This window comes from Aythya marila, assembly GCF_965140915.1.
Source record: "Aythya marila genome assembly, chromosome: 1".
Classification (NCBI taxonomy): domain Eukaryota; kingdom Metazoa; phylum Chordata; class Aves; order Anseriformes; family Anatidae; genus Aythya; species Aythya marila.
In genome coordinates, this window is record NC_139042.1 from 205,968,515 (window position 1) to 206,085,809 (window position 117,295).

The window sequence follows — 117,295 nt, forward strand, 5'->3', positions numbered from 1 at the left end:
GGGGGTCTTTAGGGATTAGGGTGGCCCTTAAGGATGAGGGGGGGGCTCAGCAATAGGGGACCCTTTAGCAATAGGGTCTGTGGCAATAGGGTCCTTGGCAATAGGGTTAATAGGAAGGAGGGGGCTTCTCAATGGGGGGGCTCCTTTGCAGCAGGTCCCTTGGCTATAGGGGTTTTTTTGGGGGGGTCTCAGGGGGGTCCCTCAGCTATGGGATGAGGAGGGGACAGCCCTGAGGCAGCTCCGGGGCCTTGGGGAAGGGCAAAAGCAGGGAGCCCTTTGCTCTTTGTTTTGGCTGAGGTGCCGACAGAAAAATGTGGGGAAAAGGGGAAAAACGCAGTCAATTTGAAGCCTGGAGGGGCCTCGTCTTTTAGCCCTGGGCTTCTGGGATCGAGCCTCACGTCGTGATCCTGTCACATCGGGGTTTTGATGTCCAAGGCTTGGGGAAAAGAGGTTTTGCCCCCATCTTTCACGAGGCCGTGTGGAGTCCGAGCTCCCTGGCTGATATTTGTAAGAGAATCGGGGTCCTGCCGTGCTCTGTGCCATTAAAAAAGCCCGATTTTGAGCAAAAAACACCAGTTTTAAGCATTCGCCCCCCTCGCTCGCGGCCTTCCTCGCCTTTCATTGTCGTCCCGCTGCGGGGAGCTCGGCCCCACAGGGCTGAATTGGGTGAAAAGGAGGAAAAAAAACAACAAAAAAAGGGGAAACCTGCTGCCCCTCGGCTCCTGCTGCCGATTGCCAGAAACGTTTCACTGCCAGAAACGTTTCACGGGAGCTTATCCCCTGCAGCACAGCAGGAATTAAGCCGGGGCGAGGGCAGCGAGTGCTTTCGGTTTCCTTTCGTGCCTTTTCCATCAGTGTTTGCCCTCCTCTCGCTGCTTGGCCCCGTAAAGGAGAAGAGAGGAGCCCCAGGAAATTGCAACAGATGCAGGGCCTTTGTAGGATCCCTCTGCATCCCGCTGCCGCCTTGCCTTTCCACAGCCTTCTTAAGCCACCATACTATGTTTTTCTGTTTTCTAACCCTTTTTTTTTTCTCCTCCTTGCATGCTGGCAAAGCAGTGAAACGAGGCAAAAAAATACACTTCACGGCTGGCGACTGCAGAGCCCTCGCGCAGAGTGCTGAAGGTTTGTCCTCGCTGACGCAGCCCTTGAGCCAAAATCACAGCATTCGAGGCATCAGCAAGGGTCTCCAGCCCAGCCAGCGGGGAAGGAGGCATCAGAAAGGTAGGTTGCTCGCAAGCCCTCCGAAACCGAAAGGATTTGGGGTGAAAAACGTCAGTAAGGTGGTAGCACAGAAGGGTTTTGGGGTCAGCCGTCGTCGGACTCTTGCTGATGGAGGGTAACGCCAGGCGAGGTGAGTTCGAACAGGACTGGGAAATCACTAGGATAGCTTGTTTTTAGGCAGCACTTTGCAAATGAGACCTCTTTAATTCATTTCTTCGTCAGCATTCCGAAAAGAAACGCATTAAAATCAGCAGGAGCTGCTTGGGATTTCTTTTTATTCCCAAATTTCCTTTTAGCTAAGCGTCAGGATATGTGGCAGACCAGGAGGAGGACAGAAGGAATGCTCCTGGTGCTGATAAATTTAGTCAGTGGGCTACACGGGCTGGCTGGCAGAGAAAAAAGGGAGAAGCTGCTGAGAGCATTCCCTTCCCGAGTTTTGCTTTCCTTTTTGGTCTCCAGCACTTTCTGGCCTTGCCGCCAGGAAGTCTCTGGTAAGAAAAGTTTATCTCTTAAAAATATTTCACTCTTAAAAGCCTTGGTATCTTATCCTGGGATAGAAGCAGCCCGACATGGGCTTGGTGCTGGGATCTTCTGGTGCAGAGCAGCAACCAAACCCCAGAACCCCCAAATCCTCTCCGCGGGGCTGCTCTCAATGAGCTCTTCTCCCAGTCTGTGCTCACATCTGGGATTTCCCTGGCCCAGCTGCAGCACCTTGCACTTGGCCTTGTTGAACCTCATTCGGTTCCCCTGGGCGCACTTCTTCAGCCTGTCCAGGTCCATTTTTTTTTTTTTATTAATCAATTTTTCTTATCCATTTTCTCATCCATTCCTCCCAGCACCAGGTTATGTGGCCTGTGAGACAGATGAATCTCGTTCTCTTGACTTCCGTAGGCTGCCAGAGAAGCAACTTGGAGCTGGAGAGTTCACCTGTAATAAATTCATCTATCTCTGAGCTGAGAAATAACAATTTCCTTCCACAACCTCTGGTTTCCTCCTTAGTTTGGTCAGGAGTAATGTGCATTGTGCTGTTTTTGATGCTTTGCTGATGCTTTTCCTCCTCTTTTTGTAGCCCAGTGGCAGCAGAAGAGCATCACGGATTACTTCAAGATCTCCCAGACACAGCAAGTACATGGGGAAAAGAAGGAAAGAGTGAAGGAAGAGCTGCTGGACCCCGTTTTCCTCGAAGCTGATGAGTCTTTCAGCAGCGTCTCCACTTTGCTGGAGGCCAGTGGAGATTCATCCTCCTTTCTGGAGGACGAGGACTTTGTATCTGCTCCCAGGAAAAGCTCCAGAAAACGGCCTCGGTCCTCCGCAGCTGCAGGCAGACCCAAGAGAGAGCACAATTTATGGGGTGAGCTTGAGCAGAAGCCAGGGATTCGTCCCAAACGTGCCCAAATCGAGCACGAACTCGACGACGACGAAGTGGAGCCCATCCCTGATGCACACTACGGGCTCCTGGGGACTCGCAGCTGGGAGGTGCCTCGGGGAAGCATCGAAGATCTCCCCACTGAAGTCCTGAGGAGCATCTTCGCTTTCCTGCCGGTGACTGACCTGTTTCAGAGCGTGAGCCTGGTGTGTCACTGCTGGAGGGATGTAGTCAGCGATCCGCTGGTAAGCCCTGCCTTGGGCCTGTCCTTCTCTGCTGCTCTGTTTTTTCTCAGTATTGTGGCTTCACGGGTTGCTGTAGGTGCCTCCCTGCTGTGTCTGTCTCTTTTTGTCCCTTTAATTTCCTAATGCCCACATCCTTTCCATCCTTTCTTATTCAATTTTCAGAATTTTTTTGGCCTTTAGGACTGCAGCGAATACCTCCCCAGATGACATCTCAATACTGGGGTAACTTTCCTTGATGCTTTCTCCCCTTACATGGAAAAAACATCCTGTGGAACTCCCCCAAATCCCCTTTCACCCTTTTCTGTGCAGTTTTTTTTTTTTTTGTTTGTTTGTTTCCTGACAGGGATCATGCAGGAAATTCTGCATACAGACTGGGCCATGTCCCTTCACAGCCAGAGTCCATCACAGTCCCCAGCCTGTGTGCGTCTCTGCGTGTGTGGTGTCAGTGGTAGTTAAATAATTTTACAGGAATGGCCTTTAACTCTGTTTTTACGGAGCTTGGTTCATCTGCAGTCAATGCCATCACGGTACAAACGATCACAAACCCTCTGACCATTTTTTTGGGGGCAGCAAAGATCTCAGTGTTTCACTTATAAACCTCCAGCTCGCACAAAAAGGCTGTCTCAGCCTCATTCAGAGTGGTGGGGGACTGGCCACAGCCCACGTTTTTTGTAGGGTGCCAAGTGCTTCTGATAAATCTGAGTGCACAAGGTAAGATGCCAAGCAGGAGGCGTCCTGCACTCGTTGCTTTCCCAGCACAGCACGCAAGCTCTGAGCCTGAACGGCCAGCAAGATGCTTAGAAAGCGCGTGCACTGAATTCTCCTTGTGCTCAAGTCCTCTCCCAAGGCTGCTCTTTGTTTTATAACAGCCTAAAAGGCATCACCCTGTCATTTTTTTCGGAAGAAATCCAAGCAGCAGGGTGTAGGGCTTCATGGACACGTGGATTTTAAGGTCTGAAACCCCTCTCAGAGCAGATCTGCACAACAGTGCTGGAAATACCTTCATTCCTATAAGAACTGGACATTTAAAACCAAACCGATGCCACCTTGTTCCCTTAATTCTAGAAAAAACAGCCTTTTATAGACATGTTGGCAGTCTACGAGGAGCAAGCTCTTCTCTCTTTCCTTCCCCATCTCATGCTAGGTGCCCATTTCCATCAGGCTACAGGGACTTGTTGAAATTGGGGTCCTCTTTGGACGTCACGTTGGTTAGCTTATTGCCAGAAAAGCCTCTTTTTTGGTGCTCTGGGGTGAAAGGTGATGATTTATGTTTCACGTTCCAGTTCATTCCCTGGAAGAAGCTGTACCACCAGTACCTGATGAAGGAGGACATGGCCCTGTGCACAGTGGAGCAAATCTTGCAGGATTTTGCCATAACAAAGCAGCATGGAGGGGCTGTTTTGGGGTTGATCAGGTAAGTCCACTTCAGCGCTTGACTTTGTAGCTGTGGATCCTCCAGCCTCTCTGCTTTGGGTCTTCACCTGTGAATCGCCAGAAGAGAAGCGGGTTTGTCTTCTAAACAGGCAGATCTACAGAAATATGAGGAAGGAGGGATTATTTTAACAGCAGAAATCACCAGGAGTGGTGTAGAATTAGGTAAAAAAAAGTGCCACCTTCTTCCTCTTCTTTGCTGAGAGCTCAGGTAACGAGCTTGGCTGCCAGCACCCGACAGGCGAATCCCCAGCGAAAAAAAATCGTGTTGTTTTGCTTTGGAGAGGGCATTTTCCTGTAAGCTCACTTGGTAATGCTTATTTACACACGCTGCTGCTCCCGTTCTGTGCAGGTACATCTCTGCCATTCCCACCAACAGGAAGGTGGATCCCGGCGTGGTTCTCCCACTCCTGAGGAGTCACCCCCTCTTCTCCAAGGCTGAAGTCTGCATCGCCAACACACTGCCACACTTACAGAGCAGGACGGGGGTAGGTTTAACAGTTATTCCTCTCCTTCATCCCCAAAAAGTGCTTTGAGGTTATATCTGCCCTCTCACATTTAGAAATTTTCCTTCTAGACTTTTACTCTGTGCTGTTCAGGGTGACCAAAGAGAATTTAACTATTCATCATGGCACAAGTATTTTTTTTTTTTGAGTTTGAAGCAGGGTTTACTTGTCTCTAAAGGCTCAAAGCTTTTTGCTTGGTCTTCTTTGGTGTTTTCTGTACCAGCCTGAACACGTGTGGGCCATCATCACAGCGATGGTGCTTTTCTCCGACGGCGTCCGCGATATCCAAAAGCTGATAGCGTGTCTGCAGAGACCCTGCTCTGCCCTGTCCGTCGTCGACGTGACCGAGACACTTTACTGCATAGCCACGCTGCTGTATGCGATGAGAGAGAAGGGCATTGCCATCACGAACAGGTGAGGAGTGGAGAGATGCTTCCTGCCTGACTGCCCCTTTCAAGGCATGGCAATATGTGATGGACGCGGTGAATATATGCTCGTGGGCAATTCTCTTCCTGGTGGCTGGGGCTCTCCAGTTTATGCAGTTTCTCAGGAATATTATCTACGACCACAGCTTTCTGCAGGAACGTTTGGGAGCGTTGCCTTTAGATCTGCTTTGATTCCTGGACTGTTTCAAAGTCCACTTGTTTTTCAGAAGAAAAACGTGTTTCAAGCCCATTTGTTTATTCAAGAAAAATAACTTTGTTTTCAGAGACAAAAGCAGATTTCAAAGCAACTGTAGGAATTTCTGCTTAGAATTAGATATGTATCGGTTAAAACAATGCATTTAGTACTTTCTTGAGACTAGATAATCTCTTCTGCCTTCGTAAATGAATCATAGAATCATAGAATGTCCTGAGTTGGAAGGATCATTGAGTCCAACTCCTGACACTACAGTTCCCCTGGGCCCTCAGTGCCTGTGCTTAGCAGTCTCCATTCTGCACCTTCTGGCCACAGAGGTGCTTCTAAATGCAGGTTAGAGCCCACAGGTTGCTTCAGAATTGCAGTGAGGGTAAGGTGAGGATTAAGGACACACATAAATTCTTGTAAGATTGGAAAGGAACTGCACTGGAAAACAAATCTATAGCCAGAAAGACGACAGTTCTGTAAGTTGCCCTCTGCAAGTTCTACTCCAGCCTGAGTTGGACACAGCAGAGTTCATCCTCTGCTTGATCATGGGCCATGTGCTCATGCGAGACCAATCAGGGCAATCAGGATGCTTGCTTGGCCTCTCAGTGACTGCTAATTGCTGGCTAAAATCATTAACTTGAGCAAACGTGGCAGACAGAGGGCGTCCCTCACCAGTAGTCAAAGTCACCCACATCCCGTCTCCATCTCCTTGAACAGCCTACACCAGGAGAAATATGAATGACCACCTCTCTTCTGCCATTATCTCTTCAAACCACACCGGGTTTGTGATTTTAAGGAGGAAAAATGGCTTTGAGGGACTGTCTGGGACCTATTTGCAGCTCCTAGAGCTACCAGTGAGTCTGAGCATGCAGGTCACCTAATGTGAGACCCAAAGTCTGCGAATCTGTCCTAGAGGCTGGCCCAGGGTGGCAACTTGTAGGTCCCAGGAGCAAAGCTGCACTAAAAGAGTTAAACCACAGTAGTGCCAAGCCTGACATAGGACAGTGAACTTAATTTAAAACCACCAAGTCTCTGGGTTGCTCTCTGCAGTAACAAAGCCCCACGGAGCATTCTCAGGGGTAGCACAATTGGATGAAATAATTATATGACAGTTCATCAAATTGTTTGACTTTAGAGGTCTAAACTGGCCCCAGATTCTCTCTCAGGCTGCCCCGGACTCCTGCTGATGGTGGTTTGGCAGAACACAAGGATTCTGTGGACTCTGCTCCCGGTTCTGTGGACTCTGCTCCCAGTTCATGTTTCTGTGACAGAGCCTGGAACACAAACTTCGCAAACCCCAATCAGGAGCAAGGGAGAGGCCACAAACAGAGCTGTCCCCACAGTGCCTTTGCAGTCACTTTTCAAGGTAGCACTAACTGCATTTTAAATTAGTAATATTGGCTTTGCAACTCACAAAAGCACTCGCTGGAGCCTTCCTCCTGCAATTTGTTCCAGCGTTGTCTCAGATCTTGCTGCCTGATGCACTGGGGTATCCTCAGTGCTGCACAGTGCAAGCAGCAGAAAACTTTCTAGTGAGCTTAAACAGAAAAGCTGTTGGCTTATTCCCTTTGGAAAAGAGTTTGGGTCCTACCAGATGCAGGCACTTTGCTGGAAAAGTATTCACGATGCTGGCGTCTTTCAGGTGGCTGCAGAAGTTTAATTTCTTCCTGATGATTTCCCAGTGATGGATTCCCTTTTTTCCTTTCTACCAGGATCCATTACAATGTTTTCTACTGCTTGTATCTGATGGAAAATGCTTCTGTAACTATGCCACAGATGATAGAAGAGGAAACACGGTCTTCACAGTGCAGACAGGACTTCTGGACCAGGTAATGATGCTGTAGGTGGTCCCAGAAGGTCACTGCTGGAATGGTGAACCCTGGATGTGGAGCAAACATCTCCTGGCAAGGCCTAGTTGACAAGACTTCAAGATTCCTAAGGATTGGTACAAAACCTTGTTCTACTCCTTGCCATCTTCTGCCTGAATTCTGAGAGGAAAAACAGAGGCAGACCTTAAATCTGGAAAAATTACTGAATTTAGAAGTCTGTATTAACCGACGGGGCTAGGTGTTGGTGGAACACAGTGAGGGCTACTGAAATTTTGCACAGCCTTAATCACCCCAAAACGCCTTCCCAACTCATGGCTCTTCCTGAGATGAGAGGCCTTGGAAAGAGGAGAGAATTCATGCTTTAATTTTAACAGCCTGCTCCTCTGGAAGTGCAAGCTGCAGCCGTGCAAAACGGGGGCTGGCTTGCTGGTGATGTTACTGTAGTGCAAGTAACGTGGGGTTTTTCATAAGAATGCTGTTTTTTTGTGAATTGGAGGAAGGAAGACACCAGCTGCAGGATATTGAATCAGCTCCTGTTTTCTGGATTTTGTTGGATAACTGTTATTTATTAACTGTTATACAGGTGCTATAAATTATCACTGCTACCTAGGAAGGAAGGGCAGGTAGGAGCGAAACAGTTTCAGGGCCTGCAGAGAACCAGGCTTGATTCCCCTTCTGTTGCAGTTATCCTGGGCTGAGTCACTGAGCCTCCTTGTCCTCATCCCCAGTAATATCTGCATCCCTCACAGAGGCCCAGCAAAGATAAACCCTATAAAATCACTGATGTTTTAAGGTGCAACACTGATATGAAAAAGAAAAACCCAACAGATGTTGGGTTTTATTGCATCTTGGTTTCCCAGCCCTTTCACTCTTTCCTTTGTCTTTTTTTTCTGAGCAGAAATTTGCTCGTTCCATAAAAAAAAGAAGTCCTGGGGGCTGCGAAATGTCAAGGACACTTAAAAGAGGCTTTCAGCCCTTACGCATCCTATGGGGGAGGCCCTGAGAGGAGCTGGTTCGTGCTGTTGGCTGATGACAGGTTTCAGAGCTTTATGAATAAAACAATTGCACTCCAGCTGGAAGTGCTGAATGCCTTTCTAAACATTAATCAAAGCTCTCAACTCCCATGCGAGGCAGGGGTAATTGATGTCCTACGCTGAAGAATACGAGAACAATTTGAGATACATGCTCCTAAAAGCAACAAAACACCCCAAACACAAGTTGCTGTTTGTTTTCAATGAGCCTACGCCAACGAGGTGCCCAATTCATTTTGAAAGCATGGCTCAGGGCCCTTGAGGAGATCTCTTCCTAGGTAACCTTCCATGAGGTTTACTTTTTAGTTCTGCACTCTCCAGGCTTTTCTTTCTCAGTGGAAGGTGCTGCTTTTCTCACTTGCACAATGGCTTTAGTGCCACATTCCTGTTTGCGGGGTGGAATAAACCACTTGTGGGTTTCCTTCTGCTGTTAGCCAATTTGGTTTTGGGGTAGGATTTTTCTTCTTAATTCCTTTTGCTCCTTGGTGTTTTCTTTCTTTTCGTTTTTTAGCAGTTTGTCCGAAGTGAAACTGACTCACGAACAGCAAAGGATTTTGAATCACAAAATTGAGCGTGGTCAAGTGGTGAAAATTATGGCATTTGCAGGTAAGAGCCAGAAATTAGGCTGTAAGAATAAGCACGTAGCCTCTGATTCTGCTCCTTCCCTCCCTGCTTCTTCTGTCTGGTGGATGTCAGGGGATCAGCCTTACCTTTAATCACTGCAAAAATCAGAGGAAGCTTTTTTTCAGAGAAATAGGAACTGTGGTTACCACTGTGCAAGCTGCTTAAATGCCGTGGTGGGGCACAGTGCTGGAAACGAGCGTGTGAGCACTGTTGATGACTGCCCAGAGCAGGATGTCAGGAAGCCAGGAGAGGAGAAGCGACTCTCCACGTGTTGCTTCATCGTGTGCTGAGTCTGGTTCATGGTGTTATTGTCTGCAGGCCACTAGACGGAGTCCTTCTTACTTGGTCAGACTTAGCCCCTCTGTAGGAACAACACAAGCCAAGAAATCGTCTGCACTTGCACTCTGGTTTGAAAAGGGGAATCTCTAAAAATCAAGGAAGCTTATTTAAAGAGAAAAGGAGAAGTAAACCATCTCCTTTCACCTGCAGTTTCCTTTAAAGACACCATGCTGAGGGCTCAGAGCTAATTCCTGTTCTCTGCCAAGTTACACACGCAGCTAAGCAGCACAGTACAGAAGCCACCGCTGGTGGTTTCTGATGTCTGGAAAAAGCCATGAACTCTTGACGATTCCTGCGTAACTGCAACAAGGCAGAGCAGAAAAAGAGCTCGAGGAGCTGCTGGCAAGAAAGATAAAGCCTCGTAACCCTTCTCCAAATGTGAGGATCCTCGTGAAAAGGCCTGTTAGCTAAATGCAATCCAAAGGATGCCTTATAGTGAGTGATGCCGTGGCAGAAAAGCTGAAAGTGTTTCTGCATTTATGCTCTGCGTACAAGGTCTTGGAAGCACCAGATCCTTCTCTATGGGATCCACCAAAGATTTTGAGCCAAATTCAAACGAGAAACGTGGTGGAAATACACTTTTGGTACTGTTCATTTCGTGGTCTGGGCTGTATCGCCCAAAAGAAAGGAACCCATAAATCTTTTAAAAGAGCAGTTCTAACATTTCACTTACCAAGCTTTCTCTCAAAGGAATCAGTATTTTCACTTGCACTCAGAATTCTAGAATATTGGATAGCAAAATGCTTATTTTTTAAAAGCTTTTTGGCTGCAGGATGTAATTTGTTTCAAAACCGCTCTGCTCCACGGCTTCTGCTGATTTCATTTGAGGCGGCGAATAAATTCCCATTAGCTGCACAAACAGCCCTGCTGTGCCACTAGGACAGCAGGGGAGGGGGAAGGTAAAGCTGCTAAAAGGTGGCCAGGTTCGTTCGTTCATCCCTGTTGATGATTTTTGGTTCCCCTCCTCTGTTCTCCAGGTACAGGAAAGACCTCGACTTTGGCCAAGTACGCAGAGAAGTTTGCCGACCTCAACTTCCTCTACGTGTCGTTTAACAAAGCTGTAGTGGAGAGGGGAAAATCTGTCTTCCCCAGAAACGTTGTGTGCAGGACTTTCCATTCATTAGCGTTTGGGAGCGTTGGCAAACAGTGAGTGGGGATTTTCGATTCCTTTGCTGAAGACCAGGGGAGAAGGGAATAACATGGCAGGAAAGGAAGGTCTGGTTGTGAAGTAATTATCCACGACTCAAGGAAGCAAAAATAATGGCAGGAAGCACTTGATTTCTTTTACCTGTCTCACTCAATTAAGACTCTTAATTGCCATGTGAGTCAGTGGCAAATCCATTTTCTAAACTCAGCTTTTCTTCAGTAGAGAAGGGGATTTTATAACCCGAGTTGTTCTAAGGACTCAGTTTCCAGCACCGCCAGCACTTCTGTTGGGGCATCTCTGCTGCAGACAGAAGGGAAAACGAGCCGTGGCACAAAACAGGAGAGGAATCCTCCTGCCTGGCTCTGGAAACAATTCATAATTGCTGGGGTGAATGATGGGAATGGCTCTGGCTTGACGTTTCGTCTATGAAAATCTATAAAATAAAAGAGTTTGTGCTTCCTTCTGGAATACAGTGAGGATAAATAGGTGCAGATTTTTTAGATGTTCCATTACTAGGTTGAAGTGGGGTATATAAAACAGCTTCTCTATGTATTAGTGTGCAACATGACCTATCTTTTCCAGTAGGCTTTTCGTGTATGTTTCAACATCTCTTATTTTTTGTCGTCCGTGGCACAGCTATAAAGAAAAAGGCAAGCTGAACGTGTCTAAGCTGACAGCTTACACCATGAGCTTCCTCATCCAGAACCGTGAGGGACAGTCTCGGGTCATAAGAGGAAAAACAGTCTTGCAGACCCTCCAAAACTTCTTTTCCTCTTCAGATGACGAGATCTGTGAAGAGCACACTCCTATTTGGTTCATAAACACCCATGGAGAGAAAAAACTTGTCACCCAACGAGAAAAGGAGGTAAGTACCCATGAGGAAAGAAGAGTCAGGCTGTGCTGTGACATTGCATGTGAAGATGATAAACGTTTCTGTCGTAATTTCGATATGCAAAGCCAAAGCCAAAGATTCTAATCTGGAGTACAAACATCATAACAAGTCTTAAGGGACTGGTGTTGTGGACAACGTGGGCTGGAGTCATGGAGAAAATAAACCTTTCTGCTCTGACTTGGAAACAGCTGATCAGATCCAGCCCAGCTGGCACAAATCCAGTCTGCAGTTGTTGCTGCTGGCAGGGAATGAATTATAAGCCTCAAAATATTAAATACCTTTAAACACTTTGAAAGCCATGCAGGGAAACCCAAATAAACACAAGGTCTGTGCAAGTGTACAGAAGGCAGGGGGTCTTGTATCGTTCTGTCCTAATAGCTGGACCAAAGAAATGTTCTTTTCAGGAGGCTGCTGCTGGAAAAGACTGCTATGGGGAGAAGTTATCTGGTAGTGAAACTAAGGAGAAATAGGAGAAGAAAGGCTTTGGAGAATTAGACATGGACAAACCACATTTTAAGCCAGTAGGAAAAGTTTAATTAGGAAGTTGTCTGGAAGGAGGGAAGGGATTTGGGAGGGAGATTGCATTTAAATGCTGCAAGCTGATAGCTTGCCTGTACCAGCTACTCCACCATCTCAAGGGCTGCTCTGCCTGGACTATTTCTGCTTAAAGCAAACTATCCTGACCTTTCTGTTTACTTTTTCTAGATCAATGTGGAAGAAGCGAAAGAGATATGGCGCAACATGAAGGACCTGAACGGAGATGTAGAGAAGAAATACAAGATCACTTGTGATGGTAAGAGAGTACAGATGTCAAATAAGCCTTCAGGTGAAGGGCAGTGATACAAAACTGAACAGATACGTGCAAAAAAGTGCAGAATTCCTGTTCAACTGCCACTAGCTCACCAGGGAGCCCAAATCAGGCCTGAAGGCAGGAGGTTTGTGCTTTTCCTATTTGGCCTCAGAGTTAGTGGAACTCTGGACGTGTCAGACCGGCAGCAAAATCATGGAAATTCTGTGTCAGGCAGTGGGCAGATGAGTGCTAACAGAGGGAGTGCTTCTTGCTGACACCAGCACATCCTTTCCTCTTCTTGGCATCTGTGAGATAGAGCCAGAGGTGGCTTGTACTGGAGAAAACCTTCTTTCTTGTCATCTTCTTTGTGCAATTAAGTCATCAGCATAGCTGCCTTCCACCGGTGTGGTCAGGCTGCTCTTTTTTACTTTATTTCATCCTTCATGCAGCCAACGAGGGACAAGCAACATCTGGGAGCAACAGAATTTTGCAGTCCTCCTAAATGTCATGTCCAAACAAGGGGCAGGGCCAGAAGATGCTTTTTTTTTAAGAGATCATGACAAGCAGATGAGCTTCTCACTGACGTGTTTTGTTCTTTCTCTCAGGTTATTTGAAACTCTGGCAGCTCAGTAAGCCTCAGCTTTCAGACTATGATGCCATTTTTGTCGATGAAGCACAGGACTGCACCCCAGGTGAGTGGTGGCAGGAGAGCTGCAGCCTTCCCAAGCACCTTTACACGCAGCATGTTCGTGTGCTCAGGAGGGTGGGTGTGAGAAGTAGCACGATTAAAGAATTTCTACATTTAAACATTATAACTGCCCCTTCACTCGGTCCCAGGTCCTTGCAAATTGAGTAAAGCAGCTTGCAGTAGCAGCAGGGTTCAGGAGAACATATGCAGCAGCAGAGGGGCAGTAGCTTTTAATAGCTTTGGGCATCCAGGCATGCCATCCAGCCCGTTTTGCTAGTGCTTTGCACAGAAAAAGAAAATGCACAACAAAACAAAACAAAACAAAACAAAATTGCACAGACAAAGAAATGAAAATTGCACAGACAAAGAAATGCACAACTTCATTGCTCACCACTCACCAAACAGTGGCCACTTGGTCCCTGAGCAGCAGCAGCCCCCTCAGCTTTATAGTTCAGCATGACATCTTACTGTATGGAATGTCCCTTTGGCCAGTTGGGGTCAGCTGTCCTGGATCTGTCTCCTCCCAGCTTCTTGTGCATCCTCGGCTTCCTTGCAGGGCGGTCGGAGGAGCTGAAAGTCCTTGATTCAGTGCAAGCACTGCTCTGCAACAACTAAAACATGGGTGTGTTATCAGCATTATTCTCATCCTAACCCCAAAACACAGCACCGAGCCAGCTACTAGGAGGAAAATTAACTCTCTCCCAGCCCAAACTACTGAGCCATGTAGCAGAAAACTGTTGGCTTTGCCAGAGATAAGAAGAGCAGCTCCCCGTTGTAAACACAGGTTGAATTGTTTCTGCCAGGGGATCTAGGTGGACTGAATTGTGTGCCAAGGAACACAGGAAGGGGGACAGAAGATGTTTTGGTGTTTTCAGCAGCTGTTAGGCTTCATCAGACCATCTGCACATGTACTCTGTGGACGTAGGGACTGGGAGGATTTGGCTGTGCTTTCACAGCTGTGCGTGATGCAGGGCTAAAATAGTGGGAGGACGCTTGCAGAGCTGCACAATTCCCTTTGCTGCTCCCCAGCTCACTTTCTCCTGCAGCTGTGCTGATCTCATCTTAAACGCTGTGCGTTGTGAGGAAAGAGATCTCACCTTGATACAGGCACACGATAATTCACAGTCCCCTCTTGCTTCGTGGGCAGGCTCCCCTTTCATGCTCTGATGTTTTCCTGCAGCCATCGCGGATATTGTGCTCTCACAGACGTGCGGGATAATCCTCGTAGGAGACCCTCACCAGCAGATCTACAGCTTCCGAGGTGCCATCAACACCCTCTACACCGTGCCTCACACTCACATCTACTACCTGACCCAGGTAAGATGAGGATTTGCTGCTCTCTTTCTCTGGTAGGATACCAAATGCAGTGGAAAATGTCTCATGCCCTTCTTCAGAAGGCATTTAGCTGCCAGGCTTCTTGAGTTCACCATCGTGGAGTATTTGCTGCTCCTGGATTAGTGGGGTTACTCTTCAAACTCTGCACCCAGTGTGCCTCTCACTGGGGCGATCCCACCTCGTCACTAGGAAGGGCGTGTGGCTTGAAAAATGGGTAGTGGGGTATTGTTTTTTTGGCCTGATTAGCCATGCAGCTACACAATTTTCACAGCTAACATCAGGAAGGAACCTTTAAGACTCTTTGCAGAATGAATTGGATTAAAACAAGGCAGCCTGGAATGGCAGGGGGGGGATTTCGGTGCCTTTTCTAAGAGAAATATTGTCCAGAAGGTTGGTGGAAGTTGTATGCTCCATATATTGCAATACTTTTGGAGGTTATAACAACTTCTTCTTTTCCTGCTTTCTGTTTCCTTCCCTTTTCCACGCAGAGTTTCAGGTTTGGTCCTGAAATAGCTTACGTTGGAGCAACCATTCTGGATGTCTGCAAGAGCGTCAGGAATAAGACGTTAGTGGGTGGAAACCAAGAGGGTAAGCTGTGTCGGTGTCACCTCTGTTCAATGCCTGCGAGTCCCAGAGCTACCAAAGCTTAGAATCATAGAATCCCAGAATGATTTGGGTCAGAAGGGACTTAAAGCTGATTTAGTTTCACCCCCCTGCCATGGCAGGGACACCCCCAGGGATGGGGCACCCCCAGCTCCTCTGGGCAGCCTGCACCAGGGCCTCACCACCTCATAATAAATAATTTCTTTCTAATATCTAATCTAAATCTCCCCTTTATTAGATTAAAGCCATTCCCCCTGCCCTACCCCTACCCCCCGAACACAGAGTTCCTCCTGCAGCCCCTTCAGGCCCTGGCAGCCCGCTGGGAGCTCTCCCTGGAGCCTTCTCCTCTCCAGGCTGAGCACCCCCAGCTCCTTCAGCCTGTCTTCAGAGGAGAGCTGCTCCAGCCCTTTGATCATCCTTGTGGCCTCCTCTAGACTTTCTCTAATAAGCCCATTTTAGGATTAATCCCGATTTACGAGAACTTTTGTTTTTTAAATATCCAACTTTCCAACTGCCCTGGCTAACTGGGAATTTCTTTGCGCAGGTGATGTGAGAGGCAGCGTGAAAGGGAAGATAACAATCCTATCACGGAGCAATTTTAATGTGTTCGAGGATGCTGTGAAGCTTACTGGGAGACAGGGGCAGATTAAAATACGCGTGATTGGGGTAAGGAGAAATTGCCACTGCATCTTTTATGTCCCCAGGCCCGTAGCAGTGACACTTCTGTGGGTCTTGAAATAAGCGTGGCCACTGTTGTCCTTAGCACCCAGGTTTAAAATTAACACTCAAGGAGAAAGCCTGGTTATTTGGAGCAGCTGTTCCTCAAACCCATGCAAGCGTGGCTCCCTTTTTAGGCTCGTCTGTCTGTGCGGTGTGGCCTCTTATTTCATCGGGTTCAAATGAGGCAGCAGCAGCTCCAGTCTGCTGGACAGGGCGAGGGAAGAGAGATACATGGCTGCAACACGTCGCTGCGACTATTTGCATGAGATGGAGTGCTGCTAATTGCTTTTGGCTGCTGGCAGCATCGCTGTGATCCTCTATTAGGGAAATAAAATCAGCTCTAATTGCAGACTGAGCGTAAGCACCCTCCTCAGCTCTGCCAGCAAGGAAAGGCAAGCTGTGCCCTGAGAGAATAAATATTTTTCAAGCTCTCTTGTGAGACAAAGACAGCGGTTGAAGGTGGAGGTGACCCTGGGGCTGGTAGATGCAGTGATCACTCCTAATTTCCAGTCCTGCAGTGGGCTGGTCCCAGGCTCGATATACCCAGGAAAGCCTGGGTAAGCTGCTTCACCAGCCTTGCTGGTGAGGGGAGTTGGGATTTCCAGCAATGCTGAACATTAAACCCTCAAGGAAGCTAAGCTGAGGCTTCACCTTCCTCTGATTTCTGTCCCTTCCATTTCACTTTTATTTCTGCATCAGTTTGAGTGTTAATGTTCTTCAATCCACGTGTTTCTGGAGGAGTTCAGCATCTAGAAGGTAAACGTATTTGATAATAAATCTAACACTGAATAAATTGGAGTCATTCTCATAGGGTCTTCATTAGAAACAGGCAAAATTCTGATCTTTTAAACTCTGTGGGTTGAGATATCACCTCTGAAAGATGCACTGGAAAGCTCAGAGTATTGTAGCTTCGCAGTTCTGAGGTCTACCCTGAATTTTCATCTGAATCTTTGCAGTTCTGAGGTCTGCCCTGAATTTTCATCTGCAAAAAGCCCCCATGTATCTGAAGCAGGAGTCCGTGTGTGCAAGCCTGCAGAAATTCACACGCTTATATTGCAGGGACGTTTTAACAATGCTCCCCATTTCAGAAGCATCAGAAGAATCCTTAGCCTTCAAACTGTGAAACACAGATAGCTGTGATTTGGTCTGAGATGTTGCTCTGCACCTGGAAATGTGAAAGCACAGAGAATGAACAGCTGTCCTGGTGCTGAATGTGTTTGAGGAAGAACCTGGTGTTCTGAATTTTAGAATTTTAGGCTGATATTTTAAGTTCTTTTTTTTTTTTTTTTTTTTTTTTTTTTTCTTTCTACTGGGAAGTTGCATTTTGGAATTGAGGAAATGCTTGCGCTGACTGCTGCCCTGCTGCAAAATTCTTCCTTGCAGTTTTAGCTGTTGGGGAGTGAGAAGTGTGAGCTCAGACTGAGGCCTTTGAGAGAACAAGACAAAAGAAACTGAGAAACAAGGAGGGGGAAATATTTACTGTCCGAAAGCAAATATTGCCAAAGTGAAGCCTTTTGGTTTGGTTTACATTGCTAAAACATCTACAGGCAGTTTATCAAGCTCGTCTTCCTTGTGGTGGTCCATTGTTTGAGGAAAGAGGCTGCAGCTGGCTCCTGCAGAACAACATCAAGTCCGTAGGGCAGCAGCATTTACAGCACAACAGATTTCTCAAGTTTGTTTTAACAAAGCCATGCGCAGCTATTAGAAGGTAAAACGAACAAAAAGTTAAACTTTTTGTTAGTGAAAATTCTAGGAATGGTTTTCCCTCTGCATCTTCAACACGTTTCCTTCATTCCTCTTCACGTCAATAACCACCGGGCCTTGTTGGCTTATCTAGAAATCTAGGCAGCACCTTTACTTGCGTATTTTAAAACAAATTGTTGTGTTTTTTTGACTTTTTTTTTTCGTTTTCTTTTCACAGGGGCTTGCCAATTTTGGCCTGAGCAGAATTTATGATATTTGGAAGCTCAGTCAACCTGCAAATAAGCGGGAGGAAGGTGAGTACCTCCTCAGCCTTCTTTCTGTGAGCCTCCCCTCCAGCAGCCCTGATGTCTCAGTGCTCGCTAGGGCAGTGGAAGGCTTCGTGGTGTTTTATTTTATATTTCCTCAGGCCGATGTGGCCTGGCTGGTGTTAATACCAGAGAGGCAGAACCTTGGGGATCTGTGTCACGCAGCCCTCTGCAGTTCCCCTCTGCCATGCCTTGAGTGCAAGAGACCGATAGACTGCTATAAACTGAGAGGTTGGGGTTTTTTTTTGCCTTTTGTTTTCTGATTTAATTTCATTTTTCATTTGTCAAAAGGCTTTTCCTGTTTGGTTTGTTAATTGTTGATTGTTTTTCTTTTTTTTTTTTTAATATCTATAGCCTAGTTTGTCGAATCCTCTGTCACGTGGTTCCTTTTCTCTCGTGGGTATCATTTAGGAAATGAGTCATTCATTTAAAATCTCCCTCTGCCTTGGCAGCGATTTGTGTGGTTTTTCTTGTTATGTACGGAGCAGAGAACAACAAATGATCAGGGGTATGGGAATCACACCCAGAATCACAGAATTTCTAGGTTGGAAGAGACCTCAAGATCATCGAGAATGATTATATACATATCATTACTGGGTCTGGAGTACGAGACACTTGGAAAACTCTTCTCCATCTGGGTAAAAAGAGGAAATAACATGGGTTGGAAGGGCCCTAGGGCTGCCTCTGCTTTGAGACCCTGCTCCAGGCTGTGAAACTCCCATCAGGGCCTTTCCAGCCTGCTCAGTTTTTCCCCTCAATGTGAATTTTTTACTCCAAAATATGATCGGAAATCAAAAACGCCTTTTATTATGTGTGCCTGTAAAGCAAACATGTCCTCTTCTACATTCTCCTCAGCAAACCTTGTCATAAATGACCCCTTCATCAGAAGATGGGAAGGAACCGGGGGCTACATCGGTCTGAGGGACTACGCAACGCACGTGGATGACAAGGAGCTGCAAGTGAAGATTGCAATAGTGGAGAAATACAAAGAGCGGATTCCTGAGCTGGTGCAGAAGATTGAGAGCTGCCACGTGTCACGAGAAGCTGCGGCAGGTAAAGCCGAGCCGTGTCTTAGAGAAACAAACTCAGTTGGTTTCTTTTTCACTCCAGCTTCAGTGCTGAAGCCACCTCATTCTGCACAGAGGCTGCGTTTGGGTTAAGCCAGCCTTTTAGGGAGAAAAGGGGTAGAACAGCAGCTTTCGGGGTACGTTTGGGGCTCCAGCTGGAGTTCAGGGCAATAAATCTGCCACCAAAGGATTGCTTAAGGCGGCTTTGCTCGATTTTGCAAATAAAGCTTAGGATGTGGCATTTTCTGCAGATGGAAAGCCCCGGGGCTTTATTCTCTTTTTGTGATTCCTGTTGGAGTTGCCCTGCAACTTGCTGACTCAAATTTGGGACTGGGAGGGCGGACAAAGCAATCGTGCTGAAAACTCATCAAATAAAGAGCGCTCCTGTTCGGGAGCTGGGGCTGCGGTTCTGGCTTGTGAGCTGAAGACACCGCTTTGGCTGCGGCGACTGATGTTTTGCCCTTCTTGTCCCTGCTCTGATTCCTTGCAGATTACCTAATAGGCACCGTCCACCAAGCCAAAGGCCTGGAGTTTGATACGGTGCTGGTTGCAGACGACTTTGTCAGCGTGCCGCAGACCGTTCGCGATGGCAGAACAATAAACGCCCTTATCGGTAAGGGGACGCCTGCGAGGGGCACCCGTCCTGACCTGGAAGTGGGAAATAAAAGTGTGCTGCTGCTGCTGGTCCTACAAGGCCGTGCCTCTCAGCTGCTGCAGTGACACGGGCTGTCCTGGTGCTCGCTGCTCTTGTGGTTTCCTCCTGGCAACACAGAGGGGACCGCGCTTGGGAAAGACACTCCTGCCTTTTGGCGTCACAAAGGAAAAGCTTTGGGAGAGCAGCTCTCTTCCCAGTAATTAGAAAGGAGCCAGCAGAGCAAATCTAGCTCAGCTGATGACACAGAAACTCCCCCAGTGCTGAGTCTGTGCCTTGGGGAGGTGGAGAAACACGTAGCTGCTCCTCTGGGCGTGCAGAGTCCTGCCCCTGCCTCGAGGGGAGAAGGTGAAACAAAGCCAAAGCTTTCAGTGGTGCCCAGAACTGCACAGCAAACCCAGGAGGGTGCTGCTCTGCGAGCCCGTGCTCTCCCAGAGCATGGGGCATCCTTCCAGGAGCGCTCGCTGAAGCAGCAGAGTGGCAGAGCTGTTCATTCATGTTTTCTAGAGCCACCGGTTATCTTTCCTCCCATCTAGGCATGTATCCCGAGGATGAATGGAACCTGCTCTACGTGGCGGTGACACGTGCAAAGAAATGTTTGTTAATGTCAGAGTCCCTGAAGATTATTTTGGCATTGGCTGGGGTAAGCGAAACCTCTCCAAAGTAAACAATTCCTTGAAAAGGGAATTTGGGGCCCCGATACCTGCGCTTCGCAGCACGCTGCAAGCTTTTTCTGGGAGCTGCAGCGGTGCCTCAGCCTCTGCGTGCACTGCAGAGGCAGAGCAGGCAGCAGGGAAGAGCAAGTTCCCACTGTCCCTGTAGGGTTTGGGGTCTGGAGTTCGTTCTACAAGTGACAACATCTTGGGCAGTGCTGCCGATTTGAAAAAGCACCGAGAGAGCCAGCACCCAGTCCCTATAAAATCTGCTCGTCTCTCATCATAAAATTTGCAGGGTCCGTGTGTGGTGGAGGAGCATTAAGTGAGCTTCATCCTCGTCCTAAGATTCTTGCTGATGGTAGACTGTGACTTCCTGGGTTGTGCTGTTGCAGACAAATAGCTGAGGATGCTTTTTGTCCTCGTTTCCCACTGTGTTTTTGGTAGCAAGACACCAGCTTGCAGTGCTGCAGCATTTTTCCACAGTCCTTTTGGGTGTTGTCTTCCAAGGAATCTGCCTTCTTATCTCAGCACAAGCGTGTAGGTTCCCTTTTCTGTCTGCCAACTTCCTTCCTTTTCCAGCTTTCACTTCCTTCCTTGAAAGCTGCCATGAATTCTGCTTGGTTTTGTTGCCAATGGTTTTTTTTTTATTATTATTTTTTTTTATTTTGTCACTGGGATTTGGGGTGGTTTTTTTTTTTTTTTTTTTTTAATAAGCCATGTTACAAGTCACTTCCCAGGGGGGTTAAAAAAATAAATAAGTAATCTGTTCCAATCTCTCAGCTCCCTGAAAATGTTGTTGTTCCCCTTTTCTTGTTCCTCAGGAGCATTTCCTTCGAGTGGAGCTGTTGAGCAGGGCTGAGGACAGGGCCGCAGTCACCTGTTCTGTGCCAGAGTGCACGCAGCCCCTGCCGTCCGGGCTGGCTGTGAAGAAGCTGCCTTTGACTTACGTACGTCTCCTCCCATCTCCTCTCTGCTTCTTGGTCTTGGCCAAACCCTCCGAGGGCCTCTGAGGTGGTGTTTAAATGAGGAGCCTTCACAAGCTGCTCCTTGCCACGGGGTGGCCGCGCTCGGTCACTGCTCCGAGCTGTCACAAGGGACAAATTTGGAGCTAAGCTTGCGTGGAAGTGAGCAGGGAACACCCCGTGGCTGCATCCTGTGGGTCAGCCCCTTATTTCTGCTCACAGCTCAGTCTTTTAATTGGGGACGACTTCCTCAGTGCATGATTCAGGGCGGTGGTGAGGTTCCTGCAGAGTCTCTTAAGTCTTCACCTCTTCTAATTTTGATCTCAGGTGGAGCCAGTTGGGGGTTTTGTCGTGTCATGGCCCATTTCTTCCTCTGCAGAGGCCGTCAAACACCCACCTAGAGATTAGCAGGTCACCCTTTGTCCCTGCCAGTGGCCATACGTGAACTGGCGAGAGGGTGGCAACCTGAGTTTTGTGCCCAGTTTTGGTTTCAGTTCCACTTTGTGGCTCTGGGGTTGGTCCTCACCCAGCGCCTCTCCGAGCGCCAGGATCTGCAGGCACAAGGTGAATCCGGTGGAGCTCCATGGCTGGGACAAGAGACAGCAGATGGCTCCAAGCCATCAGCAGGGGATGTGACCCTAAAAGAGGCAAGCTGACTGAGATGGGCTCGGCCTCGCTATCAGCTCCTGGCTCGCAGGCAGGATTCGCTCCCCAGCATTGCAAGGAGCCATGCACGTGTCCGGGGTGAGATCACAGAACCACAGAATCGTAGAATATTTATGAGAGGAGATCACAGAACCGTGGAATTGTAGAATCATAGAATATTTACCGAGGAGATGCCAGCTGGCAGCCTCCTGCTTCACCAGAGAAAACCTGAATGAGGACATCTGGTTGCAGCTGTTGAGCAAACTGCCCCAGAATGGATTTCTTTTGCAAGGGAGGTGGCAGGAGATACTTTTAGGCACATCCCTGATGTCTTCCCTCATCCCTGGACGAGGCTGAGGCTGCAGAGGCTGCGCTCCTCCAGCCGTAGCATCCTCTTAACTCTCTCTTTCCCTTGCAGAGCAATGACAGCAGGAATGCAGGTGGGTACCTTTGCTACTCGTGTGCATGGAAGCATTTTGGAACCATGACATCTCTGGTCGTCCCAGCACTTCAGCAATAACACATCCCAACGTAACGAAGCCTTCCAGCTCCAAGAGCCCTTGCTTCACCCCGAAGCCATTTTAGGTGCAGGACACGGCCGGTTTTCACATCCACGCTCCTTATCAGGTGGATATTGGGAGCAGGATTTTGCACCAGCTCCAGGAGGAACCTTCCAGGATCTCTGCAAGGAGGCGCAAGACTTTTTCTCAAGCCCTGCCTTGTCCTCCAGGGGCTGGTCAGCATGGCCTGCATCATTGCACAGATTATTCACAATGTCAACTCTACTGGACAGGACTGCTTTTGTTTTTTTAACTTGAGCATTACCATCCATTCCTCTGTCACCAGGAAAATGTGACAAAGCTGCTGGGATTTTCCTGACTCTTCCATCACATCACGCCTCGGGAAAATCCTTCGCACCCAACAGAAGAGGAACGTGATGCCAAAAAGTACCCAGCGAGAAAGCTTTTATTCCTAGAAAAGGAACCTTTTCCTGCAGCCTGCTTTAATGGGGAAGTTTCACTCTCAGCTCTGGATCAGTGGGGAAGAAGGAAATCAGTCATAACTGCTCCTAGCTGAATTAAAGGAATTTTCCTTACTTGCAGCCAAGAGGTTTCCCCAGTCTTCACGTCTCTTGCCTAAGGGGAGGAGAGGCAGCATCTGAAGAACTGCTTTGGGTTGATTCCAGTCTAACACACAATCAGAGAGAAGCTGGAGAGCGTTTTAGATGCTGAGATAAAATTTGTAGCAACCATAACAGAAGCCTTAACGCTTTTTCTCTTCCCTTCGGTTACGAAGTCACCCCGAGTTGGGTTTCTTTACCAACCATCCCGGCAGCGTGGTGGCCTTGTCAACCAGCGGGTGGCTTGTGCTGTCCGTGTGAAGACAGAATCCGAGAAGCAGAGTTGGAAGGGACCCACAAGGATCATCGAGTCCAACTCCTAGGTTCCCAAAGGACCCCATAAAAACCAAACCCTGTGTCTGAGGGCGGTGTCCAAATGCTTCTTGAACTCCCTCAGGCTCAGGGCCGTGACCACGTCCCTGGGGGGCCTGTCCCAGTGCCTGAGCACCTCTGGGTGCAGAACCTTTCCCTAACCCCCAGCCTGACCCTCCACTGTCCCAGCTCCATGCCATTCCCTCGGGTCCTGTCGCTGTCCCCAGAGAGCAGAGCTCAGCGCCTGCCCCTCCGCTCCCCTCGTGAGGGAGCTGCAGGCCGCCATGAGGCCTCCCCTCGGCCTGCTCTGCTCGGGGCCGAACACACCACGGTTCCTCACCCATTCCTCACACGTCTTCCCCTCCAGACCCTTTCCCATCCTCGTAGCCCTCCTTTGGACACTCTCTAATAGTTTTATGTCCCTCTTTGACTGTGACACCCCAACCTTCACACAGTGCCTGAGGTGAGGCCGCACCAGCACGCAGCAGGGCGGGCGGATGACGATTCCCCGGCTGCTCCCAGAACCCGGTGCCACGAAGAGATCAAAACCAAAACCCACGCAGGCTGAGACCTCCTGGACACCAGCCTGGAGCCACGAGCCGTGCCTGGCTGGGAAAGCGCCCGCATCCTGTTGACTTCCACAGTAAATGGCTGAATGGCAGCTGCTTCGCTGGCTCTTTTCGCTTTTCAAGTGCCAGCTCCAGAAAATCTTCCCACCCAGCTCAACGTGGGCACAACGATGCCTGGAAGCCAAACGGAACCGCAGACGCCGGCCCGGGGACCTCCTGAGCTCCCTTCCAGCCTCGTTTATTTTCTGCCCACCCCCTGGCGCTGGGGAGCGAAGTGCCGTGACAGGAGGCCTTGCTCTCAGCCACGAGTCCCTACAGCAGAGCACACAAATACGAGGAAAAGGGACAAAAATGAGGAAAGGACAGGAGTTAGGAGACACCTTCTGCTTCCCAGCTGCCTGCTGAAGCCCCCTGTGCCTTCCAGCGGAGCCAAACTTTACCTCCAGAGGACGGCAGTGCCCTTTTGGGGCGGTCATAGGGCCGTGGCAGGGTTGACCAGCAAGCCCTGGCTGCTGCAGTGGGGGATTTCACCCCAAACCCGCTCCCTCTCCCCGTCATCGTGGAGGCCGAGACACCCGACTAAAGCATCGGCCACTCGGCCTGCGTTTTTTTCTATACAATATTTACACGTTTTTATAAAAAGCGACACCACGAAGCTGCCTGTTCTGTAGCAATTGGGGAGGGGGGGAGAAACGAGTGGCTCACAGCCTCTAACAACCAGAGGGAGAAGGGCAAACCCCTAAAGGGGAATTCTCCCTGGGTCGTGTCGTTGCTTTCGGGTTTTGGCAGTGTCTGTAGTGAACGGCTCCTGCTTGCGCTCCCCTGCGAGCAGCCGGAGCCGGGGGGCACCTGGGGTCGGTGCCGAAAGTGCCCCGGAAGGATCCCGGAGTTGTGTCCGAGGGTCCCTGAGCCGCAGCGGGGTGGTGCTGGTGCTGGTGCCGGAGCTCCTCGCTGCGGTCGATGGCTTGGGGGTGGCTGAAAAGAGAGCAGGGAGGGAGTCAGAGCAAGGCAGAGGGATGCTCGCCTCGGTCAGCAGTGGTTTGGGGGTGGTTTGGGGTTAAAGCAGCTGTAGGGATGGCGTCTGGATGGCCCAACTAGCCAGGGAAGGGGTGTGATTTGGGGCAGGGCAGCCTGGTTTCAACTCCAGCACACAAACCCCGTACCCCAAAACATTTTCCACTGGTGCCAACAGCCCAGTCTGCAGCGAGGACGGGCGCATCCTGCTCCTGATGTCCTGCCTCCGTCCCTCACACCCCGCTCCTCCAGCCCACCCTCTGCTTTTTGGCCCCCAGCTCAAGCCACCCACCACCTCCTCCACCCCGGGGTGCTCCCGGGGCTCGCCCACCGGGATTTTTTCCCCCCCACCTTCGGCCGACGGAGCGGGCTCTTCCATGACAGTCACTTGGTCAGGCTGTTTAAAGCAGCCGCCTGGCCCCCGGGGCGAGGATGCTCCGTGCTCAGGGCAGCTGGGGACAGGGGGACACGCTCTGCCCCGCGCCGCTGCCGCTCGGGGAAGCATCCAACTTTCCAACCGAGCCCCGAGCATCCTCCTCGCTGGCCGGGCTGGCAGATACACCGAGTTGGCCGGGCCGTGGGTGCTCAGCCCATGGGGAAGACGCCGGGTGGCACCGTCTCATCGTCCTCGGCTGCGGTGGCGCGAGCCACCATGGCGATGGCCGTCCCCGCCACCTCGTATTCCTGCCGGCTGCTCCTGAAAACAGGAGAGGGGCATCGTCGGCACCCAAAGCTTTTTTTTTTTTTTTTTTTTTTTTTTTTTTTTTCCCAGCTTTTTGGGAAGTTTGGGGACCGAGGGTGGCTTGTCACTGCACCGCGTGGGCTCAGCACACTTACATTTTCATCCTCCAGCAGCAGCAAGCCACGACGCCGGCGATGACCAGCAGCGGGAGCCCTGTGGGAAGAGACGAGGCAGGCGGTGAGCAGCACCCAACAGGGGAACAGCCCCGCTCAAAACAGCTCCGCAAAAAGCCCAAAAACGCATTATTCACGACTTTTCACAGCGTATTTTCAAGGTGCCCACCCTGGCGGGGGAAGAAATGTGGGCGCTGCGTCCTGCCCCCCCTTGGAGGCATCGCCCCCCGGCCACGGCGCAAACCTCGCCCAGCTTTTAGGGTGAAAATATAAATTAAATGAGCCCACGCTTGCCGAAAATGAGCTTTTTTTGCTCGACCCAGCGCTGCTTACCGATGGAAGAGGCCAATATCTGGGCGGAAACTGCAAAAAAAAAAACAAAAAAAAAGAGAAACGGAGATTTTAGCCGCAGAGCTGGGGAAGCCCGGGAAAGGGGAAGATGCTGGGGGGAAACGGCATTAAAAAGGAGCTCGGAGGGAAGGGGAAAAATGCGTCAAAACGGTAAAAGAGCCTGCAGTGAGTGAAACGCAGCCCCGCTGGCAGGTTGTCTCCCTTGGGGAGGTGAACCAACCTGCAGCGTGGTCCGCGGGGGCAGTGGGCAGCGGGGTTGTCCCCAGGGCCATCCCTTTTCCTGGCGGGGACGTCTCCAGCAGCGGGGACGTCGCCGGCAGCGTGGACGTCTCCGGCGATGCCCCGTCAGCCCCCGGCGGCGCGGGTGTTGCTGCTGGAGAGGGGCTGGAGGTCGGAGCGGTGCCGGTGGTTCCTGCTTGGGGAAAGGGTGTAAAAACCCTTGGAGTTTTGGGGCAGTTTTCAGCGGTGCTCTGTGCGCGGCCTCGCACCGGATCCGGGCAAGGGGGTGGCGAGGGCGACCCAGCCCACCCCACAGCTAGGAGGTGGTGGAAGGTCACGCAGGTGGGTTAGAGGAGTATGGGATCAGAGAATCCTAGAGGTGTTAAGGTTGGAAGAGCCCTCCAACATCACCTAGCCCAATATCCCCCTACCATTGAGGTCACCACCAAACCCTGTCCCCAAGCACCACGTCCAACCTCTCCTCGAACACCCCAAGGGACGGGGACTCCACCACCTCCCTGGGCAACCTCTTTCTGAGCAGAAATGGCTCCTCATTTCCAACCTCAACCCCAAAACCCGCCTGCAGGGCCACGTTTGCCTTTTCCTCACCTCTTTGGCTCGTCCTCATGGTGGGCAGCACGGTCGGGAGCTCGGGGCTGGGGGTTTGCAGGGGTAGAGCCGGGTCCCCTTGGGGGAAAACACAACGCGGAGACGCCGTCAGCGCCGCCGCCACCCCGCGTCCTCCTCCACCCCGTCCCCAAATCCACCCGGCGAGATCTTACGGATGCACTGAAGACTGGCGGGCGTCCAGACGGGTTTGGAGTCGTGGAGGACGCACTGGATGAGGCCGGAGGTGCCGGCTTTGCGCTTGTAGCCCGGCTTGCAGGTGTAGCGCAGGCAGGCGTGGAGCTGCGTGCTGTTGCCCGCATCGATGCGCGCGTTGTCCACGTCCTTGGGGCGGCTGCATCGCACTGTCACGGGGGGGAAAATACAAAAATGAAGGTGATAACAAGGGCGTGAGGGGCTCACCGTGCCCAAAAAATGGGTCTCGGCCTGCTGGGGAAGGGGTGCGGGGTGTTGGTGCTGCTCCAAGGCTGGGAGAGGGCACAAACGGAGGTTGTGCCCTGGTTACAGCTGGGTTTTTGGCATGTTTGTGGTCCCTTCAAGCAGCAAAAAAAAAGGGTTTTAGCAGAAAAAAAGCCTTCTGGCTGAATTTCTCCCCCTGCAGCGAGCTTCTCGGTCAGCTGTGTCCCACCACCATCCGCCACGCTCCGGCTCCGCTCTGTTCTCCTCCCGTTGTGCAGGACGTGGGGGATTTCCAGGCACTGCAGAGTCCTCCCGCTGCTTCCCGGGGTTGTCACCCCGCTGCTGGCTGCAACCCCCGGCCCTGGAGGTGGCCAAAATCTGACCGCCACGTGGCCAGGCACGGTGGGGATCCGAGCTATCGCTTTCCTTCTCCTCGTGCTTCCCCTTGAGCTCCGATTTGAGGTCGGTTTTTGCCAGAGGGCGTCAAGATTTCGCTTCCTTTCCCCTTTTCCGCGATGGAGAAAGTTTTTTCCCGGGGTGATGCGTGGCAGAGAGGGACGCCAGGCTGGAGCAACTTTTGGTGATGTCCCCAAGGCCACCAGGAGCTGAGGGTGCAGGGGAGGTCCAAACCCTTTCCAGTGACTCTGAGAAGCACCCAGCGGCTGCAGCAGGGCGGCAGGGATGGGAGCAGGTTGTGGGTAGGGGCACAAGGACAACGGGGTTGGGATTGCAGTGGTGGGGATGGGAGAATAACAGGGACAGGAGGACGATGGGGATGGAACGATGGTGGCAATGGGAATGGGAACGTGGTGGCAGTGGGGGACAGATGGGAGCACGACGGGGACAGGAGAATGATGGCAACGGGGACAGGAGCACGATGGGGATGGGGACAGGAGCACAACAGCAATGGGAACGTGGTGGGGACAGGACAATGATGGAGATGGGAGCGTGATGGATAAAGGAATGGGAACACAACGGGAATTCCCATCACAAAACCAGCAAAAAAAACGCTTCGTGAGCAAACTCCATCCCGGCCTCCCTCTCGCAGGAGCCTTCCTTCCTCTCCGGGGTCCATTTTTTGGGGCATTTCCACCCGTTCTCAGGGCAGGGGCACGGGGTGAGTGCCACCACCGCCGCCGTGCTGGCAGCAGCTCCGCGGCACGTGTTGGCAAAGGAAGCGGGCAGGCAGCCAGGACGGGCTCACCACCCTGGGAGAAGCCAAAGAGCAGCTTTGGTCGCTGCCATGCGGGTGTCCCTCATCCTTCAAAATGCCAGGGACGAGCCGAATCGCTCGGAAATAAAAGCTACTTCAGGCTGAAACACCCCCGTTTGTATCCGCAGCATCTCCTGGCAGAGCCCCAGCCGTGCCTGGGGTGGTCCGAGCCACCCGGGCTGCTTTTTTTCTCCCTTTTCTCTTCGTTTTGGTGCTTGGGCAGCTCCGTGCTGTGTCTCCAGGTGCTGGGACGCCCCGAAATGCTGCAGAAACCATCGCTGAGGTCCGGGACGTGAGCGACGCCGGGCACGTGCCGAGCGCGTCGGTTCTCAGCCTCCGCTCCAGACAGCGGTGACATTTCCAGGAGGAAAACGAGGCAGCGCCGCGGGACGCTCGCCTGGCAATAAACCTGCAGCGGTGCCATAAAATCAGTGGAAAGACCTTCCGCTGCCAAAAAGAAAAATCAAAACAATGCGAAAGCGAAGCGAGCGCAGGGGGGGAAATCCAGCCAGAAAAAAAGGGGAGAAAAGCTTTGGGGGCTCAGATTTCCAGCTGGACAAAACCCCCTGGATTTTGGTCAGTGCTGAGGACTGGCGTGCAGCCAGTGCTTCCCAGAGTTTGCTTTCCCCTTACAAAAAAACAAGCCATCTGCCTTCTGTTTTCCTGGATTACTCGAGGAGAAGCTCACAAAAGTGCCGGCACGGCCAAAAGCAGCTCTCTGTTGATCCCCGCTCCTTCCCAGCATCTCAAGTTGAGTTTTTGCCATTAATCCCATTAATCTGCCGGCCCAAATGCTCAAAAACTCATGGCACGGGAGCGAACTGCTGTGCTGGGCGCACACCTCGGGTCCAGGCGGGTTTTGGAGCCCGGATTTCCCATTTCCACGTCGCCGAGCCGTCCCCCTCCAGCTGCACAACCGCAATCAGCCATCAGAGAATCCCCACTGGGAAAGCTTTCCCATGGTGGTGGCTGGATCTCCTCCAAAAATCATCAGCCAAGCGAGAGCGGGTGCCGTTTTCTGCGAACGTTTTAAAGAGCGTGAGCCAAAAAAAATAAATAAAGAGAGGAAAGAGAAATTTCACAACTCTCTGCCCGAGACCAGAGAGAGAATCCATGGAAGACACCAAAATCCTAGAAATAAGTGAAACTTTTGGCTGTTTTGCAACTAACGGGCCCCAAAGCGCGTGAAATCGAACAGCCGTGCCCGTGGGTGCGAGGGAGAGGTGTTAGCACGGGAACACCCAACGAGGAGCCACCGGTGGGTTTGTCTCTTATTGATGAGGAAGAATCGCTCCGTGGTATAATTAGGCGTGATGGTAATGGATTGTGTTAAGAAAATAAGCAGACATTTAATTTTCACTGGGATTCAGGTAAAACCGAACACCTCTGGTGTTGTCCCCTCCAGTCACAATCCTCAGCTCTCCAAATCTGCGCGCAAAAAAAGGTGAGTTCAGCTTCAGCCCCGCGCGGCCAGGAGAGCCGCAGGGAGCCCGGTGCTGGAGCTTCCCCCGGTGCCGGGCTCGGATTTACCCTCCCCGCGTCCCGAAGGCAAGAAAAAAAAAGATTTCTCCTGACAAATATCCTCGCGTTTCTGTGCTTTGCCCTGCGAAATGCAGCCCCGGGGGTGCGACACCTGGTGTGAGCTCGGCGGGACGCGGTGGCTGCGGCACCTCCCGAATTATCCAGCACTGAGCGAAAAGCAGCCGAATTTGCCCCAAACCCGGTCCCGACGTCCTCTCCAAGCAGCTCCGCATCCGAGCATCATCCACGGGGCCAAGGGCAGGAGGTGCTGCCTTCGGGGAAAACTCTCTCCGGCGTTTCGCCCGCCGCCGGCGTCGTTTTACAGCGCGGCGTTGCACACGCGGGCAATTCAGAGCTGGGAATAAACTCATTTTCCAGGGCGTTGCTGTTTTGGCAGCCAGGAGCCAGATAAAAGGAGCACAAAATCCATCCCCGAAGCTTTTCAGGGCGTCCCGCGCTTCCACTTTCAGGCAAACCTTTCCAAATCCCCCCCCGTTTTCAGATAATTGAGCGGGGCTAACACGTGCCGGGGAAGGTTTTGGCACCGGTGCGAGCGTTTCCCCCGGGCTTTGAGCATCGCTGGCTCCTCTCACACCCCGGCACCGTTTTTCTTTAAGCCACTCGGGAGAGGCGATGCCAAATTTCCACAAGATCCCGGTCTGGCGGCGATGCCCACCAATTGCCCCGAGCCCCGTTTCGTGCCCCAGCTCCGTGCCCCCAACGGGAACCCCCCTATGGGATCCGGCTCCCGTGGGGAGCAGCACCCGGGGTCCTAAAATCGTCCCCAAAGCCTTCGGGGATGCCGTGGGGGATTTGGGGTGGGCGCCAAGTGGGACTGGAGGGTACCCGGTGGGGTGTAAGGGGAGATGGGGGAGCAGTGTGGGCACCCGTGGGTGCAGCGTGGGGACCCGTGGGTGCTGTATGGGGACCCATGGGTGCTGTATGGGGACCCGTGGGTGCTGTATGGGGACCCATGGGTGCAGGGTGAGCGCTTGGGTGCAGCGTGGGCACCCATGGGTGCAGCGTGGGGACCCGCAGGAGCAGCGTGGGGACCCGTGGGTGCAGGGTGAGCACTCAGGGTGCAGGGCGAGCACCCATGGGTGCAGCGTGGGCACCCCGGGAAGGAACCAGGAGACCCCAGGGCGACTCGGGGCGCAGCGTGGGCACCCATGGGTGCAAGGCGAGCACTCAGGGCGCAGCGTGAGCACCCATGGGTGCAGCGTGGGCACCCGGGGAGGGAACCAGGGAGCTTTAGGACGAAGCGCAGCCACGCCGGGAGCCCCCGGGCGCGCACCCAGCGCGCGTCTCCCTCCCCACCAGGGCAACCCGGGCACCCATGGGTGCCCCCTAGGGACCACGGGGAGGGCTCGGGCAAGGCGAGGAGCTGCCCGAGCCCCTCGCCGGTAGGACGGGAGCCCCGGGGGAGCCTCGCTTACCGGTTTCGCCGGCGATCCAGGGCAGCAGGAGGGCGACGGCCCCGCAGAGGAGCGAGAGCAGCGGGCGAGCCATGGGCGGCGGCACCGGGCAGGGGGCTCAGGGCTCCCCCGGGGGCTCCGAGGCGCTGCCTCGCCGCCCGCCGCCGCCGGCCATGGCCCTTCCCTTCCCTTCTCTTCCTCTCTTCCCGGCCCGGCCCCTTTCGCTTTCGCTTTCGGCCTGGGGTGAGCCCGGCGGGGACGCGCCCGCCCCGAGGGAACGGGGCCGGGAAGGGGGGAGGCACCCGAGGGCGGAGGTCGGGGGGGTGGTACCCAAAAAGGGGGAGATGGGGTACCCCAGGGGGTGATGGGGTACCCCAGGGGGTGCTGTACCCAAAAAAGGGGAGATGGGGTACCCAAAAAGAGGGAGATGGGTTACCCCAGGGGGAGATGGGGTACCCCAAGGGGTGCTGTACCCAAAAAGGGGGAGATGGGGTACCCAAAAAAGGGGAGATGGGGTACCCCAAGGGGTGCTCTAGGGGGAGGGAGGATGCCTTACCCCAGGGGGATGCGATACCTGAAGGAGGGGTTATCTTTGGGGTTGCAATATCGGGGGGAGATGATTTACCCCAGGGCATGCAATACCCAAAAGGGGAGACCCCTCTTTACCCCAGGGGGTTGCAAGACCCAAAAAGGGGGATGCGACACCCAAAAAGGGGGATGCAAGACCCAAAAAGGGGGATGCAACACCCAAAGGGGGGATGCAACACCCAGAGGGGTTATACAATACCCAAAAACAGGATGGAGGGGATGCAGCTTCAGGTAGGGGATGGGGAAGGATTCAGCTCGGGTGCATGGATGCATCAGGGGAAATGTGGTGCCATGGGGGAATGCAATTCCCCCCCAAATCCCAGGGAACGCAGTTGGGTGCGATGCCAGAACTCTCTTAAACCGAATTCTCAGCCAAAACTCTCTTTGGGTGGGTGGGGGGGACCCCAGGGATGTTGATGTCGGAGGCCTGAAATGCTGGAGCTGGAGTTTGCTGGTCCGAAACTGGAAACCAAGCCATGAGCCAAGGCCCTGGAGGATGCGCGGAGCTCCTGCATTGGGATTTCAACCCACAGCGTGTTTGGGGCCGTGCTGCTCCCAGCAAACCCTCCCCAGGCTCCTTGTTGGGGGCCTCTTGGCTTCGTGTGTCTCCGTTTCCCCTTCCACAGACCAAGCACAAGTAGGGTTGAAGAGGGGAGACGACAACAACGACACAACTACCAGCACAACAACGAGAAGAGCAATTCGAAGGAGAATTTTTCCTGGTTGATTAAAAAGCCTTCATGAGGAGTAGGAAAACTCTCCCTCTGCCCCCCAAGGAGAAGGCATCAGCCCCCATTAACCTCCCTCGGAGCAGAAGGGAGTCGTGGTTGGTGGCCCAGGTGCTCATCAAGTCAATAAACCTTTCCGAGCGTATTTTAGCAAGCACACTTAATCTGTGTACTCTGGACAGCCAAGATTTCGCCCGATGAGCGTTATGAGGCAATCAGCAGGTTAGAGTTCACCGTGAGCCAAGGCAATAAATAGCTGAGGGCAATAACACCAGGATTTGGTAAGGAAAATCCTCAGCCTGCAAAGACTCCTGCAAGCGTTCGTTCGAAAGCCACGCAGAGGGCACGAGAGCATCACACCAGATTTTGGGGGAAGGCGTTTGTAATCCTTATAAAAACAAGCCCTGCGGCTCGTAAACGAGGTCTTTGTGCCCTGTCCTTGGCCCATGGCACTAAAAGATCCCTCTCACCTTGCCCCTGCCCCGTGCAGCAAGACAAGGAAGTGATCCTGAAGCATCCCTTGCCATGGGACATGAAGATGACCAAGGGCTGAGCTCACCTTTTCTATTTTCAAGGGGCTTTGCCATCCCATGGCCAAGCTAACGATGTAAAAATTGTCTTTTCAATTGCTTCTAGCATCTGAGAAACGAGTTTGGGGCTGAGCTGTCACCCACTGTCTCGCCATGCAGCGCTTTGGGGAAGGTTGGGTAGAAATAGCTGATGAGTTCTGCAAGTTTTGGGAGCCCCAGACAAAAAAAAAAGACCCTACAAAGCTCTGAAAGACACCGGGGACACGCAGAGAACCGTGCAACGTGGCCCAAACGGCGGTGTCACAGCGCAGACACGCAAGCACAGACTAGTTTTGGTGGTGCCTGCCCCTTCTGTGCCTCGTTTCCAAGTTCCTATGCAAATTTAAGAGAGCTTTGAATGGGCAATATTTCATTAATTTGCCTTGTCAGGTCACCTTTCGCTGCTGGAGTTTTGTTTCTTCCTCCTTGGCTACGTCAGGGTTTTGTTATTGACTATTTTACTGAAGATTTTGGGGTAAGAAAAGCTGGATTCGGACCAGGAGTAGAGATCAGTCCGGGGGCTTCAAAGAGAGAAAACTTGCTTGTTCCAAGAGGCGGCAGCGATGACCCCTCTCCTGCTGGGGTTAAAATGTTCTTTTGTGTTCATTTTCCAGCTAAAAGCAACGGAAACGGTTACTTAAACAGCAAGATAGCGCAGGGCCCAACAATAAATCTGCTTTGGCTTTTTTTTTTGGGGGGGGGGGGATGCAGCCAGGAATCATTCATTTCTTATCAATTCTAGCGTAACCTGTGCCGAGCACGTATAACCCCCGGGGATGTGAGATTATTTCAAAATGCTCTTATCTGCCAGGAATGTATCGGGGTTTGGTTCATCAGCTTTATTTGCATATGGTAAGTACCAAAGGTTGCTAGGAACTATTTTTAAAGATCAGATTTGCCAGGTGGAGTGATTTCCCGTCAGGTTAGCATCCCTGCTCTAGGTTTGTGTCTAGAAGAGGCACCTGAAAATAAAATAAAATGAAATAAAAATATTAAAATAGAGCCCTGGAAAAAAAAAGCAACATCAAAACTTTAACTGTTTCCTTATCCAGGAAGCAATCACAATGCTAATGTTTTGCCTTAAGGCAGCTCCAAAACCGCTGAGGCTCTCTGCGAAAGAAGCAGCTGGCTTTCTGGTACAGAAATAACAATTAGGCTTCCTGTAATTAGGGCTGCTAATGAGGAATGCCAGCAGCAGGTTTGGAGAGGCAAAAGTAAGTGTGACCCGCAGCTGGCGCTGCTTCCCACCCAGGGGTGCATAGGTGCAAAAAAATTTATCCTATGGGTGTTGCAGGTGAGTTTGAAGAGTTAAATGTGTTATTTAATAAGGAGAAGGAGGAGGAGGACAAAGAAGAATAAAGAGAAAAAGGAGGAGAAGAAGGAGAGAAAGGAGGAGGAGGTGCAGAAGGAAGAGGAGGACAAGAAGGAGAAGCTGAAGAAAGGGAAAGGAGAAGGAAGAGAAAGTGGAGAAGGAAGACAAGGAGAAAGAAGAAGAAGTGGGAGAAGCAGAAGTAGAAAGGAGAAGGAGAGGAGAAGGGGAAGGGGAAGGAGAAGGAGGAGAAAGAGAAAGGAGAAGGAATATGAGGAGAAGCAGGGGAAGTGGGAAGAAGAAAGAAGAAACAAGCAGGAGAAAAGAGAAATCAGGAGGAGAAGGGAGAAGCAGAAGAAGGAGAAGAAGCAGGAAAAGTAGGAGAGGGAGAAAAAGGAGGAGGAGAAAGAATTAAAAAGAAGTAAGAAGACAACGCAGTGCTCGGCATTCCAGTTGGGACCATTTTTTGGTAGGAGCCCAAACGCACTGCCTGGAGCCCACATTAGTTTGCTGTGGGTTTTATGCACTGATAGACATCAGCAACTTTTTATTTCTGGCTGCAAGGCGGCAGAGTTCCTGGAAACGGGCTGGTTTCCCTGCCCAGACAAATACCCTGGCTCGGCTCAGCAGGCGTGAGCGTCCCTGCGGCTCTGAAATCCGCGATACCTGGCTGGAGGAGCTTCCAAAAGCTGCTCCTGGGCTCGACGAGAGGATTTGCTCCTTGCTGGTGTTTCATCAGGCAGGACTTCACCACCGAGAAATCCCACGGGAGATGAGCAAGAGGTGGAGGGGCTGCTTGGCTCAGCAGGGGATCTCCGACGGGGTTTTTTTTTTGGAAATTCAGCTCCGTTTCCACGCAGGGCGATGGGGAGGCAGCGGTGAAACCACAGAGGGGGGTTTCTGCCTCAGGGTTGCTCTGGGTCTTGTCCTCTGGGATCCGTGGTTTTGGGGAATTTCGGCTCTCAGAGTGTAAGGTCAACGGTGAGGAACGCCCGCAGCCTTTTCTCCAAGGAATCTGACAGATTTGGGCTGGGAACTTTCAATTTATGCAATCGGAGTACATCCTGGGGGGGAATGAGTGCTGAAACATGAGCCCGTAACATCGCTAGCCAGAGGCTTGGACACAGTCCCTTTCTCCATAAATCACATCTCTAAGAGACTTCTCTGAAAGCAAAAATAATATTGCTCACTTTGTTTTTATTTATTTTTTAACGAGGAGGATGCACGGTTTCTGTGGCTCCTTCCAGAAGCGTATAAATGTCTGTCAGAGGAGGCTTTTTCCCATTTTACTTTCCTTGGGGTGAAAAACATTGTACGTGATATCACTCGAGAGTAGGAAGTGTAACAAGGTACTTTTAAAGCTGCCCTGAAATGTGTGAAATTGAACTCGCCTGCGTTTGCTGTTGAAAGCTGTGAATTATGGTAACGGGGAGATCTTTACTCCAAAACACTCATGCAGAGCAGGCTTGGAAAAAAACAAACCAAACCAAACCAAACCAAAACACGTTTTCCTCCTTGTAAGAAGTTCAGGGAAACTCTCCTTGCCCTCTATAAGGTGTCAAAGGAAACAGCTTGTTATAGAGGACTAAAAGTTTGAGGAAAACAGGCTTAGGAGCGGGTTGGTTTTCATTTCACGGATTTTCTCACCCGCCTGTAGATGGCTGAGGGTGTTAAGCTTCAGCTCGGCTTTATGATGAGATTGAGGGCGTCACACCGTGCAGCCTCCCAGCTTGTCCTCGCCACGAGGATGTTTTTATTTTTCCTCTCTTTGGCCTGAAAAAAATCAGTACTCACAAGGGACGTCCTGCACAGGGTTGTCTGGGTGCTTTGCTCGCCCGCTGCGCTACTTTTCTCAAAAAATTCTTGGAGCTGGCGGAGAAGCTGAGGAAGCAAACAAACAAACAAGCTGGCTATTTATAGGCAGTAACTCCAAGCCCTGGTTTTAGAGATGCATTGCCCGAGGATCGAGTGGCCTAACAAGTTAGCAGAGCCGTGAGGTCATTATTTGTGTGGGTTCGGAGCAGACCAGTGCGGTATTTTTAGCTTTTCCCCATCCTGCTGCTGAGGAGAGGATTAAGCAGACGTTGCTGCTCCTGAAAGCAGTCAGAGGTACAACCACGATCATGTAACCATGATTTCGGACGTGTGTTCAGCACGTAACAGCTTCAGTGCCATGTGTGTATGCCAACAAGGCTGCAAAATGCTGGGGAAGCAGCACTGGTGGGTGCTAAGCCTGAGCAGCCAGGGAGCCAGGGGCTTCTGCATAGATCCTGGAGGCAAATATAAGACTAAAAGGTGCCACCGGAGGCAAAAGAAAAAGGGAGGATAAAGCTGGAAGGGTTAAAGAGAGGGATTTCTTCTAAAAAAAAAGGCAAATTCCGGTTAGAAATGTTTCATCGCTGAGATGTGAGGTTACACAGAGAGCTCGGTAAAAAAGGATTTAATAAGGAGACAGACGGGCTGCGATGACAGGGACGTGGGGATGGGGCAGACAAGCATAACAGACCAGCTCCATTTTCCACCAAGCTGGCCTCTTTTATACCTTTTCTTGTCTATTCCTCAGTTTTTACTCCCTGCACACACCGTCACCAGTCTGCACGCTTCCACCAGCACCCCCAGTACAAGGACCCTTGGATTTGCACCTGTATCCATAAAGTCCCAGCTCAGCTGTTTGTTTCTTTTCTTTTTTTTTATAACAGCCCATGAATTAGTGTGACTGATGAGGTTTTTCTTGTCTTTGGCCTCCACTGGGTCTGTGTCTCGGTATGTTTTGTTTAGTTCTTTCCCCTTTCCTTCTTGTCTCCTTCTGCACTGCAAAGCTGCAAAAAAAAAAATAGAAAATAAAAATAAAACCAAATCCCTGTCTTGGCATAAACCAAAGGAAAACATGCAGCTGAGGAGTGTGGCTTTCCTGCAGGAGAAATTCTCCCAGCAGCTGCCACTGGGATTTTTGTGATGGGGCAAAGGATCCAGGAGCAGGGGAGATCGAGAAAGGGGTGGAAAGTGCAAACACAGCAAGGAAAGGGCTGGCACAGCACCTCGAAAGCACCCCTTTATCTTTAACACGTGCATGAGAGCTGAAGGGTGCTGCCACTAGGCTTCAGGTGAAGAAGAAGAACTGAAGACAAGGCATTTGGAATTAGGACTTTGGCTTGAAATACCAAAATCACGTTAACGAATTACATTCGGAGATGAAGGGGTGAACTAGTGCAGGGCATGCACAACAGCAGAAAAGCCCCAGACTGGATTTTTTTGTGAATCTGCATTTTCTGGTACAAGATGTCTCATCTGAAGCCACGGGCCACATGGATAAAAAGGAATATGCTCACGGTTTTTAAATGAGCAAGCGTTTCTCCTGGGGTTAACGCCACGATTAGAGCTTCAGTAGGCAAGACAGGTTAAAAGCTGAATGTCTAAAAGCTGAACATCGGAGTTATCACTCCAGAAAAGTTATACTGAAAGACTCCAAGCAGTAGTAGCAAGTTATTTGTCAAAGTAAAGGACTTGGTCTTGCAAACTATCCGTGCTGCCAGCATTTTCAGCTTTCAGTAAGATTGCAAGGACACGGGGTTTTTTTTGGAAGATGAATGCTCCTGCACTTATATCATTTGTTATTCTTTTTTTTTTTTAATGAGACAGGAAAAATGAACTAGAATACTACATTTTGGGAGTACTTTGTCTTCGTTTGTTATTGTTAAATGCAGTAAAGAGCAGCTGCTCCCTCCAGCTGCTCTGGCCCAGGACGGCTGATGCGAGGACCTCAACGGCTCCAGTAGACGATGCCAGGACCCCAACCAGCTCCCTGGACTGCACGTGCTCCTTCAGCAGGCATGCACATGGGACAGAGAGTGCAAACAGCGAAGGGAGAGTTGAGAAAAGATTTCATGAGAAAATATAGAAGAGAGAACAAACCGTGGTCATCAGGCACAAGGTTCAGCCAGAAAATCGCACTGACTGACCCCGTTTCACACATGTTTTTGCCCTTCTCGTGCTCTTTTCTCCCTATCCCCCCTCTTTGATCCTCCTGTTCCCTCTTCCCCCTGCACACCCCCATGAGCTCTGCAGTTTCTGCACCCTCCCAATCCCCTTGGTCCACATCCTCCCAGCAGCAAGGTTCGGCCTCCGTGCTGGTAGCTCGTTAGCCCACCAATTAGTGTGACAGGGAGTTCTGCTTCTTGTGATCATCTCCCACCTTAGAAACCCTCCTTCGGATAGCTCTGGTGGCATAAAAATTCCTACTTTCTCACCTAAATCAGTGTGTCTGACCAGATGGGCTCCCATCACCACCTTCTAGCCTTGGGAAAGGTCCATGACCAGGCACCCCCGAAGGAGCAGATGCTCTTCTTCCACAACCCTTATCATCATCTATACATTTTCAAGTTATTTTCTTACATTTCTGAGCTAAAACCACAGCCTCCAGCTACGAGAGCTGCTTCACACCAGCCTTATGCACAAATTTCTTCTCTTACTCGCAGGTTACTCGCAGGTTCTCACGTAGGGAATACGTTGCTGAAGAAGACTGGGTTGATGCCAAACACCACTCCAAACACTCCCCAAACACTGCTGTGCCTGTTAATCACTCGAGAAGTCATTGACTTTGAAGATCTGCTAGGGGAGGAGGACGCATCTCACCCAGCTTTACATACCAACATCTGGATGCTCCCACTCAGCTCAGTTGCCTTTGATTCCCTTGGAGCCCACAGGAAAAAATTGACACTTTCTGGATGTGTCTTAGCTGGTTTCCATCAGAACTCGTGGTCAGCGGTAGAAAATACATGCAAAGACTTGAAATGATTTCATATATCTAATCTAGAAGAGCTTTAGCATGAGCAGAAAGAAAGAAAAGAAAGATTTTAGCAAAACATGCCAACTACCTCTCTTCTTGTAGAAAACAGGGCATTTTGTAAGAAGACAAAGAGGAAGGTAATAAACTATCTGCCACCGTTTCAGAGAGAATTGCTTGGAAATCTGGAAGGAAGCCCTCTGCTCTGCCCCGCCAGCTGCCTTGTATTCATCTGACACCGAGATTTAGGCCTGCAAAGCTTGGACTGGCATGCAACTGCCTCTCAAACGCTGCTCTCTTAAGGCATTGGATGTAATTGATAGGGATGACTGAGTCAGGATCTCTGGTTAGGGGACAGAGTCCTCAATTGCTCCTTCGTTAATGAGGAGAACTGCAGAAAGGTAGAGTAGCTGCCTCCAGCCTTCCATCTTGCAGAGCGTAGCAGTCTCGTGTGTGTCTTTCACAAAATGGTGGAGCTTAGGTTTTAGGAGAGACATTTCAGCACTCGATGAATGAACACGAGCCAGCAGCATGTCCCATGATGACAGCAGAGGGATGAACGTTGCCCTCGAAGTACAAGTTGTGCTTTAACTCTTGGATTCCTTCCTCGGATTCAGACATCACCAGCAAAAATTTCTTTCCTTTTACAGCTCTTTCCTGAAAAGAACCAAACAAAAACAGAAACAAACAAACAAAAAAAGAAAACAAGACAGATGGCTGGAGGGTTTGCTGAAGTGGAGCCCTGCTTGTTCTGCATGCTTATGTTGCTTCAGAAGAGTTAAACAATTTTTAATTGCAACACTTCTGGTTCTAGCGCACACCACTTGAATTTTCTGCTACCAAAGATTGTACACAGTTACATGAAAACAAGCTTGGCATTCAGGGCATTTGGACAGATTAATCATACTTAAGGAGAAACTCAAACAATTTGCTGAAAGAATGCATCTTGACCGGGATGTGTCTTTGCTGGACTGCCTACAAAAGCAGGATCAGAAATATTAAGTGTTTTTTATCAATCTCTCTGCATGAGTTAGGGGACTGAAGCACAAGCCCATTGCTCGTGAGCAGGAAGTACCAGTTTTCCCATTTCCCATTTGTAAATTGTTGTCCCATTTACAAGGGAATGTAATTAACAGCAATTTTGACTTCTCAGAGATAAGAAAAAAACTCTCAGAAGGCATTGGAGAAGACTGTGAAAAATGATATCTGTCTCAGGAATGGTACAAAGGTCTCGTGGCACACACCAGACCAAAAGGACAAAGTAGGAAACCCAGAAACTCGCAAAGGGAAGCCCACATGACACAATGCTCTGTTAGGCAGCAGAAATCAGACAGGCAAATATCTAACCACAAAACCAGCCGGTCACTTTATCGTATTGCTTGTGGCTAGAATTAAAGATAAACTTTTCCTCCAGCTCTGTGAACTCACTCACCAGTCTCTAATTGTCTAAACACCAAAATGAGAGCTGCTTTTGGAACAGATTACACAGGATGATCTTTTATAGAGCCTGTACTTCTTCTGGAGCAAGAAAAATTGCCCACAGCCACGGAATTGATAGCAATGTGGCACTTTGAGGCTGGTCCATCTGAAATTTCCTGGGTTACCAAACCAGACCAACATATGTGTCCTTCCGTGATGCAACTTCAACTGTCCCAGCTGCCTAGCTGACAGCAAACAGCTCCCGCTGAGGTTTTCAAATAGATTTATGGATGTTCTTTCTCCAGCAGGCTAATTTGTTTGCTGGATTACGCAATTAATCTTTGTAGTCTGAATGAGCAAAGCCAGGGCAGATGTAGTGCATTGTGCTTGGCTGCTCTGACCGCGTCCCAGCTGGCTCCCCCGGCCACGATTTCTATGGCATGTTGTTGGTGTGGTGGGGATGGTCTGCTCACGTACAGCCTGGTGGGGATGCTCTTCTCCTGTACAGCACGATGGGTTCGGTCTGTTCCTGCTCTTGGCATAAGTCGTAGTCAGGTCTGGGAGTATGAAATCACCCCTTGAACAGGATAGCTCATAAACATGAACAGGATAGCTCGTAAACATGAACAGGATAGCTCATAAACAAGAGAGCCCAAGGCAGAGCACATTCTGAGAAGCAATCTGATAAGAAATTTCCGTTTGACTACCAGTCGATCACTTTATCTCATAAATAGGAAAGGAAAAGCCATCACGACACCATTCCCCTGTTGGTGAAGGCTGACAGTGTCTCACTCCCCTGTGAGGGGAAGAGGATTGCGCAACCCGATTTCAAAATACATATTTAAAAGACCCGAATCCTGGAAAATTACTGACCAAACGACAATGGCCTCGTAATCCTGTGAATAGAGACCCCAAACAAGAACTCTTGGAGCTCTCCAGGGACTGAACCCACAATTTCCCCCTGAACTGGGACACCTCTTGGGGTGACCCGTGGGACTCTGCATCTCAGGGCTGAATCCTTGAGGAACGAGCTCGTCTGCAGACATACACCACCGAGGGAGTAGGATGAACTAAGAGGGGTTTTTGAAGCCCCTGAATTTAGAACAACCCCCCAGGATCCTGCAGTAAGGTGAACCTTGTCATTTCCAAACCTTTAACTAAGTCACTGCTGCTATTGTAGCAAATCCCTTTACATCACTGTGTTAATTGACTGATAGTTACCTACTTTTCCTACTGATGAGTGCTGTTAAAATCATGTCATCTAGCCTTGTTATTTGCTATAAAGGTATATAATAAATCCTTAATTGCTGTGTCATTAGAGTTGCATAAAATCTAATTCCACAACAGCTGGAAAGGACACCTCTCTTCTTGGCCTTCCATCTAAAACCTCGTTGGGGGTTTCAGAAACTCCCTTTTTTTTTCCATTTTTTCTGTCTGTCCTGAGAAGCAGTGTTTTAAAAAGCAGGAAGCCTGAAACAACAAACCTACTGACAACTTAGTCACATTATTTCAACCCAGTATTTGAAGGGAAAGGGTGTGTTCTATTGTGTAAATCAAGCTCAGTAGGAGCATTTTGCTGTGCAGGAAGGATTTGACAACAAATATAACTTTAACTAAAAGGACAAGCAAAATTGCATTATTTTTTAGAACAAATTAAGAAGCCTCATGTTAAGCAGCCAGCCTAGCCTGTGAGCTTGGGAAGTGTCCTACAGCACAGCGGGGCCATAAAATGAAGGCATCAATGTGGCTGGAAATACACTGATATATGAGAAAATCAGGTTAAGGGGACTGATGGATAGTGTGCAGAATTACAAAAGATGAATTCACAGCAGATAAGAAAAGCCTTTTTGATGTAAGAGTGTGTAGGAAGACACTGAATGTGTTGGAAGAGGAACTCAGTACACTAGAAGTTAAGGGAGGTGGCTTTTTAACAGCATTCCCCATGTGTACTCTTGGGAGGCTGTGATGGCGCAGTGGTTGAAGCAGGATTGCGTAAAGGACTAAAAGAGAATTTAGCCAAGGGGTTGGAAAGAAAAGGAGGGATGGTGGCTATGGAGAGAGGCTAGAAGCAGAAAGATCTGAATGCAATCTGTGGGGTGAGGCTGGGTGGGAAGTTGGTGTCTTTTCATGAGAGAGAAGCTTTTGGTGGTGGTGGTGACGGCAAAAGAAAGGGAAGAATTTGAGGAATTAGGGAGGGAGAAAGCAAGATGCTAGACAGCATTTTTTGTGTGAAATGATCAGAATATAAGTTTCAAGAAGGAACATTTGATCATACGGACAATGAATGTCAAATTTCCAAGATGGGAGGTATTTAGGGACAGGTTGCTAAAGCACTGAAATGTCTAAAGACATACAGAGGTCCCCATATACAGTTCCTAAAAATGTCTCTGCTCTAATTTTTGAAATGTACAGAGAGCAGTTCACCCCTAGTAAATAGCCAGGAGTGTAGAAGTTGCAATTGTGCCTCCCCTGACTGAAACTATTTCCTTTTGCAAATTAACTACACTAAAATCCGACCCTCCCATATCCACTTTCAATATTAGACAGGATATAGTTGAGTACAGGCTGGAGAATATGAACAAAATGGAAGGATGTCAGCTTGGCCATATTCATCTTTAGGTAGCTCAAGGTAGCTGAGTACAATCCCACAGTTTTGCCATCACAATCTATGCAGAAAACTGAAAACAAAAAACAACAAAACTCCACAAAGTCAGTAGCTGCTTTGGGGACACACTTACACGTAACTTCTGTTCCTTTACATGTTTTAACAGGGCAAGGGGATGCTGTGGCAATGTTATGTAGCATTTTTATATTGCCTTCTTGCCCACCAGGTTAATAATTTGTTGAAGCACAGAGCAGAATTTGTTTATTTATTTATTAGGGTGACACAGAAAGCATTACTCAGAGGAACTTTGCAGGGTCACTTGTATCTTCTGATTTGTTCTGAGAAGTTCTAACACATTTTTCACAAAGAAAGATGTAATTTCTAAGGCCGTGGTTTAATGATAAGTAAATCCAGCTTAAAAACTTCTGAACTGAATTAAAGCCTACTACGACTACATGATGCAGAGCACTGACCCAATATAAATTCAGTGTGTTGATTTAAGTTGGTTCAAAAAATGATGCTGGATTCCTTATGTACCAGCTGGGCCTGTGCCAGATCAGATAATGTTTGTTATTCCCAGCTAGCAAAGGGAATGAAAGCATAAAAGTAGTGCTAGTTAAGAAATACTGATTCACAGGTAATACAGATTGAATCTGCATTGCAAAAAATTGCTGAATCACAGCCAAAGAAAATAAAAAATAAACTGCTGAGAACATTTTGACCAGAACATTTTCACTTTGAATTCATTTTAAATAAAAGCTATGAAAGGGGAGTGTTCCTCAGACTGGTTTCTACCTTTGGTGTGGCTGTATATAATTCAGTATGAGGTTCTGCACAACCTTTACAATCCTTTATTTGGCACACATACATTTTTTTTCCCCCTTTTCCCTGTTAGAGATCACTTTTTACTTTTTCTTACAGGGTATTTTGTTAACTGAATTGTTCAGATGTACAGCAACCTCTAAGCCCTCTGCAAACATCTCAGACTCAGTCAGGAAACAATCTGGGATTATCTGAATGGACCTGCCCCAAAACAGTAGTCTCAGGCCGGGTCATAAATTGTCCTGTGAAACTATATTATTCTTTAAAATTGAAAATAAGGCCCAGACAGGATGTCGGACACTCGTCTGAGACACACAGCATTCTGAAAGATTAATTCTGCCCTCCTGTCAAAGGGAGTGCAGTCAACAGCCATCCACATCCTTTGACCTCGTCTGCACTTACCATACACTTCAAACGGCGTCACATTGGTAGTAATGCTCTGTCTTTGCTGATTTTAATTACTGCTGTGAGCAGAAGCCCCAGCACTGAACCTGTGGGTGTCACAGAGGCAGCTGAGGACAGGATGCTGGTGGCCCCATGGTTCTTGCATGGCCGTGGCCGTACTCTCCGTCGTGGTACTGGTGTAGAACAGTTCAGTTGGCTGGGATCTACAAAGATAGAATCAGAGAATATCCTGAGTTGGAAGGGATCCACAAAGATCATCGAGTCCAACTCCTGGCACCACACAGATCTACCCCAAAATTCAGACCATAGGACTGAGAGCACAGTCCAAACGCTTCTTAAACTCTGACAGGGTCGGTGCTGTGACTACGTCCCTGGGGAGCCTGTTCCAGTGCGTGACAACCCTCTCGGTGAAGAACTTCTTCCTGATATCCAGCCTGAACCTCCCCTGTCACAGCTTGACACCATTCCCTCAAATCTTATTGTTGGTCACTAAAAAAAAGAGATCAGCTCCTTCCCCTCCGTTCCCCCTTGTGAGGAAGCTGCAGGCCGCCATGAGGCCTCCCCTCAGCCTCCTCTTCTCCAGGCTGAACAGGCCCAGTGCCCTCAGCTGCTCCTTGTGTATCTTCCCTTCTGGGCCCTTCACCATCTTCAATCACTAAAAATGCAGTGAAATTCTTGCCAGGTGAGCTCCCCAGTGCTTGTGCAGCAGGGACCCAAGGCTGTTGGCACCCCCTGGGCAGCCTCTTTCCTCTGCCGTTCATCACAGGGTCACGGGTGCTGACCCTAACTGGCAGAGCTCCTCGATAGCACTGGCAAGTAATTAAAAAAGACTAAAGCCAAAGAAAATTCAGGCAGTGGTCACCAGGCAGTCGCTGTCCCACTGAAAACAAGGTAGTCATCTTGCAGCATGGAAAGCTCATCCATGCAAGGCTTGAGGCTGCAGCGACTTGTCAGGACAGAGCCCACAGCTTTATTCTGGCAAGAGCAAATTTAAAATTAATGAGAGATTGGTTAGTTGATTTTATGAAGAAAAAAACATCAGGAATATAAAATAATATAAAATAATCAGGAAATGTACACGGGGAAGAAAGAGGGGACCAGAGAGGTGGTAGCTGGAGGGTGCCCAGGATCCAGACACATCCTCTGCATCCTGGTTTTGCTGGAACCAGAAGCATGACCCACGCAGGACCAGTGGTGGAGGACAGATGCTCTTCATTTCAGCACAACGCTGAGCTCTTGCCCCTCGTCCTCCATCACTGCCCAGAAATGAGCAAACACCCAGCGCAAACACGAGGCGCGGGGCTTGGGAAGGGCCAGGAAAAGGCTGGCACGGCAGCCAGCACGCTGCCTGCTGGGATTTGTTCCCCATTAATAGCATACAGTGTTTAAAATAACCAGCAAGGTTATTTTAAAGCTCTCACATTGCCACTTCAGACTGCAGTGTTATTTCTCATGCATGCAGCCAATTGCTGGAGCAATTAAGAATTTTCCTTGATGTAATAATCTAATCGCAATTTACTCACAGTCTTGGCCCAACTGTTTTGGCAGCAGCGTTTCAAAGCACACGCTGTGTGCTTGTCGTATCCAAGGCAAAACCTTTGGAGCAGTGGCTCAGAGGAATCCCTTCAAGCCTCTCTGCCAGCTGCAAGCTCAGCCCTGAGCTCATACTGAGGCTATAAATATAAATTTCTGTCCTTTAAGGAATTTGTGTGGTATGGCACTGTTGGATATAGACACATTTGCCTGCCTCTGTTTTTTTTGTTTGTTTGTTTGTTTTGTTTTGTTTTTTTCTTGCCTCTCCCAAGGGCAGGAAACATTTTTAGTCAAAGGTTACTCAGGGACAGTTAAGGGACCCAACATTTTTAGCATTTTACAGCAACATAGCTGCTAGTTTGGTTGTAAGGAAGCTGGTACCTGGTGCCAAGGAAAACCAAGCCAGTAGCCTCCTTTCCTCCAGACTAGACAGCCCCAATGTCCTCAGCTGCTCCTCACAGGACATGCCTTCTTTTTATCTGCTTTGTTGCCCTCCTCTGGACACGTCCAAGTACCTTAATATCCTTTTTATACCATGGAGCCCAGAACTGCAGGCAGTATTTGAGGTAAGGACATACCACCACTAAACATAGCAGCAGAATCACCTCTTTTGATGCACCCCAAACTGGTGTTTGCCCTCTCGGCTGCCAGGGCACGCTGCTGGCTCCTGCTGCCACCAGCACCCCCAGTTCCCTGCCTGCTGAGCTGCTCTCCAGCCACATGTCTCTGAGTCTGCACCCGTGCCTGGCATTACTATTCCCTGGCACCACACCCAGCACTTTCCTTTGTTGAATTTCACGTTGGTGATTGCCCAACGTGGTGCCTCTGGCACTGGTGGCAAGGCACCAGCCCTCCCTGCTCACCCACAGTCACGTTTTTCTCCCATGTCCAGCAAGGAAACACATCCTCAGGACCTGCCAGATTCCTCACAAACAGCTGTGTCTTGGTTTGAACCAGTGCCAGGCTGGAGGACAGCTGCAATGCAGAAAAAAAAAAGAGTTAAGTGAGGTGACAGCTCCACATTCCTCATGCAGATTGAACGTCTGAAGATGCATGTTGTTTAGTGAGGTTTTGTAACCTTCTGAACAGCCTGAAGGACTTGAATTCTTAGGAGCCAGCGGGTTTTTGTATGCAGCAAGCACTTTTAACATCTGGCAAAACATGTGTACCTAAACTCTACTGTGGCTTTTAGTGGGAAAGAAGTTTCGGAATCACCTTAGTAGTGATTAATCTCATATCAGAGAGTGAGACTCTTAGCCACGCTGCTTATTTTGCATTCTTCAAGCTTTACAAATGTAACATGAGACAGCTCCTTAGGCTGGAGATGTCTGTGACAGCCCAGACTGCAAAAGACTGGGAAAGTATGGGAAAAGAAAAGCAAATACCCAAAACCAAACTCTGTGGCATTCGTGGTTTTTTGTTTGTTTGTTTGTTTTTCAAATATTTTGCAATTCTAGGGGGCAAAAGTCATCAAATTAATTCATCCATCTGGTCAACTTGACTTCTTTTATTGGAAAACAACTATCTTTATTTGAACTTATAAATAGGACATTCTTCAGGAAAAAATAAAACTGCCAGAATTTGGCCTTATTGCCATCTGAGTGGTTGAGTCGGACATTCCAGAAACGGCCACTCCACTCTTTGTGTCTTGTCCAAAATTGGAAAAACTCGCTGTCTTTTTTTATAAGCCCCCTTTTAGGTATTGAAAAGCTGCAATGAGGTCACAGCAGAGGGGCTCCAGCTCCTGCAGCATCCTCGTGGCTTCCTCTGGACCCCCTCCAACAGCCCCACATCCTTTTGGACCTGGACACAGGACTCCAGGTGGGGACTCACAGGGGCAGAGAAGAGGGGGACAATCCCCTCCCTGCCCTGCTGCCCACCTCTCTGGTGGTGCAGAGCCCTGATTTCATCTTTCTATTTCATCCCTGGAGGCAGCAAGCGTGAAAATGTTTCCCTACAGCACAAGAAGGGGCATGCCAACATTCCCTGCTTGGTAAGGGAAAAGTGTTTTTTCCTCTGGTGGAACAACATCTCAGCTCTCTGAAGCTATTACTGCTGCTTCCACTGGAAGTGGCAGCACTTTAAAGGCTGCTGTCATACTAATTAGTCCCTGATAAGGATGCAGCATGATGGTCCCAGGCACGATGGGGCTGATTCATACAGGTGAGCACCAAGCACTGGACTTTCACTTTACAGCTCTTTGCAGAGCAGGCTGCTCCTTCCCCCATGTGATCAAACAAAGGGTGGGTTATATTTCCACCTCACTCCTTCTCATTAAACTTGTTGTTGCCATCGAGGCTGAGTAAGAAGCAAAAAGCTACTAAAAAGTGAAAAAAAAAAAATAAAAATGTCCTGAGATTACAGCCTTCAAATGGAAATGGACTGGCACAGTGGTCCTTGGGGTTTATTTTCTTTAGCTCAGGTGACATCTCTACTGACCTCTGGAGGTCCCAGGGTAAAATCTTGCTCCTGGAAGGTGGTTTCACCATCATAACAGAGGGTGTAGTGGATGGTCCTCTGAAAGAAAATGGTCCTCTGCAGCTGGAGCTCATACAGCACCTGAATCTTTATGTGGTGTCTTCCGAAGAAGAGCTGTCACAAATAAATCTAAGCTGTTTCAAACATCATCTAGACAAATCCACGGAGAGTCAGCGATGCCTTTTAAATACTACAACGCAGCTATGGAAATCACTAAAGCCCTGGAGTGCCAGAGTGAGGAAAGACTGCAATATTTAGTTGATTCTTATATTCTGTGTGTCTCTGCTAGAGACTGGGATCTCTCCGGGTTATCCCCTCGACAAAAAGTGGGCCCAGGCAACTCAGGATGAGTGCAGGAGGGCAGTTCTCGTACTTGAGTAATCATAAAATGGATATATAGAACTGGCTGTCTTATTTCAGCTCTTACTTTTGTCCCAGTCCGGGAGCATGACTTTATGCTCCTCACCAGTGACGCATTTTGGAACCATTTCAATAGCTGCAGAAGGCTCATGAGATAAGGAGGTAAGATAACACCGACCATAACAATCACCTCCCTGAGCTGAATTGCAACCGCAGGGTGTCTTACACTGCAAAGCAAGATGGAACTGTAAAGCACTTTATAGCTAATCAACGTACGAGGAAATTAATTTCCAAACTATCAAGAAGGTTTGGTGAAGGCTAAGGAGACCCCAGAGTCACAGCTCTGAGGCAGGCAGCAATACGCAGTGAGCTGGGAGGCTGATTTTAAAATTTCAGCTGTAGTTTTGAGTGCAGTGATGATCCAACAGAAAGCAAATCCCATCCACTGGATCCACTTCCCATGATCAATGAGTCGAAACCTTGGCCCCGCTGCACAGGGAGTCATCTGGAGCAAGCAGGTAGGAGAGGGAAGAAGATGTGGACTTTTACACCTAAACTGTACTAAATATAACAAGAACCCATACCCACAGACAGGAGATTTCGTTCTGCCTGTCTGCAGGGTTAAAGCCTGAGACCCTTCAGTGATGCTGCCACACAAACCATTCCCAACCCATTTTTGCTCTTTGCACCATTGCCTTGGTTGGGCGGTTTGGTTGCCTTTTATTATGCAGATAACGTGGAAAAAAAATGCATCCACGTTTCAATAAATGGATAAATGCCAATAAATTTTAAATAATAAACAAACTGGTTCTGTTGTTACCTAAGGAAATACGATCAAAACAGCCTCGTGCCTGCACTTCCATGACTAGCAGCACATCGTGCTATCATGCTCCTCCACTTCTTGGCTGCAAAACAGAGATAAAAAAAAAGTCTAAACATGGATGGGGCATCACTGCTTGGAGCAGGGCTGTTTGGGATCTGCTTGCTTGTTTGCTACAGTCTCTCAGGCAGGGAGAGTGAGAAAAGCATGCGATGTGGTCAGCAGGAGAGGAAAGATCACGCCGTGGCTAGCTGAGGCATTCAAACCCATTTAATGGAGATTGTGTGCTCTGGTGGCAGAGAATCAGGCTTCTGAGGGAAGCACTGGGGGCTGCACTGAAACGTGGGCAGGATTTGGCAAGAGCTCTCTTCATTTTCTTGTGCCTAGGTGAAGGAATCCTCTCATGTAACTACAGCCACCTCAGACTTAAGGCTTTTATTTTAAACTACATAATAAAGGATATTTAGATGTGGGGGAAAAGGCGTCCTGTGGATGTCGGCGTCCCCAAAGAGGATGCTCTGTCCATGAGCAATGTCTCCTTCCCTCTCCCTCTCTCACCTTCTACTTAATACAGAAGACATCCAGATGACCAGCTCAGACTGAAGTCAGGTGAGATGAATTCCAGCCTCAGTGCTGTGGAATTAGAAAAACATATATATTAGCATTTCTTTAAAACTGAACATTGGTATCTATGGCAGCAAAAAGAAACTACAGAACTCAAAGGGCAAATCAGAAAAAAAAAAAAAAAAAAAAAAAAAAAAAAACTGAAAATATCTTATTTTTATGGCCCAGCTGTCTTTACACAGTAGTTTTGGAAAACACACTTGTGTTATTGCCTTCCCTGTGGCTCAGTCTGCTTGGCCTCCATTGCTTCCCTCCTCTAGCAGCAACTGTATTTGCTTTAGCTTTCTCACAGAAACACCCTGCTAATCCAAACTTCCTCATTCCTGATACAAAACCATTTTATAGTACCCTGAACAACCGTCTGGAGGTCTTGAGCTTCTCTCTTGTGTTAAAGTGGATGTTTTCAACCTGTCTCAGTACATTGAGTTTGATTTAATTATCCCTTCCCTTCTAGAGCATTGCTCCCAGGAGCCAGATTTGCTCTCCCACTGGAAGGAGCTGACAGAGCCAAGGGCAAGGTTTCCTGGGGAGATGGCTGGTAAATGTTTGCTGTTCAGGTACAGTTCAACCACTTTCATTTCCTACATAATGCCAGAGTACTAGCATGAATCTTGAGTCCTAACTTTGATCTGAAACTAAGAAAGGGACCAGGAAGCAAAGCTATGATTTGCCTCTTCTAAACTCAAGGAGAAAATGGATCTCTTTGGATGTTTTTCAGTGGTGATTAAGATCACCAAATAGGCTCAGTACATAAGAACAACTCTGAACATGTTTTAGCCTACATATTTCTATAGCTTCTCATTCCCCCCAGGCAATTCCTTCTCCTGGGCTACCATGTGGGCTATTCCTGTTTTTAAACCAAGGCTCAGGTGGGCTCTGATGGACACTGCTGCTTCCCCCAGCATTGCGTAGCTGCTTGAGCCCAAAACCAAATGCTCCTCTCTGGAAGCCCCAGAATATTGGTATTTCAGTTGTAGCTTGAGAAGGGCACTTAAAGGGCCCTACTTCACCCTAAATGATCACTTACGGATCCATTTCTGCACTTGGGGTTGCCAGAGACATCCAGAAGTCCACTTTGACCCAGACCCTTCAAGAAAGAGGCTCTCAGGTCATGAATATCCACTTGTCTTATCCTGCTTGACTTATAAAAAGGGCTGCTCTTGGTGTGATTCACTGCTGTTAAGCACTCGGAAGCATGATCAAGTAGCCTGTATCTGTTGCTGGGATCTCTGTCTGGTTCCCCAAGCCTGGTTTTCACTTCGTACCCTAAGTTCTCCAAAGTGATTTTGTGGCTGAAAGATGGTTCTCAGAAACCTTCACCGAGAAGCAGACAAAAAGGGAACAAACACAACTCTGCTACCAGTCCTTCCCTAAACCCGGGGGGAAGTTACCACTCCTTGAGAAGACAAGTGAAAGGGTTGAACATATCCAGCACCCTGTCATCATCTACTGCAAAGCTTTTAAGTCAGAAGGAAAGAGCAACCAGTGTTTAGTTCCTCGAGTAGCTGTAAGAAGAGGACCAGAGGGTGTGGAGAAGGTGAAACATGGTGTTGATACCCTCCTTTCCAGTCCACGGGTAATAATGTGTAATAAGATAACAGGTTCTCCTTCTCCAGCCTACCAGCAGCCATTCTTTTTACCAGATCTATAAACAGACACCATTCCCTAAAAAGCTGCAATCAGTAAGGTTTTAAAGGTGGTGAGTGAAGGCACCTCTTGGCTCCCTAAACAAAAGCTGCTCTGGGAGCTGTAGTTACCCTAAACCCATACAGGAATTCACCCTGCACACACCCAGCCCCAGGGATCTGTACGTATCACCTGTTACACCACTGCTCACCATTGAAGACCTCCATGTAAGAGCTAATGTTTTGTGCATGTGAAGAAGCTACATCAACGTGACAAGCCTATTTTTAAGGTAAATTAAACTTTTATGGACACACAAGCAAGTGGTTCCTAGATAACAAGACAGAAACACATCACAGGTGCGGTAAGGCATGACATGTTGCCTTGAATACTTTACTGGGACAACGAATTCTACACTCAGTATCTTTTATTTCTCATTTTCTTCTATCTATTTTCTTCAGTGTTGCTGCCTACTCTCAGCCTGTTCCCCTCATTTATATCAAACTAATTTAACACCCAGACCTTGATGTTGTAACTATCAAAGCCTCCCTATCCCACATCCTGCTCGGTACAGCTTTTTCCTTCTGTGGGGCCCTCCACTCTTCACCATTAAAAATGCTAAACTCCATGCTCCAAACCCCTTCATCTCCAGCCCCCAGATCTGACCAATTCCCTCGGTATTTTTTTATGAGATTAGGGCTTCCCATTTTATACTAAGAACAGCAGATAGACCCCTAGCCAAAGAAGTCTCTGAAAGTAATTGAACAGAGATCCTCAGCTGAAAACCACAGAATTATCATAAAATCATAGAATGGCTCAGATTGGAAAGGACCTTAAAGATCATCTAACTCCAACCCCCTTCCATAGGCAGGGATGCCACCCACTAGAATTTTCTCCTAACACCTAGGCTAAATCTATCCTCTTTTAGTTTAAGAACATTCCCCCTTGTCCTATTATTATCTACCCGAGTAGAGAGTCCTCCATCCTTTTTATAAGACCCTTTTAAGTATTGAAAGGCCACAACGAGGTCTCCCTGGAGCCTTCTCTTCTCCAGGCTGAACGTCCCCAGCTCTCTCAGCCTTTCTTTATAGGAGAGGTGCTCCATCCCTCTGAAGAGGTCCTCCAGTCCTCTGTAAATTCAAGGTCTGTAGGAGCAGTGAGCAAAGGGACATGACCACTTCTTCCATCTGCATGTAGAAAGCTAACAGGGCTGTCCTCAGGGCATCAGACAGAGCGTAAAGATTGATAAAATCCCCCCAGAGGAAAGTATGGCTTTGTCTCTCAATCCAAGACAAGAGAAGAAGCAAGGAGGTTTAGGGATGATCCTTTCCTATTGACAGAAGATTACCCGGACAGGCTATGGTGTCTGACTCCTTGTAGATATTCAAAAGCCATCTGGACATGGTCCTTGACAACCCATTCTAGGTGGCCTTGCTTGAGCAGGGGAGTCAAAGCATTTGACCTCCAGCGTTCAGTACAGAGACAGGTTGCTTTCCAGGTTTATTTGAAACAACATCAGGCTGTGGGGAGACATCGTTTAATTGCTGCAGAGAGATCGCTTAATTGTTGTAGTTGCCAGGCCTATTGTTCAACCGCAAACCTCCAACATCTGTCCTGTACTTTGGCCAGACGAATGAGATGTACATGTTAATTCCTGTCTGTTAATTAACTTACATTTCCGCTCAAGTCCAGTCTCAGCAAATTTCTGCTGATTTTGGGATTTTGACACCAAAAAGCCCGGCGATATCCCCGATCTGCCCTTGTCCAGAGCCACCATGTCACCCCCCAAGCCTGGTGGCAATGGCTCCCAAAGTGGATGATGGCCACCAAACGGCTTGGTGGCACTTGGCACCTAAGAAACCCCTCTATTGCCTCACACATTGGCCATTGCTACAGAGAATGGTGTTGTGATAATGGGTGATCCTAATTTCTGATTTTTTTGTTGTTTGTTTTGTTTTGTTTGACTCCATCACCTCCCTTCCAACGCCTGACCACTCTTTCTGAGAAGAAATGTCTCCTCATTTCCAGCCAGGAGGGAGGCCATTTGCACCGCATCATTCAGAAAGCCCTTGCGGAGGCATTAATGATTTATGACCGCTCCATTTTTAGCTTTATTATTTTTAGAAGGGACGGCAGGGAATCAGTGCGCAGGGTGAAGCAAGGGCATGCTGAGATGGCAGCTGAAACACCTCAGGCAACTCAAGCCCCTTTATGAGAGTATCTGGCTAAAATGTGGGTTCGTTATTTTATTAAGGGGCTCAGATATTTATTTGTTTTATTTTTTTTGTCTGTCTGTCAGTTGGGGGGTCCAACACCCCCTCACAAAATGGCGCCGCGGCTCCTTTAAGACTGAGGGAGGGGCGGGGGGGAGCGAGGAGCTCAGTCCCTGCCCCGACCCCTCCGCAGCAGGGAGGGGGCGTGGCTTGGAGCGACGGACGGCCCTGAATGGCTTAGAGCTTTGAGTGGCGTCCTCGGGAGCCAATCAGATCGCGGGCTGCGAGGCGGCAAGGGGGGAGAGGGCGGGAACCGCCGCTGAGGCGGCGACGGTGGCGGCGCCATGTTGAAGAAGGCGGACAAGAAGGACGAGGAGCCCGGTCCGGCGGGGCGGCAGCGGGGGTGGGCGGCGGGTCCCTGAGAGAGCGGCTCTGAGGAGCCCCGGGGCCGTGCGAGCTGAGGGGATTGGGTTTCCCCGTGCCGCCGTTACCGGCTTTCCTCTCGCCGGGCCCCATTCCCTGGCCGGCTGCGGCCGTTTGGGGGCTCGGGGGGCCGCGGTCGGGCACCTCAGGGGGTGAGGGAGCCCCTGAGGCGCAGGTCGGGGCTCAGGGGGCTGAGAGGAGCTGGTGCTGCCCTGAGGCTGCCCCGTTACAGCCCCCGAGCTGTGGGCGGTGGGTTGGGTGTCGTGCCGGTCCCAGTTTCCCTCTGCTGGGGGTGTGAGGGGTGAGAGGAGAGGGAATTAAACGTTAAAAAGTGTTTATGGGAGGAAAAGGATCAAGAGCAGGGTTTGAAGGGGTCTGCAGCAGGGGTTCTGAGGGGTGTTTTTGCTGTCAGTGTGTTGCCCGCAGAGAAATGCCACCTCCAAGAAGTTCAGTGCGTTCAGAGCAGAGTTAAGCTCAGAGTGAAACATCAGCGCCTTTCAGAAATCTCAAAGAGAAGATGGTCCCTCTTAACCACCTCTGAAACTAAAGGCTTCCCTCTGCTTTCCAGCAGAGATTCAAACTGTATTAGGTAGTAAATATACAATAGTTGGCCCCTCCAGACGGGGCACAGGAGTTGAAATGGACAAGAGATGGATTTGAGCCTCGTGCCATGTCCCATCCCATTGTCCATCCGCTGTCTCCCTCTCCCCACAAATAGTTTTGAAGTCCTCCTGCAGATTTGGGTTTTAGCCACTAGGTAACTTCCCAACCTCTGAATTTGGGTGGTTAAAAGCTTAAGAAGTTACAGCATGGAGATAAGTCTTGGATCTGTGCTTTTGTGATGTGCTGTGGCCAGGCTGATTGCGGAGCTTGCTGAGTAGCCCTGCTTAGTGGTGGATTTGTCTTACAGATCCCGAGCAGCAGCCCCATCCTGCTCTGTTCGGTGCTCTCTGTGTCTGAAGGAATAAAGTAGGGGGACTAGGAGAAAAAAAGAACAAATAGCTTTATATGAAATGACCGTTATTAACTACTTTAGTGGTTAACACTTTTCTCCCTCACCCTCCAGCTATGTTTAAATCCTGTCACCCATTTTTTCCTATAGCTCTGAATATACAGCCTACGGAGGTGGATTCACAGCTGTTGATGGGGATAATGAGTTATTCAAAGAGGAATGTCACTGTAGCATTGAGGCGTTTTTCTGAAGTTTAGGAGCTGTTCCTGCATGTATGGTTCTGTTGCTTTTATTGTTGGTGTTTGTTATGGATACATTTCTTTAATTGAGAGGTCTCTCTTGTTGTCCAGGGAGTGGCTCTAATCCTTTCCAGCATTTGGAGAAGAGCGCTGTGCTGCAGGAGGTATGAACAGTAACTTAACCCTTTCTGATCGGAACGGGTTAGCAGCCTGAGGAGGAATTACAGTGCAACTGGCAGGCAAAGTGAAAAGCAAAGTTTGGATAGCTGCTTTAAAATCAGAGTTAATTAAGCTATTTTTTTTTGTATGGCAATTAGAGCTTTTTGAAGAGATCCTCTGCCTGATTTCCTATTCTCGTTCAATCTACTGTGTTATGGGTCTTCTTGTTTCTCTTTGTGTTCCCTGAAGTGATGAGGTGAATATGTGGTTAAATAACAGTTTTTTGGGGGTACAGACAGCAACGAGAAGGAGCTTAATTTCAATTTTCTAATTTTCTAACCCACGGATTAGTACTAAGTAGTGTTTGGGCTACAGATGCTAAGGAAAGAAGAGTTGAAATTTTATAGATTATGCTTTTATTTTAAATTATTTGGTTAGTACTAAATAGTAAACTGAGTCATTGTCTATTGCTGAGACACAAGAGACAGCCACACTTGAACTGGACACCAAAAATATGTTCATTGGGACACATTTTAGAATAATAACGAAGTTACAAGCTGCTCGGTTGAAAGCAAACTGCTTTAATTTTTATGGTGAAGGACAAATTGTTGGTGTTGGATTATAGTGTAATACAGTATTCGTGTTGTGTTTGCAGGCGCGTATCTTTAATGAGACCCCCATAAACCCACGAAGATGCCTGCACATACTTACCAAGATCCTTTACTTGCTGAACCAGGTAATGATCGTTTCTTGCCAGCCAGAGTGCATGTTCCCAAGGCTAATTTCTGATAACTTTCATTGTGAAAGAGGTTTTATAACTCCTGTCAGACTCAGGAGGTAGGATTTAAGAAAGAGAGTGCTTATGGTATAGTATTATGCATCCCTTTCTGATTAAGGTGGGATATGTGTGGGTCCCTGAAGCTTTTAAGTATTTTCCAAGTGAGAGCTGCTGTTTGGTTGTGTTCAGTGTCATTGAGCAATTAAGAGTCATTTGCGGTTGCCTGCCTAAAGTAGGAATAACTGAGGTGAGATAAGAAAACAAGGTGTCATTTTTCTCGTGGGGAAATTGGAAGCGTGGTAAGGAAAGGAATTTTATGCTGGGTAATCACAAAAGTTTCCTGCCTACATGGCCTGAGCCAGGTGCTATTGACACAGGGTTACTGCTGCTTGGGATGACCTGTGCAGCTCCCTCTTTCTTGACACCAGTCGTCTTCGAGTAGGTGCCTCTTAAGCAAGGGCATCCGTGTGGTTAAGAAGCGTGGTGCAAAGCCAGTTGCTGAAACACAAACCTCAGAAGAGGGACCAGAGCTTACGGGGCCGACTGTTGTGTCGCTGTACAGCTGTGGGTGATGCTCACTGAAGCCAAGTGGGTAACAGTGCCAGTGTTGGCCTTACTCCCTGGCAAACGAGGTGAGGGAGGGACTGCTCCTCACGTGAGGAAGAAAGTCTTGAAATAGAAGATTGTTGGGATGTGAGTAGGTGTTTGAGGTGGGAATTAAGGTGGAGGCTACTGGATAATGATACTTTTTTTTTTTTTCCCTCTCATATCTCTTACTCTTTTTTCAGGGTGAACACTTTGGAACCACTGAAGCCACAGAAGCTTTTTTCGCAATGACTAGATTGTTTCAGTCTAATGATGTAAGTGCCGGGCGTTTAACGCTTTCTGCCTCCTTGGTTTTTGCTTGCAGTAATTACAAAGCAGTTGAGTGCTGGGCTGTGGGAGGAGGGTGAGGTGAGCAAACCACTTGCTGAAGGCAATGCACTGTTGGGAAACAAATGACTGAAATGGCTGCAGTGACACACAGCTCCTTCTGCAGGTTGCTTTTGGTGGTTTATTTTGAATTCCTGTTGTAAAGAATGTGAATAATGACAGAAAGGTTTAGTATACCAATCTGTATAACTTTATGAATGTTTCTTACGCTTGCAAATAACCTGCAGCTGCTCGGATCTCAAAAGAGAAACTAAAAAGTTGCTTGTAGCTCATGTGGTTCTATTCCCTAACGGCTTGCTGTATTTGTTAATCAGCGTGCAATAGAGGCATGACAACATCCTAAAAATATTGGAGTAAGCTTTGGGTTTTGTCCGATGTAAAGTCCTTTTCTGATCTCTTCTGCAGAGGATGTAGATCTTAGCAGAATATGCTTCGTGGGTTGGATTTCATTCACGTTGCTTAGAATGAGCTAGCACTTCAGTCTGGGGGAGATTTGTCTGAAGAGAGTCCCGCGTGTAACTGTCAAAAGATAGAATGAAAATTTTGGAAGCACAGCGTATTTTGTGACCTCTCTCATATCCATATCATAGAAAGATTATTTTTTTAATGCAAAAATACCATTTGCTCTCAAAGAATTAAAATGTGAGTGCTCTTTGCATATCTCTGTTTTTCTTTTGCAATAAAAGAGGAAACTCTAAAGCATGTGGCTGATAATCATGAGGTTTCTGTGTGTAGATTTGGTGTGCCACTTCACTCGTACACAACACACAGATTTTCTTTCCATTAGTCCTATCGTTTTGTAAGACATCTCTTAGTTTCCTGATTTGTTTAATAGTAGGAGATAAGAGCGGTGTCCAGTTTTCAGTCAGGGTTTTATTGTGTGCTTGTGACTTTGTATGGACATGGGGAAGAGGGTGTACTCGTCCGGTTTATTTCTAAAACTTACAGGAAGTGTTTATTCATACCTGCCTGTGAGTTTAATGGTTTTCTGCACTTTGTTTTCACAGCAAACCCTTAGAAGAATGTGTTACCTTACAATCAAAGAGATGGCCAATATTTCTGAGGATGTCATCATTGTCACAAGCAGGTACACATTTTTCTGCAGTTGCCCTATCGGAGCTCTGAAACAAGTAGCTACATCTTGACATGTTTGTTTTAGCCACTAGGGTTTTCTGTAATTGTGCAAGGATACAGCAAGGGAAAACAAGTTGTTCCATGCCACATAGGAAGTGTTAATTTCTTCCTCCTGTGTTGTTATGCCTTCCTTAAAAAACAACCAAAAATTTATATACACTTTATTAATAGCTTGTTACTTTTTTTTCGGTTTTCTTTTTTCTTCCACCTCATTGGTGCTGATGCTTTTGCTTTGATGTTACGAAGCTGATTTGTTTTGCTTGTTTGTCTGATGTTTTGAACGTGTGGTTTCTGTTTCACTTTGCTGTGAGAGCAAATATGGAAAACAGAGCAAAACTCAGTTCGCTCCAGCACTGACCTATTAATTTTTATCACTGCGGAGTGGACGTGACAGCTGTTGTGAGAACAAATTCCAGAGAGAGAGTTTTTGCGAGGAGAATTTTTGTTGACTGTAGCTGTTCAGCAAACAAAACTTAATGAGGTAGAAAGAAGAATGCCTGTGCTAAATAAACTGACTGTACGGCAGAGCAATTTTATGGACTACATATCTCTGTAATGCTCTGTATGTCTATAGAATCTGATGTTAATAATTTTCAAATAACTAATTATTAAGTTGTTTCTAGCCAATACTGTATCTTAGCAGTTACGTGGTAACAGCTTGAAGGATAGGTAAACGAAGTGTTGCAAAAGGACTGAGACATTGAGATACTACAGAAGTGTTAACAGGTTGTCTTTGGTTATTTCAGTTTGACCAAAGACATGACGGGGAAGGAAGATGTTTACCGAGGCCCAGCCATCAGAGCACTGTGCAGGATCACTGACGTAAGTACAAAATGCTTCTGTTGGAGAGATTAAAATTGTATTTAAAATGAAATAAACTACTCTGTAGCAGGGTGCTTTCTTAAAGTAAAAAGGGAACTTCCACTTCAGGGAGGACTGCTCTGAAGCCCTGTGCTGATGTGAAGGCTCTGGAGCTGTAGCTTTGGAAAGGTGGAGTTAAAAATCAGGAGCTTTGGAGTTCTGCTTTCTGCTCTGACACTGCCTTGCTGTAGGCTTTGTGTCACTGAATCTTCAGGGGTGGGCACTGATGTCTCCCTTGTGTTTTTAGAATTAGGTGAAACATTTTTCTGAGGGCTTTTTGAACACGTTTTACGTTTGTTTTTGTCTAAGCATTTAAACTGAACCTCCAGGGGTTGAGAATCAATGCTTTTTCTCCCCCTCTTCTCACAGGGTACGATGTTACAAGCCATTGAGAGATACATGAAGCAAGCCATTGTAGACAAAGTCCCCAGTGTGTCGAGTTCTGCACTGGTGTCTTCCTTGGTAAGTGCAGCAGTAAATTGTTGTAAATCTGCCTTGTGTTGTGGGTGTGCTGCATGTGTAGCTTTGCTTGGCTTTTGTTTTGTTCTTTCTTCTCCCTTTCCTTTGATAGGACTCCTCTTTGTCTTCTCACTGGAAAATAGACATAAATAGCAGCAATGGAGTTTCCTTTGTCTCAAGTAGCCTCTCTATCTCCTTCCTTAATCTTCTCTTGCTTTAAAGTACTTTGATTGCATCGCTCAAGCACAAAGTGCTTGGTCATCTCTGCGTGGAACATTAATTCGTTTGCAGAGGGACTTGTCTTTCTTTTTAAACGTCAGGCACACTGACAGCCATAAAAGTGCTTATCATTTTGCTGAGAGGAAGTTAAAGCAACCTGCTCTGTGTTGGGAAAGAACTAACAGTGATGACTGAAAGAGCATTTGAGTTATGTAAAAGCCAGCTGCTTTTACTTTCTGTTACATAACAAGACTGGTTGCACTGGGAAATAAATAAAAATAATAATAAAAAGCGGGAGCTAAGAAGTTTAGCTGATAGGGTAGAGTAGGGCTTGTGTGAGACCCCAAGGGTGCAAGGGAAGCTATATCAATACTGACAACTGAAACGTTCCTCCTCAACTAGCAGCAGGTAGATAGATTGCCCTGGTTTTGTCTTTTGTCTGCTTTGGACATAAAATCTTTCTGAGCTACTTCTAGCTTTATTGAAACAGGTGTCTCATTATTTAATCTGGGAGTTAGTCTTTGTTCCCAGTAGCATGCAATAAAGCAATAGATGATCTTGAAGTAGTGAAACTGAAAAACAAGGCTCATGGTACTTCACGGTGCTTCTGATAACAGCTTGTTTGCAGTCTCAATTTGTGGCTTCTTCCAGCACATGATGAAGATCAGTTACGATGTCGTCAAACGGTGGATCAACGAGGCTCAAGAAGCAGCTTCTAGTGACAACATTATGGTACAGGTACGTTTCGGGGGGCTGCCCCAGGAAACTGCAAACACACTACAAGGTTTTAATGGTGTTCTGGAAGTTCTTATAATAGCTTTAGAAAAAGGAACTGGTATTCATTTTTCCTTATTCTTTTAAAAACAATGGTTTTGTTTTGAGGGAAATGATTCCACCATTTCAAAAACCATTAATTCCTTCACAATCACAGTGCAAGACAATTAAGCTGGAATGCTACAGACAGGTTTCACAAATAGGTATTGCGGAACAAGGGCTTTGAATCTGAGTTTTCACAAATCTCACTGCTTTCCAGAATACCAGTATCTTTTGTCTTGGCCTTCATAAAATTCACCAGTTGTTGCAGTACCACAGGGAATAGCCCAAATACCTGTGATAGCCGTATTAGGAAAATCTTTGTATAAATAATCAAAACAGTTACGGAAATGACAGTATTTATTTATGACTAACAATTGGAAACAAATCTACAATTCCAGCTTTGTTTGTGCCCAGTTAGCAGCTTCATTAAGCTTTACTGGGAATCAGTCTCATGGAAAACAAAACAAAACAAACAAACAAACAAAAAAAACACTGCAAGCAATTGGAAATGTTTCTTTGTACCTTAAACATAAATGTCTCAAGGATTTTTATGTGCTCAGCTGTGATTTGAAGGGCTTGGGGTACCCTGGATATTAAGTATACTAGAAAAGCAAATGCTACTGTGTATCATAGTTAAGCTGAAGCCCTTGAAGTTCTGATGTTTAATGGGGAGAAAGTGAAGTAAACTAACTTCATGACTCCTTTGATCTTTAGAAATGTGTTGAGGCTTTCTTGAGGGTAGACGGGAAAGGAAAGGAAGTACGGCAGGTCTTTGTTATTTGTCAGGAAACTTGGATCATTTGAGGTTAAAAGGTACTTGGGCTAGGAAATAGCAATTTGAAGACACAGAAGAGGGCTGATAATCTGTCTTTTCCAACTGCATTGTGCATTTAATGTCTTCATGTGTTCTTGTGCACATCTGTTTCTGATCTAACAGTACCACGCTCTGGGGCTGCTCTATCACCTTAGAAAAAATGATCGCCTCGCAGTTACCAAAATGCTGAATAAGTTCACCAAATCCGGACTGAAATCCCAGTTTGCGTACTGCATGCTGATCCGAATTGCGAGCAAACTCCTGAAGGAATCTGAAGAGGGGTGAGTAAGGAGCAAGGTGTGAATTACAAAATTAATTGTCCTTTCAGGTAAATAGGAGCTAGGAAACTTGCTTTATTTATTTTTATGTATGTGGAAGTCTACACACAGAACTGTAATGTTAAAAATGAAGCACAGGTAACAGCAGAACACTAGACTGAACTGAGTAGCAGTTTGTCTGGTAGTTGTGAGGTTTGTGTGTGGTGGTTTTTTTTTTTTGTTTTGGCACCACACCAGAACTCACCTGACAGCGTGGCTAAAACTGCAGAATAATCTCTGGAGGGGCGGAGTGTTCTGTACTTTGCCTCCTTAGTTGTCTTTCAGACTGAGTAAGGATCTATCTATATTACGGTGATAAAAACAAAAGGAACACTATTCTGATCTTATATTAGCAGAGGAGTTATCTGAGGAATTAACCTCCTGATGAAATTTTTTATCAGTGAAAAATTTTTTGTTCGTGGTGTGCGATACATGATTAACCATGAAGTATTTATTTGTAGAGTGCAGGAGTTCAGGCTTGTAGAAGATAAATTAAAAAAGAACAGAAAAGTAGTAAATAGGAAATTTATTGCTCGAGTATGAGTTGGGCAGTGCCAGAAACATGAGACCCAGTGCACTAACTGTGCTTTCTGTCAAGTTCTTAGGAATGCAGCATTAATGATTGCATGCAGTTCAGCATCACAACGTGAGATGTCATCTCTTTGTAGACATGAAAGTCCACTCTTCGACTTCATCGAGAGCTGTCTGCGGAATAAGCACGAAATGGTTATTTATGAAGCTGCTTCTGCAATCATCCACCTGCCAAACTGCACAGCGAGGGAGCTGGCACCTGCTGTTTCAGGTTGGTCCGAGAGTCCTCTGTGCTGCTGATGTGGCTGAAAGAAAGGGCGGTGAAACACAGTATAGAGACAGTACAGCATAACTGGAGTACTGGACTCAAACCCAAATTTAAAAAAAAAATAAATAAATTTAGGGGGCTTCTGAATGGGAAACAACTTGATCCCTTTTTCCTCTTCATCCAGAGCTTTAGAGAAGGGACAGGAGGGGTGGCACAAGGTGATGCTTGCCCTCTTCCAATGGCAGCAAGGGAAGGTGGGAGGGAAGGTAGAGGAGAACTTAATAGCAAAGATGTGTCACTAACTACTATACAAATGGCCTATTACTGTTATAAGATGAAAAACAAGCTTTTTTTTTTTAATTTGCTGTTGATCTTAATTAGCTGTTGGAACTAGAAATCAGTTATTAATAGAGAGCTGCACAAATGCTTAGCATGCCACCTGCATAGCTGAATGCGGATACGTCAGAATTCCCTCTCCACTCCCTTTCCTAGAAAGAGACCGTGTTTGGTTTCCTGCTGTGCTGATCTCTGACTCTATTTGCACCTCTCAATATTAAAGTGCTGGCACAAGGCAACTCTTTCCTCATCTAGTATGGGCATAAGGGCTCTCTTCTTCTGAAGCGGCAGTACTGGGAGCCAGTTTTTGTTAAGCAGCCTCTTCTCCGTAATGTTTTGTTGTCGCTTACTTCTCTTGATTCTTTATTTTCAGTGCTGCAGCTTTTCTGCAGTTCTCCCAAACCTGTCTTGAGATACGCAGCTGTACGGACCCTTAATAAAGTGAGTGCTTCCAAGATCTTCTAAACAAGCATAAGTCTCTGGGCATTGGAGGAAGCCAGATTTCAGTGCCTAATGGTGTGTTACCTAAACCAGCAACTGCTCGTGTGATTACTGTATTCCAAAATACTCTGTGTTGGAGGATTGGCTTTTCTGTGCCAAATTTCCTGGGGTGACGGAGATCTTTTCTTCATTGAAGCTCTGTTTGCTCATTTCCAGACCACAGGGCTATAACAAGCTGTAGCTGGATAACCTCTGAGCTCTCAGCTGTATAAAGAAGCAGAACCCCTGATATTTAATGCTGTGAGAAGTGTGGAAAGGGTGTCTGTGAAGGAAATAATTGTGGTTTCAGAGCAGCACGCTACAACAGAAGTAGAGCAAGACGTGGGTCAAGTTACGTGACTGACAAACCCATGAGCTGTAACTTTAAGACAGAGGAGTTCATTTTAAAAACCGAAACAAAAATGCAAACCGAAATCAAAATGCATTGATTGCATCGTGCCAGCAGCACGTGGTGAAGGTTTAGTTGCAGTCCTTGTGGAACAGAGCAGTGCTTGAAAAAAGAAGGACTTTGATACTTGCTCCACTGAAAGCTCTGAATTCTGCAGGGTGGCGCTGCTCTCATGTAACTTTTAAAATTGTTTCCTTTACAGGTGGCCATGAAGCATCCATCTGCAGTCACTGCTTGCAACCTGGACCTGGAAAACCTCATCACGGACTCCAACCGCAGTATTGCTACCCTCGCCATCACCACCCTGCTGAAGACAGGGAGTGAGAGCAGTGTAGACAGGCTCATGAAACAGATCTCTTCCTTCGTGTCAGAAATATCAGATGAGTTTAAGGTGTGGCATTGGAGGCCTCTCCTCTTTCCAGCTGCAGGTTTTTCTCCCATTCTTGTTTTTATGAAGCTTTTCCCACTTTTTAATCCTTCAGTGACTTAGTCTAACAGAGCAAAGCCGACTTGAAATTCGGAAGATGTGGTTTTGTGTTTTCCAACTGTCAAAATACACTTTTTCCATTTCTTCTCTCCACTCTGAAAAAGGATAAACATCATTTGGTAGATTCCTGGCTTCTGTGCAGTTTCCGATAAAACTTTGTACGGACTTCTGGTTTCCTCTTAGGAGAGAGATTATAACTGTCTTAATCAAGTCTGTATGACCTCAGTCTGATAAGAAACTTAGAGTTCACACTACTAATTTAAGTTTAATCACTGTAAATTCGGGTGATAACATGGTTAAGGATGGTTGTTGATCTGTACCTGTCCCTCTTACACTGCAGAGATACCTTGAGGAGCACAGCATGCCTGCAAAGTCCTTCTCTGCTATTGTACAGTGGTCTGAACTGTCTGTACGAGTAAAAGAACCAAGTTTTAGATAGCTTTGAAATTACAAAGAGCTTCTCAGCAATCCATGCTGAGAGGAGAGTCCACCACCAGATTTTATCCTTCCTGTGCAAGAATGTAATCTGTCAAAGCGACGGTTTGAGATAGGGAGAAGCCTGTGCTCTTCTTGGAAAAGCAAATGCCTGTGCCTAACGTCCTTCTCTGTTGTTTTGCAGGTAGTGGTAGTGCAGGCCATCAGTGCTTTGTGCCAGAAATACCCTCGGAAGCACAGCGTCATGATGACCTTCCTCTCCAATATGCTCAGGGACGATGTAGGTTTGAAACGTTCCGTGTAGTTTTTGGCAGGGAGCTCTGGTGGTGTGAAGGGTCTCTGGCCTTGCACCAGTGGGTACACGGCAATGCTGGGGCCTGAGTGATTACCAAGACCTTGTTTATCTTGTGGGTCAGACCTGTCTGAAATGTGCTTGTGGATTAGAGCTGGTACATTAAAAAAAAAAAAACAACCTGAAGAAATTCTCAGATGATGTGCCTCTACTGGCCAATGGGGACTGGGAAAACCCTATTAGATTATCCAGCCCGTCTCCTCTTCTCTGTTTGTGTACAAATGTTTTGTTTTCCTCAATGGAAAGAAGTAATTGAAGCGTGAGGGGATTTGTGTAGCACTGCAGCTTGAGCTCTGCCTGCTGGGTGAGTGTCCTTGCTTTGCTCTTCCCAGGGTGGCTTTGAGTACAAGCGAGCCATTGTGGACTGCATAATCGGCATCATCGAGGAGAATCCTGAGAGTAAGGAATCTGGCTTGGCTCACCTCTGCGAGTTCATCGAAGACTGTGAACACACCGTCCTAGCCACGAAGATCCTGCACCTGCTGGGGAAAGAGGGGCCGAGGACTCCGTCCCCATCCAAGTACATCCGCTTCATATTCAACAGGGTGGTGCTGGAGAACGAGGCTGTGAGGGCTGGTGAGTTGAGCTAAAAATTCGGCTTGATGTCTGACTTCTGCCTGTCATCTGTTTGCACGGAAATCTCCCGTGCACAAGATAAGGATTCCTCCAAAAAAGCTTGTTGCAGACTGATGCTTCCTTCCTGCAGGGCCTCAACGATAAACCCTTTGGAGTGTGCAGTCTTTTTTCACGTTTTGGGGTTGGTTTTGGAGAGGTATTGGTCTTGGCTCAATCTCCAGAGTGCTGGAGGCGGAAGCCCTGCTGGGAGGGAGGAAGGAAAATGAGCTGACAAATACAGTGTGGTCGCCTTGGCATTTGGTTTTTGATGGCAGCTCTTCTGGTCTCCGTTTCCTCACTTGTAACCTGGGAACACATGGAGAGCATCCCTCTGAGACCGTACTCTGTACTTATATTTCATCATACAGCTGCTTTTTTATTAACTCTTAAGGCCGTAAAGACTGAAGTTCCTTATAGAGCTTTCTGCTCACGTATGTGGAGTTTCTCAAAGGCAAAGCTGAGCTGAAATGAGAGTAGTTTGGCCAGGCTGCTTTAAGTGATTGCTGAGGAATTTCACCTCCTTGCAGAGTCGCTGGCCCTGCCCACCACTGGAAGTATCTGTATGTAAAAAACAAAGATAGCCAGGAGTGTGAGCCACTGCTGAGGATAGAGGGGTCAAAGACTGGAACAAGCTGTGGAGCTTGACCTAACCTCACCTGGCAGAGGATTCTCTCAGAACAGGGTTGCAGAACGGTCGAGCTGGCCTTGGCCTGTTAGTTCCTAACATTAAACTATTTCCTTTTGAAAATACAGAAATATTTTAATCTTTTCATATCTTTAATGAATTTGTGGCAAGGAAGTGACAACCTTTGTAACTGGAACTTCAGGACAACCGTATGCACCGTGCTCCGGGTCTGCTGTGAAAATCTGTGTGCATGTAGTGTTCACACCTCTGATACCTCCCTGTTTTCTCTCCCAGCTGCTGTAAGCGCGCTGGCAAAGTTTGGTGCCCAGAATGAGAGTCTTCTTCCAAGCATCCTGGTGCTTTTGCAGAGGTGAGTGGGTCTGACTGTGCTGTGTACGGGCTGAGTGTTGGTGACACTGAGTGCTCTGGCTCCAAAAAAAAAAAAAAAGCAAGTTAGACCACGCCAGAATGTGTGATGGATCTGCTGAGCAGATGGCTGCATTCCTTCCTGGCTGGTGGGAGCACAGGACTGCTGAATGTGCATGAACGAAGGATGTGAGGTGTCATGGAATTGCCTGACAGTTAATCTGATATGAAAATTTTCATTAGTGGGTAATAAATCAGCAGTGATTTAGTAAATATCCGTTTTTGCATCCCTTTGAAGCAAGAAAATAGATTTCCACGTTACTTGTAAATAGTAAAATGTCTGTGGCTGCTCTCAGGTGTTCCAGTTCCACAGGTTTGTGTGCATCATACTAAGACCACTCAACCTTCCTAAGTTATCTATTCCATAAATGTCATGTTCTTCCTGTGTGTAGCACTACAGTGTACCAGAACCCCAGGCTATCACTGACTTCTGTTGTGAAATAAGTAATTCAAATTATGAAATGCTCCAGGCAAATGCAACCTCAGCATAGGTGCAAGTGAAGTACTGCTGTGTTGAGTGACTGGAGCAAAGTGGACTCAAAAAACAGAATGAGTTGCTAGGAGGGGGAGAAGATCCCTTTTTATAAGGCACCTGCTCTAATTGGAAAAACTAGGTGAATATGTGAGCACACGGCCATTTGTTCAGTCTGAAATAGCAAGCAGCTTTAACACAATGATTTTTGCAATCATCTTCTGTTTGTTTTTGTTTTTTTTTTAATCCCAAATTCATCAGGAGAGCTCAGACTATCACTGCAGTATCAAATCCAGCCTGGTCAGTGCCATTTGTAGCTCGGCTCACGATGTCCTAAGCAAGCTGACTTCTGTCCTTTTGTTCCTCAAACCAGGTGTATGATGGACAGCGATGATGAAGTTCGGGACAGAGCAACGTTCTACCTGAATGTCCTTCAGCAGAGACAGATAGCCCTGAATGCTGCTTATATTTTTAACGGTCAGTGATAGGAAGAAATGTATGCACGCCTGAAGTCTGAGCTGTTATTCCACATTCTGTATTATGGGTGGGTTTAATTGCTGTAAGAATAGTTTTCTGTGATGCATCTGGGGTCAGAATAACCAGAAATGGAACCGTGTGTTTCTTCTGGCACTAGTGCTTTCCTCGAAGGATTTGTGTCAACTGAAAACGGCAGGCTTAGCAAAACACAGGAGGGGTTGTCTGGGTAAATAGAGCAGGAATATGGGTTGGGCTTTTTTCATCACTGCCTCTTCCTTCACTTGAGACAAGTTTCTTAACCTTTGCACCATCTTCTCTGTTGCAAAATGCGGATGACGCATCTTGTTGTGAGGGCTGGTTATAAAAATGTATTGGAGTTTATGCCAGAGAGATTATGCAGCAAAATATTTAACGATTAAGTTTATTGCAATATAACTTCTCTCAAATGAATTGTTGTAACTCCAATACACTCTGGAATGGCAGCTTAGTCTCTGTCATCTTCAGAGCAGCTTTTTTATTCTATGCAGTGTCTTGAAGTACTTCACACGTGTGCGTGTATACAAGGCTCTGTATGTGTTTACTGAGAAGCAGAAGTATTTCTACCAGCTTTTTATTAGCCAAAGTCCAAACCATATCTATTTAGCTGTAAACTAGATTCCATGCAAGAGTATTACTCTGCAGCCTGAGCTGCAGAAAAGAGCTTTTAAAATAATTTTCCTTACCTGATCTCGAGGGACAGAAATGAAATGCTGATAATTTTTTTCAGACCCTGGCACCTTGCTGAACCTGCCCCAGAATCAACATTAAAACTGAAATCTTCTGCCTGTGGTTCTGCTTTGCAGGGTTGACCGTCTCTGTTCCTGGAATGGAGAAAGCCCTGCACCAATATACACTGGAGCCTTCCGACAAACCCTTTGATATGAAAACAGTTCCCCTGGCTACTGCACCAATCTTTGAACAGAAAGCAGGTAACACTCAGGCTTCCTTTAAATAGGAAAGAATGCGAGCGTTCGTGTTGCTGTAATGATACTCGATGCCTGTAAACTGCCTGCAGCAAGGTCAGGCCAAGACAGACGTGACTCAGCTGAACGCCTCACAGTTAAATGTCACGGGGTTTGTGTAGGTAAGCCTGCCTGATCTTCACAGCTAGAGGAAAAACAGCCTCTTCCAAAGAAATACGGATTGGCAAGATTTCATTATTCATTCAGCTGATCTTGTCAGAGGGAAGCTTGTACATCACCAGAATTAATGTGTTGACAGCTGTTTGAAAAAGTGCATTCCAGAAGCACTAAGTCACTTCACTGGCTTTCTTCCATGGTCCTGCACAATTCTCGCATCTTGACCTTGCACAAGCTTTCTAGGGAAGGTGATTTTTTTTCCCCCCTTTGACATTTTCCCTTCTTATCTGTTAGATGTGGGAGATAGGAGCTGCATTAATTGCAAATCACACGGGTCACTTGTCACGCAGAATAAATAAGTTAATGCCTTCTGAGAAACGGCAGCTTGTCTTGTACATTGCTGTTCTCATATATCATGGCTGTGGTCATACTGAAGCTGGAGCAATCAGCGTGGTGAGCTTTTTGCTGGTTGTTCCAGACTGAAGTGCCCTTTCTTCATCATGATTCAAACATCTCTTCTCTCCTTACAATCTAGTATTGCCAAGCTAAAAAAATACTCTAGTGTGTGTGAGGAGCTGGCAGTGATAAGGAGCAGGATGTGTGAAACGCTGCAGGTTAATGAATTTTTAGTGGAGCTATAAAGGCATTTAAAACACTGCATTGTGGAATTGACAGCACGATTTCTTTGCTTTTCTCATCACAGAGATTGCCTTAGTGACCAGCAAGCCTGAGAAAGTTGCTCCTTCCCGTCAGGATATATTCCAAGGTACGAGAGGAGATCGGTGGGTGGCCGGTGCTTGAAGCAAGGAGAGGATTGCTACAAATGAGACAGGAGCAACGAGAAATACTGTCACTGAGAGTCTGTTGTTGTCTTCTCCTTTCTGTGCAGAGCAACTGGCAGCCATTCCAGAGTTTAAGAGCTTGGGTCCATTATTCAAGTCTTCAGAACCGGTGCAGCTCACAGAAGCAGAAACAGAGTATTTTGTCCGTTGTATCAAACACGTGTTCACAAATCACATTGTTTTCCAGGTAAGGGAAACTTAAAAACCCCTGCGAGGGTGCAGAATTCTGGTAAAATTGGAGAAAAGCTGTTCAGTGAGACTGACTTGGGAAAAACCTGATTGGAAATGTTTCTTCTGCGTTTGAGTCCTCTTCAATTTATTCATTTGCAGTTTGATTGCACAAACACGTTAAACGATCAGCTGTTAGAGAGAGTCACTGTGCAGATGGAGCCCTCGGATGCTTACGATGTGATCTGTTGCATCCCAGCACCCAGCCTGCCCTACAACCAGCCAGGCATGTGTTACACCCTCGTGCAGATGCCGCAGGATGACCCCACTGCAGGTAAGGATTGCGAGGGAATAAATTAATAGTGAGGGGAAAAAAAAAAAGCTTTTTGAGATCAGGTGTTACAATGTTCAGGGTGTGGGATTTGGTGAGTGCATACCGAGGTTCTAGCACTGTTTTTCTGATGTGTCTCGCTTGCTGTTGTTTATGCAGCACCTATGTTTGTGCAGAATAGTGTGCATGCTTTTGAATTAATTAGTTAACCACCTGATATCATTAATTAATTCATTAATGATATCGGGTGGTTAAAAATTAGGTGGTAATGAGGACTGGAGAGCACGCAGGTAATACAGGAAACTGAACCTGTTAGCTTGAGTCGGCGAAAGCAGCATGTTTGAAAATGTGGATGCTTGATATTATTCAGGAACAGACTGTCAAAAGAAAAATGCAAGTGGAGACAAATGATTGGTGGCTTGGGCCTTTGCAAATTCAGCTCATGCAAATTTTCCTCTCCCTAGGGAATTGGAAACTACTGTGAAATTTAGAAATGAGTGATTTTCTTGTGCATAAAACTTTCTTAATTTATTCACACGCGAAAGGAACTGTATTGGATTTGGAGTTGATTTAACACGCCTCAGCTTATCAGTGAGGTGGATTTCCTGGTTAACACTTTAACCAAAGAAGATCAGAACTGGTCTGAGTTCACTGCACTGTGGCTTTTGGATCGTAATCCACTGGTCAGAAATCCTTGCAGGGTTTCTGCTGGTGGCTAGTGCTGACCGATTGCACTGCAGCACCCTGCAAGTCATTGGGCCTGGGGCTTGGCACACTCCTCCCTCCTCTGAGATCCTCTTTTAGTCTTCATCTTGGAGTCTGAGGGAAATTTTACATGAAGCTGAGAAGTGCTCTGACCACTGCCGTGTCTGTATCTCCTGGGGAAAACTAACTTATTTTCTTCTCAATCCTTTTTGGGAAGCAAGGGCTCAGGCAGAAGAAGCTGCACTACTAACCTGTAAGGGCTTTCCTTTTCCTCCCCAGTTGCTTGTACTTTCAGCTGCACGATGAAATTCACCGTTCGGGACTGTGACCCAAACACGGGAGTGCCAGAAGAAGATGGCTACGATGATGAGTATGTGGTGAGTTCGTGACTCTTTTTCTTTTTTCCTGCCACTAATTCCAGCCATTGGGCTGACAGTTTCCTTCCAGACCTGAAACCAATAGGGGAAAACAGGGGGGTCTGCCTGAAACACTTCCAAAATACCAGAGCTTGTGACTGATTAGATCCTTACCCAAAAACACGCTTCTGCCAGAAGTTTATTTAACTTTAGTGCCAAGTGGAGACAAGATTTGTGGGGATAGACGTGTGAAAGTCTCTCTGCTTGGATGTCCAGTAAGGGCGAGGATGGACTTTGAGTTGAAAAGCAATTGCCCTGTTTTTTGCACTCATTTGGTCTCACTGATAATTTAACGTATGTTTTTAAGCTTTACAGATAACCACCATAAATGCTGATTTTCTCCTCTGCCTTTTAGCATAGTATTATACATTTCTCCTGAAATTAAAGCCAGGCGTGCCTGAGTTGTCTTGGCAAAACGCTGCTGTCCCCCTGTCTTTCTCTCTCTAAGATGAGGTTCCTTCCTGTAACTGGCAGCTGAAACTCTCCCTTGCTTTTCTCAGCTGGAAGATTTGGAGGTGACAGTGGCTGATCACATCCAGAAGGTTTTAAAGCCGAACTTCGCAGCTGCGTGGGAAGAAGTGGGGGATGACTTTGAGAAAGAAGAAACCTTTGCGCTGAGTTCCATTAAAACCCTCGATGGTGAGATGATCTCTCATTTATTGGTGACCCACATAGTTATCCTGTTAAATCTGCCGTGGTGGGGAAATAATCAGTGTGGTAGGAAGAGGAGCAGGAGGATTTGGTGTCTTCTAATGTGACGTTGTCCCAGTGATGAGGGTTTTTGTTGCAGTTTGGGATCACAGTGAGCAGAAGCTTGGCAGAGCTGTCATGCTGAGGCTTGTAGAAGGGAAGGGTGCGTTCCTAGGCTCAGGCAGCAGAAGGGACATCACACATTAGCTGTGAACCAAGATAATGAATGAAAAACGATTAAGCCGTGTGGATGCTTGGAGAATGTTCTTTGAGAACCAGTTCTCACAGAAATCTTGGCGCCAACATGGATCTAACTTTCTTTTCCGATCTCTCAATGCAGAAGCTGTCAATAACATCATCAAATTCCTGGGCATGCAGCCCTGCGAGCGATCGGATAAAGTGCCAGAGAACAAAAATTCTCACACGCTCTACTTAGCTGGTACGTATCCATGCTGCTGAGCTCGGTGTTTCCCTATCCCCCTGCAGACAGATTTTCACTAAATGAAGGGGAATGGGTTTGGGGATTCTGCTCTCAGAGTTTCGCTCTAAAAAGCTGTGAGCTGATTGAAGCTGGTGCTGATTTTGCAGCCTGCTGCTGTGGGTGCACTCGGGCTAGGCTCTGTGCCTCAGCACGGAGGCGTTCTGCCTGTGGCAACAGCAGCAAAACCTTCCAGAGAACCTCCAGAGAACACACCAAACTCAGTTCTTTGCCAGTTGTTATTTTGGAAGTGGCTTCCTATGAACATCTTGTTTTCAAGTTCCTGCCTCTGAAGACGCATCCTAAATTAGCCTGCAGTACCTACAACTTTTTATTTGCTGGCTGTGGTCCAGGCTTACGCTTTTGGGCAATCCCTGGAAGTTAAGAACTCCTCAAAACCTTCGTGCAGTTGTTAAACTGCAATGGACCTGGCATATAATGGCCCGACCATAGGGCTGGATCTGTTCCAGGCACAGAATGGGTAACTCCAGGGCTGTTTTCATAGTAATATTGGAGAGAGACGGGAGATGGCTCATCCTGCAGCCTGTTGCCTCCAGGAACACCGCTTCCAAGCCCTCTGGAATAAACCTGGGTCTGTTCGTCCTTCATGGCAGGGGCACTGAGCCAACAGCACAACTGCAGTCAGTGTGCTGCCTTCCCCAACTAAAAGTGACCTTCAGCTGCCTGGTTTCTGCCCGTTTACATCTCCCTAGCCCTCCAGCAACTCGTGCTGACTCCACGTTACTAATTTAGGCATTAATCTGTTACCTTTGGGAATTTTTGGGGTCACTTCGCCCTCCCTGCAGCTGGCCGTAGCCTCAATCTGCCTCGCGCTCACCAGGCTGGTCGCTCCTGGGTTAGAACTACAACACTTACTGAGCCAATCATAATAGAAACCCGTCAAATATTTTAATGGTTTATTTTTATATATATATTTTTTTGTCCTTCAGGTGTGTACAGAGGCGGTTGCGACGTGCTGGTGAGGTCGAGGCTGGCGCTGGGAGATGGTGTCACCATGCAGGTGACAGTCAGGAGCAAGGAAGAAACCCCCGTCGATGTCATCCTGGCCTCCGTGGGCTGAGCGTTGCCGAGGTGGAAACAACATCCCTTAAACCACCAGCTGGGCCTTCCCCAGCTGTCCCAGCCCCTCTTTCTGCATGTAGTTTTTATTCCTCGATTTGGGAAATATTTTGTATGATGTTACAGTAGTGGCTGGCTGGAACTGAGCCTCTCCCGTGTCCTCTCCTCCCCCCTGACACTTACACATTCCCGTCTAACTTATTTGCATCTCGGGCCACTTGAGGTAGAGCAGGGAAAAAGAAAAGAGGTAGGTGATAAGAAAACGGAACTGGATTTTTGTCACAACTAATTTTTATTAACAGAAAATTAAACACTGGTCCAAGTGGTTGGAATTCATATGAACTGCTGTTAATAAAAGAGAAAACTCTTGTTCTAATTCCGTCTGCTTCCCTGTCTTCAATTCAGAAAAATCAGTCCCCGGGGGCTGTTTACTCAGCAGAAGCCCCTTATTCTTCAAGTTTGCTAATAAATTTAAAACAAAGCAGTTAAAAAACACCCCAAACCTGCAGCAAATACAGTTTTTTGAAGATTTTGCGTGAGATAGAGGAGACAAAAATCAATTTATAGAGAAACTATACTTCAGCCGTGAAGGTTTTTCCCTTTCTGCTCTGGCCTAACGCTTCTCTGAGCCTTATTACGGGTAACACTGCAAAACGCTGCAGCTTTTTTGGGCTTAAAGCTGTCAAAGATGGGGAAGGAAAAGGAGGAAGAAAGAGCTGGCGGTGATTTCCTTGGGAGGGGAGTTCTGCCACGCATTTCTTTCTGGCATTTCAGCATCCTCTAACTCTTAGGGCTGATTTTGTCCACGCCTCCCTGCAGGCTCAATTTTTGGTGCTGCTCCAAGGATTTGTGTGCACGCAGCAGGTTGGCAGCCGAAGCAGTGCCAAGTATTGATCCGGGGATAAAAAATAATCATTTTTTTTCCTGCCCCTGAAGCCTGACTCATCAGCAGAGAGCGAGGAGCAGCTCAGAAGGAGTCGATGAAGCTGAGATAGGCGTTGAGGAAGCCCGTTGGATCCTCCAGCTGTGGGTAGTGGCTGATGTGGTCATCCAGCACGGACACCGTGGACGCGGGAAGCACTTTTCTGGGGGAAGAACGCAGCGAGGGGTAAGCACAGCAACCCCAGTGGGCTCCTGAGCATTTGGGGCGCTGTCTGTGACATGGTTTTAGCACAAAATAAAACCCCAAGATCTTGTAACAGCTCCACCCAGCCTCTGGTCCACGTGCTTGGACTTAATTCAGGTCCACAGGAGGAAAAAAATCAACTCAAGACAATAAATCTGAACTCTGATGTGATTTTCAAATGCGTGATTGCTGTGACTGAGAATTGGGACTTTGATGCCTAAAATTAGGGAATGATTTCTAAGCTTCCCAACTGCCTGGCTGCGTGGGTTACAGGTGGGGAGAAAAAACAGCCTGGATGGAAAGAAAGGGAGACAAAAATCCCCCTCGAAACAAAACCCCAGCTGCGTGGCGGCGCCTTACTTGTACAGCTGGAGGAACTCCGGGTGCGGATTCACAGGGTCCAGGGGCCCGTAGATTAAATGCACTGCAAGAAAACGGCACAAACGGAGCTTTTATTGGCTGAGAACATCCCAAAACAGGGCCGGGGAGGCTCGTTGGACCCAAAAACCCCAGTAGGGAGCTCGGGGAACTTCCAGCAGGGCTCCAAGCCCTCAGCACACGGGGCTGTGCAAACCAGAAGCCCCAAGAGCTTTTTCCCTCGAGCTTTTTTTTTCCTCGAGCTTTTTTTTTTTTCCTCATTTTCATCCCAAGAGGCTCCAACAGCACCTGCAGCAAACGGGCCCAATTCCCCACATCCCCTCCCCAAAAACCCAAGAACACCAAAATCCTACTCACGGGGGACAGAAGTGGCCATCAGAGCCCCCACCCAGCGCTCTCTGTGCTTCTTCCTCTGGTTGATGTACTGCAAAATACTGACGGGGAGCCCGTCGTTATCATCTTAAACACCACCAGGTGCCCTGCACAGCCCAGAGCTGCCTCCCAGGAGCAGAAACAAAAACCAAAATCACAGCGTTTTGGGGTTCTGGAGCTATTTGGGGGCCGGTGAGCCCTTGGGAGAGCCGGATTTTATTTATTTTGGGGCCTTATTGTGTTTGGCGATTCGGCTGGATTCCGCAGCAGGAGGAGAGGAGTCTGCATGCTGGCCAGGACAAAAACCAGCCCCACTAAACTCACACCACCAGCTTGGGGTCTTTCCAAAAACCCCAAAATTGTAGAGAGCCAGATTGAGCTCCGCTTGTCAACAAAACCCCAAAAATTCCAGCCGTGCCCCCAGATTTCTCCCCATCAGTTTCTTGTCCCCACCACGCGACATCACCCCCCTGTCCCGTTCCCAGCTGCTCCTCCATCACACCCCACATCTTTTTTTGGGGTTAAGCGACCCCAAAGCCCCCGAAAAGCACTCGGAGGCTCCGCGCACCCCCTGCCCAGCCCTCTAAGCCCCGAGACGCGCTGCTGGTGCCGACCCCAAAATCTCCCACGGAAATCCCAGCTCACCTGTCAACCACGAGGTGGCCGTCGTTGGTCCTCACCGCCGCCCACATATCCCAATACTCGGCCTGCGAGGGCTGCGTGTAGGGCCCGAAAACGGCCCCAAGACTGAGGAGGGCCCCGGGAACGAGGGCAGCAGCCCCATTAATGCATGGCTCGGCAACCCTACACCGCGAATCCCTCGGGAGCCACAAATCATCCCCCAAAAGCACCCCAAAAGGGGTCGTAACAGCCGGTGAAGGGATTTATTTGGTCGTGTGCCATATGGGGAGTGATTTAGGGTTTTTTTTACCCCCCATAAGGTGGAGCACACGCGGGAGAGGAGGATTGTAGGGCGCGGAGGAAAGCCACGTGGTTATTAAACGCTCTGCCAACCCAACGGGAACGGCTCATGGGACCGAGGCCACTCAGATTTGGGGTAAATCTCTACTGGGACAGAGCCCGGGGATCCCTCCCTTTCCAAATTCCCCCAATTCCTGCCTTCCCAAACCCCAAACTCACCCTCTGGAGAAGAAGAAGAAATTCATCAGCCGCGTGATGACGGGGGCCAGGAGGCCCCCATCCTTGAGGACCTGGGGCAGGGGGAGAAAGCGGGCGGGCATCGCTCTCGGTGTCAGCCAGGGGGGCAAATCCTAAAACCCTAAAAGCATTTTTTTCCACCCCGCTCACCTTCTGGATGAGCCGGGGCCGGTGCGTTTCGGGGAAAATACCTGGAAATATTTCGGAGAGCAGAACCGTGAGGCCACGTCCCCTCTCCTCCCCTTCAGCAATCCTTTTTATTAATTCCCCGTGGTGGAATTAATTAGGGAAGGAGGGCGGGCGCCTGACCCCACCCCGATGGGCTCCAAAACCCTAAATCATCCGGGTCACCTCTCTCCAAATGCTGCCACCCCAAAGCCGAGCTCACCTCCGTTGGATAAGCAGAGGCTCTTGATCAGGATGCTCCCGGTTCGGTTGTGCTCGTACCTGGGGACAACCCCACCCCAGATCAATAGGAAAAATTTGGGGAGGGATTTTAAAGACCCCAAAAGCTGCGATGGGATGCACGGGATCCCCCAAATCCCCCACCCGGGCCGTGATTCGGGACGAAACCCAACGCCCCCCGTCCCAACCTTTTCGCTTTCAGCCGTAAAAGCAGGAGGAGGGGGATTCGGCTTTTTGGGGACGCGGCACGGGGGACGGTCCCAAAGGGGTTTTTGGGACCTGTGGAGCAGCTCCTGGGCGACCGTGTCGCCGTAGTCGTGGGACACGAGGTTGATCCCGCTGCGGTAGAGGCCGAGGTGGCGCAGCAACCCCTCGACGATGCTGGCTTGCTCGAAGATGGAATAGCGATGGGGTCGCTGCCAAGAAGAACAGGGCCGTGAGGGCTTCAAAAAACCCCAAATCCTCCGAAATAAAGCCCCCCGTGGAAGAGTTTGGGGTTTAGGGCAGGGATTTGCGAGCAGTCGGGGCGTCCTGGGTCGGTAGAGCCCCAAAAGGACCCAGGAATGCTTTGGAAGCACCCCAAAAACAAGATTTGGGGGCACGAGGAAGCTCCTCACCCCCTCTGATTTTAAAAGATCCCGTTCTTTTTTTAGGAAGGGATTTGGGATGTGAAGGGGAACGGGTTCCTCCCGCCCCGATACTCACGGGCTTGTCGCTGAAGCCGAACCCGACGAAATCCAGGGCGACCACCCGGCGAAAGCGCAGCGTCAGCCCCTCCCAGATCTGCGGGGAGGGGAAAAACACCCCCAAAAATTAAGAAAACCCACAAATTTCACCCCAAAAGTGCCGGGAAAGGAGGGATCCCGCATCGCAGAGCCCTTTTTTACCTTGCTCCAGTCGTAGCTGGAGGTGGGGAAGCCGTGCAGGAGGACGACCACGTCGGAGCTGCCCACGGCGCCGGCTGAATCTGGGGTGGGGGGCAACAAAAAAACCCCAAAAGACAGAAAATAGAGGTTTTCAGCCCCAATATCTCCCGTTTTTCCCCCAAAAAAAGGGGGTCGCGGGTACCTCTGTAGAAGATGCTGCGCTCCTTGTAGGTGAAGAAGGCCCCGGAGGAGCGCCAGGAGAGCAGCTCCGGGGACAGCCGGGGGGGCGGGAGGTGCAGGTATAGGGCCAGGAGGGGGACGCCGAGCAGCCCTACCCACACCCAGCGCCCCCTCATCCTGTGGGGGAGGCGGTGGGGAACTGTGGGATCGGCCCCACAGCACCCCGGGGCACTCACCCTATAAGCCCCATCCTCAAAAGCCCCATAATCCCCCCCCCCGTGGGCTCAGAGCAGCCCCCTAGTCCGCCCCCATAGCCCCAACCCAGCGTGGCCCCATAGCCACCCCATCCCCATAAGCCATCCTATAACCCAACAACCCCCTCTGTTGACCCCATAGCCCTCCCCACGTCCCCATAACCCTCCCCATGTCCCCATAACCCTTCCTATGTACCCCCCCCATGTCCCCATAACCCCCCAACCCCCAATACCCCCATAATAACCCCCCCATATCCTATCACCCCCATACCCCGCTCCATGTCCCCATAGCCCTTCCCATGTCCCTATAACACCCCCATCCCCATCAACCTCCCCAAATCCCAATACCCTCATGCTCCTGATACCCCAATAGCCCCCTCATGTCCCCATAACCCCCCCATAACCCAAAACTCCCTATAGCCCTCCCATGCCCTCATTACCCCCGTAATCCCCCCATTACCCCCATAACCTCCCCATGTCCCCATGCCCCCCATTACCCTCACCCCCCCCATGTCCCCCCGTCCCCATAAACCCCTCACACCCCCAAGAACCCCCCATGCCCCTGATACCCCCATAACCCCCCCACGCCACCATTACCCCATAACCCCCCACTGCTCCCATTACCCCCCATGTCCCCCTGTCCCCATAACCCCCCCCGACCTCATAACCCCCCGCATGACCCCATAACCCCCCCACTAACCCCATAACCCACCCATGACCCCATAACCCCCCCACTAACCCCATAACCCCCCCATGTCCCCCTGTCCCCATAACCCCCCCATTACCCCCATAACCCCCCACTGCCCCCATAACCCCCCATGACCCCCATAACCCCCCACTGCCCCCATAACCCCCCATGACCCCCATAACCCTTCCATTACCCCCATACCCTCCCCATGACCCCATAACCCTCCCACGTCCCCATAACCCCCCCATGACCCTCATAACCCCTGCCCATGACCCCATAAACTCCCCATAACCTCCCCATGCCCCCCCCACGACCCCATAACCCCCCCATTACCCCCCCATAACCCCCCATTACCCCCATAACCTCCCCATGACCCCATAACCCCCCCCATGACCCCATTACTCCCCATGACCCCATAACCCCCCCATGACCCCCATAACCCCATAACTCCCCCCCATTACCCCTTAACCCCCCCATGACCCCATAACCCCCCCACTAACCCCATAACCCCCCCATGACCCCCCCATTACCTCCTTACCCCCCCCATAACCCCCCATGACCCCATAACCCCCCCATAACCCCCCCCACGACCCCATAACCCCCCCCCAGCCCCAGCGCGGCCCCACCTGGAGGCCGGAGGCAGCCCAAGCCCCGCCCCCACCAAGCCACGCCCACTTCAAGCCCCGCCCCCAGAAAACAACGCCCCTTTAGCCCAAACCACGCCCCTTGAGCCCCGCCCACCACCGAGCCCCGCCCCCCGAGCCCCCTTCCCGCCACGCGCTCCCTGAGCAGAGCCAGGCCCCGCCCACCGCCGCCAGGGGGCGTGGCCTCAGCGCCGCGGCGTCTCCCCCCGTTGCCTGGCAACGATTGAGCGGCGTTAGGGCCCGAACGGCGGCGTCCGATTGGCCGCGGCGGGGGCGGGCGGCCAATCGGGGCAGGGGTTGTTGCGGGGTCGGGTTGGGCGGGAGGGTGAGGGAGAGGAGAGGAGCGGCGGCGGCGGCAAGATGTCGGGCAGGAGGAGCGGCGGGCAGCCTGAGGTGGGACGGCCCGGAGCCTTCCTCCCTTCCTCCCCTCCTCATCCTCCTCCTGTGAGGCGAGGGGACCTCGGCTGGGGCTCGCTGGGGAGGGTTCGAGGGGAGCGGGGCCGGGTTTGGGGGTAGAAATGCGATTTTTGGGGCTTTGGCGGCCCCCGGGGCCTGTAGGCGCTGTGGTGAGGGGCTGAGGGCTCGGGTCTGGCCTTGCCTGGGGCGGTGGCCACGTTCTCGTTCCCCCCGCTGTCTTTTGGACCTCCTAAAATGGTCTTGAAGCTCCTAAAATTGCCTTTTCTGTCGGTTTTTTAAAGGCTCTCAGCCTCCCAAGCGGATGTGTGGCTGTGCATTGACACCCCCGTCTCTCTTTTTCCCTTTTAAAACAGTATTTAACCAGGCGCATCCCTCAGAACCCCAAGTACCAGCACATAAAAACCCGCCTCGATACCGGTAAGTGGAATTGGGGGGGTAAAAACACTGGGCACGGGTGTAAGAGAGCACAAATGGATACACTGCCTGGGGGGTTTTGCCCCAAACTGGCCATGTTTTACCCCACGCAGTCGGTTCAGAACTCTCGTTGCCATTGTTGTGTCTTCCCTTATTATTTATGTCAGGTTCTAATGTGACGGTTTCTGTATGTGAGCTTTTCTTGCCTTAACTAATAACTTAACAAAGGCATAAATCAAAATAATTACTTGGAGGGTTTGTGCTGAGCTTTTTTCACTGTAGAAGTGATCAAATTTTATCTAATTTGCCTATAGTACCCGAAGAACTGTTAGGAAAGGGGCTGTGTGGCCACATTTGCACTCGAAGCAATGTGTCAGAGGCAGGATTTGGGTACCGAGGTCCTGATTTTGGTTTCCTCAGACACAGGATGGTATCTTCAGACTCTGTTAAGATATGGAGGCTTAGGTAGTGGCAGAGGCTTTGACCTACAGAGCACCGTGTGCCCCCAGAGACAGTGGGGGCACTTCCTAGTGAGATGGCTGACGCCCCATGGCTTTTGGTGTTGGAGAGGCATTTGGGTCATGCCCTCATTAATATGATTTTAATTTTCAGTTAGTCCCAAAGTGGTCGGGCCATTTTACATGATGATCGCTGTGGGTCCCTCTCAACTGAACTGTTTTATTCTCGTGTGGTCCCTTCCTTCGAAACCAAAATGCTGAAACCTTTGTAGCTTAAGAAAACCACTAATAATTTGTAACCGATGTTTGTTACAGGGTGCAGCTTAACGAAATACATTGAGAAGTTGGAGGAGATCAAAAGAAGTGAGTATCTTGAGTAGCTTTTTTCTCTTTCCTGGTAGGACATTACAGATTTAACTTAAGGTAGGAGACAGGCAGGTCTGAGAGGTCTCTTTCTCATATAATTTTATCACACTTAGTCAGAATATTAGAAAATAGGAGCTAGACAAGCTCTTTCCTGTGTTCCTCATCAGGTTTTTACCAGCACCACCAAGGTTTTGAAGGCTTTGGGTTATTTGGGCTATTGAAAACCCAGCTGACTTCGGTTTGTGGCTGTATTCCTACTGAAAATAAGCTTCTAAAAATGTTTTGCTGCTTTATTTTCAGCTATTGTCAGGGTTATTTTCACACGGAGAGCCAGAAAGCTCTTGAACCCACAGGGTGCGTTTACTGAGGTGAAAGAAAACACCTCGTAATTAACGGGGATTAATTAGGATTTTTGAATGCTCGCTTTCAGTTCCTAGACCCGCTTACTGTGCTCCTAAAAACGGGGTTGGGGTTGAAAGGGAGGTCACAGGGTGCGTTTGTGCCGGGCTTCCTGCAGAATGGCCCTTTGTTGCTGCTTGCTTCTGGGAAAGTCAGCAGAGAAATGCCCTCCTTTTTCCAAAACCTGGCTAAAGTTTCAGCCCCCAACGCCGGCTCGCCGTCGCTCTCTATCTGCCCTGGAAATCTTGTTGTGTTGCCTGTTGTTGGTTTGAAATCTCCCCCGCGAATCTGATCTCATCTCGTGCAGGAGATCTCTTGTTTCAGCGGGGTTTTGGAGCCCGGCAGAAGCTTTCTCATTACGGTGGTGCTGAATGGGCACCTTGTGTTCCCAGGCAATTTAGAAACTCCCCTCCCTTGATTTCTCATGGGTAGATGACACCGTTTGGCCTCAGCTTTGGGTACCCAGCACAGTCAGCTCTCTGTTCCTTGGGTAACGTGAGAGAGAGGCTTTATACCTTGAGCCTGCCGTGGAATCAAAAATAAAGCAGCTGGAACCCTGATTATTCGTCCTTTGGAGGGCTGGCTTGAGAGGCACCAAGTCTCTTCCCTTTCTCTGGTGTTGCTGAGGCACGGAGAAGAACTTCTCTGAATATACACCAGAGTAATCGTGGCTTGAGACCCATTTTCTGGAGCAAAATGTCAGAAAACCCAAATGGACTTCCCAGGACAGCACCAGGTACCTGCTCTTGCTTGGAAGTAGCAGCTCCGAGCATTCAAGGGGGTTTGCTCCAGGTCAGGCTTAGGAATAGCAGCTTTTTTTCCGTGTTTCCATCTATTTTTCCCTCTAAATTAAAATAATTTCTTGCTCTCCACAAGGCTCAAGCTCTTTTTGCCTGTGGATGGGGATTTTTAATCATTTGGTTGTGGGCTACGTGTGGGTTTTGTGTTGGGCAGCTGAAATAATGATTGATTCTGAGCTACAGAGGAAGTTTCTAACAACCTGAGCTTCAGGCTTGAGACTAGTCAGTTTTGCAAGGACCATGAGGATCATTTTGAAGCTATTTGATGTTCTGAAACCTCATTTTGTCCTTCAGATGTGGTTTGAAATGGACAGCACACACTGGCTTAGTTCGGATGGGCACTGAATTTGCTCAGACAAATGTAGTAGCACGTTCAGTTCTTCGTGGCCTAACAATCAAATAGGGCAGGATGTTGAATTTGGGAACTCTGCTTGCTCTGAATGCTGAAAATTAATTGTTTTGCTTCTGCAGAGAGTGTATTTAAGAGATGGGAATTAAAAAACTAGAGGGAAAAGCTCACAATATCTTAGTGCCTCTCGACTGTGTGCAGGGAGAATCCTCTCCGAGCAGAATTTCTTTCAGGCTGCTCACTGCCCCTTGTAACCAGGAAGAAATTCCAGCCTCCAGCATCCACTTGGCTTCTTTTCTATAAATATCTCATCTTGAGAGTTTCCCTGAGCCAATTTTGGGGCTGCTGCTTGCATGGCAATTACAGGGGTACGGATTGGAGCCTCTCCCCCTTCCCCCCATCTTCCCTTGGTTAAGCTGTGGAGCGTTCAGCAGATGGCAGGGTTTAGAGCTGCTTAACTGGCTGGATTTGGTAAGTTCCTGGGCTGCGTTATCAGCCCTCTTAGCTGAACAGCTGGGGAGAGAGCAGTTGGGAATACCCTCCAGCAGTTAAGATATTAGAAAAACACAAAGGATTTTTTTTATTTTAAAAAATAAAAACCTGGGAGTTGAGGGCTGGAGCCTGGTAAATGAGGAGGGGAGAAAGGAGGAGCGATTTTGTGGGTTTTAGGGAGCTTAGGTTGACTGGAGCTTGGCTTTCTGGGGTTAAAGAGCTGCACGCAGAGCTTTGTTACAGCCACCACGCCTGGTACTGAAGGAATCTTGTTCATCTTCTTTGCCTTTCCTTGCCAGTACAGGACAGGTTTATATATTTATATTTTTTTCCTTCATACCCTCCCTGATGTCTTCTTTTTAGCTGTAAACTTCCCAAGGGATGGGACTTCCATTATCTCCCTGGGGAGGCTCTTTCATATCAAGATGTTCCTACTGATACTTGCCTTAGCTTCCCTCTCCTACTGCATACACCCTCTTGCTTCACACCTGAAGGCTCCTGGTTCTTACACATCTCAAGTATCTCAGTGCTTCCATCCTTGTCATCGCTTCTTTAGCACCCTTAATCCCTGCTCTGGTTGTTTGCCAGCTGCTCCAACAGCCCGCTTGGTTTTCAGGCTTAAGAAGACAAAGACACTTCCGTAGAAATGTGTGTTAACAGATCACAGGAATTGGAATTTGATTGGCAGGTAAAGCAAGAAAACCTGGACCATTTTTATCAGTAAGATTAAATATACATGTATAGTACTTGGGCTTAGTAGTTTAAAAAGCTGAGGCTGAGGTATACCCACGCTCTGATTCTGCTGAAATGCATACAATTAAAAATTCGAGTAAATTAAGTCTTTTAATAGAAGAGTTTGCAGTCATAGTGGGCTTCAAAGAACAGCAGAGGGGGTAAATTCATGAAGCTGCTTCCTTCCCTCAGTGAGAACAGAAAGCCCAAACTAAGAGGTGTAAAACTAGAATGTAAAAGCAACTAAATCTGCCTTCTATGTTTTAATTGTACCTGGACATGATCTCGTGAAAACTCCTAACAGAGAGAGGCCTTTAGGTTTGCTGCTCTGATCCTTCAGAGCAAGCTTATTGCCCCGAAATCTCACACGTTAAGAGCCTACAAAAATAGCTGAGACCAAGCCTGTCACCTGGCATCTGCAAAAGCTGAGAATTGCTTCAAAATGTTCATTGTTCTCTTTTGTTTTTCAAGATTACAGATACAAGAAGGATGAGCTGTTTAAAAGATTGAAAGTGACGACTTTTGCCCAGTTGGTACGTATAGCTCTTCTCCCTGACTGCTGAAAGCTCCCTCTTGTGAACAGCGTGCTTGCTTTGCTTAAATGCCTTCTGTGTAGTTATGTAGGATTTTACAATCTATAATTCTTTTGTAATTGGATTTTCCTGCTCCTTCTTATTTTCCTGCACAGGCCAAAGTTTTCAGAGCAGTCAAACTCCTGTAATGGCAAATTGAAGGCTGCAATATCTTTGGTTTTGAAATTTGTTCCCTATTTATTTGTTCTCTTGTTTGCTGATTTATTTTTTTTCCATTCACTTAAGAGGATCTTCAAGCCTCTTACAGAAGAAAAGGACCACATAAAGTAGTATTCAAATCTGATTTCATTGAGCTTTGGGTCAATTAGCCCCAGCCTGAAACCTTCCCAAACTGCAGTTGTAACTGCAGAATATGGAAGGTTGAGGCTTCAAAGCTTTCTGTATAGCTTTTAATTAATGAAGCAAAATATTAAAAATAAATACGATCAGCAAATAGAGCAGAGTGTTTCTTATACTGGTTCAAGAAAAACAGTAAAACAAGAAAAAGACAGGCTTTCTTCTAAGGAGTAAAGGGAAAAGGGAAGGCTAAGCTTGCAAATACTGAAGGAGCAGGCTTCTGCTGGATTATATCTTCAGTTACACCGGATTGTCACGACCAAAACTGACTCCCACTATTGGGATGAACTGATTTGTTATGGGAGTGTTGTAGGTCTGCTGTCACGGGCTGCTTATACCAGCTGTTTGAGGTTTTCTCCAGGATATATATTCTGAGCTGTTTCAGTTGCTGTAAGTGACTGAACTTTGTAAATGTCAGAAAACATCTGACACATCTGATATCGCCAGCACGGCCTAGCTGGCTGTTCTTTGCCCTAAGGTTTTGTTGTTTCTTTTTGGTACAATTTCCATTTAATAAAAAAGGCAGACCTGCAGTGCAGACCTCAAATCCCCCACTGTGTTTGACCCTGAAGTCCGGTAGCAGGTACGCTGAGTTAAAGGCATTTTGGCTGGAGGATTATTTTTCCTTAAGATGATCCCTGCTGTCTTTCAGTGACACCAGTGTGTGTGTATCGAGGCATTGTTGCTTGCTTTTGTTTCCTGCAGGTCATCCAGGTTGCTTCTCTATCTGATGAAACCTTAGGAGTGACGAATGAGGAGATCCACAAGCTGGAAGGTAACAACATTTATTGTGAGCACAAAGAGAGAGAGCTGTTGATCACTGTCATGTGCTGAACTGTGCCCTGACAGACATAGTTACTCAGCAAGTCCTTTTAATCAAGGAGAAAAATGGCATCATCTGTGGCCTGCAGCTGTTTGCAGGCTTGCAAATAGGAAAGACCTCATGCTGTGTGGTTTACATTTTTATTGAATGCTTAAAAGTGAGATCTTGAGCTCTTAAAAATCGTATGGCTCTTTATTTTTTCCTATGGGGCTCTCAGTAAGTCATTTAAGAAGAGGATGAAGATAAGGCCGTCTTTGAGATGCGCTTTGAGACTAAAAATAGAAACCAGGCTTAAAACCTGCTTGTTTCCTGCAGCATTTTAACTCTTGGTGCCACGTTCTCTTCCCAGATGGTGCTTCTGATGCAGATGCTGAACTCTCGGCAGGGACAAATGGGAAAGGAAGCCCCAGTGGGACACCACCCAGTCCAGTCCTGTTCATAAACAGCACAGGAGCTGGGGAATCGTACCGGTCCACGCTGCAGAGGTACCTGATGAGAACGTTAACACAACTCTGTCTTGGCAGATAACTGGTTTTACCCCACTGGTTATTTTAAATTGCTATTAGTGGCTTTATATTGTTTGTTTGTTTGTTTTTTCTCATTAAAGCCTGTTTTTGCAAGTCTGAGGATGGAATTAAGATAGAGAGTTAGCAGATTTTCCTATCTGAGTCTGTTTTGAGGTTGTAACCCAACGCTGTTGCTACTAGATCATCTGAATGGCTGACAAAGAAATGCGTTTGTGGGATTCAGCCCAGTTCCCTCAGCTCAAGGGATCTGTGTTATAAACTGCTCTGGTAAACCCAGTAACATCTTCCCAATCAATCTTAATGCATTGTCCTGAGACTTAGAAAAAGAATTTCCAAACCCAGTGCATCACTTGTCGAGGGAGAATTTTTCTCCCTCACCTCAAAGAATGTTCCCTAGTCACTTAGGGTGCTGAGTACAACACCTGGACTTGACTGATTTGGTCATACAGTGACACTGTACTGTCTATTCTTATACGAATAAAATCAGTCTCTTATAATGTACTGGCAAGCCCAAAATAGATTCTCTCCATTTTTATGTGGTGTTGTGCTCTATTGGAACATAAACAGGCTATAAGAGAAGTTGATCAAAAAGCACTTTGGTTAAAAGGTACAAAAGTGTTCAGAGGGAGGCTTGCAGCATAACACCTTTCCTTTTTGCAGTGTGATAAGTGGTGTTGGTGAGCTGGATATAGAAAAGGACACTCCAAAGAAAGAGGACGCTGAGGCTAAAGACCTGCCTTACCCCAACTGCCCCTTCCTGCTTCTGGACGTGCGAGACCGAGATGCTTATGACCAATGTCACATTGTTGGAGGTGAGGAGATGGAGTCCCACCACAGCCTGCGTCAGCTGGGGTCACACACAGCTCTGTGTGTCATGCTGGCAGGCCAGGCTTCAAATTTCCCCCTCCAAGGAGGACATCCCTTGGCTGCAGAACCTCTCTGCACTCATCCAGCACACCCATCCCTCCTGGAAAAGGATGAGGGCACCAAGCTGCTTTTAATCCCTTAGTCAGCCGGTTTCCAAATCTGTTGTACTCTTACCAGCCCGTGTCAGTTGTATTCCAGAGTGTGAGGGTTATTGATCAGCAAGTGTATGATTTTTTCTTTTTTTTCTTCCTCTGCAGCTTATTCATATCCTATCGCAACGCTATCTAGAACCATGAACCCGTATACAAATAGTATTTTGGAATATGTATCCTTTACTTATAAAGTGCTGGAATCAAACAGAAAAATAAGAATAAAATTGGGGGCGTGTTGGCAAGGGCTTTCAAAAAGCTGCAGCTCTAGCAGTTGCTGTGACCAGGGCAGAGTTTAACCATGAAAATCCTGGGACTCCAAGGAGACTGGGAGGGGAGGTTCTTTCTGTTAGCTGTGGTTAATGTGGGGGGGCTCTGCTGCAGCCAGCAGGTGCTGGATTTGAGTTCCTCAGAGCTCGAATGCCTCTTGGTGCCAGTGGGAGCTGCCTGAATTTTTTGGCACTTTGTGAGCTTGGCTCTGGCTGCTGGAAGGCAATTCTGTGCCATTTGCCTGTTCCACGCTGTTGCTGGAGTGCTGAGCTTCTTGAGGGAGGCACTGATCAAATCCTCTGGCTTCCTCTCGGTACCTTGATAGGGATTGGCTTCCCTCTGGAGTGCACAAAGAGGATTATTAGCTGGGATTAGGCTGAGAACTTCCCAAATTGGAAGCTTGCGAGGGCTGCAGGGGAGATTTTCAACAAATTGCCTCTTGCTGTTGCCTGTTACTAACCAGTCTTCAAATCAGCACTGAAACATTGTTCACAGGGCTGCACTGCAGTGGGGATCAGGCTGTGTCCTTCCAGTGTCTGGCAAGCTTCAGCTACTGAAGAATCACTTCTTAAAGCACAGGTGAAGGGAATGCATTCCTGCCTGGTACTTGCAAATCAAAAAAAGAGTCTCTCTGCCTCCATCCCTGCTTGTTTTATCTCTTCATCTTTCTGTGATGGTCACCCTGAGTTTACAAATGAATCCTTAGCTCTCCTGCCTCTCAGAAAAATGCCCACGGAAAAATCATAATTTTGTATGATGACGATGAGAGGCTGGCCAGCCAGGCTGCCACGACCATGTGTGAGAGGGGCTTTGAGAATTTGTTCATGTTATCTGGAGGTAAGGGGCAACGGGCACAGGGCAACGTGGGATGAAAGCAAGGGTTTTGTGAGCTAGAGGGTGGGAATGGATGGATGGTCACCCATTGCTGGTAAAATCCCAAATCTCTGATCCCACCTTAGCTGATAAGTGATCTGTCCGTCTGCAGGCCTGAAAGTCCTTGCACAGAAGATCCCAGAAGGACTCGTCACCGGCTCGCTCCCCCCATCCTGCCAGGGGGCAGCTCCCCCTGGATCCGCCCGAAAAAAGGCTGCTCCCAAAGCGCCACCCACACGTGCCGAGAATAAATGGAGATTTACTGCAGAAGATCTACAAAAGATTAAGTACTACCTAGAAGAGGAGCAGATTCCTTCAGATACTGCCAGTAAGACTCCAGGATGAATGCTAGGATAAATCCTGTAGCCCTTGAGCCTGCCCTGCATCAGTTCCCTGCTTTGCCAAATTCTTTCCATGAGGTAGCTGGGAGAAGGAGAGGGTTTTTTTCTCCAAACTGAGAAAGAACTACACTGTGCTGATCCCAAAATTAAATCTTCTATAGCATTATGACAAAATCCTGGTTCTGTGAGGCCTACAATGCTTGAATGCCTTTAGGTTTTCCTGACCATTAGTAGGTTTGGCAAGCTCTTAGCCCTTCTGTTCCTGCACAGCTAGATTGAGACTGCCCCAAAACCTGAATTTTTTGAGGGTTTGTGTGTTTAGGGTAAGAGCTGGACAGCCAGCGAGGGGCAGCAAATCATCTTGTGTTGCCGTGCTCCATCACACACGCATTTTCACCTGGATTTCTGATTTATTTTTTTTTCCCCAGGCCGTCTTAACCGTGGCTCTTCAGGGCGCGATTCCAAGGCAACGACCGTGAGGAGCAGCCCCAGCCTCCCCACCACTGCTGCCAACGTGGGGTCTCTCACCAGCCGCTCGTTCAGCAGGAGCAGCCTCCAGAACAGGCCATGGAAATAAGCAGCGGCGTCTCCTTGCACTGAATAAACGAATGTCCAGGTTCTGGGAACCCTGAGCAGTGCAGCCCGTTTGTCGTTTTAGGAATCCACGGGGGAAAAGCAGCTGTGGTTTATAAAAGGCAGCTCGGGTAAGGCAGGGGGAGAGCTGGAGGGGTTGAGGTTTTAGAGAAGCAGCGACAGCATCGTGTTGGCAAGGCTGGCCTGTAGGTGCAGTGGCAGGACAGGACTGGAATAACTGATTTTGTAGGGGAGGGAAATAAAACTGGTAGCGAAGCCTGCGACCAGCAGGAAAGGTGCTGTGAAACTTGTAGTTCAGGCTAAAAAAAATTTGTGTCTGTAATAAACGTTCCCTCTGTGCTGTGCCCAGAACTGCAGCTTGTGCTGACAGCAGAACACGTGGAGGTCAGTGGGCCAGGAAAGCATCTGTGAGCAAAAACCTCGGTGTTTTTTTAGCAGAGATGCAAATTGCCAAAATAATGGAGAAAGGATTCCGTGACTTATTTTTTTAAAAAATGTTTATGAACAGAAGTGTTTGTAATAAAGCTGTTTTTGGAAATAATGCCCAGCATGGCACAGTAACGTGATGGTTGTCTTGACTCGTGGGCAATTTGTGAAGTAGTTCTGTATTTTTGAAGGTGAGTCGGAAGGGAAAACAACTGATTCTTCTCCCTTATTGTCAGTCATTTTGACTTCTAGCTGTGCTTTTTCTGCTTTGTTCTTCGCTGTGGTTGTGGAGAATGCTCCTGTGCTGTGTTTTGGGCTCTGAATAAGATGAGAGGGTAAGGCTGTGAGCTGAGCAGGGTTTTAGCTGGCTCTTATAGCAGGATCAGCTGCCGTGCTCCTCTTCCAGATGTGCTAGCAGAGTTGTCTCCCTGATTCAACTGCACACCAGTGCTTTCTTCACTCTCCTACTTGGAGCAGCTGCTTTAAGGTTAGGGTGGCTGAAGGGAAATTTTCTTTTGCCCTCTCACTGGGTCCCTACAACCTAGAAAGTACACAAATCTGGGAACTGAGCAGGGCAAGAAGATTTTATAGGAAACCAGTATCACAGCTTTCATCAAATCGGTGCTTTCATCATACCAGTATTGCCTGGGTGACCTAGAAATCATCTGAAACTCATCAGTGAAAAAACTGATGCAGGGTGAGGAGAAAACAGAACCGAGGTTGCCTGCGTTTGTAGATGGTTGTGGAGAGATCCTGCTCCTCTCGCCCTCACCTAGTGCTGCTCAGCTTTACCTGGCTTTGGCTTCTTGGTCTTGTGTTTTACTGTGTGGCTTTTTTTTTTTTTTTTCTTCCCCTTCTGACATAAGCAAATGATCTTTAACAGACCCTGGTGCAGGTCACAGGGGAAACTTAAGGTGAAAGGGCAAGGTGAGAGAAATTACAAGGCCAAGTTTATCAGTTTAAGGCTCAGCATCCCTGAGGACACTTATCACAACCTCTCTTTGCACCTCCACTACAGGAGTGAGCTTTGCCTTCTGTACCCGTGACCCCTTGAATGATTAGGATTTGTGAAAGCAAGAGGTTGTGTAACGAGCTGCTTTTCTGCCTCTGGACTACTCTTTTCAGATTCTTTCACTCCTCTTAGTGACAAATTTTGGTAGCAAAGCAGAACTACAGAATTTAGCTCTGTGCAGTGACCAGCACAAACCTCCCATGCTGTGTAGGGATGCCCCGAGGGGGAGAAAAAGGGGAGAAAGGAAGGGCAGAGCCATGTTAAAAATATCCTGAAGGCCTATGCATACTTCAGCATTGAATGCCCGTGTTATCAAATATGAATCTATATTTTTATATGTAACAAAAGCCAATTAAAGTGAGGTATCTTAAAGCCCTCAGCTTCCCAGAGAACCCTTAAATGGTTGTGCAAAGCAGTTTTAATTTGGGCAAGCTGCCCTTCCACCCTATCCACGCAGGTGTCTTGCATTTTTACAGGGAGGGTGTATGTTTGTACTTAGTGCTGCAAGGGGCAGGCTCGTCGAGTGCGAACACCCAAATAAAATAATAAAATTAAAAAAAATGGGTCTGTCTGTCTTAATCTTATTTTTTCCTGTCCCTGGGAAGGTGAATGCAGCTCGCCATCTTATGAACTGCTCAGCTTTCTTGCACTCACGCATAATCAATCACATTCTGAATGAAGCAGCCTGTCTTTGTGTCACCTCTGGGGAGAGAAGTGGTTGTTTAAATGGTCTGAGACCCAAGCAGGAGCTGCAGGAACCTTGTCCACGCTTTCCTATGCTCTAGGACTAGAGGAGTGGACTCGCCTCTTGGGGTTCTAGTTTCTGGCTGATGGTTTTACTGGCTGGATGTCCTCCTAAAGCTTTCAAAAGAATTTGATATTGGAGCATCCTCAAAATGCTATGTCTAGCTTTGAGTGTGGGGGTGTAGTGGGGCTTGTATAGTTGCATATTTTGATCTTGATGCCCCAAATCAGCTGCTCCTTTCTGGTCTGCAGGCAGCTCCATGACAATGTCATTGGTGGGGAAAAAAAAAATAAAAATAAAAATAGATTTAACAGGCAGCACCTCCAACCACCAGGTAGCAAAATGAGAAGGATCCCAAATCCCTGGCTGCTCTGGACTGCATGAAAACCTGCTTCTGAAGCAGAGGAGCAAAACTCTCAGAGCTGTTTGTGATCCTCCTAACCCAGGGCAACAAAACAAGAACTGAACGTGCTTCCCTGTCACCCTACTGTTGATGGATTTGTGTATTTTGGACTTTTGATTTGGCATTGCTTGGAGGGGATGGGTACAGTCAGGCTGTGTATAGCCTGAGGGGTTTTAAATGTTTAATACAAAATAAATGATGATGTATGGTTGAGTTCCTCTTTTCAGTTTGAATTATGGCAGCTAACAAAGCTTGGAGCAGTACCTACAGAAACTGAGGGTCCTCAGCGCTGGGCTCCCCTTGCCCAGGGATTGCAGCAGGTGAAGAGATTCTGTTCTAACAGTGCTACAAGTTGGTGTTCAACACCAGAAACGCAAAATAAATCTTGCTAACCTACCCTGAAAACATCCCAGAGCCACCTCGACCCCTGGGGACGGTGCACGGCTGAGGTATCTGAGGTCTCTGCTTGCCCAGTGTCCAGCTAAGCCTCTCCCTACTCCATCCACTGCTCCAGCAGAGGGAAAACAAGCACTTTCCTTTCATGTCCCACTGCTTTTATGTCCTTAAAACCCCTGTGGGGCTGCTGGGCCAAAACGTTGACCACCCCCAGGAACACTGAGTCACTCAGAAAGAACATTTTACCCCCCAAAACACTGAAAAAAAAACTTTTTGACACAATTGGAAGAAAGGAACCCACAATAAGAGACGTTTATCTCCTTCTTTCCAGCAATTTATTGCATTCTTCTCCCCAACTGAGTCAGCCACTGCTCAGCTCCCCTCAGTAGGGGTGTTCGAGTGTGTGGCGCATGATGACCTTCAGCGCCAGCCACGTCTCCTGGGCGGTCGGCACGATCTGGCTGGCGGGCAGCAGGAACCCGTAGCGCCCCGTGTCCCGCAGCTCGAAGGTGAAGGAGTACTTGATGCCCTGATTGTACGTCCAGTCGATGGTTCCTCCGCTCGCTTGATCTTGGGGGAAGAAACAGCAAAAAGGGTCACTCCGCCTTGTAGGGTCGCGTGGGGAGATGTCCCCCCTCGTCCTGGGAAAGGGGGTTTTGGTTTATGTGGGAGCAGGGCAGCCCTGTTACTTACAGATGGTGCGGATGATGCTGCCGTACGTGTACTTGGTGCCGTACAGAGAAGACAAAGCGGCGACAGCCTCCTCGGCCACCTGGTGCTGGGGTGGGGAGGACACAGAAAGGAGAAAGATGAGGTGGGGAAGGCTTGGGGCAGGATGCAGAAAGAGGTTTTATACTAATGCCGTGGGTAAAAGCAATGCCAGGAAGGTGGAGTTTCTTTAGGAAACGGCCTTTGAGCTTTTCCAAACTCCCGAATCAATTTCTTTTCACAAAGTCTGCTAAAACGGGGCTAATGGGGCTGCTAAGATGGTGAAGGGAAGATGGATGAGGAGCGGCTGAGGGCACTGGGCCTGTTCAGCCTGGAGAAGAGGAGGCTGAGGGGAGGCCTCATGGCGGCCTGCAGCTTCCTCACGAGGGGGTGTGGAGGAAAAGGAGACGATTTCCTTTTAGTGACCAACAATAAGATTTGAGGGAATGGTGTCAAGCTGTGACAGGGGAGGTTCAGGCTGGATATCAGGAAGAGGTTCTTCACTGAGAGGGTTGTCACACACTGGAACAGGCTCCCCAGGGATGTAGTCACAGCACCAAGCCTGTCAGAGTTTAAGAAGCGTTTGGACTGTGCTCTCAGTCCTATGGGCTGAATTTTGGGGTAGACCTGTGTGGAACCAGTAGCTGGACCTGATGATCCTTGTGGGTCCCTTCCAACTCAGGATATTCTCTGATTCTGTGAATTGCCTCAGCCTGGGGGCTGGCAGAGGAGCCAGGGCTTCTTCCTGGCTTGCCAATGTCCACTCAGTGCATGATGGAGGCTGCCCCCTTGGAGGAGAGCAGCCTCAGGGTGCCCAGGCCCCCCTCAAACCTCCACAGCAGCCCCTACCAGTTCCTCCGCGTCAGGCACGGGGGTGGTGGTGTAGCCGTAGGGGTAGAGCAGGAGCTGGGAGTAGCTGTGGATGGAGATGAAAGCCTTGATGTTCCCGTGGTTCTTCACGAAGTTGACGATGGCCTGCACCTCGGGCTCTGAGTCGGCGTAGGGCCCGCGGTATGTCTCCGAGCAGGGGTTGCTGCTGGACCCAGACCCTGTGGAGGAGAGGACGGTGAAAATGCAGGGTGGATGGCTTGGAGAGCCAAAAGAGCAAAGGACCCTTCCCATTTACAACCCCAAGAGCTTCTCCCACCCCTTGGCTGCTTGGTGGCCAGAGAGGAACGCTCCTAGGGCTCCACCTAGACATTTGTACGACGGTTCCCGTTTTGTGGTTCCTTCCCTACTGGTCACTAGGGGACACCAAAGCCTTGGGAGAGCCCAAACCCACGTCTTGGCCAAGGAGAGCAAAGCCCAGCCCTTCCCTAGGGACATCAGAGAATCTCTCCGAGTCAGAAATGTCCTGGAGGGTGCAACCACCCCTCTGTGGGGTGAACGGGATTGCTCTGACCTCCAAAACCTGCGTCCCAGTTGCGGTTGGGGTCCACGCCGATGCACAAGGAGCCTGATCTCTTGGACCTGGTCTTGCGCCACATGCGGTTCTGGAAGGACAGAGCCACCTCAGCCCGTGCCCGGGGCTGGGGCTCCGCCAACCTTGGGCAGAAAAGCCAAAACAGTGTCCCGGGGGGGGGGGACTAACAGGTCACAGCTGTCCCCTTCCCACCCCATGGAAACGTGGACAAGGAGGCCTGGAGCTTGTGCAGTGCCCCCATCCCCAGCCGTACCGTGGTGTGGGTGAAGACAAAGCCGTCAGGGTTGGTGACAATCTCCAGGAAGATGTCCATCTGGTCCAGGATGGAGGCCAGACCTTCATCTTTCTCCTGATCTTGGACAATCTACAGAGGGTGGCAGTTTGGGGATTGTGGGCTCACCATCACCTCCATGGGGATGGCCACACCGTAGCCGAGGAGAGGGGGAAAGGGGGGACTTTGTGGCCCTTTGGGGGCATGAGACGTGGCCAGGAGGTGCCTGTACCTTCTTGGCAAACCAGACACCACTGGCTTGTGTCACCCACTCGCGGGAATGGATGCCGGTGTCGATCCAGATGGCCGGGCGGTTCGTGCCCCCTTTGCTGAACTGCAAGAGAAGAAATGGGGCCATGGGGGAACCACCCGCGGTCCTGGGATCTGCTCACCCCACAAACCCCTCCTGCCTTACCTTGAGCACGTAGAGGGGGCGGTTTTCTGTCGACCGGCCGATCTCGAGCTTGCTGACCAGGTTGGGGTTTTCAGCCACCAGCAGGTCCATGAAGGCGTAGATCTGGGGGTGGGAGAGGGATTGGGAGGGCAATGAACGACCCCTGCAGCTGGAGCAAGCCCCTTGGCGAAAGCAATTCCAGCACATTATTATTATTATTATTATTATTTTTCCCCAAAAAATGCCCCAAAACTTGTGCTTTCCCACCCGCAGGACGTCACCTCGTCCAGGTTGTGGTAGCTGCTGTAGTCGAAGGCGTCGGTGGAGAGCGGCTGGAGCCGGCGGCGGTGGCGAAGCATCTGCATCTGCTCGTGGTCCACCAGCGCCTGGGGGGGACACGGGGCAGGCTGAGACCTCGTCCCCCGCCACGCCGAGACCCTCGCCCCCCGCTGCCACCACTGCTGCTGACCTGCACGTCCTCGATCATGATGGAGTAGGGGACGCCGTTGGCCTCCAGGTGGGCTTTGAGGGGCTGCAGGCTGCGGAAGGGCACGCGGACATCGACGGGGTCCCCGGTGCCGCGGGGGGACAGCCAGAAATCCAGCTGGGAGGGGGAGAAAAGGAAATGGGAGGGGGGTGTCCACCCATGGGACAGCATCGCCCCTTCCCCAAGCCTCTACCCTGAGAGGTTTAACCCCTCTCCTGTCCCCAACAGCACCCCAAAATAGGGCACGGGCACCCCAAGGAGACATCACCTCTAACCCACAGCCATCCCTGCTCTGTCCTGTGGGTGCAAAGCAAGGGACAAAGGTAAGGGGGGGGTGAAAACTCCCCCACCCCACCCTGCAGCACCCAATACCTGCAGCTCCTCCAGGTCCTGCAGCTCCTGCACCCTCCTCAGCTCCTCATCGCTGCTGGGGACGATGCGCAGCACCTGGTGCCTGTGGGGTCAGAGGGTGCTGGAGGGGCACGGGGTGAAGATCCAGCACCCAGGGGTCCACAATAGCCCCCTCCCCATCCATCCCATCCCATCCCATCCCATCCCATCCCATCCCATCCCATCCCATCCCATCCCATCCCATCCCATCCCATCCCATCCCATCCCATCCCATCCCATCCCATCCCCATTCCCCCAGTGCCTGTGTCCCATTGGGGCTGAACCAGCCACTGTCCCCATCCCGGCCCCCATCCCCAATCCAGACGTGCCCCCATCCCGGCCACCCCCACCGTCCAAACCCCCTCCCTACCCAACAAAATCCTCGGTGGCAGCAGCCACCGCCACCAGGGCAGCCAGCAGCAGGAGGACCTTCATTTCCAGCCGAAAGAGCTCACCCCACATCCCCACGGCACCTCGGGGCATCTTAAATCCTGGCAGTCCCCAGCCCGGCCCCCCACCAGCTGCCCCAATTCCCAGGGCCCTGGGAAAGCTTCCTGCTGGCACCGGTCAAGGTTGGACACCGTGGACCTGCTGGCCCCGGGTGCAAACCCGTCCCGAGGAGCTGGAAACCGGCCGGGGCCGTCGGTGACTCAGCCGGTGGCGGGGCAGGACGTGGGGAGGTGACGCCAGATCCCAAATCCCACTGCCCACGGGGCCGGCCGTGGCTCGGTGCTACGGGGAGAAAAAGGGAGAAACCGGGCAGAGAAAGGCGCAGGGTGTGGGTTTTCTCACGAGCCTGGGGTCTCAGGAGAGGCTGTGTTTGCTTTTTGGGGGGGATTGGATTAAAAGTTGGTGTGGGACGGAGATTAGGGAGGGTGGCGGTTTTTCCAGCTGGGAAAAAATAATAGAGGAAATGCCTGGAAGCACTTGGCACCCAGAAGTGTCCCCACTTGTCTCCGAGGGTGCCAGCCCCAAGAAAAGGGGAGGGATTTTGGGGGCGGTGCTGCCCCAAAAGCCACAGGTCTGAGCACAGCCGCACATAATCTCCCGCACCCTTTGGGGTCATTGGTCCCAAAGGACGGGGACATGGTGGGGCTGCTGGTGGCACAGGGAGAATAAAACCCCCTCAGGGCTCAGAATCCTTTATTTAACCTTTTTTTTTCCCCTTTAATTGAAATCCACCATGAAAAAAATAAATAACAAAAGGCTGTGGGATTGTCTGTGGGGTCGTTTATTGAGACGAGCGGCGGGGTCAGACCGATGGGGTCGGGGTTCCCCTCCCTGGCCGATCCCCGCGGGCTCAGTACGGGTGCTGCTGGACGTGGAGCATGATGTCCAGCAGCGCCGGCCACGTCTCGGTGGCGGTGGGGATGATCTGGGAGCTGGGCAGGAGGAAACCGTAGCGCCCCGTGTCCCTCAGCTCGAAGGTGTAGGAATATTTCACCCCGTTGTCGTAGGCCCAGTCCACGGTGGTGCCGGATGCCACGTCTGCGGGGAGAGGAGGTGAAACACGGCCCCGGTGAGCGGTGGCAGCGCCGGGGGGAGGACGGAGATGATTTTATTTGAGGGGGGGACTCACAGATGGTGTCTATGATGCTGCCGTAGGTGTATTTCGTCCCGTACACCTCGGCCAAGTCGTTCACTGCCTTTTTGGCCAGCTCGTTCTGCAACAGAAAACCCCAAAGCACTGAGAGCTGTGGGACACAGACCTCATTTCCATCTCCTCGGGGTAGCAGAGACCCCGGGGCACATTCCCCACATCCTTCCACACCCCTTCTGCTCTTGTTTTTCCTCAAAACACCCTTAATTTTCAGGAGACAGGAGGCACATCTTGCAATCCCCACGAGATAAGAATTGAGACAGGCTTCAAAGTGCAGGTTGCGCCTAATGAGATCTCCGCAGGGGTCCCGGGGTGCTCGCGGCCCCGACGTTTTGGGGCCATCTCACCAGTTCCTGGAAGTCAGGCGCAGGCTCGCTCTTGTAGCCGTAGGGGAACATCAGCATCTGGGAGTAGCTGTGGATGGAGATGAGGGCTTTCACGTTGCCGTGGCCGAGGATGAAGTCCACGATGGATTTCACTTCGCTCTCCGAGTGGGCGTAGGGGCCGCGGTAGGTCTCAGAGCAGGGGCTGCCGCTGGAGCCGGAGCCTGGGGCAACGTGAAAGGTTTTTTTTTTACCCCTGGATTCCTCCCTTCTGGCAGGAGGAGCCAACGTTTGGATGTGTGGGGGCTCTCCGCACACCTCCCGTGCCTCACCTCCGAAGCCCGCGTCCCAGTTTCGGTTGGGGTCCACGCCGATGCAGGAGGAGCCGGCGTTGATGGACCTCGTCTTTCGCCACAGGCGGTTCTAGGAGCAGACGGATGAGACCGCAGGGAGGTGAATCCCTGCCCTGCTGCCAGCCCAGGTGACAAGGGACAAGTCCCCAGCTCACGGTGTCCCCACACTCACGGAGCTGTGGGTGAAGGCGTAGCCGTCGGGGTTGGTGACGATCTCGAAGAAGATGTCCATGCTGTCCAGGATGGCGGTGATGGAGGGATCCCGGCCGTACTCCTCGGCGAGCTGCAAGGGGAAGAAGGAGCAGGAGCTGCCTCGGGACCCCCCAGGGATGAGGGATGCGACCGAGCAGCACCGTGGAAGGTGTTAAAAGAGGGCTCAGGTAGGAAGAGGGGGAAGTGGAGTTGCTGTAGGTTTTTTTTCCCCATCGGGTCCAACCACAGCACCCAGGAGGTGGCTTTGGTTTGCAATTTCTGCTCTTCCTTCACCCAAATCTTCACCACATGTGGGCTCAGGGATGGGGGACACCATCTCCAACATCTCCTGTCCCATCCCGGAGACCTTCAGGTTGTTCCCCTCCCTTCACAGCCACCCCCCAACCTGCAGCTGGTCTGAACCCATGGAAATCCCAAACCTAGACGTCGACGTCCCCATCGTGGGGTTACCTTGTTGGCCGTCCACACGCCGGTGGCCTGGGTGACCCACTCGCGTGAGTGGATGCCGGTGTCCAGCCAGATGGCCGGCCGGTTCGACCCCCCGGTGCTGAACTGTGCGGAGAAAGCAGGATTTGACCCCAAAATCCCCACGGTTTCAGGCTGGCAGAGGTTGGGGCCACCTCTGGAAGCCACCAGCAGGGTGCCCAGCACCATTTCCAGGTGGCTCTTGAAGCTCTCCAAGGAGGACACCCCCCCGCCACCGTGCCAGGGCTCAGGGTGGGTGCTTGGGGACACCCAGGAAGGACGAGGATGAGGTGAGGTTGGCCCCAAACCCACCTTCAGCACGTACAGGGGTCTCTTCTCGTAGCTCTCCCCGATCTGGATCTTGCTAACGAGGCCGGGGTGATTGGCCACCAGAGTGTCCAGCCAGTTGTAGATCTGGAAGGAGGAGTTGCTGGGTCATGCCACTCACCCGGGTTTTTCTTTTCGGTTTTTAGGGTGTCTGGCACCAGATACAACATGAAAAGCTCCCCTGGAGAAGATCTGGTGCTTCCCTGGAGAAGACCCAAGTGCTCAGGACTGGATATAAACCCTTTGTGCGAGCAGGGAGGTTGGTGGACTACCAGATGAACAGTAGGGAAAAAATCTCCGAGATCCCCCAACATCATCACAGCCTCCACCAACAACCCACCAGGCTCCGAGGACAGGGTTTGACCCCAAAATGAAGCTGAAGACATCTCCCAGCAAGGCGGGGAGGTGCTGGGAGAGCCCAAGCCGTACATTCATACATGAAGAGGGATTCCTGCTCTCCTGGCTCTACAAAACTCTCCCCCCAAGGAGGGCAGAAGGGTCCCAAGGGTGTCGCTGCCACCACCACCGATGTCACCCCGTACACACAACCACGGCACGGCCCCGGGGAGGTGAAGGGAACTCTCTTCAGAGCAAAGTACCTCGTCCAGAGTGTGGTAGGAAGCGAAATCGAAGGTGCTGGTGCTTCTCTCCCGCTCCTTGGACAGCAGCATGATTTTCTTTTCCTCGTCCAGCAGTTGCTGTTATGGGAAATAAAGCCATAAAGGGGGCTGGGAGGAGCTGGGGGTTGGCTCAGAGCATTTTGTGCGTGCAATTTGTCTTCTATCATCAAGAAAAGGGAATGGGAGGGCAGGTTGTTATATATATTCATCTGATTCGTGTCCATATGGACCAGTGCTAGGGCCGCATGGTATGATGAATGTGACCTTCTGTCTTACATACCCTTGGATAACCACAAGTCTAAGAAAAACAGAAGGGTTAATGTTTATCGTTCTTGTACCTTGATTTTGGTTTCTTCCCTTTCCTCCCTAGTGTCTCAGTCTCCCCCTCATTCTAGTCAAATTATCAAATCTTCAGAAATATTCCTCCCATCCATGAGCCTATTTGCTTTCGTTATTCCAAACTCTTATTTCTAACAGTTACAGCCTTTTTTTGTCTTCTTTGCGGTTGATTTAGCACTGCCAGAGGTGTGACTGTCCCTGGGAATGGCCTGTGAGGAATGTTTTAACTACTCGTGAGGTGCCAATAAGAGAGCTATTTGTGTTTGTATGTTCTTTCTTTGAAGTCTCTGATGTCTGGGGGTTTCAGAACAACTGCTAACAACGAGTGACTGTTATGGGACACTACGCGAGCCCCTGATATCTGGCCAGGTGGCCAGGAGATTTAAGGAGAAGAAAAAAGAAGCTGAAGGACTGCTAGGAGACAAAACTTGCAGGGGACGCTGTGTAAGCTCTTGACATGATGCCAAGGAGTACAAAGGGGAAGGACAAGAAAAAAAAAGCCTGAGAGGAAGACCACGAGCCTTCAGCATGAAAGACCCCCAGAGACCCCCGGGGGGACCACCGGAGACTGATGCGCATGCTCCAGTAGGAGGGATTGGATCCCGAAAGCTAAACTTTGATTATAATCCTATTTTGAAGACTGAGCCATTTATAACAAGGTGAACATGGTTTGCTGGGAAAAAAAGAGGCTTCTGAAGGTCTGGGGAAGCCCTGTTTTTATTTTTTACAGGGGCTGTTTATAGGGAGAAGCAGCAAACCCAGCCCCACAGAGCCCATTTCTTCCTTCCCAAGCCCCATCATCTCCACCCCACTGGTGAGTTTTGCAACCCTGCCCTCACCTGCACGTCCTTGATCATGATGCTGTAGGAAATTCCATGGGACTCCAGGAAAATTTTGACTGCTTGCAGGCTGGGGAAGGGCACGCGCAGGTCGGACGGGTGCCCGGGCTTGGTGGGGTCGCGCCAGAAATCAAGCTGATGGGGACAAGAAGAGGCATTGCTGCTGCCCTGAAGGGTCTGGGAAGGTCTTTGGGCAGGTTTTGGGATCAGGAGGGCTTGGGGACCTTTAATTCCAGAAAGGTAACTCCAGGAATCAGGCTGGGGGTGCAGATCCTGCTCCCCATCCCAATTTTCTGCCAGGATTCACTCCCCCAGAGCGACCACGGCAAACGCAGCGGGCGCACGGGCAGTTCATAACTCAACCAAAAACGAAGAAACCAACCCAAAACCCCGATACTACAGCTCGGGGCTGGCTCGTGGGGCACTGGCGTGGCTCACCTGCAGGTCCTCCCGCTCGCCCAGCGCCCTGAGCAGGGCAATTTGCTTCTCGTTGCTGGCCGTAATGCGGAGAACTTGGTCCCTGCGGGGAGCCAGAGCCATCAGCAGGTACGAGGGGACATGGAGAAGCACAGGGGGACACGAAAGAGCATGGGGGGACGTGAAGGAGAGCGGTGTGAGCAGCAGAGCCCAGCCCCGAGCCACCAACGTGGCCCCAAGCATGGGCTGGGTGGAAGCTCGAGGTGGCTCTAATGGGTCTGCAGCAGCAGAAATCGTGTTGGTTATTAGAGGTTTGGGGTGGAGAGGGGGAAATGCACGTTCAGAACGGCTGGCACGGGAAAAAAAGGAAGCGTTGGAGAGCCCGAGGTGGTCTCAAGCCTTCCTTTGGTCACGAGAGGGGCTAAAGTCACGGAAATATCTAAGACAGGCTCCGCGTCAGCAGGAGAGGAGGTTATTTCTGCAAACGACAGAGCAGCCGCCTTGGCAGTGGGGATTTATAACTTCTGGGGAGGTGTTTCAGGAGCCCTGTAATGAAACAAAGTCTGCTAGCAAAGCTTTGTGCTTAAAAAACGAACGGATCCCACAGGCAACGAGCTCGCTCTGCTGAGGCTCAGCTCCCCTGAGCTTCCCTGGAATACCCCAAGGTGCAAGATTCCTCCCCTGGGGAGCACTCACAGCTTCCATCAGCGAAAGAAATACCTAACGGGGCTTTTATTTTTTATTTTTTCTCATGCAGGAGGGCGCAGGCAAGCAGGATCCGTCCCCCCCATCCCTGCTTTCGGCAGGACTCACCCCACAAAAAGCTGCTCGCCGAGGGCGCCCACCACGAGGGCGGCGAAGAAGACCAGGAGGACCTTCATGGTGAGTGGATACGGACGAGCCTCAGCCCCAAAGGGCATTGACAGGGCCCTATATAGTCCCCCAGGGACATTCATGGACCTCCCCACCAAGGCCACCTCTGCGGGGCCGGTAGCCATGAACAAATAAGCCAAGGACGGCTTCCGTGAGCCCACACATTTGCTTTATTTGGAGGAGTCAACAAAAGAGCAGCCAAGCTGGGGAGGAGCTGATAACATCTTCCTCGGGGCTCAGGTGCTGGCGTCGGTGTCTAGAGAGGACCTGTGCACCCCATTTGGGTGTAAAAAGGGAAGGTGCCAAGCTCAGGGGTCCTTTAGGGTTCCTTAATGCACAACCGTGGGGTTTCTGGCCAGGAAAACCCTACACGCACTGGAGATGGCGTTGGTGAGGAGGTCCCAGCACTGAGGTCTTCATTTAGGCGAGGTGGGACAGGATCTGAGGAGGTCTGAGGTCCATAAGCGACCTCCTGGCCCACGGAAACTCATCTTGGGGTCAGCCCAGCTCCTTCCACGTTGGGTCTTGAAGCCCTCCAAGGGTGGACACCACACAGCCCCTCTGGGCACTGCTGCACTGTCCTGGTGGAAAAGCTTTTTCTCCTGTTGGAGCTGATGCCATTGCCTCACCGCCACGTTGTGGTGGAAATCCCGGTTCCATGTTCCCAATAATCTCCTCACGGGGGGCGGGAGGGTCGCTGTTAGGCCTCCGCCGGCCTTGCTCTGGGTCTTGTTGGTCCCGAGGATCCCCAAACTGGATGCCGCTGCCATCAGGCCACCCGTTTACGAGACGAGGAGCCGGGTGGCCTCGAGACACGGGTGCTGGGATGGGGTTTTGCAACTTTTTGCAGCTCTCCAACCTCCCCCAGCACCCAACGCAGGGGCCCAGCTCCAGCAGCAGCAGCAGATCGGCCAGATCCCGGAGCTTTGTGCCCCGAGTCCTGCCCGCCAGCGGGTTTTACCTTTCTCATCAGCTGCCTTTTGGCAGGGTGAGGTCAGTGGGGAAACCGGGTGCAAGGAGTGCTGGCTGCCCCGTGCCCAGCTTGGCGTTCCCAAAGGGCCACGTCGAACCCGAAGACGGGCCCACGTGGTGCTGCCCGAGGTCTCAGCTGCACCTCCGCCTCCCTCTCCCTGCCAAAAAGGCTGCACGAATGTTTTACCCGTGTGTTTGCTCTCCTGCCACGGCTCCCGGAGCGGTGAGTAACTCGCCAGCTGCTGGGGGATTAGGAGATGTTGAGATAAACCTGTTAGACTCGGTACCTGCTGCACCCCGAGCAGGGATTGCTAATCTCCGGTCCTCTCGTGGCTCCCATGCAGGGTTGTGTGCCCTTAATCCCCACGAAATGAGCAGGCTGAGCAGGGAAACGAGGGAGGCAGGCGCTCAGAGGACAGAGGACTGGCCCTGTAGGTTGAGAGCAGGTGTCCTCCTGCCCTGGTCCTCCCGCTGACCGTGCCCACCGGGGAGGGAGAACGGGGACAGAACAAATTCTGCAGGGTGTAGTTTATCTTTGGCAGCTCTGAAGAGCTCACGCTGCTCTCAAGGGACAGCCACAAGTTTCTGAAACATTTTAGAGCCTGCACCATCACCTTTGGGAGGTGTTTTCGGTGCTGGTGCCAGGGCTGGCTGTGAGAAGGGGGCTACAGCATGGCCGAGGAGGTTTGCCGGGGTACAAAACGCTGCCAAGGGTTGTTGTGGCCTGCTGCAAGCAACATTTTCCATTGACTAAGTGCAGAGGGCACCCAAAGGGGCACGAGGCAGGATAGTTTGCTGCAGTCACTGGCCAGGGGATGGACGTCTCCTTTCCAAGTGCGTTTTTTGACCCAATCCTAAAACCTGTGACACGTTGTAAGGGTCTGCCATGCACAAGACAAACACGAAGCGCCTGGAGGAATGCACACGGGTTTTTATTCAGAGCATTTCTGAGCTTGCTGCTCCAAACAGCCGACTCCCACCCCTGCTTTTAGTGTGCGTTGTCTCGCACGTGCTCGATGATCGTTTTCAGGCCCAGCCACGTCTCCTCCGCCGTGGGGATAATTTGGCTGGCCGGCAGGAGGAAGCCGTAGCGCCCGGTGTCTCGCAGCTCAAAAGCGAAGGAGTATTTAATGCCATAATCGTAGCTCCAGTCTATGCTGCCTCCACTGGCTTGGTCTGAAAAAGAAAAGGAGAAAAGGCACAGAGGGTGAATGGAGGATTGATCTGAGCTCTGCTGCCATCCTTGTTATATTTGTGAGGGCAAGGATTAGGTTGTCCTGCGAACACTCAGCTCCAAAGTCTGATGGGGTCACCCTACAGAAGCATCCCTCCTCCCAAGAGGGAGAGACCTTGAGGGGGATGTCCAGAGGCTGCTGCCCTGGGACAGCCCGGAGAGGCTCAGAACAGCAAAAATACTCACAGATAGTAGTGCAAATGCTCCCCACTGTAAAGGTGGTGCCGTGGAGGGACTGGATGGCATTGGCAGCAGCTTTCCCCAGGGCATCCTGCAGAGGCGAGGAGAAGGGACAAGTCACAAAGCAGCCACACTTGCAGCCAGACTAAATGTTAAGGTTTCACCAACCTGAAGCTTGCTCAGGGAAACCTCCAAACTCTTTTACAGCCTGCTTTCACTCCCCATAAAACCAAGTTATGCCAAATCAATCAATTCCTTAATTACTCACACCAGCGACAGCACTCACAGCTTTCCCAGTATTTTGGGGTGAATTAAATCACAGCAGGTTCCACATCTGATCATCCGGTGTTTCATCTCACCTACTGCCCTTGTCAAGAGAAGGTTCAAAATACACCAGAAAATGCCAAGGCAGTCGGAGACCTTCCAGTGCCAGCTTTGTGCTCACTGCAGGGGTAGTTGTAGAGGAAATAGAGCCAGGCTTTATCTTGGAGGTTTAGAGCAAAAGGACAAGGGGCAACACCAAACTGCCACAAGGGAAATGGCATTTAGGTATTAGGGAAAAAGAAAATCCCCGTGACAATGGGAAAAATTTGGAACAGGCTCCAAGAAGCTGTGGAATCTGTCCTTGCAAGCAGTCAAAGCTCAGCTGGGCGAAGCCCTAGGCAGCCTGATCTGATCTCGAAACTGGTTCTGACACCAAAGCCTGCCTGCTCTGAGCAGAGGGTCAGACCAGAGACCTCCGAGGTCGTAAATTAAATTAAGAGAGTGAAATTGTATTCCCTCAAAGATATTATTAAAGACGTGATGCTGTCGTTAAAGCAGAAAGAAGGATTTCTGCATGATCCAAGAATGCCAAGAACGGGTGGGGATGGCACACGTTTGTGTGCGACCAAGACTTCTCTTTTAAAGGCATTGTACTGCACGAGGTCTTTGCTTGCTCTCATGAGTGGTTACTGTCTTGGATGGCAGAGTTTAACCCCTTGTTTAGTATGGAAAGCCAGCTGGACAGAGCAGAGGAAGCTAAAAACAAGTCATTGTGTCTCACCAGCTCAGCGTAGTCTGCTGGCTGCGTGCATTTATAACCATAGGGGTACATCAGGAGCTGCGAGTAACTGTGCAGGGTGAGGAAGGCCACGACGTTTCCATGGTTCTTAATAAAATCTACAACAGATTTAACTTCCACCTCTGAGTTGGCACTGGGACCACGGTAAGAGTCGGAACAGGGATTGCTGCTGGCTCCAGGACCTGTTGGTACAAAGGGGGAACAAAGACAGATCTGTAAGGAGTGGTGTTCATGGAAGGTCAAAGCAGACCAACACAAAGTGTGATAAATGCTAGAACAGCAACAAGAGAGCATGAATATTCAAGGGACACAAATTCTGGAAGATACAGATTCCTTCATCTTTTGCTCGTTGACAATTAATCAAAAGGTATCTTCACAAAAGACAGCAACCATTCTATTTGACCATTTTCTTTCTGAATCCCTTGTGTTAAGGATATTGCTGGGATCCAGGAGCAGGGAAGGAACTTTCTTCTTCCAGCCAGAATCCAGAAACTTTATTCTTACCTCCAAAACCTGCATCCCAGTTCCTGTTTGGATCAACTCCGATACACAGACTGCCTGCATGCTTGGAGCGGGTCTTCCGCCACATGCGATTCTGAAAAAAAACACACACTATGGAGCAAATCTCGGTCCTTACATTAATGCTGTTACCCAGAAATAATTGCTGTTCAGTGAAAATTGATCCTAGGCACAAGCCTAAGAACATTTCTGATGGGCTGACTGCCAAAATGGGTCAATGGACACAACTGAAGGACTGGAGAAAGATGGGTTAGAAGAGTAATTGGTATCTTTGGCTTCCCAACTCTTTTATAACAGAGTTTTATATATTACAACATCTTTTATATATTACAACATCAGCAAAAGGACTTTCAGAGCCTATTTCTCTCGCAGTCGTTGGCTTGGGAGAGCATGACAGCTTTCTCAACCGGCTTAGAGGCGCAATGTGTTTACTCACTGTGGTGTGAGTGAACTCGTAGCCATCAGGGTTTGTAACTGGCAGCAGGAAAACGTCCATTTTGTCCAGCAGAGAGGTGATGGATGGATCGTTCCCGTAGTCAGAAGCAAGCTATGCAGAGGCAATAAGGCACACCTTGATTATCAGCATATTTCTTTCCCACTCATTTGTGCTCTAAAAACTACGTGCAGAGGCAAAGCTGGCTTTCAGAGCAGGCAAACAAGACACACTAATTATCTACTGGCAATAACTGTTCCTCATTAGACTTGGAGATTGGAAAGAGCAATGAATCTATTTCACTATTTTGTTCCAAAGATAGGAATTTAATGGAAGAGGGCGACAACATTGTCCTCTGCCTGTCTCTGAACACGGGCCAAGGCAACACAAGCACTGGGACTGAGGCAGATTAGCCAGGTTGGGAACGTACAGCTGTGCTGCTCTCCCCTGGTGGCTAGGTCATTTTCAACAGAAATAAATGCTCAGTTAGCAAGAACTGGAATGTTTGGCACCTTTGTGGAAAGCAGCCAACCACACAGTGCTCCTCTGCATGTGCAGACTGAAATAGCACACTGACCTTCTCCAAGTCCTTGGTCATTCCCAGAGCTATCAGCCCTGGAATCCTCAACAGTTTCACCTGGATGTTTTGTCTACCTTTTTTTTTTAATTTCAATTCTTTTCAATTTTTTTTCAATTCTTTGTCTAAATAGTTGCTATACTGCGTCTGGAGTCAACTGTGTTTTAAGAGGGGTGATGGAGAGTTCTCAGAGCAGGCTGAACACGTGCAGGTGCAGTATGTTTTTAACGGGAGGCATTCCCAAGGCAAAAGAAAATCAGGTGCTGCCAAAGTGACCTTTTTAGCAATCCACATCGCGCTCGCTTGGGTAACCCACTCTCGGGAATGGATGCCAGCATCGATCCAGATTGCAGGACGGTTGCTTCCTCCAGTGCTGAACTGAAAAACAAAAGAAAAAGCTCTAAAACCCTCACTGACCCCTCTTAGTCAAAAACATCCCATATAGACAGGGTGTCCTGGTTTCACTTGGGATGGAGTTAATTTTCCTCTAGTAGCTGGTAGGGTGCTGTGCTTTGGATTTAGGATGAGAATAATGCTGATAACACAAAACATCCCATATAGACAGTGAGTTGTGAGCATTGTGCATCACTTGCTTTGTACATTCTATGATTATTATTATCATTATCATTATTATTTTCCTTCCTTTTCTGTCCTATTAAACTGTCTTTATCTCAACCCATGAGCTTTTATTATTTTTTTTTCCTGAATTCTCTCCCCCATCCCACTGGGGGAGGGTAAGCGAATGGCTGCGTGGTGCTGAGCTGCCTGCCAGCTTAAAGCAAGGATGCTTTGGACTGAGTCGTGCTGTATCTATGATGCATGTGCAGTATATCCATACACATGTGTACACTCAGAGTCCAAGATCTGCTGTGTGACCATACCTTGAGCACATACAAAGGCCGCTTTTCATAGGATTGCCCAATCTGGAGCTTACTGACGACGTTGCTGTACTCAGATGCGAGATTATCCAGTTCCTCATAAATCTGGAATGAAAAGCCACGATAATATTTACGTTCCATTTGTATACAGTGCTGCCCAGACCAACCATAGGATCTGTTGAAATCCATTTTTATCTCCCTTTGTCTTCATTACCGTGGCCTCACCAAAGCCCCACCTCACCTTACGTCAGTGCAGTTGGTGCTGTTCCTAATGTCACAGATGCAGAGGAAAACACTGCCATATCAAGATTCATTTATCTCAGGAATAAGTTCGAAACCCTCTCTAAGAACTTCTGGTAAAACAAATACTTTTTCCTCCACTTTGCTTGATGGCTATTGGCTTCCTGTATTTTCCTAAATTCGTTTATTTCCCAATTTCTTTTGAGGGCCAGAACTGAAGGGTTTTGAGAGAACTTTGTGGGAGTTCATCAAAAAGTATGATCAGCACTTGCCTGTTCCAACACTCTGACCATGAAATTAATATATTTAAAAACAAAACTTTTACCAGAAGAAGTGTTTAAGGCCAGGTTGGAGCGGGGTTTTAGCAACCTGGTCTAATGAGAGGAGTCCCTGCCCATGGCAGGGAGGTTGGAACTAGATGATCTTTAAGATCCCTTCCAACCCAAGCCATCCTATGACTCTATGATTGAAGATGACATGAAAAAAAGCCAGAAAAAAAGAATCCTTTTCCCCAAAAGCTAATTCTAAGGAACTCACAGAGCTTAAAGAATGGTAAATTCCATAGTTGAAAGTGTTGCTGCTGCGCTCCATCTGTTGACTGGCGACCATTTCTTGCTTTTCTCTGTCGAGAACGGCCTGAAAGAAATAATTCAAATTTTGAGGAAAGCGTGCTTCACTTATAAGCTCCTGACCAATTGTTTATAAGATAATGAAACGGTGGCTCTGCATACTGGCTCCAGCCACGGTCCCAAACTTCGCACAGCTGTGGAGCAAACATGCTTCTGGAGAATTTATCTGGAGTGAAGTGGCAAGAATACTGCTGTTTAAATGGTCAGCATGAAGTTTTTTACACATTATGGTGGACAAGAATAGCACTGGAAAGCTGGAAAAAGGGGCAGTGTTTCTGCTATTTTAGATGCTCTCGTGGGATTACGGCTTAAGAAGAAATGTTGGATGAGGGCCCACAGGGGCAATTTTTCTCTCATATGGTGGTGTACAGTTCTCATGACTTATGATGCAGAGCCACTCGTAACAGTTTACTGAGTTACAAGTATCTTAGAGTAGGGATTCCCAAACTTTTGGGGCCAAAAGACCGCATGGAATTGTGGTTTCAGGTCCGAACATGGGTTCAGATAGCATCTGCAAAGTGATCTCCACAGTTTCTCAGTGCAGCAATGAGCTTGCCTTTGGAAAATTAGTGACAATCTATAAAAAACATAGAAAATATAGTCTATAAAAATACGAGGAGGACTATAAAGTCTATAAAAATAAGGGGAGGACCTCACAGAAGGCAGACTATAGAAGAATACTTGAATTAATGAAGGAGGCTGGACTGTGAACCATTATTTCTTTCCACAGTATTTAAAAGTTAATCATGGGCCAGTGGCATCACCTACCTGCAGGTCTTTGATCAGGATTGAGTACTCAATCCTGTGGGACTCCAGGAAGACTTTGACTGCTTGGAGGCTGTTAGCAGGGACTCGCACATCCACAGGGCGGGAGAAGGTGGAGGGATTTATCCAGAAATCAAGCTGAAAAGAAAAAGGAAAATGGATTTGGTTTGGGGGAAAGCGTGCTTTGCAAACAAGCTTTCCTAAAGCTATAGAAACATCAATTTCTTCCAAATTGAACAAATTCTGCAGTGTTGTTCCCCATCAATCATACAGCACATTCCATCCTGTAGCTCCCTCACCTCAACCCTGTATCAGGTAACATGACAAATTCTCACACACAAAAAAAATAAGGATCCAGCAGGAGGTTAAATTCAGCACTTTCACTGACTTCAGAGCTCCGGTAATGTATACAAGAGAAAATTTCAGTCTTCTATAGTGGTTATTTTACTATTCTTCTTTCAACATGTAGTAGTTTCAAGAAAAGCTCCATATTACATTATATGATAATATAAACCCCATTGCTTTTACTTCTCCTTTGGTAGAGCTTTTCTAAATTTTAGTTTCTATACCATTCAAAACAGTATTTTTAAAAATGATAATAAAAAATTTAACATTATTTTAACAGTATTTTTTAAAATGATAATAAAAAATGATAATAAAAATTGTCACCAATGACAATAACAACAGTAATAACATAGAACTTTCTAGCATGTTTTCCTCTTTCAATAGAGGTGAGACTAATTTATTAAAATTCTTCCCATTGTTCTGGGAGACAGGTACAAAAGTATTAGCATTCCCATTTTAACAACAACGTTTTTGATCCTAAGATTAAGAGCAGAGCAACTCAAATACGACTGTCAACCCAGTGGGAAGAAAATTAACTTGTAGATCAAAAACCAAATATTGAGCATGTCTATCCACGGCAGCTGCTATATTACGGTATGATCCTTCCAAATTCAAAGTCCTACCAGGATAAGTCCTACCCTAGTCTGAAATGTTAATGCCACTGTGATAATAACGTACCTTCAGGTGTTCCAGCGTTTCCAAAAACTGTAACGTCCTGACTTGTTCCTCATTTTTGATCTTGATTCGGAGCACCTGGTGCCTGCAATAAAAGAGCTAGCTGGCTATTGAGATTATGAATTTGGTGAGTAGTTACTTGCATGATATCAGCTGATATGGACTCCTTTAATGCAGTTGACTTTGTGCTACCCAAGAATTTAATCAACAACCTGCAGAGCCAGCCTGGTATTCGTGCACTAGATTAGTAACTAGTTAAATGGCAATCTTTAAGATTTCATCATAAACAAGACATCAAGTGAATGAGTTTTTAATTGGTTACAAGGATTAACACTGCATCTATTGTTCTTAGTCAAGGAGTTTGTGAACAATGAAATGATGGTATCAAGGGGCAACATCTTCACACCCTGCTCTGAGCAGAAAAGGGGACTTAAGACCTCTGGAGGTCCCTTCCAACCAATGCTTTCATGAAATAGCAAAAGGATCTACAAACAACACGAGCAGTGTAAATGCTGGATTTGCAAGTGGCATATGGGGATGTGATTGCTTGCACTCTCTTCTTCCCCAGGCATCTGCCTTTGGCCACTGAGGGAGGCAGACCGACATCCACAGAGTCCCATCTCCCAACCTGGCTCAGCTGCTCTGTTGGCATCCAGTGCAAGCAGTACTGAAAAATGGAGCAAATCAACAAAATAATTGCAGAACTGGAAATTACATCTACAGGCACGGTAAACAAGGGACTTAACATCAGAGCTCAGTTATTTACTAGTGTGGCCTCAGCTGCTGAGAAATGTTCTTTGATACCAGGTTCCTTGGTCTGGCCAGCCGAGGTGTAAAATTATTTTGTTGGCCCAACTTAAACCAACATTGAAGGTACTTTACCACGTTAACTTATTATTGGATTTTCCACAATCGTAAGCTTTATTTTGGATTGGATTCTTCTCTGAAGAGGAGATGAGATTCATTAACCACAGCTACTGAAGGTGATTGAGGAATTAATCCATGAGAACCCAGTCTACAATATGCCAGAGACCAGATTAAAAGACTAAAAATAGTTTATTCTGGTCTTATCAAATGCCAGAATTTTAGTAAATTAAGTACACTGTTTTACTTATTCTTAATCCTTACATTTTAATATACTGTTTGCTCACTGGAATCTAGTGTTCGTTAGGGTTTTTTATTATTTTCTATTAAGGTTCTTCCATGGTCAGTAAGGCTGTGAGGAAATACCCCAGAAGGAGATTGTTTTGCTATGAAACATACACGTAAACCTTTAGGATGTAATGGCTGGAAATACAGAGCCAGGTCAATTAGAAAGGCTCTGAAGAGGATTAAACATTTAAAGAGAAATACGAATCTTCGAAAACACAATGGGAAGCCATTGACCTGTCAGATCTGAAGGCAGGTTCTGATTTTCTGGCTGTGGTCTGTGCTGGACCAGATCTGTCAAGCTCTCAAGCTTCGCAGTGTGTTAAGCTCCTGATCGAGGCTTGAGACCACTCCCTACCTAGCACCTAAGCTGAAACAAAGCCTTGGGTGAATACAGGAGCTCAAGTCTGCAGCTACACCCTTCTCTTTGGACATCCCAGATGAAACTAAAGATTCCTTCAAGCACTGGAGAACCAAAGCCATGAGAGAAGGCAGTCACAAAAAGCAAAGAATGTGCCCCAAGCAGATTTTTTAAAGTTAAGGTAATGGAAAAGAACTACTGGAAAATGCAGTCTTGAAGGTCTCGAAGTGAAAGGTCGTACACAAAAGCATGACTCACCCAACAAAAGTTTCCAGGCATAAGGCAGCCCCAAAGAGGGCACTGAAGATCAAAATCAGCTTCATGTTTGATATGAAGAGCGACTCAATCTGGCAAAGGTGAATTTATAGAGGACTTGTTAAGAATCCCTTCTTCAGACAAAACACATCTGAATTCCATGTGACTACATTCTCACATGTATCAGCATTTCAAGGTAACCAGCAGCTTGGAGGCCGATTTCACCTCCAAAAATATTTTCCACTTACCTGGAAATTCCTGAATTTCCATTAAAACCTGTAACAAGAATTGTTTTCAAAGCTTTGCCCACAAAACATTTCAGTGACCTGGTAAACATTTTTCTGCTAGGTAGAGGGCAATGGAGTCAAACTGAATGTTACCCCAGCTCTCACTGGGATGGAGCTCTACCATTAGATTCTTGCTCGTGTTTTTTTCCTCCTGTAATAGGTTTCTAGTAGCCTACTCCTTGATCCAAAAAGTCAGCTAGCAGAAAGCTCTCACTCAAGCAAAAATACACAAATTGAGCAATTATTTTGAAGGATGAGCTCCAGATTCTGCTTGCTATACAACAAGTTGTCTCTGATAGACTGGGCCCAGACAATGCTATAAATTTTCTCTTATGTATAAGTTACACATTTCTAGGTGTACTCCAGGTGGTTTAAATATATCTTTATTGAAATTATTAGTATCCCCCAGTCCTCAGCTTGGGTGGTTTCATTCAGATCCAGCCAGCCTTGCCAGTGCTTCAAGCAAATTAAAGATGCAGCAAGCTTCACGTGAAGACAATTAATTGTACAACAGGAGCAGAAGCAAAGCCACGGGTGAACAGGAACACAGCAGCTCAACCTTGGACAACCTTGCTAGACACTTCTTCCAAGGAAGAATTCTTCTCAGAAGAAGGTGACATGGGTTTAAAGAAGTCCTGGAATAGCCACTGCTGGGTCCACACAGCTCTGCAACACCTGCAGTGCTGTTTCCTGATCCGATAGCTCTGCGTGTCCCTTTGCTCTCGTGTTGGATGCTGCCTATGCCTCACGTTATGGGGGAAGGCCTTCATCTCATTTCCCTTCCACACAGGTGCCCAGGTATCTGAGTTGTCGCTTTCCACACTAAAGGAGTAACGGTGAGCTTCGAGAGCTTCTTCTCTTGCCTTTGGTCACAGGAACACCCAGCTGCGGTCGTCCCAGAATGACAGGTCGAGCCGTAGGGCTGTTGGATGCACTTTTCCTTTGTCCCATTACAAATGTGACTGAGGAAGAGCCAGGCATTGAGCCTGCTGCAATATGGATAGAGATCCCGGGAGCTAATATGGGAGAGAACGGAGACAGTTCAGCTCCTCCGTAATCAGCCTCGGGCCTCCCCTCCCAGGAGCCACACCTTCCACTCCGAAAATCTAGGTGAAGGGCTGAGGGAAGGAAACGTCTGGCAATCCTCAGCGGGAGGTGTTGCTGCAGACCTCACCCACATAATATTCTCCTTAAATTATTTATCAACACCTCCCTGAGGGAGCTTCCCCCGGCTTCCACTCCCACCCTGCCCCTCTGGAGCTGGGGCAGGGGCTCCTCGGCAGCCGATTCCAGGTTAAGTCTCTGCTAAGGGCAGGCCCCGTGTTTTTGGGAAGAAATTGAGCTTCTGGCAGGGATTCTGCCTGTTTTGACAGATGGGAATTACTCATCCCACAGTGGCCATATCTTGGGGGCACACTGTGGAGGAGAGGTGTGTTCCTGCGAGTCCTCAGGTCCTTGAGGTTTAACCTAACCCCGTCCTTGGGAAATAAGCAGGTATCTCTGCTCCCCTCAAAGTAAATCAGGTAATGCGAGCTTCTCCTAAAAGTCACGTTAGGATCCTAAGGGTCCACCATGAGAATTTCCTGCTTCTAGCGCTGCGATAATTCTGGTGAGAGACAAATTCAAACTGTAGCTGATGGCCGTCAAAATGTCTTAAAGAACTGATAGACGGTCCACACCATCTCCTGCAGATTCGCTCGTTGAAAACAGGAAGGAGGGACTTAATTTAGGGCAAAATTACAGCTTGCTTCATTATTCATGCTATATCCTGCATGGAGCTACACGCTGCCAAGAGATCCCGCCAAACATTATGTCAGGGCCCAGTGTACACCAACAAGCTCCAAGCGCCATCACCAGCCTCATCTAAGGCCTCCACCCACTGCATTTAAAGAGCTGTTTTTAAGCCCAAATCTTTGCACCCTTTCCTAACTCCTACTGAAGGAGTCAAGGGATATGGTGCTGTGAAAGCCTGCGGCGCTGTGTCCTCCCACTGCAGCCATGCGGTCCTGCAGGGTTTGGAGATAAGCCTTGAACCACACGAGAAGTCCTGTGGGCAAAATCCTGCGCAGGCTGAAAGGCAGCCTCGCAGTGCTCCGCTCAGGTTTCAAAACACCTGAGGAAATTAGGGAGCAGCAGGAGCAGGGGTGTACCACAAGAGTGAGCCAGAAGCCTGAGATGACAGCAAGGCAGGCAAGGGTAGAGAGCTCACCGCAAGCTGCGTGGCCCCACAGGACCCAAATATGAGGAGCAAAACAGGTCTGGAGACACTGACCGGGGACAGCCACGCTCCAGATCCCAGATAAATCCGCAGCTGCAAGGCAGGTCCAAAGCTGGGCCGGGATGTCACGAAGCACAAACCCAAGGACACCGTGCACCACCAGCAGAGCTGAAACAGGGCCCAAATTGAATGGCCTCAGCTTAAATGCAGCTCCCGGGTCAATGGGCGGAGGGTGCGTGGGTGGGGGCCCCACACGAGGCCGGTCTGGGCCCTGGCGCATTCACCCGGCAGGGTGGGACGTCTGAGCGCAGGCCCCAAGAGGATGCGGTCTCAGGCGGTGAATCACAAACACCACGGTAACACGTTAATAACCGAAAGGTTGAACGTATCTCATCCAACCAAGGTTTGCTTCCTTCCAGTTGCCTTACAAAGTTTGTCTGTGCTGTCTTTGATGCAGGACCGGAATGGGCATAACCCCTCCTGCCAAGCAGAAGGGCCTCCAAAGACATCACGCTTAGGTGGAGCCGCTCCTTTTTGTAAAGATTGGGCTCTCTTCCCTGTCTGGAAAAGGTTTTTGCAACCAAGATGCCAGCATAGTGGTCCAAGATGCCAGCACTGTGGGAAGGAAGAGGCAGCTTCTGTCCTCGCTGTGCTCTCAGGGTATGTCTGAGCCTGAGTCCATGCCTTGTGACGCTGTCCATGCCTGTCACCCGTCCTCTTCTGTGCCTCAAAACAAGAGTTTGGCAATTCAGCGAGGAGGGGGACTGGGAAGGGGAGATGACCAGCACTGGAGTGAGCTCTCCTTGTGCTCCTAGTTCCCAACATGTCCCCTCTGCCTTCTCCACATACCTCCTGCATCACCTCCTGCCCTCTCACAGGGTCCCGGGGCATTTTCTATAAATTTTTTTGAACTCTAGACACAAATTTACAAAACTTATCTTTACCTTTAGAATTAGTCTGCCTTTTGTCAGAACATAACCATTTATCTTGAGCTTTCTGGAGGATCTGCTGTAGGAAAATAGCATGCAGTACAGATTTTGTTACTCACAACAAAGTCTAAACATCGCTTCCTTAATATCTAAGGGGAAAATACATAATGCTAATTCTCACGGGGTGTGCAAGCTTGTGAGAATGGCAGTTGCCACGGCCCTGGGACATGAGACCGAGTGGTGTTTGCACAGCTACAGCACAGGGAGCGGTGCCAGATCCTGCCCTGCTGCCCTGCTGTTGTGCCACAGCATGGGCCAGAGGAAAATGCTGCCAGGAGGGGAGCCCTCATGTCCTTGGCCTTTCTGCTGAGTCTCCCAACAAGGCCGCAGTCCTTGGAAATCCAGCACACATTACATATAAACATCTTTATTTTTTTCACCACCTCGAGTTTGACCTGCAACACCAGCGCGGCAGAGGGCTCCATCTGCAACGCAGCTCCTGGATGGTCAAAGTTAATCCCATGCAATTGGTTATAATGCAATTCACTTGGGATTACTGCTAGGAGAACTATTATTTCTGTTAAGTAGATTATTTAGGCATTCCTAATCCACAAGGCACCTTAGCAATGCCCTGGATAAGGAATGAGTCGGGATTTAAGTATGTGGCTCACCATTTGTAGACATCACTGGCATCATTTTAGGACCAGAACATTCATTTTGATCTCTCTGGAAAATTTGCAGCTATACGCCAATGTAGTAACACTGATTGCAGTGAAGCTACTTATTTCCAACTTAAATTTCTTCAAATCAGGAAATCAAGGCCTTCAGCTTTGCAGGGTTCCCCAGATTTCGTGTGTCTGAGTCAGACAGCACCACATACTGCATCGGATCCTGTTGTGGCTTTGCATTTTAGGACACCAAGCACACGCATGAATTGTAACTAGCAATAACAAGAGGATGGGAAGGG

At 48.9% G+C, this 117,295-nt stretch overlaps 7 protein-coding genes across 15 annotated transcripts; 3 read left to right on the top strand and 4 right to left on the bottom strand.

The window, feature by feature from the left end:
• Nucleotides 1-982: 982 nt before the first annotated feature.
• Nucleotides 983-21,944, top strand: FBH1 (F-box DNA helicase 1). The gene is made up of 20 exons (XM_082768872.1): nucleotides 983-1,221; nucleotides 2,291-2,832; nucleotides 4,116-4,246; nucleotides 4,616-4,751; nucleotides 4,993-5,183; nucleotides 7,109-7,225; nucleotides 8,768-8,862; nucleotides 10,197-10,365; nucleotides 11,003-11,231; nucleotides 11,964-12,051; nucleotides 12,654-12,740; nucleotides 13,917-14,053; nucleotides 14,560-14,659; nucleotides 15,219-15,340; nucleotides 17,316-17,391; nucleotides 18,259-18,456; nucleotides 18,961-19,083; nucleotides 19,659-19,765; nucleotides 20,600-20,725; nucleotides 21,804-21,944. Exons 1-20 carry the CDS (start codon nucleotides 999-1,001, stop codon nucleotides 21,903-21,905), a joined length of 3,099 nt encoding a protein of 1,032 aa, XP_082624998.1. The 5' UTR covers nucleotides 983-998; the 3' UTR covers nucleotides 21,906-21,944.
• A 2,132-nt stretch (nucleotides 21,945-24,076) lies between these two features.
• On the bottom strand, nucleotides 24,077-31,159 carry IL15RA (interleukin 15 receptor subunit alpha). 4 transcript variants are annotated; one of them, XM_082768885.1, is made up of 8 exons: nucleotides 31,022-31,159; nucleotides 26,608-26,796; nucleotides 26,435-26,512; nucleotides 25,827-26,018; nucleotides 25,589-25,618; nucleotides 25,238-25,295; nucleotides 24,752-25,097; nucleotides 24,223-24,361 (listed from the first exon to the last, which is right to left on the bottom strand). In XM_082768885.1, the coding sequence occupies exons 1-7, from the start codon at nucleotides 31,092-31,094 to the stop codon at nucleotides 24,986-24,988; spliced, it is 732 nt and encodes a 243-aa protein (XP_082625011.1). In that variant the 5' UTR covers nucleotides 31,095-31,159; the 3' UTR covers nucleotides 24,223-24,361; nucleotides 24,752-24,985. The 4 variants fall into 4 exon arrangements, with proteins under 4 accessions (XP_082625010.1, XP_082625012.1, XP_082625011.1 ...); XM_082768884.1 differs by lacking the exon at nucleotides 24,752-25,097 and having other exon boundaries at nucleotides 24,077-24,361; XM_082768887.1 differs by lacking the exon at nucleotides 25,827-26,018.
• A 23,034-nt stretch (nucleotides 31,160-54,193) lies between these two features.
• COPG2 (COPI coat complex subunit gamma 2) lies at nucleotides 54,194-74,799 on the top strand. Of its 3 annotated transcripts, XM_082777287.1 has the most exons (25): nucleotides 54,194-54,260; nucleotides 55,605-55,657; nucleotides 56,308-56,388; nucleotides 57,219-57,290; nucleotides 58,371-58,450; nucleotides 59,244-59,319; nucleotides 59,728-59,820; nucleotides 60,688-60,774; nucleotides 61,790-61,947; nucleotides 62,652-62,785; nucleotides 63,492-63,559; nucleotides 64,210-64,398; nucleotides 65,114-65,209; nucleotides 65,614-65,857; nucleotides 66,816-66,891; nucleotides 67,793-67,896; nucleotides 68,739-68,864; nucleotides 69,718-69,780; nucleotides 69,904-70,043; nucleotides 70,187-70,358; nucleotides 71,340-71,437; nucleotides 71,977-72,115; nucleotides 72,507-72,605; nucleotides 73,595-73,736; nucleotides 74,661-74,799. In XM_082777287.1, exons 1-24 carry the CDS (start codon nucleotides 54,224-54,226, stop codon nucleotides 73,723-73,725), a joined length of 2,616 nt encoding a protein of 871 aa, XP_082633413.1. In that variant the 5' UTR covers nucleotides 54,194-54,223; the 3' UTR covers nucleotides 73,726-73,736; nucleotides 74,661-74,799. The 3 variants fall into 3 exon arrangements, with proteins under 3 accessions (XP_082633413.1, XP_082633412.1, XP_082633414.1); XM_082777286.1 differs by lacking the exon at nucleotides 74,661-74,799 and having other exon boundaries at nucleotides 73,595-74,100; XM_082777288.1 differs by lacking the exons at nucleotides 71,977-72,115; nucleotides 72,507-72,605; nucleotides 73,595-73,736; nucleotides 74,661-74,799 and having other exon boundaries at nucleotides 71,356-71,437.
• Nucleotides 74,241-79,790, bottom strand: MEST (mesoderm specific transcript). Of its 4 annotated transcripts, XM_082777320.1 has the most exons (12): nucleotides 79,778-79,790; nucleotides 78,232-78,386; nucleotides 78,051-78,130; nucleotides 77,869-77,946; nucleotides 77,443-77,579; nucleotides 77,147-77,205; nucleotides 76,909-76,949; nucleotides 76,741-76,811; nucleotides 76,246-76,347; nucleotides 75,586-75,662; nucleotides 75,211-75,274; nucleotides 74,241-74,809 (listed from the first exon to the last, which is right to left on the bottom strand). In XM_082777320.1, the coding sequence occupies exons 2-12, from the start codon at nucleotides 78,383-78,385 to the stop codon at nucleotides 74,692-74,694; spliced, it is 981 nt and encodes a 326-aa protein (XP_082633446.1). In that variant the 5' UTR covers nucleotide 78,386; nucleotides 79,778-79,790; the 3' UTR covers nucleotides 74,241-74,691. The 4 variants fall into 4 exon arrangements, with proteins under 4 accessions (XP_082633446.1, XP_082633448.1, XP_082633447.1 ...); XM_082777322.1 differs by lacking the exon at nucleotides 76,246-76,347; XM_082777321.1 differs by lacking the exon at nucleotides 75,211-75,274.
• Nucleotides 79,791-80,154: 364 nt separating this feature from the next.
• Nucleotides 80,155-91,529, top strand: CEP41 (centrosomal protein 41). The gene is made up of 11 exons (XM_082784623.1): nucleotides 80,155-80,188; nucleotides 80,566-80,629; nucleotides 81,400-81,447; nucleotides 84,694-84,755; nucleotides 85,857-85,926; nucleotides 86,324-86,459; nucleotides 87,162-87,313; nucleotides 87,626-87,693; nucleotides 88,510-88,624; nucleotides 88,773-88,988; nucleotides 89,430-91,529. Exons 1-11 carry the CDS (start codon nucleotides 80,156-80,158, stop codon nucleotides 89,576-89,578), a joined length of 1,113 nt encoding a protein of 370 aa, XP_082640749.1. The 5' UTR covers nucleotide 80,155; the 3' UTR covers nucleotides 89,579-91,529.
• Nucleotides 91,530-92,959: 1,430 nt separating this feature from the next.
• On the bottom strand, nucleotides 92,960-102,712 carry LOC309874241 (uncharacterized protein; the record flags this gene model as incomplete). Its single annotated transcript, XM_082752260.1, has 23 exons — nucleotides 102,560-102,712; nucleotides 101,768-101,849; nucleotides 101,330-101,464; nucleotides 100,131-100,229; nucleotides 99,517-99,618; nucleotides 99,190-99,291; nucleotides 98,699-98,809; nucleotides 98,506-98,596; nucleotides 98,198-98,397; nucleotides 97,830-97,914; nucleotides 97,554-97,738; nucleotides 96,860-96,982; nucleotides 96,621-96,811; nucleotides 96,233-96,314; nucleotides 95,843-95,977; nucleotides 95,655-95,759; nucleotides 95,395-95,496; nucleotides 95,212-95,313; nucleotides 94,962-95,072; nucleotides 94,688-94,778; nucleotides 94,135-94,334; nucleotides 93,271-93,355; nucleotides 92,960-93,147 (listed from the first exon to the last, which is right to left on the bottom strand). Exons 1-23 carry the CDS (start codon nucleotides 102,700-102,702, stop codon nucleotides 92,960-92,962), a joined length of 2,850 nt encoding a protein of 949 aa, XP_082608386.1. The 5' UTR covers nucleotides 102,703-102,712.
• A 1,790-nt stretch (nucleotides 102,713-104,502) lies between these two features.
• On the bottom strand, nucleotides 104,503-112,986 carry LOC309891146 (carboxypeptidase A2-like). Its single transcript, XM_082784503.1, has 11 exons — nucleotides 112,898-112,986; nucleotides 111,133-111,214; nucleotides 110,113-110,247; nucleotides 109,253-109,351; nucleotides 108,479-108,580; nucleotides 107,874-107,975; nucleotides 107,024-107,134; nucleotides 106,573-106,663; nucleotides 106,051-106,250; nucleotides 105,012-105,096; nucleotides 104,503-104,767 (listed from the first exon to the last, which is right to left on the bottom strand). Exons 1-11 carry the CDS (start codon nucleotides 112,960-112,962, stop codon nucleotides 104,580-104,582), a joined length of 1,260 nt encoding a protein of 419 aa, XP_082640629.1. The 5' UTR covers nucleotides 112,963-112,986; the 3' UTR covers nucleotides 104,503-104,579.
• Nucleotides 112,987-117,295: the final 4,309 nt, after the last annotated feature.

Coding starts and splice junctions, on each gene's coding strand:
- FBH1 (XM_082768872.1), top strand. CDS start 999: ATGTTTTTCTGTTTTCTAACCCTTTTTTTTTTCTCCTCCTTGCATGCT. Junction 4,247..4,615: donor GCTGTTTTGGGGTTGATCAG/GTAAGTCCACTT, acceptor CGTTCTGTGCAG/GTACATCTCTGCCATTCCCA. Junction 19,084..19,658: donor AACAATAAACGCCCTTATCG/GTAAGGGGACGC, acceptor CCTCCCATCTAG/GCATGTATCCCGAGGATGAA.
- IL15RA (XM_082768884.1), bottom strand. CDS start 31,094: ATGGCTCGCCCGCTGCTCTCGCTCCTCTGCGGGGCCGTCGCCCTCCTG. Junction 25,619..25,826: donor CCCCGCGGACCACGCTGCAG/GTTGGTTCACCT, acceptor TTTTTTTTGCAG/TTTCCGCCCAGATATTGGCC. Junction 24,362..25,237: donor TGCTGCTGGAGGATGAAAAT/GTAAGTGTGCTG, acceptor CTCTCTTTTCAG/CCACCCCCAAGCCATCGACC.
- COPG2 (XM_082777287.1), top strand. CDS start 54,224: ATGTTGAAGAAGGCGGACAAGAAGGACGAGGAGCCCG. Junction 56,389..57,218: donor TCCTTTACTTGCTGAACCAG/GTAATGATCGTT, acceptor CTCTTTTTTCAG/GGTGAACACTTTGGAACCAC. Junction 59,320..59,727: donor CACTGTGCAGGATCACTGAC/GTAAGTACAAAA, acceptor CTCTTCTCACAG/GGTACGATGTTACAAGCCAT.
- MEST (XM_082777320.1), bottom strand. CDS start 78,385: ATGAGGGGGCGCTGGGTGTGGGTAGGGCTGCTCGGCGTCCCCCTCCTG. Junction 76,950..77,146: donor CCTCTGCTTATCCAACGGAG/GTGAGCTCGGCT, acceptor AAATATTTCCAG/GTATTTTCCCCGAAACGCAC. Junction 75,663..76,245: donor GGCCACCTCGTGGTTGACAG/GTGAGCTGGGAT, acceptor GCTCCCCGTCAG/TATTTTGCAGTACATCAACC.
- CEP41 (XM_082784623.1), top strand. CDS start 80,156: ATGTCGGGCAGGAGGAGCGGCGGGCAGCCTGAG. Junction 80,630..81,399: donor AAAAACCCGCCTCGATACCG/GTAAGTGGAATT, acceptor TGTTTGTTACAG/GGTGCAGCTTAACGAAATAC. Junction 86,460..87,161: donor TACCGGTCCACGCTGCAGAG/GTACCTGATGAG, acceptor TCCTTTTTGCAG/TGTGATAAGTGGTGTTGGTG.
- LOC309891146 (XM_082784503.1), bottom strand. CDS start 112,962: ATGAAGCTGATTTTGATCTTCAGTGCCCTCTTTGGGGCTGCCTTATGC. Junction 108,581..109,252: donor TTTACCATTCTTTAAGCTCT/GTGAGTTCCTTA, acceptor TTTTCATTCCAG/ATTTATGAGGAACTGGATAA. Junction 107,976..108,478: donor GGCCTTTGTATGTGCTCAAG/GTATGGTCACAC, acceptor TTTGTTTTTCAG/TTCAGCACTGGAGGAAGCAA.